Source organism: Pristis pectinata, chromosome 2 (genome assembly GCF_009764475.1).
Source record: "Pristis pectinata isolate sPriPec2 chromosome 2, sPriPec2.1.pri, whole genome shotgun sequence".
Lineage (NCBI taxonomy): Eukaryota > Metazoa > Chordata > Chondrichthyes > Rhinopristiformes > Pristidae > Pristis > Pristis pectinata.
The window spans coordinates 24417289-24532209 of NC_067406.1; the positions used below are offsets into that span (position 1 = coordinate 24417289).

Below are 114921 nucleotides of genomic sequence, written 5' to 3' on the forward strand. Positions count from 1 at the left end.
TCCAGTGTGGGCCAGTTCCTTCAAGCTAGAATAAGAGAAATTTGGAAAGAGTAAAGTAAGATTTCCCATGCCCATGAGTTCAGAAACTAAGTAAGCAAAAACATGAATCTTGCTGAAAGTAGTTCAGAATGTACCAATGGTATGATATAAAATGAATGGAATTACGCATAGAAAACAATTGATACAGTTCTTTTCAATGGTTTGAAACTTTAAAGGGTACAAACTATAAGACTCCATGTTTAAATTACAGAATCCTGACTTCGCCACTGTCCCAAGGTCAGACCACTGATGACAAAATATTTAGAGAACAATTGAAATTAGTAAGTTTCATTGTTCCGAATGATGAGATATGACAAAACTGATTATCCTTTCACTATTAGAGGTTATCATTGTAAATGAGCAACATTTGTATTTGACTCCAGCACATCTGAAATGCAGAATATTACAGAAAAAGAGACTGTTCCTAGTCCATTTGCTCATTCTTTGGCTATAAAATTAGCTCTACTATTTCTGCTCATTCCCCCATTTTCAAGTATATATTGACTTGCCTGTCCATGCTGATGATACCATGTCTCTACACTACAAAATGATAATTTCAGGAAAAGGTTTTGGCCATTCAGCCCCTTGAGCCTACTACACCATTAGTTAGAAATTCAGGAATGCATTTAAAAGAGTAGGCCATGAGGAGCAGTTACCACAGCTTGCTACTGCAGCAAACAAAAGCACCTTCCAAGGAGATGTCGATCTTATTAGATCCTGGAGAGGTTAATCCTTCTAAATATTAGCCATTCACCAATCATTCTCCTAAGAGTAGGCAAGTTTTAGACCTCAACACAGTTTCTGCCTTGCATTGCCACAAATGTCAAGGTTGGTTTTCTCTGCAATCTCAAGACCCATTTGCTTTCATAGACTTTTCCTCTGCTTATGATACTGTGTGGAAACATACGCTGATGATCAAATGGTGCATGCTCCTGAAGTGCCATAATATCTTAACTGCTCTGGACATTGTTGAATACAGGTCTGCATGACAAGCTTAGCACACCAAGAACACATAGCAATTATAACACATAACACATAAAATAGACACATAGCTGTTGGATCAGCAGTTCCCTTTCAGGTCCAGTGAGTGTATTTAGAAAGCTTGTGCGTTTCGCGGGCTTTTCTTTTACAGAAGGAGCCCGGCAGCTGTTGGAGCAGCAGTTCCTTTTCAGTTCCAGTGAGTGTATTTAAAAAGCTTAATAAGTGGAGGGCAACTGAAGGGTTAAACAGAGTGTTGAGTGCTTGATTAGAGGGAGTGTGCACTTGAGGTAATTCAGGGACAAACATATGGAGGAGAAACTGAAGAGGAGTGGCCAGTGAGGAGTGGAGCTTTGAGGCTTTGGCTCAAGAAGCTTCGGCGAGCTGAGGAAGTACTTGCTCCCAGAGAGGTAAGGCTGGTAATTTCCTTTAATTTAATTAACTTAGGAGTAGGCAGCAGTTAGGGCAGTCGTGTGCTCTGTATGCAGTATGTGGGAAGTCAGGGACAACACACTTGTCCCTGATGACTACACCTGTAAAAGGTGCATCCAGTTGCAGCTCCTGACAAACCAAGTTAGGGAACTGGAGCTGGAGCTGGATGAACTCCAGATCATTCGTGAGGCAGAAATAGACAGGAGATAGTCACACCTAAAAGTCAGGAGGCAGGTAGCTGGGTGACTGTCAGGGAAGGGGTATGGACAGAAAGAGCAGAGCACCCCTGTGGCCGTTCCCATCAACAATAAGTATATCATTTTGGATACTGCTGGTGGGGACGACCTACCAGGGACAAGTTGCAGTGGTCACGTCTCTGGCACCGAGATGGGACCCTTGGCTCAGAAAGGAAGGAGGGAAAAGAAGAGAGCAGTAGTGATAGGGGATTCGATAGATAGGGGGACAGATAGGAGGTTCTGTGGGAGAGATCGAGAATCCTGGATGGCCTGTTGCCTCCCTGGTGCCAGGGTCCGTGATATCTCGGATCGAGTTCTCAATATTCTCAGGAGGGAGGGTGAGCAGCCAGATGTTGTGGTCCACATAGGGACCAATGACGTGGATAGGAAGGAGGAGGAGGTCCTGCAAAGAGTTTAGAGAATTAGGTGCAAATTTGAAGGACAGGACCTCCAAGGTTGCAATCTCAGGATTGCTACCCATGCCACGAGCTAGTGAGGCTAGAAATAGGAGGATCATGCAGCTAAATACATGGCTAAGGAATTGGTGCAGGAGGGAGGGCTTCATGTTTCTAGACAATTGGGCTTCCTTCCAGTGAAGGTGGGACCTGTTCTGACGGGACGGTTTGCACCCAAATTGGAGGGGGACTAACATTCTTGCGGGTAGGTTTGCTAGTGCTGCTCCGGGGGGTTTAAACTAGATTTGCAGGGGGAGACTAACCAGAGTGTAGAGCAGATAGTGATGTGGAGGAGGAAAAAGGTCATGCGAGGACTGCAGGTATCGACAGAAATCAAAGGTTTGTACGCGATAGAAATGTTCTCAGGTGCATCTATTTCAATGCACGGAGTATTATAGGTAAAGCAGATGAGTTTAGGGCATGGATTGGCATGTGGGATTACAACATTATTGCTATTAGTGATACTTGGATGCAGGAAGAGCAGGACTGGCAGCTTAGTGTTCTGGTGTTCCATTGTTTCAGATGTGATAGAGGGGGAGGGATGAAAGGGGGAGGAGTGGCATTACTAGTCAGGGAAAATATCACAGCTGTGCAGAGACAGGACAGCCCGGAGGGCTCGTCTACAGAGGCCATATGGGTGGAGCTGAGGAACAGGAAAGGTGTGACCACACTAATAGGGTCGTATTATAGACTGCCCAAAAGTCAGAGAGAATTGGAGGAACAAATCTGTAGTGAGATAGCAGACCGATGTAAGAAACAGAAAGTTGTAATAGTAGGGGATTTTAACTTTCCACATATTGACTGGGACTCCCACACTGTAAAAGGGCTGGATGGCTTGGAATTTGTCAAATGTGTTCAGGAAAGTTTTCTAAATCAATATATAGTGGTACCAACGAGAGAGAATGCAATACTTGATCTCCTATTAGGGAATCAGGCAGGTCAGGTGACAGAAGTATGTGTAGGTGAGCATTTTGGGTCCAGTGACCATAATGTCATTAGTTTCAAGTTAATTATGGATAGGGACAAGGCTGGTCCTCGGGTTGAGGTTCTAAATTGGAGAAAGGCCAATTTTGTGGAAATGAGACGATCTAGGAAGAGTGGATTGGGATAAGTTGTTTTCTGGCAAGGATGTGCTCAGTAAATGGAAGGCCTTCAAAGATGAAATTTTGAGAGTGCAGAGTTTGCATTTTCCTGCCAGGATTAAAGGCAAAGTTAACAAGCATAGGGAACCTTGGTTTTCAAGGGATATTGGCGATCTGGTTAAGAAAAAGAGAGGTGTATAGCAGGTATAGGCAACTAGGAACAAATGAGGTACTTGAAGAGTATAGAAAAAGTAAGAAAATACTAAAGGAAATCAGGAAGGCAAAAAGAAGACATGAGGTTGCTTTGGCAGATAATGTGAAAGTAAACCCAAAGGGTTTCTACAAGTATATTAAGAGTAAAAGGATATTAAGAGACAAAATTGGTCCCCTAGAAGATCAGAGTGGTCGTCTGTGTGGAGCCTCAGGATGTTTGGGGGAGATCTTAAACAGTTTCCTTGCATCAGTATTTACTCAGGAAATTGGCATAGTGGATATGGAAGGAAGGGAAACAGGCAATAGTGTCATTGGAACATATAGAGATTAAAGAGGAGGAGGAGGAGGTGCTTGCTGCTTTACAGAGAATAAAGGTAGATAAATCCCCTGGGCCTGATAAGATATTTCCTCGGATATTGAGAGAGACGGGTGTAGAAATTGCAGAGGCCCTGGCAGATATATTTAAAATGTCCTTAGCCACGGGTGCAGTGCCAGAGGACTGGAGGGTAGCTCATGTAGCTCTGTTGTTTAAAAAAGGATCTAAAAGTAAACCAGGTAATTACAGGCCAGTGAGCCTGACATCGGTAGTGAGTAAATTATTGGAAGGTGTTCTGAGAGATCTGATATACAAGTATTTGGATAGCCAAGGGCTGATTAAGGATAGTCAACATGGCTTTGTGCGTGGTAGATCATGTTTAACAAATCTTGTAGAGTTTTTCGAGGAGATTACTAAGAAAGTAGATGAAGGAAAGGCTGTGGATGTTGCCTACATGGACTTTAGTATGGCCTTTGACAAGGTCCCACATGGGAGGTTAGTTCAGAAGGTTCAGACACTAGGTATCCATGGAAAAGTGGTAAACTGGATTCAAAATTGGCTGTGTGGGAGAAGACAGAGTGGTAGTGGATGATTGTTTCTCAGACTGGAGGCCTGTGACTAGTGGTGTGCCTCAGGGATCTGTGCTGGGGCCATTGTTATTTGTTGTCTATATCGATGATCTAGATGATAATGTGGTAAATTGGATCAGCAAGTTTGCTGATGACACTAAGATTGGAGGCATAGTGGACAGCGAGAAAGGCTTTCAAAGTTTGCAGAGGGATCTGAACCAACTGGAAAATGGGCCAGAAAATGGCAGATGGAATTTAATGCAGACAAGTATGAGGTGTTGCATTTTGGAAGGACAAATCAAGGTAGGACATACACAGTAAATGGTAGGGCACTGAGGAGTGCAGAGGAACAAAGGGATCTGGGAGTTCAGATACATAATTCCTTGAAAGTGGCGTTGCAGGTAGACAGGGTTGTAAAGAAGGCTTTTGGCATCCTGGCATTCTTAAAGTATTGAGTATAGGAGTTGGGATGTTATGGTGAAGTTGTATGAGACATTGGTGAGGCCAAATTTGGAGTATTGTGTACGGTTCTGGTCACCTAACTATAGGAAGGATATTTGTAAGATTGAAAGAGTGCAGAGGAGATTTATTAGAATGTTGCCGGGTCTTCAGGAGTTGAGTTACAGGGAAAGATTAAACGGGTTAGGACTTTATTCCTTGGAGTACATAAGAATGAGGGGAGATTTGATAGATGTTTAGAAAATTGAGGGGTATAGACAGAGTTAATGCGAGTAGGCTCTTTCCACCTAGGTTAGGAGAGATAAGTACGAGAGGACATGGCTTTAGGGTGAAAGGGGAAAAGATTAGGGGGAGCGTCTTCACTCAGAGTGGTGGGAGTTATGGAACAGGCTGCCATCTGATGTAGTAAATGAGGGCTCACTCTTGAGTTTTAAGAATAAATTGGATCGATACATGGACGGGAGAGGTCTGGAGGGTTATGGACTGGGTGCAGGTAAATGGGACTAGCGGAATACCGTTTAGGCACAGACTAGAAGGGCCGAATGGCCTGTTTTCTGTGCTGTAGTGTCCTATGGTTCAATGGTCACCCACCCACCTTTTAACATCTGTACAGGTGGTATGCCCTCCACATCAGCATTTAATGCTCTACAGCGCCAGCGACCTGGGTTCAATTCTGTCCACTGTCTGTAAGGAGTTTGTACATTCTCCCTGTGTCTGCATGGGTTTCCTCCGGGTGCTTTGGTTTCCTCCCACATTCCAAAGACGTACGGGTTAGGAAGCTGTGGCCATGTTATGTTGGCTCCGGAAGCGTGGCGACACTTGCGGGCTGCCCCCAGAACACTCTATGCAAAAGATGCATTTCACTGTGTGTTTTGATGTACGTGTGACCAATAAAGATATCTTATTTATCTACTGTGATGCTGTTGTCTTGGTTATTCAGGCAGTCCCTGGGTTTTGTAAAGGTTCCATTCATGAACTGTCTGTAAACTGATTTTTTTTCATAAGTCAGAAACATTCATTTTCTGCAGCTAACCATATCATATCACTCTGTTTACACCTCCTATAATTCTTTAATTTCATTGAATATCTTCTGTTTACCCTAATACTACCCATAAGTAAACTAATGGAACATATACTTTATCAAGTTGTTAATGAATACCATGAAGCATTTTTATTATTATTATTACTACTACTATCTTGAAAAATTCTTTAAAAATTTATGGGAGAATTTGCATAAAGTTGGATTTCTTTAAGTCAGGTCTTCTGTAACGCGAGGAGCCCCTGTACAGGTAGAATTCTTACGGGATGCTGAATCCACACTGATCGGTCACAAGTGGAGATGATGACTAAACCCAACCAAATTCACTGTTCCACTTTAATATCTTGACAACCACAAGGTACACGTGCCCTCAATGTTATTATCTATGGAGGAAAGATGCATTGTGACCTAACCCCTACCAAACTTGGTGTGACCTTTGATAGCTCCTTGGCCTACCATCACCACTTCCTTAAGATAGTCCAAAAACAGAGGTGCTGTCTCCTCACTTCTGCCAACTGGAAACTCCAATGCACAGGAACGCAAGAGGCTACAGAGAGTAGTGGACTTCACAAGTTCCATCACGGGTACAGCTCTCCTCACCATTGAGGACATCTACAAGAGGTGATGTCTTAGGAAGGTGACATCCATCATCAGGGACCCCCACCATCTGGACCATGCCATCTTCTCAATGCTGGCATTGTACAGGAGCCAGAAGAACCATGCCTCAATGTTTGACAACAGCTTCTTCCACACTGACATCAGGTTCTTGAACCAACCTGAAAAACCCTAACTCTACCTCAGACTGTATTTCTTTTTCTCTCTCTCAACTTGCACCAGTGTCATTATATTTAATTTGTTCTTTATTTTTTGCTCATGTGTAAATTATGTATAATTTATGTTAATTTAAGTTTATGTTAACTTATGTTTGTTGTGTTTGTAATGTTCTGTGCTGCTGCTGCAAAAAGCTAATTTTCATATCATTTACACCCTATGACAATAAACTTGAACTTGAGCTCTGTGGTCCTCTCAGCAGATGAATATTGTGTTCTCATCTGGGCCTTGAGTTGCACGCCGAATTCATTGACACACAACTCCACTCAGCAATGGAAATAGTCTCTGCAACTTTAAATCAATCTCTGTTGATCTATTACAAGTTCTTTCAAACATTACCCCTTTTTACAGTAGATGGGATGCAACAGCATACAGAAATAACTTGAATACCCAGACCTTCTCATTCAAGAGAACATCAAGACTTCCCAGTTCAACTTAAGATCTGAAACTCCATGGGGATATGAATCCATCACCATCTATTTCATGACATTGAAGAATGCCGGGGTAAATCTTGAGCAGGTATCACATTTAGGAACAAGCACCTTGTATCCAACCCAATAGCTCAACAATAGCTTCAATTTTCTGTGGAAAATGTGAAATTCTTAACAGGATAAGGACTGGTCATGACCAATGGGACTACATGAAGCACAAAGAAGTGCCTAATAATTTTTTCTGGCTGTGACTGTGGAAAGCCTAATTAAACAATAGGCACATAATAACATCCAGGACAGCATCTTTGAGTTACATTTGCTTTCCAGCAGAACATTGGAGTGGTTAGGGGACTTGATATTAAAACTGTAATGACAGCTTTAGCGTCATATATAAAAGCAGTGACATCGAGTGAGGGATGAGCATTGCCAAGGACTTGTGATAGCTTTCCTTCTCTTTGAGCTTGATCCATTGGATCTTGTACATCTATCTGACCAAGCAGTTGCGCCTTCAGTTTAAGGTCTCTTTTGAATGATGCCATCTCTGACAGTGCTCCACAACTGTTGGTGGGTAAATTGGGCACTTATATTTAAGTGAGTGGTAGAATCTTGGGGGAGTTGATGGGAATGTGGGGGAATTAAAAAAAAAGGAAACACAAGAAATTCTGCAGATGCTGGAATCTGGAGGAACGCACACAAAATGCTGGAGGACCTCGGCAGGTCAGGCAGCATCTATGGTGAGAAATAAACAGTCGATGTTTTGGGTCGAGACCCATCATCAGGACTGGAAAGGAAGAGGGCAGAAGCTGGAACTCTCCTACCTTCCCCCTCACATGAACTCACCTATCACCTGCCTGCATGTGCTCCTCCCCCTCCCCTGACCTTGTTCCAGCTTCTGCCCTCTTCCTTTCCAGTCCTGATGAAGGGTCTTGACCCGAAACGTCGACTGTTTATTTCTCTCCAAAGATACTGCCTGACCTGGTGAGTTCCTCCAGCATTTTGTGTGTGTTGAATTAAAAAAAAAGGGATTAGTGTAGGGTTAAGAAAATGGGTGCTTGATGGGCTGAAAGGCTGTTTCCGTGCTGTATGACTTTATGAGAGTGTACTTTGTGACTGAACTTCATAATCTGGGGGCAGGTGTGGCAACCTACATTTATATACTCATAATATACTGAATCAGGTGACTGTACTTCCAACTGGTAGAGATATATAAGGAACACGTAACCAAGGAAACATGGTAAGTGGAGGCATAGAAGAGCCAAGGATAGTGGCTTCAGAAGCAAGATTGTAGAAGGGTGGTGTGGTGCATAAGAAAAGGCTGTAGTATTGAATGGCCCACATCTGTAAATTCTGTAGACAGGTAGTGAACTCATGGTTTAAATAGCTGTAGAGACAACTAGAGACTGCAGATCCTGGAATCTGGAGCAACAAACAATATGCTGGAGGAACTCAGCAGGTCGAACAGCATCGGGGGCCGGGGGGCAGAGAAATGGTCGATGTTTTCAGCTCAAAACTCTGCATTAGTGGAGAGGGGAGATAGCTAGAGAAGGCGAATGATGAAACGGGCGAGTAAGTGATTGGTGGACCGAGGAGGAGTGGCAGATAACAAGGGGATGGAGCAAAGTCGGGGAGAGGATGAGTTGGGAGAAAGAGGCAGGTGGGTGATTTTTTTGTCCTCTTTCACCTATCAGCCACTTGCCTCTGTCTCCAAACTCCACCCCTCCCCTAACTGACTCCATCTGCCCATCATCCTTCACTCCTCCTTGGTCTACCAGTCACTTACTGGTTCATCTCACCATTTCCCCCTCTCCTCTTGATACTTGTTATCTTCCTACTCCACTCAGTCCAGATGAAAGGTCTCGATCCGAAATGTCAACGGTGCATTTCCCTCCATAGATGCTGCCCGACACGCTGAGTTCCTCCTCCGCCTTGTTTGGTGCTCCTCAATCCAGCATCTGCAGATTCTTGTGAACCCATTCTTGAAACTATCGGCAAAATTCCCGCCCACGCCAATGATTGGAGAAATCATCCCACCTAGATGTACCGGTGTGATTTGCTGAGGCGGTGATTGGTTCGTTACAATGTCAATCATCAGCTGAGAGTAAATTTGATCTCCTGCTGGATTGCCTCCTCTCCGGATCTTTAACACGAAAGTAAAAAGGGAGCGAAATAGGTATCAAGAACAAAACATGTCTTTTGAACTTTCCTATCAAACATTAAAAACTGCGAATCAAGCGAGAGAAGCGGTAAGTCACGACAAAGTGGCGCCAGTCAAATGAGAATATAAAAAGTTTGGGAGCTTATAAATGTTTAATTTGAGCCTAATTCTCCCCAGCTCTCCCTATTCCAGGTGAATTTGTAATAAAAATATTGACTGCATGCAATAATTTTTCGTCACTTGTTTGAGTATTGCTGATGAAAGGGTTCAGTTGCTTTATTTGATTAAAACATTATTTACCAGCAGCATTTTAAAGGAATCTTGAATTACTAATTATATCGCAGTTGGGCTTTCCTTCGCCTTGAATTGGTGAAGACTTTAGTTTAGAAGCCGTACGTAAGATAAGACGTTATTCGTTAATTCAGTAAAAATACATATACACAGTGAGAGCTTTCAGTATTGTTATTTTTGAATAAAATGTAGCTGCTGCGGTAGGCCCGTGGGATCGGCTGTTTCTATGGAAACGGCTCCAAGCCTGACTCGAGAGCGTCCCCAAGAGCAAGGGAGGACTCCTTGTTGACTGGATGAGGAGGTCGTATGATGGGCTTGCTCTCAACCTATTTGCCAGATGCATTGCTTATATAGTCACACAGTTTAAACCAAAGTCTTTACCAACTCTACTAATCAATATCTAGCAACTGCGTTAGAATTAATAATCTAAGGAGTCACTAAAACGTTGCTGACAAATATTGCTTCACTGAAATAGTAAAACAAATGAACCCTTTTTATCAGAAATACTTAAATAACTAATGATTTTCATTATAAACTCAGCTAGGAAAAGAGAGAATTGGGCAAGGACTGGAGGGAAGCATTGGTATTACTTTTCACATGTATGGTTATAAAATTATACAGCACAAAAGCAGGCCCTTTGACCCACCATGTCCATGCTGACCATCGATACTAAATCTTATTTACATGCATTTGTTCCATAGATTTCTATCCATTGGCAATTCAAGTGCTCATCCACATACTTCCTAAATATTGTGAGAATACCTTTCTCCACCAGCCACTCAGGCAGGGCATTCCAGATTCCAACCTCCCTCTAGGTGAAAAAGGTGATCTTAAGATTCCCTCTAAACCACTTGCACCTTACCTGAAACCTATCTCCCCTGGATGTAGATTCCTCCTGCTGGGGGAAATGTTTGTTTCTTATGATCTACCCCGTTGATATCCATTGATATTACTTTGTAATATCTGTTCAGTCACTCTCTCAGCCCCCTCTGCTTCTAGGAAAATGAACTCAGCCTATCCAGTCAAACCTTAGTACAGCAGACAACAGCCTGGTGAGTCTCCTCTGCAACCTAGCGAGTGCAATCATGTCCTTTTCATAGTGTGCTGATTCATTCTTTAAGTTGTTAACACCTTTTCTGAGTTTTTCAGTCAGTCTTGGGATGAAAGGGGAAGCACAACCAAAGAATGGGTGCTAAAACTAATGGAACAATGAGAGGCCTTCAAAGAAAATGTGAATGAAATACAGGTTTTGTTCCTGCATTAGGGAGAAGGTAGGAGAATCAATGCCAAAGCTCCCCAGATGACAAAGGTGTTGGAGATCATGATGAAACAAGAAGGGGTGTGTGATGGATGTCAGGATATAGCTCAAGTGAGAACCTAAGCTGAATATCATAAACAAACTGAAAATGGAAATGAAAATAAGATGGGCCAAGTAGAAATCTCAAAATAGAATGACTGTTCACAGGTTAAGGTTGAAATATATGCGCAGAGGTGGAGGGCAATGCTGGAATACTACAAGAAGGAAAATGCTGCCAATTTATCACTTGAAACAGGCAGTAGAGACAATTGATGAGGTTGAAATTGATAAAGAATGCCTGCTATATTTAAAAGCAAACATCACCTGGTCTGGATGGGAGGGAAATGTGAGGAGGATTTAGAAGGGCATGTTATTATCTTTAAATCTTCCCCATATACAGGGGAGATGCTATAGGCCTGGAGAAGGATAGATATGACGTTCATGTTTAAAAAGGGGTGCAAGCACTCACCAGGCAACTGTAGGCCAGTCATTTTAACTTCAGTGATAGGGAAATTTTACAAAATATCTCAGCAGAAAGTAAATAAAGGCTGGGAGAAGTTGAGGTAATAAAGGATAGCCAGCATGGATTTATTAAACGCAAATTGTGTTTGACTAATCTGATTTTTTTTTAATGATGTTGCTGATAGGAATGTAGTGGATGTCATCTATATGGATTTTTCAAAAGGCACTCAACAAATTCCCACATAAAAGGCTCAAAATTGAGAACTATAGAATAAAAGGGTCAGTGGTAGCATGGATTAAAAGTAAATCGCTCCAGGAGATAAAGCATTAATGGGAACTGGTTGATATATATGGTATTAATGGCTTGGTTTGCACAATGTGGTTTGATTATGGTTTACACAGTAAAATTTAAGATTCGCAGCTGATATTGGAAGAATGGTAAACAATGAGGAGAATTTGTTTGCTAACATTCCAACTGAACCTCTTACATGGATGTATTGTTTTCTTTGATTCAACTTTTGATCCAGCCTGTTAAAACTTTACTTTCTTCTGTTGGTTTGTTACAGTGAAGGTTAACTTTTCTACTATTCACCTCTCCTCACAAACTTCATCTTGTTGGAACTCCTTAACGCCCATTGTCCCTCCTTTTGTCAAAATTCATTTGACTTCCTATGCCCTAATTATGTGACTTAATTTTCTCTACAATGGGTTTGAATGATCTTTTCCCACTTTATGATTATGCATGTATTGCTGCATTTTTTAACTTTCAAAATCCTGCCAGAATCTTTGCTTTATGAATGTCCCTTTATTTCCTTGATACGTTTCCATTTCTTTTGTTCAGTAGTCTAATTTCTCTCTGGAGAGATGAGATGGTTGCTGTGCAAATTGTTTTTCAAACTTTGACAGGAACAGTTGAAACAAACATTTTAGCTGTTTGAAGTGATTGTTAAAGATTCATAGAGGTTTATGGTCCAGAAAACTATGGTAGGCAAAGACTAGATTTCCTGGCTAACAGAGTGAGCAGGATATAAGTAATGTGTCCACAATAGAAGTTCCTGATTAACTCTTGAAAATTAAATACCACTTCTGCTGATAAGAAAACTCTTGAGGTATCTGAATTGAACTGCAAAATACAAATATTTGGAACTCAAATTGTTTTACAATAGATCCTAATATTCTGGATGTGTGATATGAATATACAGTATTGATATTTTTATTACCCAGATGCTGTTAATATCTCTGTTCCTTACTTACAGGAAGAGATTCGAACAGAGGCTCGCCGTAAGAATCTCTTGATTCTAATTCTGCATCACCTAACTGAAGAAGGGTGAGTATGGTAATTGCTTGTATCCACTTTATCAGAAGTAATTGTCTCCACTGAGTATAGATTTTTTCCTGACCAAAACAATTTACTCTATTTCTCATTAGATATTTTTAATCAAAGTTTCATAAAGGTTAAGGAGTAATTTGTTTTAGAATACCCATCTGCAGGTCTTTTTACATTACAAACCCTTGCCTGAGTTTCTTGCAACTGCTCCCTTTCATTAAATTCAATGGAAGAGTACCCCTTGCTCTTCCTCAGACATGGCTCACAATTTTTAGTAAGTTTATAATATGAGATTTGGAAAGTTATATTGGGTCCTTTCCTGAATCAGTGTCAAAGTGCAGCCAGCTGGTTTGTGGGAAAATACTGACTACAACTGCCAAATTTCTATGTTTGCACACGAGTGGAAATCCAGAAATTGCTGTCAGTTTCATGGGGCAGTGCTGATGAACAATAGTTGTTTCTGCATCATTACTCTGCAAAATCTGACCAAAGATTTTTATTAACTGAAAATATAGAAAAGAGGTGGATATATGGAGTTAGTTCATAGATTGGCTGTGATCTCATTAAATGACAAGACTTAATGGGCTCCTTCCTTGTGTTCCTATGTTTTTTTTGTCTCTTATTAACTAAGGATAAAAATTGAAATGTCTAGGCACGGTAGTGTAGCGGTTAGAGTAATGCTTTACAGCACCAGCGACCCGGGTTCAATTCCGGCTGCTGTCTGTAAGGAGTTTGTACGTTCTCCCTGTGTCTGCGTGGGTTTCCTCCAGGTGCTCTGGTTTTCTCCCACATTCCAAAGACGTACGTGTTAGGAAGTTATGGGTATGCTATGTTGGCGCTGGGAGAGTGGCAACACTTGCGGGCTGCCCCCAGAACACTCTACGCAAAAAGATGCATTTCACTGTGTGTTTCGATGTACATGTGACTAATAAAGATATCATATTTTATCTTTCTTCCCTAGCCACTTACTCATTGGCCACTGTCCAAAAGAACCACGCATGAGAATGTTCACAATCATACTGTTTTTCTGATCTTGTGTCCTCTCCAGTACCAAGATCAACAACTTCTGTCTGTGAATTGCAATTTTGTCTGATAAAGGGCCTTTTGAAGCTTTTACTACTTAATTGCAAATTATTGTTGATTTCAGTGTGCTGTTTCACAAAACAGTGCTTGTTACTCTTATAGATATCTTGATCATCTTTTGGGTATTTGGGGTATATCCAATATTATCCATATTGGCGGCATCCATCATTAAGGACCCTCACCATCCGGGACATGCCCTCTTCATGTTACTACCATCAGGGAGGAGATACAGGAGCCTGAAGACATTTCAGGAACAGCTTCTTCCCCTCCGCCATCAAATTTCTGAACGGTCCATGAGCACTATCTCGTTATTCCTCTTTTGTATGATTTATTTATTTTTGTAACTTGTAGTAATTTTTATGTCTTGCACTGTACTGCTGCTGTAAAACAACAAATTTCACGACATATGTCAGTGATAATAAACCTGACTCTGATTCTGAATAACCTAACCTAGGTTTGTAATATTAATAGTTGTTTCAAATTAGAATCAGGTATTTGTGTCTTACATGGATCATTGAATTAAGCAGCATGGAAATAGATCATTTGGCCCACTACCCCTGTGCCAAATATCAAGCACCTGGATAAGAAAGATACCTAAATCACCTATTTATTGACTATAGTTCTGCCTTCAACACCATAATTCAAAACATACTCAAGTCCAAACTCCTAGGCCTAGGACTCTACACCCCTCTCTGCAACTGGATCCTTGACTTCCTGACCAACAGACCACAATCAGTAAAGATAGGCAACAACACCTCCTCTGTGATGACCCTCCACACTGGTGTCCCGCAAGGCTGTGTCCTCAGCCCCTTACTGAGGACCTTTACAATTTTATGACCTCTACCCTTAGCTCCCTATACACTCTCGACTGTGTGGCCAAATTCTATTCTAACTCCATTTATAAGTTTGCAGATGACACCACCGTAGTGGCGGATTTCAAACAATGATGAAACAGAGTACGTTGTCAGCAACATGAAAGTGCTGGTCATTGACTTCAGGAAGTGGGTGGAGTACACGCCCCTGTCTGTATCAATGTTGCTGAGGTGGAGATGATTGAGACTTCAAGTTCCTAGGTGTAAATATCACCAAGAATTTGTCTTGGTCCAGCCATGTGGAAGCGACGGCCAATAAAGCACACCAATGCCTCTACTTCCTCAGAAGTCTAAGGAAATTCAGCATATCCCCAATGACCCTTACCAACTTTTATAGATGCACCATAGAAAACATCCTGTGTGGATGCACCACAACTTGGTATGGCAACTGCTTTGCCCAAGACCACAAGAAATTTCAGAGAGTGGTGAACACAGCCCATCATGCAAACCAACCTCCCTTCCATTGACTCTCTACACTTTCAACTGCCTTGGAAAAGCAGCTGATCTACTCAAGGAACCCTCTCACCCCAGTCATTCTCTCCTCCCCTCTCCCGTTGGGCAAAAGATACAAAAGCCTGAGAGCACAAACCGCCAGACTCAAAGGCAGCTTCTATCCCACTGTTACCAGGCTCTTGAATGGACCCCTCATATGCTAAAAGATAAACTCTTGATCTCCCAATCTAACTTGTCATGGCTCTTACATTTTATTTGTCTACCTGCACTGCACTTTCACTGTACTTGCAACACAGTATTCTGCATTACGTTTTCCTTTTACCTCCTCGATGTAATTATGTATGGCGTGATCTGTCTGGATGGCATGCAAGACAAAAGCTTTTTACTGTATCTTGGCACGTGTGACAATAATAAGCCAATACCAAAACCAATACCAGTACCTCTCTACAATAATTCCACTTTTGTTTTTGTATCCCCATAAACTACTGCCCGCCACTGATTCTCCTGCCAGCCAATTACACTAAGAGCAATTCATAGTGGCAATTAATCTACTAACTAACATGTCTTTGAGTTTGTGTGAGGAAACCAGAGCACCTGGGAAATCCACAAGATCACAGGGAGAATGTGCAAACTTCACATACACTACATTCAAGGCTGGGTTCAAACCCGGGTCTTTGGAGCTGTGAGGCTGAAGCTATAACCACTGTGCCATCCTGCACTGTTTGAACACTATTCTATAGGTTATTTATCATAATTCTATTAGTTTTAAAATAGTTATGGAAAAGGTAGGACTAGTCCACAAGTTAAAGTCCTGAATTGGGGCAAGGCTAATTTTGATGGAATTAGACAGGAACTTGCAAAGGTTGATTGGGAGAGGCTGTTGGCAGGTAAAGGGATGTCTGGCAAATGGGAGGCTTTTAAAAGTGAGATAAGGAGATTTCAGTGCCGACCTGTCCCTGGTAGTGAAGGGCAAGGCTAGTAGGATTAGGGAACCCTGGCTGACAAGGGATATTGAGGCTCAGGTCAGGAAATAGAAGGAGGCATATGTCAGATATCGCTAGCTGGAATTAAGCAATTCTCTTGAGGAGTACAAGAGATGTAGGAGTACGCTTAAGAAAGATTTGCACCAAAAGGACTTATTGCTTGACAGCCTATGTTGGAAGCCCAAGGTGCAGAGTTTTATTCGCATTATGATTATTAGGTGTTTATCGATTAGCAAGAAAGTCTAACAAATTCTTATTGTTTACCAGCTTCTTGGAGAAACTACTGCATTGTACACTCTATTATCGTTTAATTACCTTTCATCTCATTTTTTTTCTTTCTAAGTACAGATTGATTTTTATTGACGTAAACATTTAAGTGCATATATTTTCCAATGTGGATGAAAGTGCAATAAATTCTGAAGGGTGAGAATTTGGTTTGTGGAAGTTTGCAGTTCTTGTCAGCATTCAGAATATATTTCTTGTTAGATCTTATTATTGGTTTTTCCATATCTTTGGGAGTAAAGTAGTGTTTCTACTGTGTTTTGTGCAAGTCTGAATCATACAGTCAAGACACAAATTTATTTTTCCTCTCTATAAATTAATAGTTATATAGACACAGCAAATACTTTGGAACAAGAAACCAATCTTGGATTGCGACGATTTGAAGTTTGTGATAATATTGATCTGGAAACGATCTTAATGGAGTATGAAAGTTATTATTATGTCAAATTTCAGCGGTATCCAAAGTTAACTAAGAAATCAGCTGATGATGGTAAGTAAAGCATGGACCTTGCCAAAATGTTAATTGCATATTGCAATAGTTAATATATTTTGCTGTGGGAAGTGAAAGTTCAGTAGAAAGGTTTGCTGTTTGGAATACATGTAAATGTTACTTTTGTCTGTGTCTCTATTTCACTATTCATGTAAATATCAGCAAATAAGATTCGTCAAACCTTTAAGAAAGGTGCAAAGAATTAGCAGTTACTTTTTCCAACTAGATCACTAGTTGGCTTCAAAATTCAACTTATTGAAAACCAAGTTAACCGTAATATGAAATTTCTCCACTACTTTACACTGTCCTCCTCCTCCTGTGCACCTCTCCCTCTTCCACAACATACAATTCAGAGACTGGAGGAAAATGTTGCATTGGTTTAGGTGATACAATTGAGTCACAGCTCTGGGCAGATTATTACATCTTAAATCCAAAATTTTAGAAGATATAGGAGTCCTGGTTTATTGACATTGATAAAGTGAAATCAATGTTATTGTAAATCATTTTTAAAAATCATGTTTAAATTCTTATTTTGGATATTAGTTATTTCACTTACAGGCATATATATCAAAAAAGAATAAATTATTATAAATGAATGCAGTATTTAGATTCCACAATCATCAGTCTCCTCTGATGGTGGAACATTGAGAATTTTGATAGTGTTTCAGTCCAAATTGATTCCCTTTTAATACATCATATGTATGCAGACAGGTTCTGTACCTTAATCAAACAGATACTTGCATGAATTGATTGAGATTTCTAAAATAATTAAGCTCATTTAGACAAGCTATTTCAGGGTTGCAGAGCTTATATTGGCATGTTAAGTAGAGGTAGAACTAGTTTTGATGTTAGGTTATTCTTCATTCAGGTTGTATGACGATGTAATTTGCTGGATTCTTTTTAGAAAAAATAGTTGGGTTTTCCTACATGAGTCAGAGATTACTTCATGTAATCTAGGTATAATTTTGCCACCTGAATCAGAGTAAAATATTCCAGATTTTCTCCATAATTTTCCTGGATGCTTTCTTATGCATTTTGTCCCTTTTGAATGGAGTATTTCACTCCAGATTGGTAGAGTGTTTGTGTTGTGATGAGTATGGCATCATGACCATACAGTGCAGTCTGGATGAACCAGTGAGAATTTTCCTATTTGTCATCTTCATACACTGTAGAACACTTTGGAGAGGGTGAAAAGGAGGTTCACCAGGATGTTGCCTGGATTGGAGAGGATTAGCTATAAAGAGAGGCTGGAAAAACTTGGATTGTTTTCTCTGAAGCATTGGAAGCTGCTGTGGGGGAGGGGGCGAAATATATAACCTTATAAGAGACATAGAGAGGGCAGATGGCCAGAGTCTTTTTCCCAGGGTGGAAATGTCAAATACTAGCAGGCATAGATTTGAAGTGAGAAGGAGATTTGCAAGGCGAGTTTTGTTTTTACACAGAGAATGGTAGGTGCTTGGAATGTGCTGCCAGGGGAGGTGGTAGAAGCAGTTATGGACATTTTAGAAACACATGAACAAGCAGGGAATAAAGGGATATAGACCATGTGCAGGCACATGGGGTTAGTTGGGCCTTGTGGTTGGCACAGACATGGTACTATTCTATCTTCTTTGTTCTATGATGTGCCTTTGAGAGCAGAAACCTGGGCACTTTAACTCTAGCATTGAACTACCTGGAAGAGGAAAGAATTTTGTGTCAGTTTTTTTATGCCGAGTATAGAAGTGAAAAAGTGATCATTTCCATGTAACATGCAAAGCTAAGATGCTTTAGGTGAAAGTAAACAAAAATCTTTTATGGTATTGACTTACATCATTTATTTTGGTTTTATAGAAAATGCAAAATTACAGACACGAAATGGAGGAAAACTAAAAAGGTAAAAAAAAATCAAAAGATAACATCAAGAAATTTTGTGTAGAATCTGCCTTTTTGAAAATTTATTGTCATGTAGCTCTTATCTGTGCAACACTTTCATACTATACAGTAAAATGGTGTGCGTGATTAGTTTTTTTCACCTTTGCTTAGCTTGCCAGTGTAGATTGAACAAGATTGTAGATTGCCAAGTAGATTGAACCATCAGGTTACTTAACAAACAGAGGACATTGGCTAACATTGTTGATGATATCTCCCATCAATTGCCCAGGTTGTATTTCTTCTGCTTTGCATGGGCAGGCTATGCCTGGTTAATTTTCCATTTTATCAGATGGATGCTCATCTTATAGCTGTACTGGAACAGCTTGGTTAGCAGCATGGTTATTCTGGAGCACAGGTTTTGAGTACTACTGTTGAACTTTTGTTGGAACCCATAAATTTTGCTGTATTGAGTTGCTCAGCTGTTTCATGAAGTCATTTTAAATTGGCCAGTTGGCAGGCATCTGAGACAGTACTCAGGCGAAAGCTGAGATGGATCATCAGCTTGGCCCATCTGGCTGAAGATGGTTGCATAGTTATGATGTATAGATGTGTTGTAGCTTTACCAAGTTGGTGTCTCATTTTGTTGTTCCTGGCCCACATGTCTACAATTGTATTTGAACCGGGGTTAGTCGTCAAATGGAGGAAAGGTCAGGCTGTATGATAACAGATTATAGTGGAATACATATCTGCTGAACTCTTAATGCTTGTTATACCTCATGAGTGTCTACTTTCATTTGGTAGATGTATTCTGAATATATCTCATTCTTATGGTGGTTGTGCCGCACATCATGATTGAAGATAGAGTGGGTACCATCTATAAGATACACTGCAGCAACATAACTAGGATTTTTTGACAGGATCTCCCAAAGCTGCCACCTTTACCATTGGAAGGACAAGATTAACAGGCATGAGGAATTGTCACAATTAGCCATTACCACGTTAAGTGATATAGCATCTTGATATGGACTTCTTTATGCAAATATTATCATTCCAAATCAGTAAATCAAAGTTCTTGAACACTCAGCCTAACAGCACTATGGGATTACCTTCACTACAAGGACTGCAGTGGTGAAGAAAGTGGCACACTAACACCTGGACAATAAGTGCTGGTCTTCCCAGTGGCAACCATATCATGCAATTTTTTTAAATTAAAAGAATTCCCATAATATTTTAATGTAATGCTTACTGTGATTCACCTCTTTGCTCTTGTGAAGGTAGAACATTTTACTTCTCATGCTTTTGTGCAGCTGCTAGAAGCCAGTACACAGAATAAACAACACATTCCTGGGGCACAAGTGGAGCCTTAATGAAAGAAGACCTGCATTTATTAAGCCTCTGTTGCAGTCCCAGGATTCCCAGTGCTTTATAGCTGGTGAACTAGTTTTGAAATGTAGTCACTTATGTAATGTAACTAGGTGGAAGGGCACATTTTGATGAGGATATCATGATTCTGCAACAGGATATGAATAGATTGAGTGATTGGGCAAAAACCTGGCAATTGGAGTTTAATGTGGGGATATATGAGGTAGTGCACCTTGGTAAGATGGGTTATTATCTAGATGTCCCAATGCATGAATCACAAAATATTAACAGGCAGGTCCAACAAGTAGTTAAGAAGGCAAATGGCATGTTGGCCTTTATTGTGAAGGGGTTGGAGTTTAAGAATAAGGAGGTTTTGTTACAGTTGTACGGGGTGTTGGTGAGACCACACCTGGAATTCTGTACACAGTTTTGGTCCCCTTACCTGAAAAAGATATAGTAGCATTGGAGGCAGTCCAAAGGAGATACACCAGACTAATTCCTGGGAGTGTTGTCCTATCAAGAGTCTAGCGGTCTGTATTCCTTGGAATTTCAAAGAATGAGGGGTGACCTTATTTAAATATGTAAGATCCTAAGGGGGCTTGACAGGGTAGATGTTGAGATGTTTTCACCAGTGGGAGAGTCATGAACAAGGAGACATAGCTACAAAATAAGGGGCTGGTCATTTAAAATTAGTAATTGGTTTATTATTGTCACATGTACTGAGATACAGTGAAAAGCCTTTGTTTGCATGCCATCCAGACAGATCAGTCTACACATACCTACATCAAGGTAGAACAAAAGGAAAAAAACATGCAGAATGCAGAATATAGTGTTACAGTTATGGAGGAAGTGCAGGTAGATAAATAAAGTGCAAGGGCCATAACGAAGGAGATTGAGAGAACAGGACTTCATCTTTATTGTATAAGAGGTCCATTCAAGGGTCTTATAACAGTGGGATAGAAGCTGTCCTGAGCCTGGTGGAACATGTTATCAAGCTTTTGTTTCTTCTGCCTAATGGCAAGGGGGAAAAGAGAGAATGACTAGGGTAGGATGGATCCTTGATTATACTGGCTGCTTTCCCAAGGTGACAGGAAGTGTAGACAGAGTCAGTGGAGGAGAGGCTGGTTTTCGTGATGGACTTGGCTACGTTACAACTCTCTGCAATTTCTTGTGGTCTTGGCCAGAACAGTTGCAATACCAAGCTGTGATGCATCCGGATAGAATGCTTTCTATGGTTCATTTGTAAAAACTGCTGAGGGTTATCAGGACCCTCAACAGTTTTTACAGCCGAATTTGCTTAGCCTTCTGAGGAAGTAGAAGTGCTGGTGTGCTTCCTTGGCCATAGTGTCCACAAATTGGACAAATTGTTAGTGATATTTACATCTAGGAACTTTAAGCTCTCATCCATCTCCACCTCAGCACCATTGATACAATCAGGGGCATGTACTCCGTCCCGCTTCCTGAAGTCAATGACCGGCTCTTTTGTTTTGCTGACATTGAGGGAGAAGCTGTTGTCTTGACACCATGCCACCAGGCTCTATGTCTCCTTTCTATACTCCATTTCGTCATTGTTTGAGATCTGGCCCACTATGGTGGTGTCATCTGCAAATTTGTAAATGGAAACTGGGGTGTGTATAAATTTCTTCTCTCAAGTGGTAGTGAATCTCTGAAATTCTCTGTCCCCAGGTGGTGGAGGCCACATCATTAGATATATTTAATGTGGAGATAAATATTTGAAAGATTGAGTAATTGAAGGTTATGGAGAACTGGCACAGAAAGGAGTTGAGGCCAGTATAAATCAGCTATGATCGTATTGAATGGCAGGGTAGGCTTGAGGGACTGGGTGGCCTGTTTCTGGTCCTATTTTCTTGTGTTTTTGTGATATAATATAGGAGAAGTTAAAAAGAGTGGCTTTATTTCCTGCTCAATTTCCACTTCTATCTTATTTTAACCGTAGTTATGGGGATCATTAGAGACTACTGCTTGACTCAGACAGCGGCCACATATATGAGAGCTGGTTGGATATTCACAATGTGAGTGGGTTCTGTGTAAGGCAGGGAAGTCACTAGAAATTTTCCATCTTGGTTTTAACCAAGCTAAAGGAGATCCCTAGTTGATAAGGATGATGAAGAGATTGTCCAAAGCAAGAGTAAAACTTGTGGTATGGAGGAACACAGAGCACACTAAACAAGTTGCAGCTTTCATTGATTGGGTCTTCCCCTTTGATTCCTTCACTACTTACCCGAAGGTTGAGGAACTAGAAGAAGTAATGGCTATAGCAGCACAATGCACATGGATATACTGCACGAACGTTTGCATTTCATTGTAAGAACTTGTAATGGAAAAGTCAGTTATAGATGTGACAGATGTAACAAAGTAATTAGTGTAGGCAGTGAAGGCAGATGTCAACATTTAAATATAACTCATTTATTTGTCTGTGTGTGTCAATTCATATATCTTTGTTACATAATATTTATTAAGTGATTTATTCTGACACATTGTTCTTAAATTCAAGGACAATAAGCTCCAATTCTAAGGCGCTCCCTAAAATCTCCACAGTACAGCGCCCAAATTCCAAAATTGGAATGAAAAAGACCGAGTTGAAACCTCAAAAACAGGTCAGAATTAGCCAACTTCTTATTAACAGAAATGTGATCAATAATTTTTAAGATAATGTTTTAAGATCAAATATTTGTCTTTTAATTAGAGATACATATTGTAACAATTTATTTAGGAAGTAAATGGTAATGCAGTACGTTTGCGTTTTGGCTGAAGGAGACATCACCTTTTGCAAAATTCAGATACTTCAGGCACTCAGGAGCAGAATGATCTGCACTAGTTTCAATTACCCAGATTGGTCAGAGAACAACTTTCTTTATCCCTTCTTATAGCCAATAGAAAATAATCCCTCTTTAATTGGTGGGATGGCTTTGTGAGCAGCTTATTGCTGATACAGAAATTAAGATCAACCTCCTCTTGTTATGATAAGGGGCCATTCATGGTGGTCACCACACTCAATTTGCACCAATTTGGGCAAAAGTTCAAAATTTGACCCAGCTTGTCTGTGAGCACATTATTGCATTATAAAGCCTCTGGGTGGCAGTGCAAGAATGTGTGAATGGTGTTATTAAATTAGTTCATAGTCCTTTCATTGAATTGTACCTTCATAATAAACTGGTTGAAATTTAGTGATTTTTCCGTTAAAACTTTTTTTTCCTTTTTGTAATATGAACTATGATTTTTAAATAGTGGTGTTTTTCATCTCCCCAAATATAGTTTTAAGTTTTATTGTGATCCATGGTGTAACTGTTAGCCTCTATGCAATTCCCGTCTAGCATTTTCCATACACTAAGGGTATATATCCTGAGCCTCTGTCTCAAGGTCTGGCTAAACATTATGATACTCTGCAGCTGACAAATTACTGCCTTTCCATAACTTCTCTCTCAGATTTACACTTCAAGTCACAGGGATACCAGTAACAAATTATGTTTGCAGGGGCATTGAAACTAATCTTACCAAACTATCAGTTATTCAAGTGCAATGTATTTGTGCCACAATGTCAGTTCATTATGTAATGGCCTCATCATGGAAGATGCAGGCATATGCTAATGTGTTTCAGATGCATGTATGAGTTGGGTGAGGGATGGGAGTCGGGGAAGATACACCATGTTTTCCCCGATTGATAGAATGTGATATGGTGTTCCCGAGGGATTTGTAAAAGGTCCCAGCTTTTCACTATGTGTAGCTAATCAAACAGAGAATTGTCTATCGAGTTCACGTAGATTTAGATTTAAGTTATGTAATTCAGCATATTGTATGGCTATGCATCCAAGAACTGGATAGTAAGTGAAAGAAATCTGCCTTCCATGTGTAAATAAAATGTATTCATTTATCAGTGTTAGCTGTTTTTCAAACTATATGTTATTTCTTCAAAATGAAGTCTTTGAGTTAGCCTGGAGAAGGAGGAAGATAAAGCTAACAGGACAAAATGAGAGATGCGTGACAGGGAGAGAAATTATATTTTCTCCTTTCTTTGGATAGTATGAGTACAAAAATACAGGGCAAAATAATGATATACTTTCTCATCAGAAAATTTAGTTTGAAAGGGCTTTATGAACTTGCAAGCTTTATAGAAAAGTTGACTAATTAACATTTAGAAATATAGAAAGTATGAATAGGAGTAGGCCAATTAGCCCTTTGAGCCAATCAGCTATCTCATTAACAATTTCCCGCTCTTTCCTTATACCTCTTGATGCCTAATGCATCTAAAAATGTATCTATCTCCTTCTTAAGTATATTTAGCAACTTGGCCACTAGAAGTCTCTTTGTACACCAACACTTCTCAATCTAACACAATTTAAGTAATATGCCACCTTTCTGTTTTTCTTACTAAAATGGATCATTTTATATTTATTCATGTTATACTACATCTGCCAAGTTTTTCTCTACATCTAAGTTTCCTTAAAGGCTCTTTACGTCCTCCTTATAATTAACAATCCCAGTTTAATGGTGTTGTGAAACATTACATTCGGTTCCCTCATCCAAGTTATTGATAAGTAATACAAGGCCCCAGCACCGATCCCCACTGCCAAATACCATCATCTCCCCCACCCACCACCACCACCCCCCCCCACCGCACCCCCACCAAGTCATTGATCTAGATTGTGAATAGCTAGGTCTCAAACACTCATCCATGTGGTACCCTTTTGGTCATAGCCTGCCACCCTGAGAAAGATCCATTTATTCCTACTTTTTGCTTTCTGTCAGCTAAGGAATTCTTTTTATATGTCGGTATTTTACCCTGATTCCATGTGTTCTAACCTTGTTGTCCAATCTTCTATATGTGTCTTCCAAAAGTCCAAATACACCACATTCACTGGTTTTCCCTTATCTACTCCACCAGTTATATCCTCAAAAACCCCAGACATGAAATCCATGATGACTTTGTCCAATCCCTTTGATATTTTCCAAGTGTTCTCCTATCGTGTCCTTTATAATAGCCTCCAGGCATTTTCTCTACAAGTGATGTCAGGCTAACTGATTTGTAGTTTCCTGTTTTCTCTCTACCTTCATTTTTAAATAATGGTGTTACATTTGCAATCTGCAGGAACTATTCCATAATGTGCAGAATTCTGGGAAATGATAACCAATACATTCAATATTTCCATGGCTACAGCACTTAACACTCTGGGATGTAAATTATAAGCTCCTGAGTATTTATTGACTTCCAGTGCAATTAATTTCTCCAGCACTAATTTGCTTCTAATAATAATTTCCTTTGGTATATTTAATTTTTGGTTGCTTACCACTTTGGGAAGTTACTTATGCCCTCTTCCCTACACACAGAACCAAAGTATTTGTCTAATTGCTGTGCCATTTCCCTGTTCCCAATATGAATCCTCCTGTTTCTCACTGTAGGGGATCTACATTTGACTTCTTTTTATTTTTTATAGAAGCTATAACAGTTCACTGTTATGTTCCCTGCAAATTTACTCTCATACTCTGCTTTTGTTTCTTAATCAATTTCTTTGTCTTTCATTGCTGACGTTTGAACTGCTCTCAATCCTCAGGCCTTTGGTGACAAATTTGTATGACTCCTCTAAGAATTTAATACTATCCTTCTTTTATTAGCCATGGTTGTGTCGCTTTTCCCTTAGTATCTTTATGCCTGGCAGGAATGTATAACTTTTGTAATATCTGCACTTTGTTCCTCAAATGTTGCCTGTCCGGTATCATGTCTTTTAATGAAGGACTCCAGTCTATCACAGCTAACTCACTCTTTATACCTTCTTAGTTTCCTTTGTTTATATCTAGGTCGCTAATCTTGAATTGAACTGCTTCACTTTCCTGCTTAATGAAGCATCCTATCTCCTTTCCCTGATGGACCTTGCATAACAAGATTATAAACTAACTTGTTCTCTTTGTGTAGGATAGCCTGTTCCATATTTGGCTGCTTAATATATTGGTCCAAAAAGCCATTTCATGCACACTCCAGGAATTCTTCCTCCACAGTGTTATTGCTGATGTATATGCAGCTTTAATTTCCAGTTTGGTGTTGCTCCCTACAGCTCCCTGATGTTGTTTTGTGAAAAACATAAATGATTTGGAAGAAAATATAGGTGGGCTAATTAGTAAATTCGTAGATGATACAAAAATTGGCAGAGTTGTGGATAATGAAGAGGATTGTCAAATGATACAGCAGGGTGTAGATCAGTTGGAAATATGGGTGGAGAAATGGCAGATGGAGTTTAATCCAGGCAAAATGGAGTTTAATCCTGTACCAAAGTTAAGCAAGGTAACGTGCCTCAATGACTACCGACCAGTGGCTCTGACATCCATCATCATGAAGTGCTTTGAGGGGTTGGTCATGGCACGCATCAACTCCAGCCTACCAGACAACCTGGACCCACTGCAATTCACCTATCGGCGAAACAGGTCTACAGCTGATGCCATCTCTCTGGCCCTACACTCAGCTCTGGAGCATCTGGACATTAAAGATACATGCGTTAGACTATTGTTTATTGACTACAGTTCTGCCTCAATACAATAATCCCAAGCAAGCTTGTCACCAAACTCCGAGACCTATGACTCAACACCTCCCTCTGTAACTGGATCTTTGACTTTCTTACAAACAGACCGCAATCAGTGAGGATAGGCAGCAATACCTCCAGCACGATTATTCTCAACACTGGTGCCCCACAAGGCTGCGTCCTCAACCCTCTACTCTACTCCCTATACACTCACGACTGGAATGGTGTCATGACAACAACCTTTCCCTCAATGTCAACAAAACTAAAGAGCTGGTCATTGACTTCAGGAAAGGGGGCAGTGTACATGCACCTGTCTACATCAATGGTGCTGAGGTCGAGAGGGTTGAGAGCTTCAAGTTCCTGGGAGTGAACATCACCAACAGCCTGTCCTGGTCAAATCACGTAGATGCCACAACCAAGAAAACTCACCAGCACCTCTACTTCCTCAGGAGGCTAAAGAAATTTGGTTTGTCCCCTTTGACTCTCACCAACTTTCACCGTAGAAAGCATCCTATCTGGATGTATCATGGCTTGGTATGGCAACTGCTCTGCCCAGGACTGCAAGAAACTGCAGAGAGCTGTGGACACAGCCCAGTGCATCACGGACACCAGCCTCCCCTCCTTGGACTCTGTCTTTACCTCTCACTGTCTTGATGTAGCAGCCAGCATAATCAAAGACCTCACCCACCCGGGACATTCTCTCTTCTCTCCTCTTCCATCGGGTAGAAGATACAGGAGCCTGAGGGCATGTACCACCAGACTTAAGGACAGCTTCTACCCCACTGTGACAAGACTATTGAACAGTTCCCTTATACAATGAGATGGACTCTGACCTCACGATCTATCTTGTTGTGACCTTTCACCTTATTGCACTGCACTTTCTCTGTAGCTGTGACACTTTACTCTGTACTGTTACTGTTTTTACCTGTACTACATCAATGCACTCTGTACTGACTCAATGTAACTGCACTGTGTAATGAATTGACCTGTATGATTGGTTTGTAAGACAAGCTTTTCACTGTACCTTGGTACAAGTGACAATAATAAACCAATACCAATACCAAAGTGTGAGGTGTTACACTTTGGGAGGTCAAATGTAAGAGGTAAATATTCAGTAAATGGCAGAACCCTTAGGAGCATTGATGTACAGAGGGATCTTGGGGTCCAAGTCCATAGCTCTCTGAAAGTGTCAACACAAGTAGATAGGGTGATAAAGAAGGAGTATTACACAAAAGGTGCTGAAGGAACTTATGGCATACTTGTCTTTATCAGTCGGGGCATTGACTATAACAGTTAGCAGCTCTATAAGAACTTTGCAGCACTATGAAACTTTGATTAGGCCACATTTGGAGTATTGTGTGCCCTTCAGTTTGCTGCATTTCAGGGAGGATGTGGAGGCTTTGGAGAGGGTGCAGAAGAGGCTCACCAGGATGTTGCCTGCATTAGGGAGTATTAGCCATAAGGAGAGGTTAGAGAAACTTGGACTGTTTATTCTGGAGCACCAGAGGCTGAGGGGTGACCTGATAGAAGTATATAAAATTATGAGAGGCATAGATATGGTGGATAGTCAGACTCTTTTCCCAGGGTGGAAATTTCAAATATTAGAGAGCATAGCCTTAAGCTGAGAGGGGGAAAAGTTTTTTTTTACATGGAGAGTGGTAAGTGTCTGGAATGCACTGCCAGGGGAGGTGGTGGAAGCAGATATGATAGCAATATTTAAGAGGCATTTAGACAGGCACATTAACAGGCAGGGGGAATGGAGAGATATAAACCATGTGCAGGCAGGTGGGATTAGTTTAAATTGGCATCATGGTCGGCACAGACATTGTGGGCCGAAGGGCCTATTCCTATGCTGTACTGTTCTATGGTCAGTGCAGACTCGGTGGGCTGAATGGCCTGTTTCTGTGCTGTATCTATGACTATAATGATCCAAAAATTGAAAAGCAGGACCGTAGAGGTAACAATTTAGCCTGTAGTTGCTCAAACTCTTTAGATTGCTTTCGGATCCCTTTTTCTTCTTCACTTACAGTCACACTCTCCTGTCTCTGAGCACATTTCAATTCCAAGATATTTAATCTAAGAGGGCAAAGAAACAATCTGCTGGAGGAACTCAGTGGGTCGAGCAGCATCTTTGAGGGGAAAGGAATGGTCGATGTTTCCAATCAAAACCCTGCATCAGGACTGAGAGTGGCGAGGGAAGATCATCAGTATAATGAGGAGAAGGGGAGCCATGAGACAGGGGCCAGTGGATGATTGGTGGACTGAGGAGGAGTGAAGTTTGAATGGCAGGTGGAGGCAGGTAGGGCAGGGGGAAGGGTGGAGTTGGGAGACAGAGGCTGGGGGGGGGGGCTGGTGGCAGATGGAGCCGGGCAGGGGGAGGGTGAAGGTGGGGATAGCTGCTTGGAGCTGCTTTGTGCGAACACAAAGGCTACCAGTGCTGGAATCTGATAACTAAGGAAGGTGACATTGGGAACCATAAGGGGAGAGAGCAGATGGGGGAAAGGATCCGGTGGGTGAAATGTGTGGGTAGTAGGTGGATCAAACCGGGAGGGAGAGGGGACAAAAATGGGTGATAGGGAGCTGGAGGAGGGGTATGAGAAAAGGGACAAAAATGGGAAGACCAGAGCTGGATTGGAAGGTAAGGGAGCTGGTGGGTGGGAGGTAAGGGTTACCTGAAATTGGAAAATTCAATGTTCATACCATTGGGTTATAGATTTGTCCAGGTGGAATATAAGGTGTTGCTCCAATTCCAGCATAGAGTCATACAGCACTGACATGGGCCCTTCAGCCCAATTGGTCCATGCCGACCAAGATGCCACATCCAAGCTAGTCCCATTTGCCAGCGTTTGGCCCATAACCTTCTACAAGTTTCCAATCCATGTACCTGTCCAACTGTCTTTTAAAAGTTATTATTGTATCTGCCTCATCCACTTCCTCTGGCAGCTGATTCCACATAGATACCACCTTTTTTGTAAAAAAAAAGTTGCCCCTCAAGTTCTTATTAACTCTTTTTCATCTCACCTTGAACCTATGCTCTCTACTTCTTGATTCCCAACTCTGGGAAAAAGACTGAGTGATTTTATACACCCCTGTAAGATCACCTCTCAGTCTCCTACTCTCTGAGGAATAAAGTCCTAGCCTGTCCAACCTCTCCCTATAACTCAATACCTCAAGTCCTCAGCATGTGCAGACTTTTGTATCTCCGTTTAATCTCAGGGGTTTGACGGCTTCCTGAAGCAAATGATGTGGATGACTTTCTCTCTCCCTGATGTCTCGCAGTATCTGCTACTTGCACTCTAGCTCCCTGACATGATGCTGAAGAGCCTTGAGCTGCAGACATTTACTGCAAATGTAGTTGTCTTAGACAACAGTGTTCACAAACTCCCACATATTTTAGCAGCATCATTGCTGAGTTGATCATTTTGATCTTTTAACAATAATAATAGTGTTGCTATGGTGATTGATACAGGAGAATGGGCCATCTACTCCCGAAACCTCAGAGTTTGGTTTGAACGTGTCCACCATTAAAGTTGGAGATGGACTTCATCCCAGAGGGGTAGGTTCTGCTTTGGTCATTTTTAGACATATGAATGTTAGGTGAGAAATTCCAAGTAACAGTGCTGATAATTGTGCATGTTTTCTTGATTTTTATTTTGTTTCCTTTTTTAAATTGTTCTCAGGGCCAGATCATTGATTTACGTGGCATGATTCAAGATGCTGTTAAAGATTCATCGAATGAAATAGCAGTAAACAGTCTGAATTACAACCAAGACCCATCAGTGAGTCAGAATATGAATTGTGTAAATGTATTGAACATAGTGTTCCAAGTTACCTTTCATCTAATGGAATGGATGATGTCAGATTTTTGAAATTATGACTTTTTTTTAAATTGATCAAACAATAATGAACATCAACTCTTAAATACTTTGTTTTAAAACATAGTTCCATAAATAAAAGGGCAAGTAGGCATTTGAATTTTCTTTTATTTTCATTGATTGGTGCTTGACTTTTATACACATTTTTTTAAATGACCTAAAACTACTCATGCATTTCTTCTTGAAACTTTATCTTATGTTGGTAGGAGAGATTAATAAAACCTCTGGGTGCCTTCATAGGAACAACTGGTGAAATGAGAGATCTTGCTGTTGTTATTAGCAGGGTAAGCCATGGAAATATAAATTTCAAAATGTGTATCATGTAATTTTGAATAACTAGGATGTGTAATGGAATTTAAATCAGTCTGCACTTTAATTATGTTATAGATGTGTGAGCCTTCAACATGCTAAATGAAGATTAGACACTCATAACCTAGTGCATGATCCAGATTAATAAAAAATAGACTTTATACACCTAGCTGTTGTTTGGCAAGTATTTACGACCCCTTTCAGTATAGGTAGCTTCAAGCAGTAAGTATAACACATAAGCATTAAATGTAACATAGTAGCAATGGAAAGGTCAACCCTGTAAACCTAAATTGAATCGGATCATGATACAAATATGCAAAAGGCCCATCTGATGGAAGAGCCTCTTTTAGATATTACCAGGATCTTTTGTGGCTATTTTAAAACTTCACACTGAAAGAGTCTTTTATAGATGAGTCCAATAGTTCCTATTGAGAGAAATTTAAAATAATATTTTCAATTTCAAGGAAAATTTTATAAAATTGGATTTTTTTATATTTATTTAAGGATATCTATCTTCATAATCCAAATGTGAGATGGGATGACATTATTGGATTGGAGCCAGCCAAACGACTAGTTAAAGAGGCTGTTGTATACCCTATTAAGGCAAGTTATTTTAAAAAGAAAGCTTGACCTCTGTTTATGTCTTATTCAAATGATGCTTAGTTTCATACTTGTTATCTCCTAGTATCCTCAGCTCTTTACTGGAATTCTGTCCCCCTGGAAAGGACTGTTACTTTATGGGCCGCCAGGTAAGGGATTTGATGACCTGTCATTGAGAAACAAGTTCTTTATTGATAAGTTTCCAGTCTTTTTTTTGGGTAATCCTTTAGAACCCACTTCACTTCTGAAGTGGCTGATGAGGCCAATGTGCGATCTGCAGGCATTGGGGTGGGAAGTATTTGATGCATTTCTAGGCCGATGCATTTCCTCCATCCACCTTGTTAACTGCTGCCTTCATGAAGTTCAGACAACAAGGATGCATATTTTGGATGTTTGGTATTGGGTATGTGAATGATGTGGCTCGCCTGTTGGAACTGGCTAAGGGTAATTAGAACCTCAGTGCTGAGGATGTTGGCCTGGGAGAGAATGTTGATCTTTATTCACCTATCCTATCAATGGATTTGGTGGACTTTGCAGATGTAGGGTTGTTGGTGCCTCTTCAGTGTTTCGGGGCACCTGCTGCAAGTAATCAATATCCCTGAAGCATACAGGAGGCAGGGGATCTCTGCTGCCCTGCAGACTGTGAGCTCTGTGCTAGATCTGAAAGCTTGGCCTTAGAAAACATTTTCCTCAGACAGCCACAGCTGGCATAATGGAGGCAGTGGTGGATTTCATTATCAATATCTGCCTTTACTGAGAGGTGGCTCCTGAGATTTGAAACATGGTCCACATTTTCCAGGATCTTGGACCATATAGTTGGGGACAGTATTGTGCAGCAGGGACAAGTTGGTACAAGGCAACAACATTAGAATGAGGACACTGGTCACCAACAATTGCTCCATTTTAGATCATCCAACTCAATCTAGGTAAGGACAGATCAAGCCTAGGACAACTTTTGACTACATACTTTGTTAACCAGACCTCTGTTAATCTTTGGAATGTATAATTTTATTTTTTTCTTTCCTTCATCGTCCTTTTCTCATAGGGCTGACTTTTGAAGTATGGACCCATGAAGTTGGCAAGCTTCCAATTCTGTTTGTGTACCTAGGGAATAAATGTTGACAGGCCATTTATCCACAATGGGTAATGCAGTTATGCTCACTCAGCTGTCAGCTACAAATACATACTGTCATCCATGAGTGGAAATGCTGACTGATTCTTTTTCTTTTGCCACTTGCCATTTCAGTGTGCTAAGGGTAATTGGAACACCTTTAGCTGCTCTGAGGCTACATTTAACTAAGTCGGCACCAAAGAGGAATGGAACTTAGGTTTTCTGTTTCATGTGGAACTGAGCTGCACAGGATGGTACATTTCACCTGTTAAGTCATTGGTTCAGTAAAGAATCGGTTCCCAAATGTTACATCAGAGTATTTTACTTGATGTTCTAGTCCATGAGCAGCAAGCTGATATAGCTTATGATTATATTATGTTTCCATTGTTGCTATAACTTTGTAAACTATGCAAAGATTATGATTTCTAAAAGAAGTGTTTTTTCGATGAAGGTGGAAAAAAATCTTTTCTTACAGTGTCACCTTGTGTAATATTAATAACTGCATTTTGTTAAGGTACCGGAAAAACATTGCTTGCAAAGGCTGTGGCCACCGAATGTAACACAACCTTCTTCAACATTTCAGCCTCTACCATTGTCAGCAAATGGAGGGGTGATTCTGAGAAACTTGTCCGGGTAAGGAGCATTCAATGTATTGTCACGTGTTTTTCTACAACAACTGTTTTTATGTTAAGCTTCTTAACTGTAAGTACAGTTAATGGAATATGTGATTATGGCACTGACCCATACTGAAAAGTCCATATTTAGCTTATTTTTGTCAATGGGAAAAGAAAATATTGGTGATCTTCCTGACCATTATTTAGTGAACCCAACAGGAATATTCAGTTATACCCCGCAAATTAGCCTCAATATCCATGGTTAATCAGTTTTTTCATATCTGCCGTCAAACCTGCACAAGAATAATAAATAGCTGGTTTAGGAAATCAAAGCAGGACTACAGATAATATATCATAAAGGGCGATAGATTTGGTTTTCTGGAAGAGTAAGATTAAGTTGATTGGAGGGGCTTCTTTATCCAAACCTATCTTGTGATTAAATTTTTAGCTTGTACATCTTGACAAGAGGTCCAACAAAAGACTGTTAGAAAAGAAACAGCCTTTCCCAGACCAATGTTGGTATCATCAGCACTAGATATTTCGTGAAATGTAACTGTGCCACCCTTTGGAAACTGTTCAAATAATGTTCCTCTCCCTCTCTCCCTGACTGGATAGTATTTTTCTTGTTCTGACATTTTTTTGAAGTGTATTCCTTGTGTTTCCCAGGTGCTGTTTGAACTTGCTCGATTTCATGCTCCCTCCACCATCTTCCTAGATGAGTTGGAATCAGTAATGAGCCAGCGTGGTAGTGTTCCAGGGTCAGTGCTGTTGATCATTTGAAATTTTTAAAAGCTTTACTACCATTTATCTCATATTTCCAAGTTTATTTCTTTGTAATTCCTCATATCATAACTTCTTTGCAATGAGTTCCATCTTTTTAAGAGCAGTGAATTGATTGGTAAAGATTGTGGCTACCAGTTTCTCTTTCCTTACTCCTTGCGTATCTGCAAGAATAACCCATCTGAACATATATTGATGGTCAGAAAGAGAGGAGAAGTAGGGATAATTACTCTGACTTCCAGAATGATAAAGAAGAAAATATTTTTAATTAATGACACATCACCATATCGCTAGATTGTCACAAACTCGAGACTGGCTTGGCAAAGATGCCTCTTGAATTAATTTTGCAAAAGGCCAATCCTCTTGTCTTTTCATTACTGCAGCCAGTTTCTTAAAAGAGTGTGATGTACAGACTTCAGCCAAGTTTATCACATCTATCCCTTTGAACTGAGAACAACAGACTGCAGTTGCTGGAATCTGGACGAGAAAATAGATTACTGGAAGACTCTGTGGGTCAAGCAGCAGCTGTGGAGGAGAAGGGATGGTCGACATTTCGGGTCAAGACCCTGCATCAGGACAGAGTGTATAGAGGGGACTTAGCTGATACATAGAAGTGAGAGGGAGGAGTGAACAGAGGCTTTCGGGTGATATGGATGGAACCAGATGAATTGGGGACAATGGGTAGATGGGGGGCTGGGTGGGTGGTTGGTGGTGGAGAGTGTTGAGACAGACGCTGTTTTTTTTTCTTCACATCTGTTTCCACCTGTCACCTAACAGCCTCTGTCTCAACACTCTACCTCCCCCATTGACTCCATCTGTCGTCATCACCCCTTTCCCCGCTTCATTTGGTTCCACCTATCACCTACCAGCCTCTGTCTCGCCCCTCCCTCTCATTTCTGCGTACTGGCTGTCTTCCCTCTGTCCTGATGCAGTGTTTTGACCTGAAACATTGACCACCCCTTTGCTTCCACAGATGCTGCTTGACCTGCTGAGTTCTTCCAGCAGTCCCTTTGAATTGTTACCACTTTTTAAAAAAAAATCCTGTCTCTTGCATTTGCATTTTTCACCAATGCTGTCCTGAACCAGCCGCAGACAAGTACAAGAGGGTCCCAGAAACACTTTTCTCCTACAAGCATTTCTGTTATGCCTGTCAATCTGCTACTTACGATGTTACACAAGGCATTGTGCCATTCCTGTGCCCTAAGAGGAAATGTTTTCCTTGCATGAAGAACCAAGCTTTATTTTGACTTGAATTTCAATAACACGTATTTTTTTCAAACACCACCCTTATGGGGAAAAAATGAATAATAATGGCTTAGAAAAGAAGAAAGATTGGAATCATAATGCTTTAGCAGAAGTAAGTCTTCAGCTAGTATTATTGGGAGGAAAACTTAATGGAGAGCAATGCATAAAATAACTAGAAAATAATAAATAAAACAAAAGGTCTCTGAGGAAACCATTTTAGTCTTCCATTACAGAGGAGAACATGAAGGAAGCCGACGGATGAAGACCGAACTCCTGGTCCAAATGGATGGCTTGGCTCGATCTGATGATCTTGTCTTTGTTTTGGCAGCTTCTAACATGCCTTGGTGAGAAACACGTTTTTATAGTTTTATCCCTACACTGATTTGTCCTCTTTGGCTCATTCTTGATTTACTTCTGTTCTTTTGTTTATGAGCTATTATTCAGTAAAGTCATCAGCAAACTAGGTCAACATATGCAAGTTTGCTGTATTTGTAATCACTCTTGATTTTGTTGTCTGAAAGCCTGTGTGACATAAGTAAATTGGTTTATTATGTCACATGTACCGAGGTACAGTGAAAAACTTTGTTTTGTCATGTCATCCACACAGATCATTTCATCACGTCAGTGCACTGAGGTAGTGCAAGGGAAAACAATGACAGATTGCAGAATATAGTGTTACAGTTACAGAGAAAGTGCAGTGCAGGCAGACAGTAAGGTGCAAGACCATAACGAGGTAGATTGTGAGGTCAAGAGGGAACTGTTCAATAGTCTTATAACGGCAGGATATAAGCTGTCCTTGAGCTTGTTGGTACATACTTTCAGGCTCTTGTATCTTCTGCCCAATGGGAGGGGGGAGAAGAGAGAATGTCCAGGGTGGCTGGGGTCTTTGATTATGTTGGCTGCTTTACCAAGGCAGTGAGAAGTGTGGACAGAGTCCATGGAGGGGAGGCTGGTTTCTGTGATGTGCTGAGCTGTGTCCACAACTCTCTGCAGTTTCTTGCGGTCTCGGGCAGAGCAGTTGCCATACCAAGCCAAGATGCTTCCTGATAAGATTCTTTCTATGGTAAATCTATAAAAATTGGTAAGGGTTAAAGGGGACATGCCAAATTTCTTTAGCCTCCTGAGGAAGTAGAGACACTGGTGAGCTTTCTTGGTCATGGTGTGTAGGTGGATGGACTAGGACATGCCATACGTTATGGATGAGTGACAACTTTACTCAGTTCGATATTAGGACAACAAAAATCATTCTGTTTTGCTGCTGTAAGAAATGTTCTGCTTCAAATGCTAAATTCCCTCTTTGGCTACTCTTGACTGAACACCATCCTCCATCCAGGGTTCTGGTACATTATGAAGACTGCTTATATTCAATAACTGCAGTATTAGCTATCATTATTCTTCTGATGTCACAACATAATTAAAAAGTTTACAGACACCACTGTAACCTAATTACTGCAAGAATTTTTTTAATTAGTACTCAGCAAGAGGGAGAGACTTGGGTTACGGGAAGACTAATGGGGTGGTGGAAATGGGTAGGCAATTTTTTGAGACAGCAATCCTAATTCCATTAGATTCAGCACAGTAATGGACAAGGATAAAGCTAGGTCAGGAATAAAAGCTACACATCAGGGTAAGGTCAATTTTACCAGGCTAAGATATGATTTAACAGAAGTGGACAGAAGGCAGCTAGGTGAAGGTAAACTGGAGCTGGAGCAGTGGAAGACTTTGATGGAGAAGACAGTGAGAAGGCAGAAGATAGTCTTCCTAATAAAAGAAAGGGAAGGATTCCAAATCTACACACCTTTCTCCTCCCACACACCCTACTTATGAAATTTGAGGAACATAAGGCCAAAAAACAAACACACTGCAGAAAGCTTCCAGAAGAGCAGCTGTTGGGCTGAAACTTAAAAGGAAATTGGGAGGCAAATGGGAGTGCATACAAATATATGACAGGTAAAATTAGGAAAAACCCTGTGATGTTTTAAGAATACATGGAAGAAAAGGAGATTACAAAGGAAAGAGTAAATTCTATTAGAAGCCAAAAAGATGTCCTGTATTTGAAGGTGGACAATTTATATATTTTTAAACAAATGCTTTGGGTCTTGCTTTCACAAGTAGAGTTCAGATGGTGACGTTAAGGAGAAAGAATGTGAAGTTTTAGAATTGATAAACATAGAGAAAAAGGACATATTAAGTCTCTGGGCATCTTTAAAAGTGGTTAAATGCAGGTCCAATCCCAGGCTCTTCAAAGAGAGGAAATAGTTCTTTATCATTTTTTTCAATCATCTTTGGCTACATGCATAGTGCCAGAGGACTGGAAGATGGCTAACGTGGTACTGTTCTTTGAAGAAGAAGGGATCTGCCTAAGAACGTACAAGCCAGTCATCATCCATGGTGGACAAATTATTGGAAAAAGATCTGAGAAACAACATTAATCAACAGTTAAAAACACCAAATGCCAGAGATACTCAACAAGTTTGGCAGCATATGTGGAGAGAAAAATCGTTAATGTTTCAGGTTGATGACTTTCCCAACAGAATCAGCATTTAGAGAGACAGAAGTTAATTGAGGACAGTTTGTACATGTCTTTTATTGATTTATTATTTTTCTATTAAACCTTGTGTTTTGGTCTTAGTATCTACAGTCTATTGGAGGATTTTGTAAACTTTTGGGAACAGTTAATCATTGTATTAGGATATTTAATGGGGTTTAATTGTGAGAGATTATCAGGGATGAAGTATCCTGAAAGAGTTGGTAATGATGAACAGGAAGCCCATTTAAGTCAAAACTGTAGGGATGAAGCAGATTCCATTTTTCGATGCAATTCTGTCTATACAGGCAACCTCCATGTTACAGGGGGGTTGTGTTCCTAGGGAGCGGTCTGTTATGATTTCCCATAATGTAAAGCTATGTCATCTGCGCATGTGTCAAGAAACGCAAATTGAAAAAACAATTGAAATTGTGTTTAATTTTTTTTCCACATAAATTCTGTGAGAGTGAATTTTATTTCATACCTCAAAGTTTTGAGAAGTGATTAGTGAATTGTCTACCCGAATGGCCATTATGCGGGGGTCATCTGTATTTATCAGAGAAAGTAAATGAAGGATGGGGTGATTAGGATCCAAATTGGATATCTATTGGTGGAAGCAGAAGACATGGCTGAGGTAACAAACAAATGTTTTGCATTAGTGTTAATTGCAGAAGAAGACTTTTCCAAAGCTATGGTAAAATAGGAAGTTGCCAGGTGTTTGGATAAGCTGGTAAGGGGGTACTAGAACGTTCCCCAGCGGGATAGGATGTATCCAAAATTGCTTTTAAAAGGGTGGTGTCAGAGTTCTAGAGGTTTGTAAAGTTTCACCCAACTTTTTAAAAAAAAGTAGAAAAGGAAGATAAAACTGGAAATTGCTGGCTAATTAATTGGTCGTGGCGAAGCTTTTAGGAATAATGAGAGAAAATTAACAGGTACTTGAACAAGCCTGGATTATTAAAGCTGAGCAAGTTGACTATCAGGCATTGAAATGGAGCACATTGAGACCCAAATCTAAGAATATAAACCTTTTAATTGGGTCATACTGCCAGGCTGCTATCTAGTTTACTTTGTGAAAATTTATAGTCGGTGCAAACTGTGGTTCTATTTACATGAAATCAACATTAATGTTTTTTTTGACTTAATAAAATATAGTTGCTGTATCTGAAATTGAAATATAGCTGGTTCAACTGTGAAAATTTCAATATGTGATTTATTTGATAAATTTTAATATATGATTTATTTGGTACATTCCCACATTCAAACAGCCTGCAAATTAAATGTTGATGGTTTATTGGCATGGAATACAGTGTTACTGAACACAGATTCATTCATACTAGCAGAATAGGATAGGACAAAGTTGTCAGAGGGAACCTTTGAAGCATGCAACATTTGTAAGATGTGAATTGCCATGCACAGTTCCTTCAGGGTTTTTACTGAAGTTGTGGCAAGAGGTTGAAGGGGATCCTTCAAAAGTTCCAAGCAATAGACTCATTGACAGCAGTCTAGACGAAACTTCTGAATGCCTTTTATACAAATTATCTACTGATACTTATCCACTTTTTGCAGGGAATTGGACCATGCAATGTTACGGCGACTGGAGAAACGAATTTTGGTAGATCTTCCTTCCAAGGAAGCACGGCAGGCAATGATCTTGCACTGGCTGCCTCCTGTGAGCAACAGTGGTGGTGTAGAGCTTCGGACTGAACTGGATTATAGTTTACTAGGACAAGTGAGTATTACGTTGACATAAACATAATTAACTGTGTGTATTGACATTATTGTATTGGTTGTTGATGCAAGACAATGATTTTGTTATTGATTGGTTGTAATCTTCAAGATCCTGATATACACTGTAGCAGGATGGACTGAGGGGTGAAAAGGTTTTTACCAATGCTGTTTAGCCTTTGGAACATAATTTTAAAAATTATCCCTGGCTGACAGGTCTTTTCTGGTTGTTTTGAACCTCTGGTTGCTTGATAATAGTGGTAATCTAGAAAAATATTTAACTTATAACAACCTCCCAAGAAAAAATATAAATTGAAGAAACTAAATAATCTGAAAAAGAGGCAGAAAGAGAAAAATATAATGAGGAAGAATGGTAAGGTTTGTAATAGGTAGCTACTACTTATCCTTTGACGGAAAACAGGGTAGGGGAGTTCAAAACTAGAGGGCATAGGTTTGAGAGGAGAACGATTTTATAAGGGACCTGAGGGGCAACTTTTTTGTACTTGTATGGAATGAACTGCCAGAGGAAGTCATAGTGCCGGGTGCAATTATGACTTTTAAAAGTCATTTGGACAGATACGTAGGTAGGAAAGGTTTAGAGGGACATGGGCTAAACACAAGCAAATGGGACTAGCTCAGTTAAGCAACTTGGTCGACGTGGACTAATTGGGCCGAAGGATCTGTTTCCGTGTTGTATAGCTCTATGACTCTACAACTCAATAACTAAGAAAAGATATGTATGTAATATTAAGTAAACCAGACAAAAGAATCAAATGGCATAATTGCTCAAAAAGACTAGAAAATTTCGACAACCGGGAAGGAACCTTACAAAAATAAAGTGGACCGGAAAGGCTGAGGACAGAAAGGAGGCAGACAAAGGGTTACAATTACAGGAACAGGTTACTGGATATTAGAAATCTGAAATGAAAACAGGAAATTCATTTCATGGCCCACAAGGTAATTTCTTTAAGTGTGTTCGCTGTTGTAATGTTGGAATCATGGCATTGTAGCGGTTGCTACCGCGGAATAAAAAAAAGACTCTACTCGGAGGGTTGCCAAACAGAACTGGTTTATTTTCCCGCCTTGCGCGGGCCCTTTAAGGGAGAAAACTCCCGCCCAAAAAAACCGGCAATGACGTAAGTCCTACATCATCAGGACTTTCCCGCGCGCGGGTTCTCCCCGTCGCTCGGAAAGACGAGGCCCGCCGCCATCTTGGGCCTCGTCGCTCCAACACCGCGCGACCCGACTGCCGAGCCGGTTCGCCTGACTAGACGGTGAGTCGCCACACAACCCCCCCCAGAACCGGCGAGACAGTCCCCAAGGTCCGTGGGCTGTGCCAGCTGCCGCTTAGGGGGGCGGCCTCTGCGTCGCAGTGTGGCAACTTCGACAGGCTGTTGCAGATCCAAATGGGCCGGTTTGAGGCGGTCCGCTGTGAAAACCTGTTCCCTGCCTCCAATGTCCAAAATAAAAGTGGATCCGTTATTCCGTATGACTCGGAACGGTCCCTCATATGGTCGTTGCAATGGCGCCCGAGGTGTGCCCCTGCGATCGAAAACAAACTTACAGTCCCGTAGTTCCTTGGGCTGGCAGGATGGGGCTTGACCGTGCCATGAGGTGGGAATCCAGGCCAAGGCGCCAAGCTTCTCGCGCAGTTTTTGTAGGACTGCTGGGGGTTGTTCCCCTTGGTCCCGAAGGGCAGGTATGAAATCCCCGGGGACAACTAGTGGTGCCCCGTATACAAGCTCAGCTGACGAAGTGCGGAGATCTTCTTTGGGGGCAGTGCGTATGCCGAGCAGGACCCAAGGCAGCTCATCAACCCAGTTAGGACCCTTCAGGCGGGCCATCAAGGCCGATTTTAGATGGCGGTGAAAACGTTCCACCAACCCGTTTGATTGAGGATGGTAGGCCGTGGTGGTGTGCAGCTGCGTCCCTAGCAGGTTCGCTAATGCAGCCCAGAGACTGGAAGTGAATTGGATGCCTCTGTCTGAAGTGATGTGGGCCGGAACGCCAAAACGTGAGACCCAAGTTGGGAGCAGCGCTCGGGCGCAGGAATCAGTTGTGATGTCAGTCAGGAGGGGGTTGCCTCAGGCCACCTCGTGAACCGGTCCACGATGGTAAGGAGGTACCGGGCTCCTCTTGAAACCGGCAGAGGGCCCACGAGGTCGACGTGTATGTGGTCGAACCTCCTACGTGTAGGCTCGAACTGCTGTGGTGGGACTTTGGTGTGTCGTTGGATTTTTGACGTCTGGCAGTGCGGACAAGTCCTGGCCCACTCACTGACCTGTTTGCGCAGGCCATGCCAGACAAACTTGCTGGCGACCAGTCGGACAGTAGATCTGATGGACGGGTGCGCCAACCCATGTACCGAGTCAAAAACGCGTCTCCGCCAGGCTGCAGGGACTGTAGGGCGGGGCTGACCAGTCGCAACGTCGCAAAGTAGGGTCCGCTGACCTGGACCAACCAAGAAATCTTGGAGCTGTAGACCCGAGACTGCGGGTCTGTAGCTGGGCAGTTCATCGTCGGCTTGCTGTGCGTCAGCCAGGGCCGTGTAGTCGACACCCAAGGATAGGTTGTGGATGGTTGGTCTGGAAAGTGCATCAGTAACAACATTATCCTTTCCGGAGACATGTTGGACGTCAGTTGTGAACTCGGAAATGTAGGATAATTGTCTCTGCTGACGAGCTGACCAGGGATTGGAGACTTTGGAGAAGGCAAAGGACAGAGGCTTATGATCGGTGAAAGCGGTGAAAGGCCTGCCTTCTAGAAAGTATCGGAAATGCCGGATCACCAGATACAGCGCTAGAAGTTCCCGATCAAAAGCGCTGTACTTCAGTTCGGGCGGTCTAAGGTGTTTGCTGAAAAATGCCAAGGGTTGCCAGCGGCCTTCGAGTAGCTGTTCCAGTACCCCACCCACCGCGGTGTTGGACGCGTCTACCGTGAGGGCAGTCGGGACGTCAGTCCTGGGGTGTACCAGCATCGTGGCGTCTGCCAGGGCGTCTTTGGCCTTAACGAAAGCAGCCGCAGCCTCGTCACTCCAGATGATGTCCTTGCCCTTACCAGCCAGCAGCGAGAACAGAGGGCGCATGATACGGGCTGCTGCAAGGATGAAACGATGGTAAAAGTTGACCATCCCAAGGAATTCCTGTAGGCCTTTGACTGTGTCGGGGCGGGCAAAATGGCGGATAGCATCCACCTTGGCGGGTAGGGGTGTTGCCCCGTCACTGGTGATTTTGTGGCCGAGGAAATCGATAGAGTCAAGTCCGAATTGGCACTTGGACGGGTTAATCGTGAGGCCGAAATCGCGGAGGCGGGAATACAGCTGGCGGAGGTGGGAAAGGTGTTCCTGGCGGTTACGGCTGGTGATCAGTATGTCGTCCAAGTAAATGAACACGAAGTCCAGGTCTCGGCCTACCGCGTCCATCAGCCGCTGGAAGGTCTGCGCGGCGTTCTTAAGGCCGAACGGCATCTGAAGGAATTCGAACAGGCCGAATGGGGTGATAATCGCAGTTTTGGGGACGTCATCCGGATGGACCAGGATTTGGTGGTATCCCCTAACGAGGTCCACTTTGGAAAAGATGCGGGACCCGTGTAAGTTCGCTGCGAAGTCCTGGATGTGAGGGATGGGATAGCGGTCCTGGGTGGTGGCGTCATTCAGCCTGCGGTAGTCACCGCAGGGCCTCCACCCTCCGGTGGCTTTGGGGACCATGTGCAGGGGGGAGGCCCAGGGGCTGTCTGACCTGCGAACAATCCCCAGCTCCTCCATGTGACGGAACTCTTCCTTTGCCAGGCGGAGCTTGTCTGGAGGTAATCGCCGTGCTCGGGCATGAAGGGGTGGCCCTGTGGTAATGATGTGGTGTCGTACCCCATGTGTGGGCCTAGAGTTTGTAAACGAAGGTGCCAAAATCGATGGGAATTCGGCTAAGAGCTTGGTGAAATCGTCGCCAGAAAGGGAAATGGAGTCCAGGCGCGGGGCTGGTGGGCTGATTTCTCCCAGGGGATAGGTCCGGAGAGTGCTAGAGTGAACTAACCGCTTCCTTCGCAGGTCGACTAACAGGTTGTGGGCCCGAAGGAAATCGGCTCCTAGGAGTGGTCGGGCGACGGTGGCAAGGGTAAAGGTCCAGGTAAAACGGCTGCCGCCAAAGTGTAATTGAAGGGTACGGGTGCCGAAAGACCGTATTGTTGTACCGTTGGCGGCATTGAGTAGAGGACCTGGTGGCCTGTCACGAGTGTTGCGGCCTGTCGGGGGCAAAATACTGACCTCCGCTCCAGTATCAACGAGGAAATGCCGTCCAGATTTCTTGTCCTGAACGAAGAGGAGGCTCTGTCGGCGGCCAGCCGCCGTAGCCATCAGCGGCGGCTGGCCCTGGCGTTTCCCTGAAACTTGCAGGGTGGGCGGCATCGACGGGCCTCCACACCTCACCTCTGATGGTAGAAGCACAGCTGGTCACCCGTGTCGTCGTCTGCGTTCCTGGGGCGTGGCTGCTCGGTTGCTGGGGCCGGGTGAGGCGGGCGTTGGGCTCGCGGCCTGGTGATTTGACTGACGGACGAACCGCTCTCGCGCTTGGCCCTCCACAGGACATCTGCCCGGGCGGCCACCTCACGGGGGTTGCTGAAGTTGGCGTCAGCTAACAACAAGTGGATGTCATCGGGGAGCTGTTCGAGGAAGGCCTGTTCGAACATCAGGCATGGCTTGTGTCCCTCGGCCAATGCCAGCATCTCATTCATTAGGGCGGATGGGGATCTGTCCCCCAGGCCATCCAGATGAAGCAGGCGGGCGGCGCGCTCACGACGGGAGAGGCCGAAGGTCCGGATCAAAAGGTCTTTGAAAGCCGGGTACTTATCTTCCTCCGGAGGCGACTGGATGAAGTCTCCAACCTGGGCAGCTGTCTCCTGGTCCAGAGAGCTAACCACATGGTAGTACTTCGTGGAGTCGGAGGTGATCTGCCGAAGGTGGAATTGCGCTTCGGCCTGGTCAAACCAGACGCTGGGCCGAAGTGTCCAAAAGGTGGGCAGCTTGAGGGCCACTGCGTTGGCTGCTGCGCTATCGTCCATTTCGCGGGTCCAAAAGCCGTTTGGACCGTCGGGGTCACCAATGTAGCGGTTGCTACCGCGGAATAAAAAAAAGACTCTACTCGGAGGGTTGCCAAACAGAACTGGTTTATTTTCCCGCCTTGCGCGGGCCCTTTAAGGGAGAAAACTCCCGCCCAAAAAAACCGGCAATGACGTAAGTCCTACGTCATCAGGACTTTCCCGCGCGCGGGTTCTCCCCGTCGCTCGGAAAGACGAGGCCCGCCGCCATCTTGGGCCTCGTCGCTCCGACACCGCGCGACCCGACTGCCGAGCCGGTTCGCCCGACTAGACGGTGAGTCGCCACAGCATAAAATTTATGCATCGCAAACTTGCACTTAGCAAAGTGATAATGACCAGATAATCTATTTATGTAATGCTGATTGACAATGAGCATTGGCCAGGTATAACTTCCAGGATTTTCTTCAAAATGGTGCCATGGGAGCTTTTGTATCCAAGTGAGAGAGCAGATGTCTCATCTGGAAGGTGGCACCTTTGTGTAGCACTCAGTCCTTTACAGAAGTGCCAGCTTAGATTTTTTTTTGTGCTTAATTGTCTATAGTGGGACTTGAACCCATAATCTTCTAGTTTAGTGGCAAGTACCCTGCCTACTGAGACATGCTGACATTTGCAGTGGCAGGAACAGCAACAATATGAGGGTCCACGTTGATGGATGCTAACAAACTCGAAGCACTTCAGAACATTGATCGAACCAATGCACATTGCTTTCATTACCATCTTGTTTTTTTTCCATTACTGTTTTTATGACTTCATTTTCAACTAAACTGTTTTAATCTAAACTGCCCTGTGGGTAGTTTTGTCAAAATGCTCCCAATTCTACAATGTTTTAAGTTAAAATTAAACCATTATCTTCTTTGTATTACATTCTAAAGGTTTCAGCCCAGAAAGTTTGGATTTAACAAAAATTCAGCTCTATTCCTGGAATTATACTTCCATAATTCACTACTTCCTCCAACAGGAAACTGAAGGCTACTCTGGTTCTGATCTCAAGTTGGTTTGCAAAGAGGCAGCTATGCGACCTGTGAGAAAAATCTTTGATGCATTAGAAAATCACCAAACAGGTATGTTGAAGCAAATCTCTAGGAGAAAATTTCAGCTACTAATCAAGAAAGTGACTCAAATTATAATCTAATTATGTGCTCGAAGCGCATTTCTGTGGTTTCCAATTAGCTAAAGATTATCTTTATTTTGTATTGATGAACTCTGAAAGAGAAATAAGAGTAGTTGCTTGTTGTTTAATTTGTCATCGTGTCTTCTGGCTTTGTAGAACTAGATGACTTGCCTTGTAAGTTTATTACAGCCTTAAGCCTGATACTTGGCTAACTGTACACAGAAAATCGGTGCTCAGGCCTTGCGCCAATTAGAGGCGGAGATTAGGGTGCTGTGTGTGGGACTGGGAATTCCTGATGTTGGTTATGTTTTGGTCAAAGCAGTTTGATACAAGTTTAACCCTGGTTGGCCATTGCAATAAGATGGGTGGTGGACTTCCAGTTCATAATCTGCATGTCATACCCCATGGGATGCTACTATTTTCATTGGGTTTATGTTTCAGTATATCCCAATGCTGTAAGTGTGCTTCTATATTCCAAAAAAAATAAAAACTGTCATTTCTTTTACTTTAAGGAAAAAGCAGTCTGCCTGTTTTTCATCTGGAAACAATCTCCACAAATGATGTTCTCGATGTGATAATTCATACCAAGCCGTCTGCTAAGGGTCTTGGTCAGAAATACACTGCCTGGCAGCATGAATATGAGTCTGTATGAACTGAAGGATGCAAGAAACAGTAACCTAGACTTGCTCATTGTCCCTTTCAGACTGAAGGTGGACTTGTTATGAACACCTTCCACTGCACTTTCAAATTGAAACTGTTCTCTTTCAAAAGCACACTGGCGGCTAATCATTTGAATGTTTGCAAGTTCTGCCATGCTGGAAAGCCAAAGGGAGAAACTTTTCTGAATGTTCTTCTAGATCGATGAGGACTAAAACTGTGAGATCTAAAGTTGAATTTTCAGACAACAGTCACCAAGAACAACACCCACAAGTGCAGCTCAGTGATTTAAGAGTATGTTGGTAAAGTCTTCACTGTGAAGAATTTTACAAAGTACAGAGATACATCCAACAGAGAAAAAGAATCCTTTTGTAAAGTTTTACTGGAGAGCAGACAACCAGCCAACACTCACGTCACAACTGTGATAAGTCACTAGATGCTAATTTGAGGAAAATTAATAAATTTTGGATTTTTCTGGAAATTGAGGTTTATTGATTCTTTGATCTATTCACCACTCATTGCTGCTACATGACATAACAAAACTAAGTTGTGTTCTACAAGGTTGGAGATGTTATTTGCTTTATTGGTTGTCATTGTACCAGAATTTTTTTAATTTAAATTACTCTTAAATATGTGGATTTTAAAATACTTATTGAGAAAACAGTTCCCATCTGTAAGTCAACAGTGGGACAAGAAAATGTTTTACTGCCTTTAAAGTTCGAGTCCAACATTATTCTTGAAGACCAGAAACATTTATGGTTTCTAGTTTTTTTTATATAATAAACTACCAGGCTAAAAAATGGCAGGACTTTTACTCTTTTAAAGTTTGCTAGTTATACAGAGCTAGGTGGGAATATGTGCTGCTGAGAATAAGGCAATGTCAACGCCACTAAGTCATATATCAACCTGACTTGAGATGTAATGCTCCTGTGTTATCACTAGTAGGTCAGAATCCTGGAACTTGCTACTTTAACAGTGGTAGGGGCATTGCCTTTATGATGGTTCACCACCAGTTAAAGATGGGCAATGTATTATTGGCTGTGTCAGCATCACCCACATCCTGTAAATGAATGAAAAGGCTGGAGTTAAATCATGCCATGTTCAATTGATCTTGGTGTAGATCCACAACTTTAACTAATACTCTTAAATACCCTTTAAGAATGTATAGTCCTTTTTGGTTTTCCTTTCAGCTAAGTAAATGTGGCGTAAATGTAGTAACTATTGTAATGACTGTGTTTTATTCATTATATTTAATAAAAGCACCCACAGAAATTGTGCTTTGATAAAATGTGATCTTCCAATTAACTTGGTAATCAGAAGTGTGACCACAGGAAGTACACATACAAGGTTTTAACAATCTCTAAGCTCAGTGTTAAATGTGCATTTCTTGGGCTGAGTTAGTTGCCCTATGAGGAAAGGCTGAGGAACATGGATGTATATTATGTGCTTTAGCAGAATGATGGGTAAAAGGTGTAAATGTTTTTGTTGGGGCATGCAAGGTAAATGCAGGGAGACAATTCCCCGAATTCCCAATTTCTGTGAACTGGGTTGGTGCTGGAGGGAGACAGTATCCTGGTATCTTGGCTATTGATCCATTTATCCATCACCATCAGAAATAGGTTGTCTCTTCTGTAGCAGTGGGTACAATGGTGGCACAGCACTTAAAGTAACCTCATAACCTAGTGACTACATTAAAGGTCCAAGACTGTATCTCCTGTGGCAATTATGGGAATTAAGGTTAATAATCTGGAACCTGAAAAACACAGCCTATCTTAGTAATGGGGAACCACAGGATATTGCAAAAACCCATCTGGTTCACTAATGCCCTTTGAGGGGGAAATTTACCATCTTTCCACAGTCTGGCTTATAGGTGACTCCAGATCTATAACAGTGGTTGGTTGTGTTCAGGGGTAATTGGGGATGAGCAATAAAAACTGGCCTTGTCATGAAAAAAACGTAGGATCCTATGTTTCAATGTGATTACCTCTCCTTCATCTAAACTCCCCATGGTACAACTCTGTCATCCCAGGAATAATCTAGGGCTTTCTTGCCTCCAAAGCAAGTCTACCTTTCCTAAATAGACCAAAACTTCTGAATTCTCCAAGCATGGTGTTGCTAAAGCCTTGTTCAGTTGTAGTAAGATTGGGCCCAGACTGGTCATCCAGTTCTGGCAAATGCCAGAGAGGCTGGTGCACTCAAAGGTGCGTGGAAAGATCTTTGTGAAAAAAATTAAATGAACCAGCAAATGTAATCAATGACAACATAACAAATATTCTGTCCACTCATTTTGATTTCTATTCCCTCTGACCTGTATGTTATTTATGATGTTACTGAGTCCTAAATCGTGAAGCTTCATCTTTTAACAAGACTTTATCCCTGATTTCCATTTAAAAGCATAATTAATTGTCCAGTGATGGGTAAACTAGATAAGCATCAACTTGCTAACATTTCATAAATATGGACAAAAATAATCACTCAAAAGAAAAAAGAGCTGTGAACCATATAAAAACAAAACTCAGGAGGCCAATGCTGCTAAATATGTGAAACTGATTTGTTCCATCCTTCTCCACAGAGTCAAAGTAAACCTATTCCTTAAAGACTGCACATTCACTAAAGATATTCTTGGTTCTAAAAATGAAATCACGTCTCCAGAGCCCAAAATGATCAACAAGAGGTAAATGTTCTTATTGAGGAAAGCAATCCAGAACAGGAAGGGAAAAAATGTCAAGAAAAATTGAAACCAGTAATACTGTATGTATTGGTCCAGCCCAGTTCAATTATTCTATGTGATTTTGTTCCATTTAAAAACAAAATCGTAAAAACAAACAAATTTACAGATAGGGCTACATACAAAATTAATGAAAATGGGGAAACTAAATTATATTTAACTATTTAGATTTTTACTAAACACATTGTACTCAGAAAACATGTAAATTAAGCACAAAAATAATATGGCATCTAACCCATTGCTTAAACTAGGGTAAGTTGTATCCTTGTTGGCCACAGCGAGGTACCAGAGGACTGGAGGATAGCTAATGTTGTACATTTATTTAAGAAGGGCTACAAGGAGAAGCCAGGAAATTACAGGCTGGTGAGTCTTACTCAGCCATGGGAAAGTTATTAGAAGGGATTCTGAGAGATGAGATTTATTTGGATTTGGAGGGACACAGACTGATTAGGGATAATTATCATGGCTTCGTGCATGGGAAATCATTTCTCATGAACTTGGTATTAGTTTTAACATAGTGCTGGAAAAGGATAGGACAGGTCCACAGGTTAGGGTCCTAAACTACAGTAGGGCTAATTTTGGGGGAATTGGGTAGGATCTAGCAGAGGTCGATTTGGTGAGCCCCTTTGATGGGAAAGGAACAAATGGCAAGTGGGAGACTTTCAAGAGGGTGATGTGAAGAGTCCAGGAGCAGCATGTTCCTGTTAGGGTAAAGGATAAATCTGGCAAGTTTAGGAAACCTTGGATGACAAGAGATGTTGAGGCTCTGGTCAAGAAAAAGTACATAGAACAGTACAGCACAGGAATAGGCCCTTTGGCCCACAAAGTTGTGCCAAATTAATTAAATTAGTAATCAAATGCCCAGCTAAACTAATCCCTTCTGCCTACACAATGTCCATATCCCTCCATCTCCTGCACATTCATGTGTCTATCTAAGAACCTCTTGAATGCCTCTATTGATATGTGACTTAGTGGTGTTGGGGTTGCATTGTTCTCAGCAGCTTTCTCTAAAGAAGGAAGCATGCATTGGGTTTACGACTTCAGCGATGTGTGAATCCCTTGCTGACTATAATAAGATTAAGAATACACTTAAGATGGAAATCAGGAGGGCAAAGAGAAGGTATGAGATGGATCTGGCAGGTTAGGGAAAATCCCAGGAGGTTCAATAGCTATATTAAAAGGGCAGCTAGGGAGAGAGTATGTCCCTTTAGAGATCAGCAGGGCCATCTATGCCTCAAGCCGCAGGAGATGGGTGGAATTTTTAATGGTTATTTCTCCTCAGTGTTTACTAAGGAGAAAATCATGGTTGCTCAAGAGATAAGGGAAACAAATGGAGATGTTTTGGAGGACATCATATTACCAGGGAGAAAGTACATAGAGGTGGATAAATCTCCAGCACCTGACCGAGTGCATCCTCGGACTTTGTGGGAGGCTAGAGAAGAAATTGCAGAGGCCCTTGCAGAGATATTTGCTTCATTGTTAGCCACTGGTAAAGTCCCTGAAGACTGGAAGTTGGCTAATGTCGTCCTGTTGTTTAAGAAGGATAGCTAGGGAATAATAGGCCAATCAGCCTGACATCAGTAGTGAGGAAGTTAACTGGAGGGAATTCTGAGGGACAGGATCTACCAGCATTTGGACCAGCAGAGTCTGATTAGGAGGAGTCAGTATGGTTTTTTTTTGTGGAAAGTCATGTTTGACAAATCTTTGAGTTTTTCTGGAGAGGTAACCGAAAAGGTAGATGAGGGTAGGGCAGTGGATGTTGTCTATTTGGACTTCAGCAAAGCCTTCAACAAAGCCCTGCGTGGTAGGTTGGTCTGGAAGGTTAGGTCCCATAGAATGCAGGGATAGCTAGTTGGGTGGATTCAAAATTGTCTCGAAGGTAGTAAGCAGGGGATGGTGGTTGAAGGTTGTTTATTGGAATGGAGACCAGTGACTAGTGGTGTGCTGCAGGGGTCGATGTTGGGACCCTTGTTATTTGTTACTTGTATAAATAATTTGGATGCGAATGCACAAGGCTTGATTGGTAAGTTTGCAGATGACATGAAATTAGGTGTTGTTGATAGTCAGAAAGGTTATTGTAGATTACAGGGGGATCTTGATCAGTTAGGGAAGTGGGCCGAGGAGTGGCAAATGGATTTCAATACAGATGAGTGTGAGGTGATGCATTTTGGAAAGTCAAACCAATGTCGAACTTGTACCATGAATGATAAGGCACTATGGAGTGTAATGGAACAGAGGGACCAAGGAGTACAAGTGCAGAGTTCATTGAAAGCGGCATCACAGGTAGACAGGGTGGTGAAAAAGGTGTTTAGCACGCTGGCCTTCCTCACTCAAACCATTGAGTATAGGAGTTGGGACGTTATGTTACAGTTGTACAAGTCGTTGGTGAGGCCACATTTGGAGTATTGTGTACAGTTTTGGTCACCCTGTTATAGGAAAGACATGGTAAGAGTGCAGAAAAGATTTAAAAGGATGTTGCCAGGACTAGAGGGGCTGAGTTATAGGGAGAGGTTGTCCAGGCTGGGTCTTTATTTCTTAGAATGTAGGAGAATGAGGGGTGACCTTATAGAAATGTTTAAAATTAGGAGAGGCATAGATAAGGTGGTCAGTAACAGTCTTTTCCCAGGGTAGGGGAGTACAAAACTAGGGGGCATAGATTTAGGGTGAGAGAGGAAAGATTTAAAAGAGACCTGAGGGGCAAATTTTTCACGCAGAGGGTGGTGAATGTATGGAATGAGCTGCCAGAGGAAGTGGTTGAGGCAGGTACAATAGTATCATTTAAGAAGCACTTGGATAGGTACATGGAGGTGCAGGGCTTACATGATATGAGCCGAACACAAGAAATTGGGACTAGTTGGGTCACACCTTGGGCATGAGCTGGTTGGGCTGAAGGGCCTGTATCCATACTATCTATCTGTGAGAGAATTTATGTTACAGGGAAATACGTAGGAAATGGAATTGATGGGGTTGTTCCGAGAGCTGGCATAGAATGGGCTGAATGGCCTATAGAGATATATGAAATATGAAAATATGAGATGGCCATGATCATTGGCTTCAGACAAATAACTCGAACCAATTAGATTGACGGGTTTGACGGCTGTGGAGCATGAGTATTGCCTGAAAGGACATGGTGGGAGTTGAAATGCTAACCTCGGTAAGGAGATCATCAATGTCCCGACCTTGCACACTGGACCACCTCTCAGAGGACTGAGTCTACAACGGTGCAACGATTTGCTGGCAGTCAAACCTGGAGCTAAGCTGAGCTGACAGACCTCAAATTACAGGTCTCTGGTTGCTATTGTCTTTCACTCTTCCCTTCCAAGTAAGCTTTCTACACAACTGAGCAACATGCTACTCAGGATGAAGATGGGTGAGGGTGGGAAACAGAAAGGAGGACATGCCGCTGCTCCTGCAGGAGGAAAGCCATTTTCTGCATGCAATATCTCTTCTGTAGGATGGCAATCTGTGTTCATGTGGCATCCCTCTACTGGTGCGGGGGAGCAAGCTACTGCATTACCTGTGTATAGAAATCAGCTAGCAGCTCATATCCAACTTTCTTGTGCTCCTGAAGAACCTTGGCTTTCATCTGCTCTTGATGCATAATGAGAACAACAACCTGCTCACAAGTGGCATCTTGCTGGTCAATGAGGACATCAAGCCACTCTCTGGTGCCATATCATGTATCCTCCCACATGGCAGAGGAAAGACCTCGAGCTGAATCAGCATGGATAGAAACAGCAAGGTGTCATGTGGCCTCACCTGTGCCTTTACTGCAAGTGTTGTCTGAACCAGTAGGCATCGTGTGAGGGGGTGTTGCCAAATACCAAAGACATATCCAGAGTGGAGGTTGCAGTCTCCTGGCTATGCAGATGGAATCCTCCATGCTCCTTGACATCTTTCGTATTTAGTAAAACAGCTCCTCGTGAATCTTGCTGTGCATCTGCACCAGTCTCATCCTGAACAGATGCCATTGAAAGTCTTCAGCCGAGTCCTATGGGGCAGGAGAAGGTGCACAGGTCATTCTCCTCCCTTTATCCCAACAACTTCTTTCTGTTTCCCTCAAACCCCCACTCCTGATTCACTACACCTGGTACCCAACTGCAACTCGCTAATGGGTGGAGTATATCTCCCCGTGGCATGCATCCGTCCAAACGAATCCCTTGCAGTGCATTCTCTATAGTGCTGTGGCGCAATGGGCATAATGGCACACTGTTTTTCATCACAATCTCGTGTATCCTCTTCTTCTGGGTGGGGTGCTATGGAAATCAGGTGGACTATTCCAATATTTTGCAAACACAGAGGCAGAAACACTTTATGATGTTGCAACAGCATGGATGGTAATTATAGTGTATATTATCAATCAAAGTAGGTGTAGTAATCACAATGAAATATTGAGTGAGGTTACCAAGCAGATGGCCTCCCTCTTATACATTTCTGTCTGAGCCGAAATGGAGATAAAGTACATAAAGTACAGTTTTCATTTTCCACATGGGTGGTGGAGGCAATTCTCTCTCCTTGGTTCACTTTGTATGTCCTGGTTCTTCCAAAATGTATCACTTCGCACTTGTCTGAGTTAAATGCCATCTGCCATTCCTTTGTCTGCTTTCCCAGTTGATCAATATCCTGTTGTAACCTTAGGCAACTTCTTCACTGGCCACAATTTTGATGTCACCTCCAGACTTACTAATCATCCCACCTACACTCTCATCTGAGTGTTTTTTCACTTGTGAATATTCACCTGTAAATGGCGGGCATATTTTACTGTGCAATCATAGGAAAATTTATGAGACCATCATAGGAGCAGAATTAGGCCATTCAATCCACCGAGTCTGCTCTGCCATTCAATCATGGCAGATTTTGTTTTAACCGCCATTGTCCCACCTTCTCCCTGTAACCCTAAACTCCCTTACCATTCAAGAAGCTATCAATCTCTGCCTTAAATACACCCAATGACTTGGCCTCCACAGCCCTCTGTGACAATGAATTCCACAGATTCACCACACTCTGGCTGAAGAAATTTCTCCTAATCTCCGTTTTAAAGGGACATCCCTTTATTCTGAGGCTGTGCCTCAAAGGATGACGAGTGGTAAACTTCTGTCAATTTCACACACTCAAATTCAGTTTCCAGTATAAACTAGGGTAGAAGGGGTGAATTTCAAATTGCAACTGAATTAGGTGTGGAAGTTGCAAACCTGCCCACATGTCAGCAATGTCAGAGGTAGAGCGATGATGAAATTCACCATCCATTTCAATGGACCAACCCAGCCTTTGATTACTTGAGGATCAAGACCTCACACCCGGCAGGAAACTCATGGTCTATAAGGCGGTTGTGATCCCTGCCCCCCTACATGCTTCTGGACTATTTAAAGCAGGAACCTCACAGCACTGGAAAAATACCACCTATTCCCGTCTCTATGAAATCCTCCAAATTTCCCGTAAGAATAAAGAGAACCAACGTCAACATTCTCTCCCAGGCACAAGTTGCACTCAATCGGTTCCTTTGGTCAGACCTAGTTGTTCACATCCCCACCAGCTGACTTCCGAAACAGATCTTTGTTGTGGGAAGTACCAGGTGGACAGAGGAAAAGATGCACTTAATCTTCTTGAAAACATCCCCACCGACTCCTGGGAATCACTGGCCCATGACTGCTCAGAGTGCAGGAGTACAGTAAAAACCTCAAGTCCATGCCAGAGGAACATGTGGGAAGCACAGATTTTGCCACAGATGGAGTAGGAGAAATCTGATAGGCAGGTAGCTGGGTAGTTCCACCCTTTAGCAGAAGCCCAAAAGGCACCTCCTGCTGCACCTGTGCCAAAACCTGTAGTTCCCACTTTGGGCTCAGTCATTTCAGAACTGGAGCAGAAGCAGAACATCCTTGGTCCGGGCAGATGCCCTAAGAACAGGAAGACCACCATAACAGGCCCGACACTGATATAACTGTAGTGTTTGTAACCTGGCAGAATTTCTAGACCACGATCCCATTTTCTAATAGGGTGTCAGAACCATGCTTACTCTTCATAGTTTCATTAGCATGATTTTGGTCAATAAGTGTCTTGGGTACAACAAGCAGGAATTCATCATATGGCTAGTCAGAGTGAAATAATCAGGAATTGTTTGGCCTGCTTCAGGGTCTTTCACTGTGAATCTTACACTTTTTGAATAAATAAAAGACTGGATAACATATGCAAATGTTTAATTTGTAAATGACACCAGACAAGGTACAGAATCAAGAGCATGTACTGATTACATTGATTAGCAAATGAAGACACAAATGCAAGGTTTTGCATATTGGGAGTCAAACTGGAAGACATAAATATGGCAATATTTGTCTCTTATATGTTATAAAAATTGGCATTAAAAAACAGGGCATGAATGAATATCCAGTGAAATATTTTTAAGACCTGGTTGGCCCTAATTACATCGTACTTGGAATGAGAAATTTTTCTCCTATTGTGGAAAAGTAAGTGTTTAGGTTGAAAAGAACCTAATGTGTAACTATGTCCAAAAAATGTAAATTCACAATAAAGAGAATGGAATCCCGGGTTGTATTACCAAATTATTTTGCCTCAACTCAAAGCAGTTTAATGTAAAGCTTTGCAGTTTTGGTTGGTGTCAGTAGAAGGGATGTGGAGATATGACATGATTAAAAACAACATAAAAAGATCAACAAAATTTAGTCCTCCTATTCTAAGGATGAGGTAGGCAGAATGTTTAGGTCTGCTATGGGGCTCTTCAACTGCAACAACGTGTACTATATATTTCATGAGGAAAGGGCGTACCAGGGAAGTCACTGGAAAACATAGGAGGCAGTAGAGAATCATCTTCTATGACATAGCGCAAACAAGGGCTGCAGTTAGTTACAAGAACACCAGAATATTTTAGTAACATCTAGTACTTGAATTGTCAATTATGGACCGAACACAAATAAATGGGATTACTATTGATGAGAACTGAATGGTGAGCATGGGCATGGTGGGCTCATGGGCCTGTTTCTGTGTATTATGGCTTCATAATAGCTACACATTCCAAAGCTTCTTGGAGGACGAGGTTTTCTTAACAATTACTTCTTGATATTTTCAAGGATGTAGGAAAAAACATCCCACTGTATGGCTCTCTGGATTCCTGGTTGACCCAGCCCTACTTTGTTTTAAATAATGCTGAGGAAAATTTCATCCCAATACCACTGACGTTCCATCATTTGACAACAGCCTATCGAGGGACAAAAAATATATACAACCTTCTCATTTGCCCTCCAATGGATACTGGTGATCTTTAAGGTTTCAAGGATTTTTAGAGCATGTTGTACAGTATGTGGTCAACAGCTTGTGGGAAAGCATCACACGTCAGATAAGGAGCAGGGGTTGTTTTGCCTTCATCTCCAATTCGATATTTGCCTTAAAAAAAATTTGAATAGAAAGTGTCAGGAGATATGTCAAAGACTATTCTTGCAATATAGGACATACCACTCACAACAATAAGATTTCATTAAATAGCTGCAGAGGTTTTAAAGTGTTCATTTTTTAAATAAAACAAAAACTTGATAATGCAAACTGAAAGGCAGCTCATAATCAGAAAATGAGGTGAAGGATGAAAGCTCAGAGTGCAGGGTAGCACTGAACTGAAGAGAGAAGGAAAACACAGATGGTGAGTTCAACTAATACCAAGCTTGGGTTTATAAAATTTGCAGGTTGGAGAAAAAAAGGAAGAGCAGGCAAGCTTTAGAGTACTGAGACCCTGAGAAATTAAACAGAAGAGTACGAATACGTGTAGTGAGAAGGAGATAACAAACTTTCATTTACATGCTCTATATATAAATTACATTTTATAACCTCATGACACACTAACAAGTTTTACAGCCAATTACTTTGAAATGTAGTTACTGTTATAACACAGAGAAAGCAATAACCAATTTGTTTGCAGTAAGGGCTCATGAAAAACAACACAGTAATAAGTAGATCACATGGTTTGGCAAGTCAGTTGAGGGACACGTATAGACCAGAATATCTCTGGTCTTTGAAATAGTGCAGAAGGATCTTTTACTTCAACCAGAGGGCAGACTGAACCTTGTTTAACTTCTCTTCCAAAAGACGGCAACCCCAACAGTGCAGTTCTCCCTCAGTACTGCACCGAGTGGCAGCCTGGACTTTTGTGCCCTGGGGTGGGATTTAAATCAACTGAGACAAAACTTCAGACCCTGTATCTTGCAGTGAATACAGAATATAGAAGGATGAAGGGAAGTAAAATAAATGCAGCATGGTATATTTATGAATTAGGAGGTAAAAGGAAATTTAGGTTGAAACACCCCTTGTAATATTGATCAGAGATAAAGTTGCAGGAGCACAGAATGAGAGGTTTAAAATTAAACTTTCCTCATTTAGGATATTTCTTCCAGTTTTTTTCTTGTTAAAAAATATTCATGGGATTAAAGTCAGATGCAATTCACTGATTCTACAAGCTATACATTACAGTCGGGTTAATTTCTGCACCTCAGGGCAGTTCAAGACAATCATGCTATTTTCATAAATATATTCAGGTATATTTTCATTGAAGTCACCTCCCATGATATTGTAGCAGCTGTTCTAGTAGAGTTAAGTGCAATAATCTGAGGCAAAGAAAAGGTTACAGAAATTAAGTGTGACACAGGATGTGTGTACTGCATTAACAAATGTTAATATATCACATGGTGAAAATCTGTTTCCTCTATACACCCATTCATGGAAAATTGCATCAAAGTCGCAGACAGAGATGAACAGGGTTCCTCGGTCACCTTTTCTACTGGGAGATTCTGTACTGTGTAATAAAGCAAGAGCAAAACAACCATACACTGTAAGTTTTCCACGTAGTTAGTTAGAAACAGACTTACCGGTTTTTACCAAAATGCCCAACATTCCAGCACTCTGTGCTCCACCAACATCATCCCTAACATCCTGCAAACAGAAAGAATTCTCCTGCTAACATTTCTTCCTTTCTATATAAAATACATAGCTTAGGGATGTGACAGAAAGGAAAATCAAACAACAGACAAGCAAAGATTAAAAAGACTGAGAGAAGTCATGAAGAAAACTTGGAATAACTCAGGAAACTCCCAACAAAAGAAAGCAAAATAATAGTTAAAGACTGGAACAGATGGAGAAGTTCAAAACAATCCTGTGGAGCAAGAAGCACTTTGCTTTGGCTATCACGCAAGCATATTGTACATTAGCAATGAAGAGGTTCAGGAAGAAGCAGTTAATTGTAGAGAAGAATTAAAGAATTAGGATAAGGTTAAAGACATTTGTGATGAACCAACAGCAAATTTGACCACAATTTTTCAACCATTCTTAAAATCAACATTGTGCAAGAGGATGGGAGGGTTGAAAATATAATACCTTTGACTAAAAAGACAAGAGCCAATTGTACATCATTTGTCTTAATCAATGGTAGCAGAGATGCTAGAGGCCATGCATATGGGATAAACTTTCTACTAACTCAGAATGACATGGATTTATAAAGAAAAAGATCCATAGATTTATGCAAGAAAAGGAACGTCTGACAAATATAACTTGTTCTGAGGAAGTAACAGAGTGTACGGATAAAGAAAATGCCTTGGTCGTTTTGCCTGTTTTATAAATTATTGTAAAAAGACTTGTTCAAAAATGAAAGTACGTGGCAATAAAGATCATGTGACAACTTGGATAGTAGATATATATGCCTACAAATTCTAGTGCTCCAAACTGGTTGCACTAAGACTGACATTGCAGCAGGACATTGAAAGAATGAAGGAAAAATATATTTATTTTTTATAGTTTGGTCCTGGAATACTTTTCCTGGAAAGAAAGATATAGATCCTTTGTTTAACTGCATATTTATTGCTGCGTTATATCAGTTATATCTGAAAATGACACTTTCATAGTTGGGGTTAATCCAAAGCTGAAAGAAAGGGACAAGCCAGAAACTCAGAGGATTAACTTAACATTGAAGGTTAGAAGTGACTGGGTTTTTATAACTCTAAGAGATACAGTTATAGCAAATTTATCTTTCATTCAGCTGTCTGCTGCTCAATAAAATCATCATAGTTACTTATAGCCTAAGCAATAAAGTGCATTTTCCAAAAGGTGAGAAGACCTTCATAGGAAGCCAAAATACAATTTCAAGAGTTTTACATCTACGGCGCACAAGTAAGGAAGCACTTCCAATCATGGAAAGCAGGGGCTCACTTAAAATGGTTGTCTACATTAAAGGTGCGCAGATCTCTGCAAACATATGGCAATTCATTCTGAATTGAAGGCAGGTTGAAGCAGAGTGCAGCAACAACCTAAAATTATAATCAACTTTTACTTAAGGAAATGTTCCAAGGCATGCAACAGAAGTCTTAACAAACACAAATTTTGACATTTAGCCACGGAGAGGGACATCAGGAAGATGAGCAAAGGCTCATTAAGAGGGTTAGATTTAAGCAACTGTATCAACGTAGAAAGGCAGAATATTAAGGAGAAAATTCTAGAGCCTGGGGAGGAAGGTAGCTGAAGGTAAAATTGGGAGAGTGAAAGAGGTCAGAATCAGAGGAGCGAAGAGTCCTAGAGGCTGACAAGGATGGAAGTGGATGCTGAAATGGTCAGGGGCTAGTTAATTGGGGAAATAAAAGAAGGATTTTAAAAGCAAGTCTTTGCCAGAGGGAAGTCAACGTCGGTCAGAAAAGCACAAACAAGTTGGGTGAAGGAAACTTGGAATGAGTTAAGACAGCAGAATTCTGGATGTTCATAGATGATTTAGGGTAGAAGATGGGAGGTTGACCAGGAGAGCATTTTAATCTCTAAACTCCACTATTCAAAAGGCTTGAATGGGGATTTGTTTCAGCAGCAGATGAGCTGAGGCAGTGATGGAGTTGGACAAGATCAAACATACGTCACCAATCATAACTGCCTCCTCTGGTCGACATCCAATGCTTCGGAGAGCTTCGAGGAAGAACTGTTTCTCTGGTTTTCCTACTACTGTGGCCTTGACATCTGTTGCATATTCCAGCCCAGTGATAAAAGGTCCTGGTCCAAGAGATAATCCATCTACTTTCTTGTAGTATCTTGCTTTGTGTATGGCAATTAGAGGGGCACCATCTAAAATTAACCTACAGAAAAGCAGGAGCAGGAGACAGAACAAAACTGAACTACATGATCAACAATGAAAAGTATTTTTTCCTCAACAATATTCTTCTTTCTCTCCTTTTTCTTTGCTACACTTATGGTTAAATGGTCTGGTATTCTTGTCCTTTGTGTTCTTGTTTTCTTGTCAAATTTCTTGTCCTCCTCTGTGCCACTACCTTGGCGCTGAAATAGATTCCCAAAGTTTTAAACTATTTTTCTTTTTTAAATGATGATTGGAAATGCTAAGTAGCTCACTATATTTTATTTCAATATATATTTTGCAGTGGCTTTCCATGGTATTCTGAAGTGAGCAAGTTTGCTATCCTGATCTATTACAGAGAATAGTAACCCAATGATCCTAAGCTTTTTAATATGTAAATATCACTTCTTATGGGGAGAAAAAAAATGCAATAATTATCTTGCCGTCATAGATGCACTGACCAGATATTGTATTTAATATGATTGGTGGGATAAGCTCTTCCAGATAATGCATGCCTGGCTGTACCAAGCACTCATTCTTCCTACTTTGCACCCTAGTTTTTTGATTGTGTGCCAGAATACAATATGCAATACTGATCAAAGAAGATAAAAGTAACTATCAAATAGGATAAGATTAAACGTCTACCTTCTTTGGACTTGAGAAGACAGATATTTATCAACCATTGTAACTCTGACATTGCAACCTGAATATTGATCTTACCCTTTTCATTACACTCAAAATGCATTTCAGTTATAAAAAAATGCTCATTGAAGTGCAAGAAATGTGAAATGTGAGGTGGTGTGATGGTGCCAAGCTCTTGAGCACTGTTCCTGATAATCATTCATCATGTAGTGCAGAGAAGGTTCACTAGACTGATTCATGGGATGAAGGATTTGTCTTGTGAGGAAAGATGGAGTACACTGGGACTATATGCCATTAGGAAAATGGGAGATAAGATCTTTATTAGTCACATGTACATCGAAACACACAGTGAAATGCATATTTGCGTAGAATCTTCTGGGGGCAGCCCGCAAGTGTCACCACGCTTCTGGCGCAAACATAGCATGCCCAAAACTTCCTAACCTGTACGTCTTTTTGGAATGTGGGAGGAAACCGGAGCACCTGGAGGAAACCCACGCAGTCATGGGGAGAATGTACAAACATCTAGTGAAAGGGTTTGATAGGATAGATGATGCGAGCATATTTCCTGAGTAAGGGAATCTACAGCTGGCAGTCCCATTGTAGAAGGTCACCCACTTAAGACTGAGCAAAGGAGGAAATTATTCTCTCAAGAAGGTTGCTAAGCCTTGGAATACTCTACACTTGGAGGCTGCATCATTAAACATTCAGGTCATAAACTATAAAGGGAATTAAGAATTGTCGAAATCAAAGAAACCTAGAAATCTGAAATACAACAACAAATGCTGGAAACACTCAGCAGGCTAGACAGCATCTGTGGATAGAAAAACAGAGTTAATGTTTCAGGTCAAGACCCTTCATCAGAACTTACTGACAAAGGATCTTCGACTTGAAATGTTAATTCTGTTTCTCTTTCCTTAGTACTACCTAACCTGGTAGGTGTTTCCAGCATTTAAGAATTATAGACATCAAGCAAATAACTTGAAATGAGGACAACAATCATAGAACATAACAGCACTGCCTGCTTCTCTCTCTAACAAATAGACCGTAATCAGTGAGGATAGGCAGCAATACCTCTGGCATGATTATTCTCAACACTGGTGCCCCACAAGGCTGCGTCCTCAGCCCTCTACTCTACTCCTTATACAGTCATGACTGTGTGGCCATATTCTGCTCTAACTCCATCTACAAGTTTGCAGATGACACCACCGTTGCAGGCTGTATCTCAAACAGCGATGAGTCGGAGTACAGGAAGGAGATAGAGAGCTTAGTGAAATGGTGTCATGACAACAACCTTGCCCTCAATGTCAACAAAACAAAACAGCTGGTCATTGGCTTCAGGAAAGGGGGCGGTGTACATGCACCTGTCTACATCAATGGTGCTGAGGTCGAGAGGGTTGAGGGCTTCAAGTTCCTGGGAGTGAACATCACCAACAGCCTGTCCTGGTCAGATCACGTAGAAGCCACAGCCAAGAAAGCTCACTAGCGCCTCTACTTCCTCAGGAGGCTAAAGAAATTTGGTGTTGTCCCCTTTGACTCTCACCAACTTTTACAGATGCACCATAGAAAGCATCCTATCTGGATGTATCACGGCTTGGTATGGCAACTGCTCTGCTCAGGACCGCAAGAAACTGCAGAGAGTTGTGGACACAGCCCAGTACATTACGGACATCAGCCTCCCCTCCTTGGACTCTTGCCTTTACCTCTCGCTGTCTTGGTGAAGCAACCAGCATAATCAAAGACCCCACCCACCCGGGACATTCTCTCTTCTCTCCTCTTCCATCGGGTAGAAGATACAGGAGCCTGAAGGCACGTACCACCAGACTTAAGGACAGCTTCTACCCCACTGTGATAAGACTATTGAACGGCTCCCTTATACAATGAGATGGACTCTGACCTCACGATCTACCTTGTTGTGACCTTTCACCTTATTGCACTGCACTTTCTCTGTAGCTGTGACACTTTAATCTGTACTGTTATTGTTTTTACTTGTATTACATCAATGCATTCTGTACTGACTCAATGTAACTGCACTGTGTAATGAATTGACCTGTATGATTGGTTTGTAAGACAAGTTTTTCACTGTACGTCGGCACAAGTGACAATAATAACCAATACCAATACCACAGTACAGGCCCTTCAGCCCACAATGTTGCACCAACATGTTATCCTGCTCTAAGATCTATCTAACCCTTCCCTCCCACATAGCCCCCCATTTCTCTATCATTCATATGTCTATCTAAGAGTCTCTTAAATGTCTCTAATGTATCTGCCCCCACAACCTCTGTTGGCAGTGCATTCCACGCTCCCACCACTCTTTGTGTAAAAAATTCCCCCTGACATCCTCCTTATACCTTCCTCCAGTCATCTTAAAATTATGTCCCCTCATGTTAGCCATTGTCGCACTGGGAAAAAGTCTCTGTCCACTCGATCTGTGCCTCTTAACATCTTGTACACCTCTATCAAGTCACCTCTCATCCTCCTCCTCTCCAAGAGGAAAGCCCTAGCTCACTCAACCTAATCAGATTAGCAATTACTCAGAGGACGTTGTAGCTTACTCCTGCTCCTAATTCATATGTTCTTAAAAGTCAAAGAATTGGTTTACAACTCAGTGCAGATTACAAATGAATTTCTCTTACTTTCTTACTATTTGGATTGCACAGCATTTATAAGAGATTGAGAAAATACAGTCTAGGGAGAAAAAGATCGCCTGCCCCAAGATTTCATGAACCAGACTGAATGTTAGAGTCATGGAGTCGTAGACAGATAAAACATAGAAACAGGTCCTTTAGCCCACCATAGTTAGCGCCAAACATCAAGCACCATAATTACACTGAACTACCCCATTTTATTCACTCCCCATTCCCATCAACTTCCCCACCCCAAATTCAACCACTAATCTATACACAAGGGACAATTTATTGACAAATTAACCTTGCACATCTTTGGATGTGGGAGGGAGGTGGACCACCTGGGGGGTGGAGGTGGGGTGGGGTGGGGCGGGGAAGATCTACATCATCACAGGGAGAATGGGCAAACTGATTTCAGTAGGTTCTCATGCTGCTGAATAAAGCTGGGCTTCCATGGATCTTGTTTTACTGCCACAAAATGAGTTTAATAGTTGCAACCCAATTCCCACAACACAAAACTACCCCAAATTCAACACTAAGTTGATATCACACTGATATAACAAATGATGACAGTAATGCAAGTAATGTCATCCAGGAGCTGACTGAGTCAAAAGTTTCAAAAGGAAACATATCTTAAGGAGAGTTGGAGCTTTAGATTCCACTCAACCATGCCTTAACTGATCTGTGAAATGGCTGGTGAAGTGTCTGGATTTCACTCCTCATCTCAAGCACTGCTAAATTAAGTTAGGATTTACAAAAGGTACTGGATCACTATTTATTCCTGGACTATTTTCTTTCATCTTTAGCAAACCTTTACCTGAATGCCTTGTTCATTGTGTCATAGTTAAAGTGTTGAGGAGCTAATCCAACAACCACAGCATTAGGATCACTTGTGTCTACTCCTGAAAAAGAAAACAATTCTAATTAAACATTTGATGTCTTTAGGTTGGAGCAAAATATGTGCAGACGCCAGATGTTTATTTGTAACATTAAAGTAACCAAATTTTAATTCATTTCACTATCCTATTTAAAATGAAATTCTTATAATTGCTCTCTATATTTTCCATACATTGTTTCATCAAGATTTCTGGTTTCTTCCTTCTATTATGTGTCCATCAGTTTATCTGATGTGATCCTAACTAGGTGCAAAAAATTTTTTTCTTCAGCTGTTTACCAGGGAAATGTACCCAAGTTGGTTTCCTGTTACTTTTTATCTGTGAAGTACCTATTCTTAAGTGGATAGCAACCAAGCCTAAAGAGCCTCACCCCCACCAGAACCCGATGAAAACAAATATTCTTTGCATTGCAAAGCAAATGATCAATAAAAATACAATCTAGAAAGAATCTGAAGCAGTTCCTGTCTCAAAAGTTCAAAACTGTATTGAATGTTGCCTTTAGTTTTGAACTCTCACCCTGGTGGATAAATTAGAAATCAGTACACCTTAAATAAAAGTCAAAATGCTGGAAGCACTCAGCAGGACACGCAACAGTCAATGACTTTTCACAGGTTGAAAAGTTATTGACCTGAACATTAACTCCGTTTTCCCTCCCCACATATGCCAACTATTCCCAGCATTTTCTATTTTTATTTCAGATTTCCAGTATCTGTAGTTTTACGCTTTCCATAAGAGGCTGCAGACGGTTGTAGACTCAGCCAGCTCCATCACAGGCACAACCCTCCCCACCATCGCGGATATCTTCAAGAGGCAGTGCCTCAAGAAGGCAGCATCCATCATTAAGGACCCTCACCATCCAGGACATGCCCTCTTCTCGTTACTACCGTCAGGGAGGAGGTACAGGAGCCTGAAGACCCACACTCAATGATTTAGAAACAACAGCTTCCCCTCTGCCATCAGATTTCTGAACAGTCCATGAACACTACCTTATTGTTTCTTTCATTTTGCACTATTTATTTATTTTGTAACTTATAGTTTTTTTTATGTCTTTGCATTGTACTGCTGCTGCAAAACAACAAATTTCACATCATATAAGACTGATAATAAACCTGATTCTGATCAGCCTAATTTCTAATGGGATTTGGTTGACTGTAAATGGGTTGTTATCTGCTGAACATCATTAGAACTGGAAATGTCTTCTTTTCATCCCTGGAATCATCTGTAATGAAGTTCAGATGATAAGAGTAACAATGAGCCAGTGTGTTTCAATCCATGTCATTAGATAGCAAACCAGCATTTAGAGACTTTGTTCTTGTCTCCATTCACTGTGGTTGCCTGGAGTGAGGCCATAAACCCGCTAACTTTACTAGTTAAGTGGCTCACTTAGATGATTTCACAAGTGAACAAATACAATAGGAACTATTCAAGTATTCCTTTGATAAAAGTGCAATTTCTGATGCCAACACTAGTGTAACACTGTGAAATGAATTCTGTTCTCCACAGAGGCTACTGAATTCCACCTAGAAAGAAAGTTTCACAAGTGCCACTGAAGTAAGGCCATTCATGGACTGCAGTTAATTGTTAGACCGTGAGAAGTATTTCGAGCCATTACAAGAAGGATTAGCAGTCAGAAAGAAGATTGAAAATAACAATAGTTCACTAACTTACAATATATCTAGCTGATCAATTTATCTTCTATTCCAATACAGTTCTAAGTATTGCTTAACACACTGATCAAGATCCAAAGATTAATATTTCAGTTAATCTGTTTAGTCACACTGATAATTAAGTTAGAAATGCTGGCTTACTTCAATGTTTGTTTTTAAACATTAATAAAATTCAGTGCTGGGCATCAATCATTACAATTTTTTATCACCTCATATCAGTAATAAACACCACATCCACTGCCCCACCTTCAATGTGCTGTCACATCCTCAAAGAATTCAATCAGGCTGGTGAGGCACGACCTGCCCCTCACAAAGCCATACTGACTGTCCCTAATCAGCCAATGCTTCTCCAAATGCCCCATAAATCCTGTCTCGAAGAATCTTCTCCAGTAACTTACCCACCACTGAAGTAAGACTCACTGGTCTATAATTCCCAGGGTTATCCCTACTCCCTTTCTTGAACAAACGAACAACATTTGCCACCCTCCAATCATCTGGCACTACTGCTGTCACCAGTGAGGACACAAAGATCATTGCCAAAGGCGCAGCAATCTCTTCCCTCGCATCCCATAATAACCTTGGATATATCCCATCTGACCCCAGTGACCAGTTAATTTGTTTCAGGAAGTTTGGTTTGTAGAAGGAAGGATGCTCTGCAGACTGGAGGAGCTACTTTTCACTTCTTCAAAGAGTGGCATAAAATATTCTCACCTGAACAAGTAGTTAGGGCCTTAAGTTAATATCAACCACAAGATTGACAACATGTGACTCAATTTATACTGCAGAGACAAATCAGCCTAGATCATATGCTCAAATTCTGGAGTGAAGTTTAAACTCTCAAAATCTCTTTCAAGATCTACAAGTGCTAGCATTAATTGCAACTTCAGAATTGCAGATTGGATTATAATTCAGGCTCCAGAGGTAAAAGGAGTTTAGAGGTAAATGGTGCTTGGCTCATTGCATGACCCACCCAAGAATCAGCTTACCTTCAAAATCTTCAAGTGCACTGTCGTCTACCAATAGTAAAGGTCTGACCTGTTTCTGCTCTACAAGGTTCCTGGCAGCAGTCAAAGACGTGAAGATCTCATCCTCATGGATGTCAAAGTTGAGTTTCTGCAGTCGTTCAAACAGAGTTCGTTTACATTCCTTAGTGGTGTTAGTCACGAACTTCACAGCTACAGGAGAACTGCGCAACCTAAGCATGCAAAATTTTACAAAAAGCATGTTAGTTTCTTTGTCAGATAATTGCATAGAAATGGTTCTACATTAAAACAAAGAATTGGTAACAGAGCTCTGTGTGTGTGTGCGCATGCTCACGCACTCATGCATTATATACAATGGAAGTTGCCTTATTTCAGCCTTAGCTACAAACTAAAATCAGGATCATAATTCAAATCTGAAGAAAAACCTGGTACTATTACTTATAGAAACTAACATGGTTTTTAAGATTTCAATAAAAGTGTAATTTTTAAACAATTTAATTCAGTGCTGCTTGGGAGCTTAAAAAAGATCCTTGAAATCACAGTATGGCAACAGCCCTCGGAGTCTGCAGTCTTCAGGATACAGGCTTTGTTGAGTAAAGTCTGTAGGGGGATCCCAACATTAGCTATTTGTTCAACAGAATGACATCAGTGCAATTCAGGTAGGTGGGTGGTGATTCTTTTCTGACACTTTTATAGCTTACAGTTTATTAGCTCAGTTCAGACAAGTGGAAAGCACTTGCTGCACCATGTGGAGGGTCATGGATACTTCCAATGTTCGAGACAACCACATGTGCAAAAAGTGTCTCCAGCTACAGTAGCTTTAACTCTGCATTTCAGAGCTTTTGAGAAAAGTGACCATAATAAGATAGAATTTGATCGTGAGTTTGAAAGTGATGGTGTTCACTGTAAAACTAGGGTCAAATCTAAACAAAGGCAACTATGAAGCTACAAGAGGAGAGTTGGCTGTGGTTCATTGGGAGAACACGCAAAGGTATAAAAATGAATCATAGAATCATACAGCACAGAAATGGGCCCTTTTGTCCCATGTCATCCTTGTCGACCATGATGACTATGGTACATTTTTGGTCTCCTTACCTAAGAAAGAATGTACTTGGCATATGTGTGCAGCAAAGATTAACGTGATTGGTTCCAGGGATGGTGGGCTTTCTGTATGAAGAGAGATTGAGTAGATTGGGACTACATTCTCCAGAGTTTAGAAAAATGAGAGGAGATTGCATCAAACTGGCAACAATTTTTAAATGGCTTTACAGGCTAGATGCAAGGAATATGCTTCTTCTGGCTATTGAGTCTTGGTCTAGGCAGTTTTTAGCATAAGGGGCAGATCATTTAGAATAGAGATGAAGAAAAATCTCTTCACTCAGAAGGTGGTGAATCTGTGAAATTCCCTTCCCCAGAGGTCTGCGGAGGTACAATTGTTAATTCAAAACGTAGATTGATAGATTTTTGGATTTTATGGGAATCAAGGGATATAGGTGGAATATGGCGCCAAGGAAAAAAAAGTCACATTCTTGATGAATGGCAACAGGTAGAAAGGGTCAGATGGTTTATGCCTGCTCCCATTTTTTTTATGTTTTTATGTTCTCTGATGAAAGCTCATTTACTCTCTCCACATATGCTGCCAAGGACATGAGAAGGAGTTTACTCCAGGCCTGAAACAGGAGTTAAAACCTACATTGAAAAAGGTATAATTTTGTTTTGGAGCTCTCTTCCAGAAATTGAGCTGCCTTCACCTCACTTCTCAAAGAGCCAAGGACAACTACATCTATATACAGTCCTTAGTGGCACTACTTCAGGCCTTAGATATAAAAATGCCTGAATGCAAAGTCAAGGGGATCAGGATTGTGAACAGCTTAGGTATTAGAAAAACATGTACCATTTTGAAGAGAATTCGTAGAGATCAATAAGTTTGGATTTTCTTACTTCTGCAGTGCCTCCTGGGCACCAGATACAGCTGAATCTTCAATGTGCAGTGTTCCACTGAGGTCTATTAGAACAGCCTTTAATATTCGTCGAGTTGCCATTCTCTACTAACAGGAGGAACCTATTGGCATGAAGACAAGCAAAAGTAGAATTAATATAACATGGACAGTGTTATAGGATGACTGATCACCATCTTGTGTGGAGATGCACTTGTAATGACAGAACTGCAAATTTGTATTTGTACTTGAGCTATGTGTTGTCCCAATTTTGAGTTCCCACTTCTGTCTGCTGCAAAGTAACACAGTGCCACAAGGTTGATTTGATAAAGCGCGTTTATTAGCAATATACTGCGGGAGAATTCTCCTCAAACTCTCATGCAGAGTCTTCGCAGTCCAAAGCAGCAGACAGTGATTTATACAGATACTGTCACACACACTTAACGAATTCGGCTCCACAAGTTTCAGTCAGGCCTCAGAGAGCCTAAAACAGACATCGCACCTATTGTCCAACATAATTGAGTTATAATCAAGAGATTCAAAGACAGGTATCACCCTCATTGTTTAAAACAAGCTTCCTCCAGTCTGTTTATTACACCCACCACCCTTATCATTTAGTATATTGGCCTGCCACCAAGGTCCCAGACACAGCAATTAACACCTTATCCATTGAGTCAGCAGCTTGCGTTCTCTTGCTTGCTTGCGAGGTATTTTTTCTATCAGCTATGGTTATGGTGACAGTTTTTAACCCTTTACTTCCTCATATGGGTGCAGTTGAAAAGGCTGCATTTCACTCCAAGTTGTCCTGACAAAGGTTATGGAAGGCCTTTCTCTAGAATCACTGTATGATGCTCCTAGAAGTTTATCAGGAAGGGAGTGTCTGGATTTTGACCCCGTAATGAAGAAGCAGTGATATTAGCCCAAGGAATGAATTGATTTTAAAATCTACAGTTCAGATAAGACAGAACAAAACCAGTAGTACCAGATATATTTCAGTCTTTTGCCAAATGTATTCTCTAAATGGAAGAATGAGTTCAAAAATCAGGACACTTCCTCTAGTTTTATTTTTTCTGTCAACTTTTTAAAAATAATTGCATGCTCTTTTGTTTTTTTTAATATATTATCTTCTCTCCAGCTAAGAGGAGCATGACAGATAAATAAGTAAAAAAATATAGTTGGTTTATATTGAAATTTAGAAAAGCAGCCCTTGTCACGTGAGTAATGACAATTTTCCACTTTGTGCACTAGTGCTCCTAGCAATTTGGGCTAGAATCTAAACCAAGAACCAGATATGGAAGGGCAGTGTATTAACCAACTCTCCTACAAAGCGCAATAACAATCTGCTGGAAGAACTCAGCAGGCCGAGCAGCATCTGTGGGGGTTTCGGGTCGAAACCCTGCACCAGGACCCAACCTAAAATGTTGACAATTCTTTTCCTCCCACAGATACTACTCAACCTGCCAAGTTCCTCCAGCAGACTGTTTGTTGTTCCAGATTCCAGCATCCGTGTCTCCCACCAAATCCTTAGGAAAGGATATAGAACATATTCAATGTGCAACGATAATGGCGACACTTGCAGGCTGCCTCCAGAACATTCTACGCAAAAAGATGCATTTCACTGTGTGTTTCGATGTACATGTGACTAATAAAGATATCTATCTAAATATTGCACAATAGAACATATGCAATGTGCCAGTAAGATTACACTGGTATTCAATAAAGTATGATTTTCTCATATTTCCTTATGATACAGAAGGAGGCCATTCTGCCCATCATGGCTCATGGAACACACCCATCAGTTGCATTTCACCACTTACCTCTTTGCAACCTCATCTCTCACACACCCATCACCTCCCCCAACATTCCTGCCAACCATCTATACTGGTGGCAATTTACAGTACCAAATAAATCTACTAATATCTCTTTGGAAAATAGGAGGAAATTGGAGAACGTGGGGGAAACCCACAGGGACACAGGGAAAATGTACAAACCACACAGAAAACATCCTAAGTTAGGATCAAATAGACCAGTGCAGAAGCAGCATTAGTTTCTCTGTCATTGTACTGCCTTAAAACGTCACTGTGCTGCCCAGTGGAAGTTCCAATATTAAAGACGGGATCAGTGTTATCAAGTCACTTCAGCAAATAAAACTGTTACTGGTGCCAGAATGAAGATGCCAAAGTCTTATTAAGCAATACTATTGCTCGTCATTAAGCCGTTAAATCTAGGTAAATTCGAAGGTCATGGAGAAGCTTATTGCTATCAGACCTCGGGCAGTGATATGTCAGAGGATACACCTGTCCTTCAAGTATAAGAAGTGTTCTCCAATGGCACATTAGGTGGTGCGGTAATAGAAAGAGCTCAAGTTGAACCCCTAATCAGCACTGTGTTTTTGGCAAACATAGCTTGCACTGTTCTGGAGATACGACAATTATCTTCATCCCTCCTAGGGTACGAAATGGGACAAAAGTAAAATGATCCTGTCAAAGCTGTGGTGGCAATGATAAACCATACAATCAACTGTTGTGCTAGAAAATGTGAGCAGCTTGAGATCTACAGTTATTAAAATCAATGATGAGGCTGGAGAGCTATAAGCTGCATCAATAGATGAAACAGTGTTTATCACGTTCATGATGAGATTGGAGCAGGACAGAGAACAAAAAAGTCTTTCATTTATATATTTTTTTAAAGACCTCTGTGTGCCACAAATTGTTTTACTGACAACTTAGTTGTATTTGAAGTGTAATCAGTTTTGTTATAGGGAATGTGGGCAACATCTTGGATACAAGCACTCACATACAGGAGTTAACTATTTAGGTTGTTTGATTTGAGGGATAAACATTGACCAGAAGATGGTCATAATTACTGTTTCTGAAGTCCCCTGCCAGAGCATTTCAGGTACTGTATCTGTGGCCATCTTCAAGAAAGGAGAAAGATACAATTGTGATAACCACAGCAGAATCTGTCATGGGAAAATCTGTCAAGGATCTTCCTCATCTGTCTACTCCCAGAGGCTGAAGGGTTGCTCCCTGAACCTTAGCGTGAATTCTGTCCACCAAGAGGCACAAGACTTTTACCACACAAAACATAAGTTTTCTACAGATAGCCTTTTTTGATCTTACAAAAGTCTTTGACTCCATCACAAGAGGGACTGTGGAGCATCCTTCTCAAATTCTGCTCCCATCAGAAATTCATCTTAATCCAATGTCTGTTACATCATAGCATGCAAGCTGTCTACATCAGGTACACATCAGAGCCCTCAGTGCAAACTGGTGTAAAAATATTTTATCACCCCAACACTTTTCTCACTTTTTCTTGCACCAATGATTTGCCCCATCACCAGCAAACTTCCCACTGTTGTGGAGCTAATCTACAGAACAAATTGGTAACTTCAAGTTATAGTGCCTCCATTCCAGAACTCAGTCCAACCTCAGTCATAGAGCTGCAACACCCAGAGAACATTAAGCAAGTGCACAGAGGCTGAGCTCCATCCTGTTGACTTACTCACTGAAACGTAGAAGGGAACGGGACTTAGATTAAACACCCCCAAAACAAAGATCCTTTACCAACCTGTCCCTGCTGCAAAAGCTCCACAATGAGATCCTGGACCACTGCCCATCAATGAGGGCATATATCATCATAGAAATTCACCACCACCATCGGTGTACCAGCACAGCCTTTTATTGTTTGAGGAAGATTTAAGATCAAGACCTTAAACCTAGCACCAAACTCGTGGTCTACAAGTGTCTAAAATCCTCACCCTACTGGACTGAGTATCTCAAGTCTCTATAACAAAACATACAAGACCATATACAAACAGTGGATGGAATGCATAATAATCTGTACAATTGCTCACTGTCCCATCAACGAGGAAAGTACCTGGCCCAGATGGCGTCCCTGGCTGTGTGCTCAGATCTTGTGCTGATCAGCTGGCAGAAGTATTTGTGGACATAGTTAACCTCTTCCTGCTTCAATCTCAGGTTCCCACCTGTTTTAAGAAGACCACTATAATCCCAGTACCAAAGAAAAGCAAGGTAACATGCCTCAATGACTACCGACCAGTGGCTCTGACATCCTCCGTCATGAAGTGCTTCGAGAGGTTGGTCATGGCACGCATCAACTCCAGCCCTCAGACAACCTGGACCCACTGCAATTTGCCTATCGCCGAAACAGGTCTACAGTGGATGCCATCTCCCTGGCCCTACACTCAGCTCTGGAGCATCTGGACAGTAATGACACCTATGTTAGACTATTATTTATTGACTACAGCTCTGCCTCAATACAATAATCCCAAGCAAGCTTGTCACCAAACCCCAAGACCTAGGACTCAACACCTCCCTCTGTAACTGGATCTTAATTTTCTAACAAACAGACTGCAATCAGTGAGGATGGCAGCAATACCTCCGGCATGATTATTCTCAACAATGGTGCCCCACAAGGTTATGTCCTCAGCCCACTACTCCCTATGCACTCATGACTGTGTGGCCAGGTTCTGCTCTAACTCCATCTACAAGTTTGCAGATGATACCACCGTTGTAGGCTGTATCTCAGACAGCGATGAGTCGGAGTACAGGAAGGAGATAGAGAGCTTAGTGGAATGGTGTCATGACAATAACCTTTCCCTCAATGTCAACAAAACAAAAGCACTGGTCATTGACTTCAGGAAAGGGGGCGGTGTACATGCACCTGTCTACATCAATGGTGCTGAGGTCGAGAGGGTTGAGAGCTTCAAGTTCCTGGGAGTGAATATCACCAACAGCCTGTCCTGGTCAAATCATGTAGATGCCACAGTCAGGCAAGCTCACCAATGGCTCTACTTCCTCAGAAGGCTGAAGAAATTTGCTTTGTCTCCTTTGACTCTCACCAACTTTTGCTGATGCACCATAGAAAGCATCCTATCTGAATATATCATGGTTTGGTATGGCAACGGCTCTGCCCAGGACTGCAAGAAACTGCAGAGAGCTGTGGACACAGCCCAGCACATCACGGACACCAGCCTCCCCTCCTTGGACTCTTTACCTCTCATTGTCTTGGTGAAGCAGCCAGCATAATCAAAGACCCCACCCACCCGGGACATTCTCTCTTCTCTCCTCTTCCATCGGGTAGAAGATACAGGAGCCTGAGGGCATGTACCACCAGACTTAAGGACAGCTTCTACCCCACTGTGATAAGACTACTGAACAGTTCCCTTATACAATGAGATGGACTATGACTTCATGATCTACCTTGTTGTGACCTTGCAGCTTATTGCACTGCACTTTCTCTGTAGCTGTGACACTTTACTCTGTACTGTTATTGTTTTTACCTGTACTACATCAATGCATTCTGTACTAACTCAATGTAACTGCACTGTGTAATGAATTGACCTGTACGATTGGTATGCAAGACAAGATTTTCACTGTAACTTGGTACAAGTGACAATAATAAACCAATACCAATACCCAATCTACCTTAGAATCTGTGGTACCCACAAGGGGGACACAATTGAGATATATAAAATTATGAGAAGTATGGATAGGGTAGACTGCAGGAAACTTTCCCCAATATCAAAGGCGGATAAAACAAGAGGATATAGGTTTAGGGTAACAGGGAAAGAGACTCAGAGGGGATTTGAGGGCGACCTTCTTCACCCAGAGTGGTAAGCACCTGGATTGCAATGCCTGAGAGAGTGGTTGAAGCTGGGTCGCTCACAGCATTTAAGCAGTGTCTGTAGATGAAGACTTAATTGCTTAGGCATTGAACTCTATGGACAGATGGGGTTAAGATGGAGGGGTGCCCACTGGTTGGGGTGGATAAGTTGAGCTGAATTGTCTGTTTCCATGTTGTATGATTCTGATTCATTAGACTTTTCAGCCATCTTAAAATCCACAAAACTGGAATGAAAGTCACCTTTGACCCAGAGTTACTGGCTAAGACTTCTCCGTGGATTGTCACCTTGTCGTGGTGGAGAAGCTTGTGTGGTCCTGAGATCCCGAGAGCGATGCTGTCTGGAGCTATGCTCCTGGTGGGGTCACCCATGGCAGTAAGGTCGATGGTGAGGTCCCTGACAAAGAACAATCCAACCAAGACCTCAATGGTGGAACAGGCGGACGAAGTTACTTCGAACTCAACGGCTGTGAAGGCAGATGAAGGCTGCAACAAATCCATCAGCTCCAATCGTCGTGGTTTCCATGCCATTGGAATCAGTTGGTTGATTTGTGAAGTATCGTGTGCTTTTTGTAGTGCAACATCAAGTACACGTTAAACAAATACACGCAGAGGCATCTTCGCTCTGTGGGCTACTTCTCAAGTATTTCGGCGATCGGGGAAGGGCAATGGGAGCAGGCAATGTGGTGGCTGGAAGCTAACAACCTTCCAAAACAGCCCGTTGATGACTCCCTGAGACTCATAAGCCACTTGAGAGCCCATAAATAGATCAATGGAACGAAGACCATCATCCTCGACCTCGAGGGATAGCCATGACGACGACAACTGGCTAAGAAAAGATATTGGCCACAACACTAGGGAGAACAACCTACTCTACTTTGAAATGGTGCCATATAATATCTTGCATTCATCTAAGAGTCCAGATGAAACCACAGCTTTACAGCTCATCTAAAAGAAGGCACTTGGAACAAGCCAGCATTGCCTTAGTATTCACAGGAATATCAACCAAGGGTTTAATGCTCAACTCTCTGGAGTGGATCTTCTGGCTCAAAGAAGGTGTTTCCACCAACCAAGGCACAGCAGATACTATAATATATACCTCTAGTGCACACTTCAATTAGCTCTCAACTATTAGTGATAGGCAGTGATATTCCTGTATTAGATAAAACATTCATAACCATAGCAACTACCACTCAATGAATGTTATTGGTAGTTACAAGAATGAACAGAATAAAATCTATTCATATATCGGACTTACTACCGAAGGCTTTAATGGGGTGCTGATGAAGCCCTAGTGTAGCAAATAATACCAGTTGTTCCATGTCCATCATCTGTATCATCACATTGGCTTAATTATTAGTCCCCATTGCCCCATTTAGATTGTAATTGTGATTGGTTTATTCTTAAACGTACTGAGATACAGTGAAAAGCTTTTGTTTGCAATGCCATCCAGGCAGATCATTCTGTACTCAAGTATTTTGAGGTAGTACAAAAGGAAAACAATAACAGATGCAGAATATAGTTACAGAAAAAGTGCAGAGCAGGTAGGCAAATAAAGTGCAAGGGCCATGATGAGGTTGACTGAGAGATCAAGAGATCAGGTAGGAACCCCATTTTACCCTAATAGTGTTAATTGTATAGCTGGCACTTAACAGTGTGTGCTAATGCACACATTATTTCAAGTACAAACACGAGTTCACACTTTGTGATTTTTTAAAAAATCTGATTACCCATTTGCACTGATTGTGACGACAAGCATCTTTAGTGAGCAATTCACATTTCATTGTATGGAAAGAATGCATTAATGTTCTATCAGTTTGAGACTGTATTGTCCAAGTTAAGGCTACCGTTTAAATGCAAGCAATTCTCTTATCAAATGAGCAGTTTCATCATTTTGTCATTTAGAGTACCAGAGGAAACAATAACAAAATCAGAAAATGTTGCAAAAACTCAGCAGGTCAGGCAGCATCTGTGGAAAGAGAAACAGTTAACATTTTGGGTCTACAACTGTTCAACAGAATTGGGGGGAAAAGAGATGCAAGTAGAAGAGAAGGTGGAGCAGGGGAGGTATGTAGAACAAAAGAAATGTCTGTGATGGGATGAGTCGAAATGGTTTTGCTTTATTTAACCTACATTTTGCTACTACATAGACTAACTTATTTCTCTCTGTCTCAGGTCTGATGAGGAGTCCTTCATCTGAAACATTAACTGTTTCTCTTTCTACAGATGCTAACTGACCTGATGAGTTTTCCAGCATTTTTCCATTTGCTGTTTTTATATCATGTTGGCTCAGCTTTTCTTATCCATCTTGTAGAAGTCCAGCCTGCTGGGCAGGTCACACTACCTCACTATGAACAACTAATTACACAGATTGTTTTTTGGGGGGTGGGTGGCGGGTTGTGAGGAAATCAGGTTTCCAATGCTGAGAAGGTGGGTCTGCCCTAGTGCAGCAGCTTTCTTACTTAAAAAAAAACTTTTTTTAAAGAGCCCTTACATTTTTATCATCTGCTTAAAAAGTTTTTTTTAAACGTAACCACAGTCCCAGCAATTGCTATAGTCCTATGCCTGTCTAGCCTTAGCCCCCGACACTAGCAGAAACCGGGCATTGAACTAACAGCTGGGAATGTCATGTTACAACTTTAGAAAACGTTGCTTTTGCCACACCTGGAGTATTTTCTACAGTTCTGGTTGCCACACTGTATGAAGGATGTGGACATGATTGTGTTGGAGATGGTGCAGAGGAGATTCACCAGGATGTTGTCTGGATTGTGTTTGTTTTCCGTGGAGCGGAGGAGTGACCTGCTAGGGTTCAAATTTAAATTAACAAAGTTATGAGGGTAGATAACTAAAATCTTTTCCCCATGGAGCGTCACAGCTTCGGCACTTCATGTCTGCCCGGAGACAAGAGGGCAGTGGTTTAAGGTGAGAGGCAGAGGATTCAGAGGCGACCTGAGGGGGGATTTTTTCACAGTTGGTGCTTGTCCGGAATGTGCTGCCGGAGGAGGAGGTGGAGGCTGGTCCTCTCGACGTGCGAGAGGCATCTGGATAAATTGTTGAATCACCAACGTATAAAAGGCTACGGGTAAATGGGATTAGTGCAGACGCGAACAGCAGGCAGCATGGACACAACGGGCCGAAGAGCCTGTCCAGACTCACGCTGCTGGAGGACAACGTCACCGCAGCACCGCCTTCCCACCTCATGTCACCTCGTTACCGGGCAACCGGCGGCAGACGTTCTTCCTTTCAACGCGTTCGTTGTTCCCTCTTTACGGCGTTGCTTCTGCCCTTTAATCAAATTTAAATTCTCTTAGTGACCAGTGTTGTTTAAAACCTACACTCCGCGATGTATTTTTTCTTCTGTCCGTCAGCTTCCGTCGCTGCCCGTATCTGCCGACCAGCGGGCCGCCCGCAGCGGAGAGCGCCCTTGGCGAGAACGCGGACCAACCGAGGAGTATCAGGAAAGGAGTCAAGATGAGCCCAGGCTGGCGAGGAGTGACCTCCCACATGAAGCAGGAGGACTCGTTCAGCTTTTGGCTGTTGTGCGCGATTTAGGACTTGGGATTCTTCTTCTCCTTTAGATTTTCAATACTTACCTCCAAGAAAAATAGCATATTCTAACTGATAGGCATACAGCACGGTAACATGGCATTCGGCCCACCGTATCCGGGCAGACATCAAGTGCCGATGCCGTGACACTTCATGGGCACATCGAAATACGGCCGACCCCCGCGTTACGGCGGCTCGGAATACCGGAATACACCTTTACAGAATTCACGTATCACTGGCTAATTTTTTTTGTGATACGGAATAAAATTCGTTTTCGCAGAATTTGTGCGAAAAAGAGGTAAATAAATGAAGACAAAATTTCAACTCGTGTTTCTTGACACAAGCACAGAAGACACGGCTTTGCATTACGGAAATTCGCGATACGGCCTGTTGTCCAGGAATGCAACCCCCCCCCCCCCCCCCAATAACTCCCATTACGCGGGCATCGCCAGTACTACATACATGTCAGAGCACCTGCCTCTACCACGCACTCGGGCAGTGAATTGCAAGTTTCAACCATCTGGTGAAAAGATGCTTAGCTGCGATTCCCCCTAAATCTCTCACCTTACCTGAAATCTATGCCCTCAATGACACCTTTGCTAAAGAGATAAGCTGTGACAGTATCTGCGTCTACCACTCATTCAGGCAGTTTGTCCCAGATTCCAATCTCACTCTGAGTGAAAAATTCCTACCTCAGCCCCCCTCTAAACTTCTTGTTGATTACCATAAGCTTATGCCCCATCAGAATCAGCTTTCTTAACACGGACTTGTATGATGTGAAATTTGTTGCAGTGCAAAGACATAAAAATTACTATAAGTTACAAAAATAAATACATAGTGCAAAATAAACATGGGTTCATGGACCATTCAGAAATCTGATGGCAGAGGGGAAGAAGCTGTTCCTGAATCAGTGAGTATGGGCCTTCAAGCTCCTGTTCCTCCTCCCCAAGCAATGAGAAGAGGGTATGTCCTGGATGGTGAAGATCCTTAGTGACGGATGCCGCCTTCTTGAGGCACTGCCTCTTGAAGATGTACTCAATGGTGGGGAGTGATGTGTCCATGATGGAGGTGGCTGAGTCGACAACCCTCTGAAGCCTCTTGCAATCCTGTGTATTAGAGCCTCTGTAGCAGGCTGTGATGCAACCAGTCAGAATGTTCTCCACCATACATCTATAGAAATTTGCACGAGTCTTTCGTGACATACCAAATCTGCTCAAACTCCTAATGAAGTTGAGCCGCCGGCGTGCCTTCTTTGTGATTGCATCAATGTATTGGGCCCAGGATAGATCCTTTAAGATGTTGACACCCAGGATCTTAAAGCTGCTCACCCTTTCCACTGCTGACCTCTCAATGAGGACTTCCCCTGCCTGAAGTGCACAATCAATTCCTTGGTCTTGCTGACATTGAGTGCGAGGTTATTGTTGTGACACCACTCAAGCAGCCAATCTATCTCACTCCTGTGTGACTCCTCATCGCCATCTGAGATTTTACCAACAGTGGTGTCATCTGCGAAGTTACAGATAGCATTTGAGCTGTGCTTAGCCATACAGTCATGGGTGTAGAAAGAGTAAAGCCGAGATCATTTTAGAACCCTCTGCTATGAGGAAGATCAAGCAGAAGATACAAAAGCACGTACCACCAGGCCCAAAGACAGCTTCTATCCCGCTGTTATAAGACTATTGAATGATCCCCCAGTACAATAAGGTGGACTCTTGACCTTACAATCTACCTCGTATGGCCTTGCATCTTATTATCCACCTGCACTGCATTTTCTCTGTAACTGTAACACTTTATTCTGCCTTGTGTTATTGCTTTTCCCTTGTACCACCTCAATGCACTGTGATGAAATGATCTGTATGAATGGCATGCAAAACAAAGTTTTTCCACTGTACCTCAGTACACGTGACAATAATAACCCAATTTATCTCCTTTGCTCAAAAGAAAACAAACCCTGCCTACCCTTGTAACTGAAACACTCCATCCCAGGCAGCATCCTGATGTATCTCCTCTGCACTCCAGTGCTGCCACATCCTTGCTATTGTGTAGTGTCCTAAACTGTATAAAGTACTCCAGCTACAACCTAACCAATGTTTTTATAAATTGTATTATTATATCCCTGCTCTTATATTGTATGCACTAGTTAATGAAGTTAATTATCTCATATGCCTTCTTTACCACCTTATTGTGCTGCTTCCTTTGGAGATCTTTGAACATTGTACACCCAAGTTCCTCAATAGTCCCCTAAAACCCAACTTTCATTGCATGTCCTACTATTATTAGTAATCTCAAACTGCATCACCTCACACTTAGCAGGATTCAATTCACCTGGTCTTTGCTCTGCCTAACTTACAAATTGATCAATGACATCCACTAGCTTTTGACTATTCCTATCAACAATACTACCGATTTTCATGTCATCTGCAAACCTACTAATCATATCTTTTACATTCATATCCTAATCTTTAACGTATATAAGAAACAGTAAGGGTCCCAGCACTCATCCTTATGGTACACCACTGCTCATGGGCTTCCAATCACAGAAGCGACCCTCCATCACTCTCCATCTCTCAATACAAAACCAATTTTGGATCTAATCTGCCAATGTGTCCTGGGCTCTAACCTTTGGGACCAGTCTCTTATGTGGGACTTTGTCAAATGCCTGACTGAAATCCACTGAGACTACATTACCTGCACTGCCCTTATCAATATATTTTGTTACCTCTTCAAAAAATTCAATCATATTGGTCAGACCTAACCCTAAAACCATGCTGTCTTTGATTAATCCTTGCCTATCCAAGTACAGATTAATCCTGTCTCTCAGATTTTTTTCCCAATAGTTCTAGAAGAAGTACCACATTTTCTGTTTTCCAGTCATCAGGCACCTCTTCAGTGGACAGAGATTTGAAAATTTCAGTCAGAGCTCTTGCAGTTTCCTCCCTTGCTTCCCCTAGCAACCTGGGACATATAAGGCTCTAGCAGTTTATCCACCTTTTCTGGAATTCCACTGCCCCCTTGCTGAATTCTCCGAGAGTGAATGTTGATGAGAAAAATTCATTTAAGATCTCAATGATATCCAAGCTGTAGCCTTTTTGTTTATTTCATAGCCAACATTAATTGCTCATTGAAATTGAACTTGGAACGCATCATTGCTAGACCATTTCAGAAAGTAGTTAAGAATTAACCACATTGCTGTAGGTCTGTTAAGAATAACATGCATTACCAAAGAGGAATTAATGAACCTGATGGAATTGTACAACAATCCAGTGGCTTAATGGTCACTGATACTATATTTTTATTCCAGATTTTATTTAATTAGTGGTATTTAAATTCCCCGATTGCTGTCTTCAGTTCAGACCCCTGGAGTACAAGTCCAGTAGCTTAACCACTAGACCATATTTCATAGACTGTGGGCCACATGTGCACCCTGTGACACATAAACCAATCTGAATGCTTGGGTGTGAGATCCCCCTAATCATATCCTCTTAGGTTTAACATACCAAGTCTTGGCAGCCTTTCCACCAAAATCAGTCCTCGGATACTAAGGATCACTGTTACAGCTCTTGTGTATCACAGTAATATTGAAACATGACATTCTCCTGTGTTATAAAATTTCAATATGACCCGGTGTCCCATTTCACAATCCTACCTCAGATATAAGGTAATATATCTTTATCACTTTGATCTTTATGTGATTGCCTCATCTTATGTTTGCTTATCTTCACAGGACACAATGATGCGTTCCATATTCAGTTATCATTTTAATTTTAAACTCAAATGAATATTCTCAATAACAATTTAACAACTTAAATATTATTTCCCCTTAAAATTGGAGCATTACTACAATACACCAATCTATTGGCTTTGTGAGAACATAAGAAACAGGAGTAGGAATAGGCTAATCACCCTCTCAAGCCTGCTTTGACAATTTATAAGATCACAACTGAACCAAATTTGTCCTTATTACGACCCTTCTGCTCTCTCCATATACTCCTCGGCTCCCTTTTAGATCAAATATTTGTTGATCTCTGCCTTGAATATATTTAATAACTCCACTTCCACAGTCATTTGTGGTAAAGAATTCTAAAGGATCATGATATTTGAAGAGAAAGAATTGCTTATCTCCATCTTCATTGGGTTAATTCCTATACCAAAACTATGTACCCTAATTCTGAATACCTGCACAACAGGAAACACACTCTCAGTATCCACCGTCAACCCCCTTAATAATCTTACGTTTCAATGAGCTGACCCCTCAGGCTTCTAAACTAAATGAGTGCAAGGCCAATCCTTCTTCTTTAGTCAACCTCTTCATCCCAGGAATTAGCCTTCTCTGATCTGCCTCCAGTGCAAGTATATACATCCTTAAATATGGAGACCAGACTGTACACTACTCCAGGTGCAGGTTCACCAGTGCCTTACAAAGTTGTATCATAACTCCCCTATTTTTATGCTCCACACCCCTTGCGATGAAGGCTAACATTCCTTTAGTCTTCCTAATTACTCATTGTAGCTGCATGCCAACCCTTTGTGTTTCATGCACTAGGCCTCCCAGATCCTTCTATCAACTCACTCCATTTAATTAATTACTTGCTTTTTTCAGTTATTCCATCCATAGTGGATAATCCCACACTACATTCCACCTGTCTTCTTCTTGCCCATTCACTTAACCAATCTGTATCCCCTGTGTCCTCCTCACAATTTGCTAACCCACCTAATTTTGTATCAGCAAATTTGGCTACAGTACACTATGTTCCAAGTTACTAATTGATTGTAAGTAGGTTCTAGTTGGATGGACCCTTTTGGTATCCCACTAATTCACCAATGGTCATTCTGAAAATGTCCCATTTATCCCAGCTCAGTTTTCAACCAATCACCTATGTAATGACGAGCACTTTAATCTTGTGCCATAATGTTTTGTGTGGCATCTTATTCAATGCATTCTGGAAATCCAAATACACCATTATCTTCCGGTTGCCTTTTACTTACCATGTTTGTTACGCCCTCCAAAACTCTAGCAAATTTGTCAAAACACTATTTCTCCTTCATAAAATGATGTCAACTCTGATTTTCTTAAGATTATCTAAGTATCCTGTTGATACCTCCTTAATAATGGATTCCTGTATTTTCCCACAAGGACAGATGTTAGCCTAGCTGGTCTATAGATTCCTGCTTTTTATCTTCCTTCCTTCTTGAATAGCAGCATTACATCTGTGGTTTTCCAATCCTCTGGACCACTCCAAAATCTAGGGAATTTTGGTAGTTTACAATCAATACATCCACCATCACTGCAACCACATCCTTTAAGACCTTAGGATACAAGCCGTCAGGTCTATGAGTCTTATCAGCCTTTAGCCCATAGTTTGCCTATTGCTTTTAGTGATAGCATTTGAAATTCTTTCAGCCCAATAGCCCCTTGATTACCCAATATAGTTGAGATTTAGTTTGTATCTTCCACCATAAAAAACAATCCAAAATGATTATTTAGAATCTCTGCCATTTTTCTTTTTTTCATGATTAATTATCCAGGGGACCCACATTTACTTCAGCTATTCTCCTTTTCTATACCTGTAGAAGCTACTACTATCTGTTTTCATATTTGCTTTTTTTTAAACGCTCCCACTCAATAATTTTTTTAGTTATTCTTTGGGTTTCTTAAAATGTCCTAATTCTCTGGTTTACCACTAATCCTCAAAAGACTGTATACCTTTTCTTTCAATCTGTTTGCTCCATTTCAACATTTTTACCTTCTTAAGCACAATGCTGGAAACATTAAAATTTCAAGTGTCATTGCTAGGGGTTTTCTGTTTACTTGGGATATCAGTTGCTCAAAAGTATTGATGGATGGGATTTTATGTAATTCTAGCTGTTGTTTAGTGGGTATCCTACAGGCAATACATAATTTGTACCTGGTATTGACGAAAAAAAATCAACATTTCAACACACTGAACCAAAGAGATCAGCTCCATCTGACTCCAGCTCACATGAGATCCTACAATTATATATGACTTCCCCATGTGTACTTTCCTACCCATATCCAAACTAATCTAACTACATAGTAATTTGAGCAGTACAGAAAAAGCAACAGGATAGAAACTCAAAAAGATGAACTGCAAATGGCTTTAATTTCAAACAATTTGTAACAGTCCATAGTTTAGTTTGCACAGCATGTTGACAAGTCATTTTTGTCATTCATGTCTTTATTTTTTTGGTGATGTGTACAAAACAATGTGGGAAGTAATGTAATGAGTTTGCTTGCATATATTTCATGGAATCTTTGAGATTATGGAGTTAAGCAGCAGGAAACTTTGCAACTCTCCATTCTTGTGGAAATCCTTGCTTCATCCCAGCACCGAAGAATAAAGTGTAGACACCCTTTTCAATCTTTCATCCAAATAGTAGCAAGAGTACAATTGTTATGGAATTCACCACTATTAATGGCACTAGAGAAGAATAAGATGTAAGGAAAAGATCAGTTAATTATTGATTATGCTTACCATATTGTAATAAATTTAATGACCAGATGATATAGGTGATAAAAGCAGAGTATGAAAATGTGTCAAGAAAGGTTTTATAGCTGGTCTATATTGAATTAGCTGACTTCAGTAGATGGGGTACTGTTAGATTTGAAACCCTTGGTCTGCCAGAAAGGGGAATAGACACAGCATGCATTCCTGTTATTTGTTCAATGAGATATGCTAGAAATTTACACATCAAGAAAAAAACAGATCAGATTCGACTGCTATGGGTTAAAACATGAAGAATGTGTCTGTTGCAGGATATTGTTGAGTGCTTGGTAAGAATGTGCATGTCATTGCTTTCAGGAGGGGAGGGTAAGAAATTGGGGAAAAAAAAGGCAATACAAAAAACATTGCACTTTGAAAAATGGCCAAGGTCCCAAATGCTAAGACAACTGAAAAATGATTTGTACAAGATATCAAACTGTATCCTGTGATTGGTATAAGAGCAAGGTATAGTTCAAAATTCTTAGTGGAATAAAAATTTAACAGATTTCTGTAAAACTTACATCTCATCACCATGCGTACAGATCGGATCAGATTTACGAGTTGTGATTTAATCCCTGGTTCTTCTCCAAAGCCACCGACACTCTGGTCTGCCCCCCAGCCAACTACAAAGACATTATCAATTGAAGTTTAGTTATATATTTAAATGTGTATGTCATTTGCTTGGCACTTTGTCACACCAAAACTTAATTATTAAAGAATGGGACTTGTCTTCACAATGATCACAGTATGGAGTTTTGTTTTTAATTCAGTCAACTTTTATTACATTCGTTTAAAAGATTTTATGCATCTCATTTAATACAGAAATACTAAAGTGGTATCTCTTGAACAGCACAGCCAGAGGATATTCTGTCAAAGACACTGAAAGAAAGGATTAGTCAACTGTTATTACCAAGGTCTGAGCTTGACTCCAACCAAGACAAATGAGATCTACTTTCTACATTGCTTCTAATGTAAAGTAATTCTAAACCTTTTGTATACAAAAAAAAATTCAAAGCGTATCCCTTACAATTCCTAAAACATTATCATTGGATATTTGGCACGGAAAGAGGCCATTGAGCCCAACCAGCACTCTATATTTTCTTCTCCCTCACAGGCTTTCCCAGGCCTCCCCTTCAACCACACAGTGACATTCTCACCTCGCTTTGATTAATTAATTTTCTTCTGAACTCCCGAGAGGATTTTTTGGTGACGCTCTTACTTCGGTTATACTCTTTTCCATGTGGAAATATTTATTCTGTTTTCAGTCTACCAATATCATTGATCATTTTAAAAACCTTTGAGTTACCCCTCAGCCTTCCTTAGTTGAGGAAAAAAACTCTGGCCATTCATCCTTTCCAATATGAATAGCCTTGCAATAAGTGCTTCTATATCCCTTTTTTAATAATGTGGTGACCAGGAACGTATGCACTTTTCTAAGTATGGTCTAACAAGTTTCACTGCAGTTTAGTGTGACTCCTTTTCAACTGTTTCCCTCTAGAAATAAATTCTGGTGCTTAGTTTGCTGTTCTTTTAAAAAAATATATCCTTGCTAACCTGTGCTATAATATTTAGTGTCTGGGGTATCTGTACTCTGAGATCCTTTCGTTCCTCTACCCAATCTAGATGTGGCAGACTATTGAACAGTTCCCTAGTACAATAAAGTGGACTCCTGACCTCACAATCTACCTCGTTATGACCTTGCACCTTACTGTCTACCTGCACTGCACTTTTCTCTGCAGCTGTGACACTTTAGTTTGCATTTTGTATTGTTTTTACCTTGTGCTACCTCAATGCACTGGGTAATGAATTGATCTGTATAAACAGTTCGCAAGGTAGGTTTTTCACTGTACCTTGGGTACAAGTGACAATAATAAACTCATTCCAATTATTAAGTAACCTCCCTACCAAAATATATCGCCTCACATTTGTGTGTTGAACTTCATTTGCCAATGATTTGCCCATTTTGCAAGTCTGAGCAGAGATTTGATTACTAGGTTATCCTGAGGCAAATGATCTACATCCTGACACCAAGGCCTTTCCACCAGGAGCATGATGGAATAGTTTCCACTTCTCTGGATGAGTGCAGCTTTAACAACTAACTCTCAAGACAATAAGTTTGTAGATGACATATAGGTTAGTGGAGATATGGACAGCGAGGAAGGCTGTCAAAGGATACAGCAGGATATAGATCAGTTACAGATATAGGTGGAGAAATGGCAGATGGAGTTTAATCCGGGCAGGTGTTACACCTTAGGAGGTCAAATGTAAGGGAAGAATATACAGTAAATGGCAAGACCCTTAAAAGCATTGATAAATGGAGGGATCTTGGGGTCCAAGTCCACAGCTCCCTGAAAGTGAGCACGCAAGTAGATAGGGTGGCAAAGAAGGCATATGGCATGTTGCCTTCATTGGTCGGGGCATTGAATACAAGAGTAAGGAAGTCATATTGCAGCTCTATAAAACTTTGGTTAGGCCACTGGAGTGATATGGATCATGCACAGGCAGAAAAGATTTAGTTTAATTTGGCATCATGTTTGGCACAGACATCTTGGGCCAAGGGGCCTGTTCCTGTGCTGTACTGTTCTATGTTCTAAGAAATTCAGCACGATCCAGGACAAAGTAGCCATCCTGAATTGTATGTCGTCCACTTTCCTAAACAATCATTTCCCCCCACCACCGATGAAGAGTGGCTGCACCTACAAAACGCACTGCAGTTACTACACAGGCTATTCTGATAAATGTGTGACCTCTACCACCACAAAGGACAAGGACAGCAGTTCCATGGAAACACCACCAAATGTCAGTTCCCTTCCAAATTACAGCTGGACGACCTTCACCTCATACGGGAGAATGAGGAGGTGATTGATAAAAGCTGCAGGGAGGTAGCCACACCTAAGTTGCAGGAGGCAGGTAGCTGGGTGACTGTCAGGAGAGCGGAAGGGAATAGAATAGGCAAATAGTGCATAGTACCCCTGTGGCTGTTCCCCTCAATAACAGGTATACTGCTTTGGATACTGTTGGGGGGCGGGAAGACCTACCAGGGGAAGTCACAGCGGTCAGGTTGCTGGCACTGAATCTAGCTCTGTGGTTCAGAAGGGAATGGGAGAGAAGAGGAGACCAATAGTGATAGGGGGCTCTATAGTTTGGGGAGCAGATAGGATATTCTGTGGACGTGAAAGAGACTCCTGGATGGTATGTTGCCTCCCAAGTGCCAGGGTCAGGGAGGTCTCGGATCAGGTCCACAGCATTCTGAAGGGGGAGGGTGAACAGCCAGAGGTTGTGGTACATAGTGGTACCAATGACGTAGGTAGGAAAAAGGATGAGGTCCTGAAAAGTGAATATGGGGAACTAGGTAGGAAGCTGAAAAGCAGGACCTCAAGGGTAGTAATCTCTGGATTGCTGCCTGTGCCATGTGTCAGTGAGGTTAAGAATAGGTTGATTTGGCAGTTGAATATGTGGCTGAGAAATTGGTGCAGAGGGCAGGGTTTCAGATTTGTGGATCAGTGGGATCTCTTCTGGGGAAGGTATCACCTGTACAAAAGGGATGGGTTACACCTGAACTGAAGGGGGACCAATATCCTTGTGGCCAGGTTTGCTAGAACTGTTGTGGAGGGTTTAAACTAGTTTGTCAGGGGGATGGTAACCCAAGTGATAGGTCAGAGGATGGGGCAGTTGGTGTACAGGTTGATGCAGCGTGTAGAGAGACTGTGAGAATGGATAGGCAGTTGATAGGGCAAAATTGCAGTCAGTTGGATGGGTTGAAGTGTGTCTATTTTAATGCAAGTAGTATCAGGAACAAGGGTGATGACCTTAGAGCATGGATCAGTAGATGGAACTACGATATTGTGGCCATTACAGAGACTTGGCTGTCACAAGGGCAGGAATGGCTGCTGGATGTTCTGAGGTTTAGGTGTTTCAAAAGGGATATGGAGGGAAGTAAAAGAGGTGGAAGTAAAAGAGTAGCATTGCTAATCAGGGATAATATCACAGCTGCAGAAAGGGAAGACGTCCTGGAGGGATCATCTGTTGAGTCAGTGTGGGTGGAGAGGGATCTTGGGGTCCAAGTGCATAGATCACTCAAAGTGGCCGCTCAAGTTGATAGGATTGTTAAGAAGGCACATGGTGTGTTGGCCTGCAGCAGTTCAAGCCAGCGCTCACCATCTCCTTCTCAAGGGTGACACAAGAGACCTCAGATGCTGGAATCTGGAGCAACAAACAATATGTTAGAGGAACTCTAGCATATTGCCGACATTTTGGGTCAAAATACTGCGTCGTCGAAACGTTGACAATTTCTTTCCTCCCACAGATTCTGCACGACCTACTGAGTTCTGCCAGCACACTGTTTGTTGCACCTTCTCAAGGGTAATTTAGGATTTACAGTAAATACTGGCCATGCTAGTGACAAATAGAGTCCCAAAAATGAACAATAGTCAATAAAATGAAAAATAAATGAATTGTAGCGTTGCAGTCGCCTATGAACCCTTCTGCTGCTTTTCTCACTGACCATAAATAACAGCACTGGCCTGATTCTGAGAATCGTACAGATCGAAAAGTGACCATTCAGTGCCTGTGCTACTTCTTTGAAAGAGCTCATTAATTAGGCTTACTCTACTGTTTTCTCCTTGAAGCCCTACAAAGTTTTCCTTTCAATTACTCAATTCAGTTTTGCAAGATACCATTGAATTGGATACCATCGTTCATTTAAGCAGCATGTTCCAGACCATTCCAACTTTGTTAGGAAGTTAATTTTTTCAGTAAACTTGGAATTGTGTGCTCTGCCTACTAATGGAAATAATTTCTACCTATGCACTCTTATAAAAATAATCATTTGAGTTTAAACTTCAAATTGGTTCTCAAACGTTTCTTCTCCAAGGAGGATAATCCCAGCTGCTCACGCCTCGGCAGGTTACTGAAGTCCCTCATCTCTGCCACATTATAACAATTCTCCTCTGTATCCTACAGAGCATTCTTCTTCAAGAACCAGTTTAAAATGGACAGACTCCTACATCGCAGATCTGACCACTGGTTAACCAAGATTTAGATAAATTCCTTGCTTTTGTACTTAATGCCTGTCTTTATAATGCCAAGGGTTATGGATATGTTTCTCGCACAGTAGTACAGTACACCAAGTAGGATCATTTACCAATAAGGGACAGGAGGGGTGGAAGGCAGGGGTGCATTCTGTGCCCTGAGATGCAGATTAAAGGTTACCAACACTGCAGTTGGCCTCAGTGCCCTGGAGTGGAAGGTAGCAGTGCAGTTGGTCTCAGTGCCCTGGAGTGGAGGGTAACACTGCAGTTGGTCTCAGTGCCCTGGGGTGGACGGTAACCATTACCAACACTGCAGTTGGCCTCAGTGCCCTGGGGTGGAGGGTAACCATGACCAACACTGCAGTTGGTCTCAGTGCCCTGGGGTGGAGGGTGACACTGCAGTTTGCCTCAGTGTCCTGGGGTGGGAGGGTGACACTGCAGTTGGCCTCAGTGCCCTGGGGTGGGAGGGTAACCATTACCAACACTGCAGTTGGCCTCAGTGCCCACCCCAAGACTGGACCTTCGCCCTTTAAAGCCTGCCTATTGTGACGTCACGGCCCTTTTCCGCCGGCTGCCTTCCCCTTTAAGAAGGGGACCTGCTGCAGCCTCCCGCCCCACACTCGTTGCCCTGAGATTGTTTGTCGGTAGCAGCCTCGGTCACTCACTCTTGTTGAGGAAGCGCTCCTCATGCAGCACGGCGACAGCGTTCACACACAGCAGCGCGGCCTGCAGCAGTGAGTACAGTGTGAACGCCATGGTGACGGCGCCAGCACCAAGAACGGGAAGACGCACCAGGCAGAAAGTACCGCCAGCCAGCAACGCCAATTTCAAAATACAGCCGCAGCTGACGTCTCGGTTTTCTGAACCGAGACGCAAGAGATTGCAGCAGCTGGAAATCTGGAGTAACGGGGGAAATCCGGAGAACAGTTTTCTGAACCGTCAGGCACAGACGCTCTCTTTCTCTTTATCTCTCTCTTACCCCCCCCCTCCTTTTTTTCTCCTGCTCCCTCGCCCTCAACTCCTCCCTTTCCCAGAGCCAAACCTCGGAGAGACACCTGGAATTCAGAATAAATCCGGACGAGAAACAAATGAATTGACCCTATTCAAGTAACGGGAGAAACGAAAATGTGCGATTCGCCCAACATCTGTCGATGAAAAGTGTGCTGTATCCATTATTAAGGAAGTATATTTACAAAATCATAACACAAGTAGAGTCAACCTGATTTTATGAAGGGAAATTGTGATTAACAAGTTTATTAGACTTGTTTGAGGATGTAAGGAGCAGGGTGGATAAAGGGGATCCAGTAATTGTGCTGCATTCATAGAACAGTACAACACAGGAGCAGGCCCTTCAGCCCACGATGTTGTGCTGAACTAAGTAAACTAATAAATAAATGTCTAACTAAACTAATCCCTTCTGCCTGCACAAGGTCCATACCCCTCCATTCTCTGCACATTCATGGGCCTATCTAAGAGCCTCTTCAACGCCTCTATTGTATTTGCTTACACCACCACCCAGGCAGTGCATTCCAGGCACCCACAACTCTCTGTATATATAAAAAATGTGCCCTGCCTATCTCCTTTGAAATTAGCCCCTCTCACCTTAAAAGCATGCCCTCTAGTATTAGATATTTCGATCCTGGGAAAAAGATACAGGCTGCTCTACCTCTGTATCTCTCATGATATTATAAACTTCTATCATGTCTCCCATCAGCCTCTGCCGCTCTAGAGGAAAGAACCCAAGCCTGTCAACCTCTCCTTATAGCACATGCCCTCTAAACCAGGCACCATCCTGGTAAGTCTCTTCTGCACCCTCTTCAAACCCTCAACATCCTTCCTATGATGGGGCGAACAGAATTGAATGCAATACTCCAGATATGTCTAAACATAGATGGTAGGGACATAAGAGAGCACAAAGATGCAACATAATTTCCTGACTCTTGAACTCAATGCCATGGCTAATGAAGGCAAGCATGCCATACACCTTCTTTACCAACCTATCAACTTGTGCAGCCACTTTCATAGAGCTATGGACTTGGACCCCAATATCCCCCTGTACATTAATACTGTTAAGGCTTCTGCCATTAACTGTATATGTTCCCTTTACATGTGATCTCCCAAAGTGCAGCACCTCACACTTGGCCACATTAAGCTCCACCTGCCATATCTCTGACCATATCTGCAACTGATCTCTATCCCGCTGTATCCTTTGGCAATCTTCTACACCATCCACAATGCCACCAATCTTTGTATCATCTGCGAACTCACTAACCCACCCGTCCATGTTTTCATCCGTCATAGAGTCCTAAAGCAATACAGCACAGATAGAGGCCCTTCAGCCCAGTGATTCTATACCGACCATGATGCTCTTCTAGCTGTTTCCAATTTCCTGCATTTGGACAATATCCCTCTGAGCCCCACCCCTCCCTGTACCTATCCAAGTGCTTCTTAAATGATACTATTGTACCTGCCTCAACCACTTCCTCTGGCAGCTTGTTCCATATACTCACCACCCTCTGTGTGAAAAAATCAGCCCTCAGGTCCCTTTTAAATCTTTCCCCTCTCACCCTAAATCTATGCCCCCTAGTTTTGGATTCCTCTTCCCTGGAGAAAAGTTCAAGTTCAAGTTACACTTTATTGTCATTCACCCATTTGCTGTAAAAACACATGGAGGAACGAAATGTTGTTTCCCCCAGACTCTCACAACAGAGGACATAGAATAAACACAGACAGAAAAATTGTGCAAGCACAAATAGTGCAAAAAATGGTAAATACAGGATACAAAATTAATGCAAGGTTAGTGCAAAACCGAGTTGGACAAAGAAAATACAGTACTCAGTGTATTGCACTAAGTGTATAAACATGTTCAGCTGCAGCCAAAGTTCTTATGCGCCATTGTGCAAACCAGGATTTTTGACGTGGCATTTGTCTGAGACTGTCTCGAGGGTATTCAGGAGCCTGACAGCCTGGGGGAAAAGACTGTTACCATCCACCTTATCTATGCCTCTCATAATTTTAAACATTTCTATACGGTCACCCTTCATTCCCCTGCGTTCCAAGGAATAAAGACCTAGCGTGGCCAACCTCTCCCTATGACTCAGGCCCTCTAGTCCTGGCAAAATCCTCGTTAATCTTTTCTGCACTCTTTCCAGTTTAACCATGTCTTTCCTATAACAGGGTGACCTAAACTGTACACAGTACTCCAAGTGTGGCCTCACTAACAATTTATACAACTGTAATATAATGTCCCAACTCCTATATTCAGTGCCCTGACTGATGAAGGCCAGCGTGCTAAATGCCTTTTTCACCACCCTGTCTACCTGTGATGCTGCTTTCAACAAACTATGCACTTGTAATCTTAGGTCCTTCTGTTAGTGCCTTACCATTCATAAGTCCTTCGCTGGTTTGACTTTCCAAAATGCATTACGTCACACTCATCTGTATTAAAATCCATTTGCCATTCCTCGGCCCACTTCCCTAACTGATCAAGATCCCCCTGTAATCTACGATAACCTTCTTCACTATCAACTACACCTCCAAATTTCGTGTTATTCACAAACTTACTGATATGGCCTTGTGCATTTGCATCCAAATCATTTATATAAGCAACGAATAACAAGGGTCCCAACACCGAACCCTGCGGCACACTACTAGTCACTGGCCTCCATTCCAAGAAGTCATTTATTTATATCATAAACAGCAGAGGTCCCAATATGGATGTCTGCAGAACACCACTATTCATGGACCTCCAGCCAGAATAAGTCCCATCAACCACTACCCTCTGTCTTCTATGGGCAAGCCAATTCTGAATCAAAACGGCCAAGTCACCATGGATCGCATGCATCTTAATCTTCTGGATGACCCTACCACCTTGTCAAATGTTTTACATGTAGACAACATCCACAGTTCTACCTTCATCGATCACCTTTGTCACCCCCTCGAAAAATTCAATCAAGTTAGTAAGACATGACCTGCCCCACACAAAGTCACGCTGACTGTCCCTAATTAGGCCATGGTTTTCAAATGCTCATAAATCCTATCCCTAAGAATCCGCTCCAATAGCTTCCCAACCACTGATGTGTTTGGTTTGCAAAAGGCATTCAATAAGGTACAACATAAAAGTTCCTTAAACTAGTCCTCTGCCTGGCGTGCCTCACTGTGCAAGTGGTGATAGGTCTTTAACTGTTGAGATTGTCCATGAGGGTCCTGACATTTCAGGTGTCAAATTTCTTACCAGAGAGTAGAAGTTGCCTGTGCATGGTTTCCTTCAATTTGGGGTACCACAGCTATCACATGGACTTCACAGTGCTAGGTCCTGACCCAGTGGCAAGGGGGACCAAGAGAACTGAAGACCATGCTCTGCTGCATGGGTTCGAATGACCACACATACAGGTTGGCACAAGTGTAAGTGCACTTGCGCGCACACAGACACGCACACACACAGACGCGCGCGCACATGCACATACGCGCACACACACGTATGGTCTTGAGCACAGTAACCCTTGTCTACTGCTTCCCTACCAGTCACCCCCACTGAGCTTGGCCTCATACCGGGCTCTGTTCCTGATTCCCTAGCTCCAGCTGCACACCTACCCATTTTCCAAGCCCCTGTCTCTGGCTGCATACCTAGCCGCATTCCCAACCAGTTGCACATTATCCTCATTCCCAACCTCTGACTCAGACCACACTCTGGGCCCATGTTCCTGACCCCCAGTTCTGGCTGCATATTGGGCTGATGTTCCCTAACCTGGCTGCATGTTCGGCCAACAACCTCGACCCCCAGTTCAACCTGCACACTGGGGCCATGTTCCCAAACCCTGGCACAGGCCACACACCAAGGCCATATTCCCGAGGCCCTCCACTGGTCAAACATCTACCCATGTTTCTGGCTCCCACCACATCCCTGCGCTATATTCCCAAACAGCAGCTCTTGCTGCACACTGGATTCGTTCGCTAAAGCGTATGAGAAGACAGGCCTTACACTGAACATCCACAACTAAACCTGCAACTTACTTTCCTCTTACATTTGACCTCCCAAAATACAACACCTCACGCCTCTCTGCCAAAATTTCCAACTGATCCATATCTGCTGTATCTTTTGATAACCTTCCTCACTGTCTACAACTCCACCATTATTTGTGTTGTCTGCACTTACATTTTCATCCCAATCACTTATATAGGACCCAGTACTGATCCTTGTGGAACATCACTGGTTCAGACATCCAATAGGAGAAACGTCCTTCCACTACTACCCTCTGTCTTCTACGACTAAACCAATTTTGTACCCAACTTACCAACTCACTGCGGATCCCATGTGACCTAATCTTCTGGAGCGGTCTGTCTTGACCATACAGGGCATAGGTGAAATCATGCAAGATTTGCTGACCTTTGAAGGCAATATGTTCACTAGATTGATTGCTGGTATGAAATAGTTATCTCATGAGGAAAAACTGAGCAGATTGGGCCTATTATGCTCATTGCAGTGCAGAAGAATACAAGATAAATGTATTGAAACATAAAATTCTGAGGGAGCTTGAGAAGGTAGATGTTGAGATGTTTCTCCTCATTGGGCTATCTAGAACTCGAGGGCACAGTTTCAGTATAAGGAGTCACCTATTTAGGAAAGAAGAGGAGCAATCTCTTCAGAAGGTTGTGAACCTTCTCTACCCTATCAAGTTGTGTCGATGAAGTCACTGACCAGATTTAAGGTTAAAATACACAAGAATTTGGTTGTGTAGGGTCAAAGGTGATGGGGAACAGGTAGGAATGTAGATCTTAGATTAGCCATGACCTTACTGAATAGTGGAGCATACTTGTGGGGTTAAATGGCCTTGTCCTGCTGTGATTTCTTAAATTCCAATAACATGGGAGAAGCATGCTACTTGACATGTTATTATCACTTTTGCCAGTGAATTGCCTCCTGTTCTCTCCCTAATCACATGCTAGATCATTGATTTTATTTTACGTGTAGTTGTCTTCCTCCTGTTTCTTTTTTATAAGGTGCCACTTTATAGAACACTACAGCACAGAAACCAGGCCATTTGGCCCTTCTAGTCTGTGCTGAAACGTTATTCCACTAGTCCCATTTACCTGCACCCAGTCCATAACCCTCCAGACCTCTCCTGTCCATGTATCTATCCAACTTATTCTTAAAACTTAAGAGTGAGCCTGCATTTACTACATCAGATGGCAGCCTATTCCACACTCCCACCACTCTCTGAGTGAAGAAGTTCCCCCTGAAGTTCCCCCTAATGTTCCCCCTAAACCTTTCCCCTTTCACCCTAAAGTCACGTCCTCTCGTACTTATCTCTCCTAATCTAGGTAGAAAGCGCCTACTCGCATTAACTCTGTCTATACCCCTCATAATTTTCTAAACCTCTATCAAATCTCCCCTCATTCTTCTGTCCTCCAAGGAATGAAGTCCTAACCTGTTCAATCTTTCCCTGTAACTCAACTCCTGAAGATCTGGCAACGTTGTAGTAAATCTCCTCTGCACTCTTTCAATCTTACTGATATCCTTCCTGTAGTTAGGTGACCAGAACTGCACACAATACTCCAAATTTGGCCTCACCAATGTCTCATACAACGTCACCATAACATCCCAACTCCTATACTCAATACTTTGATTTATGAATGCCAGGATGCCAAAAGCGTTTTTTACAACCCTGTTCACCTGTGACGTCACTTTCAGCGAATTATGTATACGAATTCCCAGATCCCTTTATTCCTCTGCACTCCTCAGTGCCCTACCATTTACTGTGTGTGTCCTACCTTGATTTGTCCTTCCAATATGCAACACCTCACACTTGTCTGCATTAAATTACATCTGCCATTTTCTGGCCCATTTTTCCAGTCGGTCCAGATCCCTCTGCAAGCTTTGAAAGCCTTTCTCGCTGTCCACTACATCTCCAATCTTAGTGTCATCAGCAAACTTGCTGATCCAATTTACCACATTATCATCTAGATCATTGATATAGACAACAAACAACAATGGCCCCAGCACAGATCCCTGAGGTACACCACTAGTCACAGCCCTCCAGTCTGAGAAACAATCATCCACTACCACTCTCTGTCTTCTCCAACACAGCCAATTTTGAATCCAGTTTACAACCTTTCCATGGATACCTAGTGTCTGAACCTTCTGAACTAACCTCCCATGTGGGACCTTGTCAAAGGCCTTACTAAAGTCCATGTATACAACATCCACAACTTTTCCTTCATCTACTTTCTTGGTAACCTCCTTGAAAAACTCTACAAGAGTCGTTAGACACAATCTACCACGCACAAAGCCATGCTGACTATCCTTAATCAGCCCTTGGTTGTCCAAATACTTGTATATCCAATCTCTCAGAACACCTTCCAATAAGTTACCTATAATTTGTTCTAATTCTGATCAGGGAAAGGCTCCAAAAGCACAGGAACAAGAATGAGATTTGGCTACTCAGTCTTGTTCTGACATTCATTGAGGACATGAAAATCAATAATAAACTGCTGATGCTGTAAGTTTGAAATAAAAACAAAAATTGCTGGAAACACTCAGCTGGACAAGCAACATTTGCAGATAGAGAAACAGTTATCGTTTCAGGTCCAGATTACTTAATCAGAATGGGACAGGAAGAGAACAAGTTAGATCTAGGAAGCAGAGAAAGTGGAGAGGGAGTTGCGTGGAACAAAGGGAATAGAATAGGGAGAGATTGCAAAATACTCTCCCCTAAAGATAGGATACAATCCATCTCAGATAAGTGTGAGGTGTTGCATTCTGGGAAGGACAATTCAGGGTAGGACTTTCACAGTAAATGCTGTGTTGTGGAACAGAGAGACTTTGGAGTACAAGTACTTGGTTCCCTGAAAGTGGCGTTACAGGTAGGGTGGTGAAGAAGGTGTTTGGCACGCTGGCCTTCATCAGTCAGGGCACTGAGTATAGAAGTTGGGATGTTATGTTGCAGTTTTACAAGATGTTGGTGAGGCTGCATTTGGAATATTGTGTTCAGTTTTGGTTACCCTGCTATAGGAAAGATGCCATTATGCTGGAAAGAGTCCAGAAAGGATTTACAAGATGTTTCAAGGACTCGAGTTATAGAAAGAGGTTGAGCAGGCTAGGACTTTATTCATTGGAGTGTAGGAGAATGAGGGGTGAGCTAATAGAGTTTTATAAAATTATGAGGGGTATAGATAGGGTAAATGCACCCTTTTACCCAGGGCTGGGAGGGCATAGAATTTAAGGTGAGGGGGGGAGAGATTTAGTAGGAACCTGAGAAGATTGTGTGGTTTGGTTAACTGCTCTCTGGGATGTACCATTATGAAGAGCCCTTGAAAAAACTATTACTTCTTAGGTAGTGCCTTGAGATTGTCATTTCCATGGTGGGCAGGAGGTGTCAGACAGGGTGGGCAGGTAAATTGTTTGTGAGTGTGCACATCTTTCACTGTGTACACTGGGCTTCTGTGCACTTCTGATACATGGACTCAAGGTTCTCAATACCATCCTGACTGCTCCTTATCCACTTTGAGTGCTTATGGGCCAGAGATTCCCACGAATCGGTGGGGATGTTGCATAGCCTTGAATCTTTTCCTCTCTCTGCCTGGCAATCTCTTCCCATGACAGAGCTGGGAATAGAGTATCTTGTTTTGTGAGACTGTTGTCAGGCATGCGAACACTGTGGTCTGCCCAGAGGAACTTACTGAGTGTAACTAGAGCCTCATTGCTGGGATGTTGGCCTGGAAGAGGACGTTGACATTGGTTCACATCCTTCCAGTGGAGGAGGATTTTGACAAGATACTGTTGATCACTGCTGCCCAGTGGACCATGAATTTTGTGACAGGTTGGAGGTCTTGATCATCAAACAGCCTTTTCCTCAATCGACCAAAGGTTGTGCTAACACACTGAAGGCAATAGTGAATTTCATCATTGATATCTGCCTGTGCTGAGAGGTGGCCTCCAAGAAGTGAGAAGTGGTGCACAACTTGTCTCACATGAATCACATCAATTTGTACAGAATCCACTGAGCACACATACCTTATATCCTTAATACATTTGAGATTTAGGAATAATATGCAACTACATAATTTTCTCATTTTTCTTTATTCATTATAAAAATCCAGCAAATAACATTGAAAAAGATAGATCGTAAAAATCATCTGATATACAGGTATGCTCAATCATCAGCAAAGTGATCTGATAATGCTAACAAGAAGCATTTACTCACCCATAACCTGCTCACAAGTACCTATTTTGTCAGGTCTATCAACTCGAAATGTTAACTGTTTTTCTCTCCAGAGATTCTCCTCTCCTTCCACTTAACCTTTTCTCCTCTAATCTTTTAGACAAACGTTCTGCAAAACTTTTCTCCTACAGCACTCAAATGTAAATCAAGAATTCCTGTCTATCCTTTCATCTTACATTATGTATCTGGAAAAGTTGCTATCCTTGAAGTGACTCATTGTCCCAAAAACTTGAACACAACCGTGCTCCATTGAAGAGTCAAACATCTTAGTTGTTTGATGAGCTCCTTGCAACATTGAGTACTTTCAAGGTGTGATTTAGCACAGTACCAAGAATTTTAAGACTTTGTGGGGAAGAATGACAAGCCTAATAACAGAGGAGCTTAATTTATTGAGCTCAATGTTAACTATCAAAATGCTGGAGGATTTCAGCATCTGCACTCTCTTGTATCTCAATGTTAACTATGTTTGTTGAATGACAATGCAGATGTTATTGATGAATCATTCAGTAGATAGATTCGGTGAGAGGTCTCTTTGTTTGCATTTATCTCCACATTTTTTGTCCACCTCTTCACAAATACAGAAGATGTGTGGTTGGCTAGACAAAATTTCTAGTGAAATCACTTTGTCACTGTTCCTCTCTTGGTTGAAGGTTGCCTTTACTGAGTCTCTGCAAGTTTCTTCTAACAATCTGTACTTCTCCCAGTACCTAAAATCAAATATAATAGCATCAGTGCTAAGAAAATAACAAAAACCAGGTGACAAACAATATTGAAGAGTGATGTTGATCACAAGCAGCTAATTGAAAGATTTAGATATGGTGGAATTTCACCACCAAGCCTGATCCTTCCGAAGATCGCATAGAAAGTGTTTGGATACAACCCAACCGTATATTTAAATAATTAAAGGGTGAAACCAAGATGTATTAGTAATATAGAAAATTGTAGGAAGAGGAGTTAAAATAAGGTTTGAAGATGCAGATGGTAGGAGAGAAGGTACACTGAGGGGAACTGGAAGTCTACACCTGAAGAAAATGCCTTAAAAGTGGGAGATGTGTGATGAATTTAAGAAAAGATCAATAAACAAGAAAGACCATTATAACCAGTAAACTCACCCCTGGGAATTTTGGTTTACCTAACTTAGAATCCAATTGTACCTTGAATGCCACCTCCTCTCATTTCATTGCCCCAAGCACACGTGTGTGTGTGTGTGTGTGTGTGTGTGTGTGTGTGTGTGTGTGTGTGTGTGTGTGTGTGTATACACACATCATTGTATTCTACCATCTTACCATCTGGTGAATTCCAAACATACTTCAACAGTTTACCAGTCTTTGAATGAAGAAGATTTTTGTGATATATATATTTTTTAAAATTACTTCTCACTAATGAATGTCTTCTTGTACGACTAGCCTTGGACTTGTTCCCAGGATTCACCTTGTTGGGAATGTTTAAGTTTCATATGCTTCAGTGGGATTTCCTTTTAGCCTTAGTCTTAGATTAGAGAGTTGAATCTTCTCCATTTGTTCTGGTAGCTCACTCCTTTGTAACCTGAGATTGCTCTTTGTGCTCATCCCTGTAAGCAGGTCATATGTGAAATGTCCCTGACCAGAACTGCGTACGATAGTCCAAGTCTGACCTAACGTCAACAGTATACCCTACACTATTGTTCTGATTTGGCAGAACTATATCGCTTTCTAGGTGAGAGGACCAGAACTGTGCCCAGCGTTTCAGGTGTGGCCTCACCACATGCTTGCACATCCCTAAGAAAACTTCCCTATTCCTCTAACTCCCTATTCTTCTAACCCCCTCTAACTCCTTTGCAATAAAAGCCAACATGCCATTTGCTGCCTTAACTGCTGGTTGGACCTGATAAAGCGATGCACTGGACTTGCACAGGGTTTTGCTCAGGAGTTTAAAGAAGTTCCAGATAGAACTGAATGTCGGGTGCTGGTACAAAGCTAATCCTTGGTGCTTGGTGGATGGCAGGACTCTGAGGGCAGAAGGGCCCTTTTAACTACTTGTTGGAGCTGCCTGCTAACTTTTGTAATTCATGCACTAGAACACCTAAATCCCTCTGAACTTGCAGTCTTTCTCCATTTAGATAATAAGCTGCCTTTTGATTCCTCTTACTGAAGTGCATGACTTCACATTTCTCCACATTAAACTCCATTTGCCAGGTTTTCACCCAGTCACTCAACCTATCTACATACCTTTGCAGATTCACAATGCCCTCATCACAACATGCCATTCTACCTATTTTTGTATCATTGGCAAACCTGGAAACCTTATATTTCATTCCCTTCTCCAGATCATCAACTTAAATAGTAAACAATTGAACTACTCCTCTAATTACATCCTTCCAGGCTGAAAGAGATTGCAAAAAAATTAAAATTAATGATAAAAAAGCTAAAAAGGTTTTTTTTTGAAAAAACAAAATTAAGAAAAACTCATGGATAGACTTTTAAAATAATGAAAACATTTAAACTAAATTAAAACAAGGAACAAACTTTACTTATAATTCTCCTGGTAGCCAATTTCTCAATGGATATTGTCCCATTAGACAGTGATTTTTTTTTAAATTTTATTTACAGCGTGGTAACAGGCCCTTCCGGCCCAACGAGTCCGCGCTGCCCATTTTTTTTAAAACCCAAATTAACCTACCCGTACGTCTTTGGAATGTGGGAGGAAACCGGAGCTCCCAGAGGAAACCCACGCAGACACAGGGAGAACGTACAAACTCCTTACAGAGAGCGACAGGAATCGAACCCCAATCGCTGGCGCTGTAATAGCGTCGCGCTAACCACTACACTGAGACACAAGAGAATGCAGATGCTGGAATCTGGAGCAACACACAATCTGCTGGAAGACCTCAGCGGGTTGAGCAGCATCTGTTGGGGGGGAAAGGAATTGTTGACGTTTCAGGTTGAAACCCTGGAGAGGAGAGATAGTTAGTATATAGTGGAGAGGGAAAGTGGTAAGATAGAGGCCAGAAGTGATAGGTGGACAGAGAAGGGTGGGGGTGGCTGTTGGATGATGGGCAGATTGAGCAAGGGTAGGGAAGGGGTATGAGTGGGTGGATGGCAGCAGATAAATAAAAGAGGAGATGGTGCTATGAGGGGGGAGGGGAGGGTGAAGGTGGAGACAAGATTCTATTTTTATAGAGCTTCACCATGTGGTCTTGATGTCACTTCCACATCTCTTTCAATAACCAGCTATATCAGTTATACTGCTTCATTGAAACTTGTAGTGCTGATTCTTGCTTCCAATACGTAATATTTAATTTATCAGTTTTAAATATAGTTTGCCATTTTTTCAATTATTTAGTAGTGAAAAAGGATGAGATTTAGAGTCATAAAGTCATAGTCCTACAACACGGAGACAGTCTCTTCTTCCCACAGACTCCATGCCAAACACCAAGCATCCATTTCCCTCTGGTCATTGGTGCCAAGTATGAGCGGATCAGCTGATTTGTACTTTTGACTTCTGTGTGGAACTTTTTTAAATTCCTGTGTAAGTTCAGTGTATCTCCTTACCAGGTTATTTAGTAGAAGGGAGCTGAACTATCACCCCAGGCCTGCCAGCTTTATGTTGCTCTGCAAAAACACTGCCTTAAAAACATCTTAAAACTGGGATTTTTCAAACTTACTTTCTGAGAATTGCCATCAGCACAGACCCAGCAGTTACTAGAAGGATGAACGCACTCAGTGACAGCATGGCGATCTCATATGCAGTGGTACCTGTATCCAAGGAACAGCATAAATTGATCTTCACATGAATGAACTGGCTATAAATACTTAGAAGGGTGTTGAACTAATAGCATGGAATCATTTTAGGAAAACTGGGGTCAAAGAAGAATTGCTTATGTGTGATGCGGTGTACATGCACCTGTCTACCTCAATGATGCTGAGGTTGAGAGGGTTGAGAGCTTCAAGTCCCTAGGAGTGAACATCACCAATAGTCTGTCCTGGTCCAATCACGTTGACACCACAGCCAAGAAAGCTCACCAGTGCCTCTACTTCCTCAGAAGGCTAAAGAAATTCAGTATGTCCCCTTTGACACTCACCAACTTTTATTGATGCACCATAGAAAGCATCCTATCTGGATGCATCACAGCTTGGCATGGCAACTGTTCTGCCCAGGACTGCAAGAAACTGCAGGGAGTTGTGGACACAGCCCAGCGCATCATGGAAACCAGTCTCCCCTCCATGGACTCTGTCCATACCTCTCGCTGCCTTGGTGAAGTAGCCAGCATAATCAAAGACCCCACCCAACTGGGTCATTCTCTCCTCTCTCCTCTCTCCTCTCCTATCAGGCAGAAGATACAGGAGCCTGAGGGCACATACCACCAGGCTCAAGGATAGCTTCTATCCCACTGTGATAAGACTATTGAACGGTTCTCTTATACAATGAGATGGACTCTTGACCTCACAATCTACCTTGTTGTGACCTTGCACCTTATTGTCTACCTGCACTTCACTTCCTCTGTAGCTGTGACACTTTATTCTGTACTGTTATTGTTTTTTATCTGTACTACATCAATGCACTCTGTACTAACTCAATGTAACTGCACTGGATAATGAATTGACCTGTACAATCTGTATGCAAGACAAGTTTTTCACTAGCTCAGTACAAGTGACAATAATAAACTAATACCAATACCAATACTGACCTGACCTTCCTCATTTTAATTCATGACTTACATTTATTTCAGAAACTGAGGTGCTATAATTTGACCACAGATGGGAAAATAAACTAATGATGCAATGAAATCGGGTGAAACAAAACTTATGGCCACTGGGTGAGGACAATAATAGATTCAATCATGGCAGGGTTGAACTAACTGCAAATGGATATGAGGTGTCAAGAAGAGATTCAGTGAGGGAGTGAGGCGGAAGCAATGGGCAAGAGCCTGACAGGTACAGGTATCAGTTCTCCAGTCACCTTGGACCCCTCACCTCTGGCCAAGACCTTGTTCTGTTAAATAGCTGCTATGCAAAGGTTGCTCATTGTAGTATCTAGTGTGCAGAGGCAATTTCCACACCTCAATATGAAGTTTGGGATCGGCACAGATTCTACAGGGCTGCTAAGACCATCTATGGCGCAAGCACTCACCCCACTAGAAACCAAAACCAGAGGCCAACTTGTTAAAGTGTGTGAGGCTGTCAGTGCTAACTGGAGAAACCACTTGAAGGACTCCTTGACCACAACTTGACAGATGTATCCTTGACTCCATTGTACAGCCAAATGATCTGTTCTATTCTCCCCATCACCTGAGACACTTAAGAGGTCCATAATGCCATATGTCAACTGAAAAATATTAAGGCCTCAGGAATAGATAGTATCTCTGTTGAAGTTCTAAAACTTGACGAGGAACTTCAATGACAAATTCACGACCTCATATTTGTACTTCTAAGGAAAGGAGATGCTGGAGTGAGATAAATTCAGAGGATTCTTAATGCTTTCTGCTACAGGGAAAATCATCTCTGGGGTTCTTCTCAACCGCCTTCTCCTGACAGCTGAAGAGTCGCTGCCTGAATTGCAATGAACGCCTTTGAGCCTTTGACTTCATCGAGCAAGACTGTTGAACATAATTCTCAAATTAGGCTGCCTTTGGAGATTTGTCTCCATCCCACATCTAATGGTATACAAGCCATGATCTTAACGATCATGGCTGCAACAGACCTGTTAGTGGAGTCTAGCAGGGTTACATCATTACCCCAACACTTTGATTGATCATCTCACTGCAATGTTGCACCTCACCTCCGACAATCTTCATGCTGGAGTGGAACTAATCTATAGGACAACTGGAAAACTGTTCAATCAACATTGCCTCCGCTCCAGAATCTAGGTGACTCCAACCTCATTCATCGAGCTGTAGCATGCAGATGATGCTTGATTACATGCACGTTCAGAGGCTTAGCTCTGGTATCATCATCTTGTTCAGTGAAGCATAGGAGAGCTTGGCTCTTACATTGAAAGTTGTCAAAACAAAGATCTTCTAACAACCTGCCTCACTGCACAACACTGCCCTCCAACAATAAAGGTTAAGGATGAGACCCTGGAAAACAAGGACCATTTCCTATATCTCACGTCTCACTGAAAGCTGATATCAATGACCAAATTCACAAATACCTTCAGTGTAGCAACATAGCCTTTGGCAATCTGAGGAAAAGTGTATTTGAGTATTAAGACCTCAAACCTGGTACTAAGCTCATGATCTACTGGGCAGCAGTGATCCCTACCTGGGCAGCAGTGACTCCCCCCACCTTCCTACTCACTTCTGAGATATGGACTACCTGCAGTCAGCACCCCAAAGCACTAATGCTGTCTTCACAAAATCCTCCAGATCTATTGATAGGGTGTTATTAATGTCAGCATCTTTTCCCAGACTAACATCCCGAGCAATTGTGCTCATTCAGCTCTGATGGACAGATCACATTCTAACATGCCTGACACCAAACTCCCAAAACAGGTATTCCATTCCATGCTCCATCATAGAAATAGATTACCAGCTGTTCTAGGGAACTGTTTCAGATTTATTCTCAAAGCCACACTGAAAAAAAAGTAGCATCTCCAGTGACTCATAGGAATATCCGGCCCATGAGTGCTCAATATAGAGAAGGAACATTCAGGGTGACACTGAGAAGATTGAGTCTCTGTCACGAGAATGCAGAATCCCAGTGTAAACAGAGTGCTCTACCTCCCAAACTACCCACCCCATCAAACACCTTGAACCCCAAAAGCTGCCTCAGAAGCCACAAAACTGGAGTGGAATTAAGTCATCCTCAATCTTGTGGGGCTGCCTAAAATCTGCAAATATTAATGAAGTTGAGAAAGGGACAATACTGGGGTCTGAATGCAGAATTGACTGCCTGAAGTCAGGTACGACAGCGATTAGATGCAGAGCTGTGTTACAATGTACTATTACAATGCTCCAGGGTAAAGTTCCCAATTTTACACATTTTAATGAAAGTATAATTGTGAATATAATATGGTAAAAGTACATAAGAGTATAATGTTTTTTACTTGCAACTTATTGTTTTTTAAAATTAGTAATAAATGCAATTTCACCTAATGTTTATTTTCCATACTAACCAGCTTTTCTTCTCAGGATATGCAACTCAGTGCTAATTAGTTTTCCATTGACTGCCACGGTCACCGGTGATTTGGGTGAAGCTACTCAAACTGATCTCACATTAGAACACTTTTAGTCAGAAACTAAATCTAATATTTCCTCTGCCTAAACTTGACTTGATGCCAGGTCCCAAGTATGTCATTAACTTTTGAAAAGACTATGCCTATCTGGTCAAGGTAAGCTACATATTTTAGGTTGACTCTCTATACACTTTACACAGCCTGCTGAAACTTCATGCTACATGGTGAAAGTTACATGACCTACATTTAGAAGAGCTTTGTGACAGATGTTTAAATTGGGTGGGTACCATTAGGTAGCATGGATCTACTCACTTCACAACAGGTGACTCCAAGCTGGATTTTAATCCATTTCAAATATTTAATGCAGGAATGCAAAGCTATCAAACCATTCTAAAATGAAAACAAACAAAATGCTGGAAATACTCAGCAAGTCAGGCCACAGCTCTGGGAAGAGAAACAGATTTAATGTTTCATCAGAAGGATCTCATGAAAGATCTTTACTGAAACATTGACTTTGTTTCTCTTCTGACAGATGCAGCCTGACCTGCTGAGTATTTCCAGCAATTTTCTGTTTTTATTTTAAATTTCCAGCAAGCGTTGTTTATTTTTGATTATCAAACCATTCAAAGTTGTTCTTTTATTGCAGGTGCACAGAATGTAACTTCAGTATCTTATCTGTGTATCATCATGTATGACAAAATGAAGCCTTAAATCTGAATGTCACATTTTAAAGACTATTTAATCAAGATTTGTTCAGTTAACCTGAATATGATTGGCATCAACAAGGCCTCAACAGGGCAAAGGACAAGGAGAACTAGGCCCTTCCCTGTTAATTTAACTTAGATAATAGCTGAGACTTTGGACAAGATTTTCCACTTTGGTGTAATGCCAACAGGATCCTGGTAAAATTGCTTGTTAATCTACCACCAATTCTGGTGCTGATATTAGTTGACCTATAGATATATGGCACTTGGTATATTAAAGTGACTACCCATTGTCTTCTGGTGATCCTGCCTTTCGCTGGAATAATGAGCAGTGTGATGTGGCTTCAAGCTATTTTTTCCATCCAAACATAGTAGTTGCTTGTACTTGGATGACCAGTCCATTTCAAAGACACTCCCAGTCTAGCAAGGTTCCCAGCTTCTATAAAATGCAAGCAATGACACATGAATTCCATTATCTATTTCTGGCACAGCACACATGCCCTTATTTGGGTAGATACAGTATATACTATGTTTTCCTTTAAGCTCTGGTGGAACATCCCAGAAGGAAAACATGAGAGTATAATGATTCTTGAGGTACATTTAAGAACTGCCTCCATCTGGATTGATAAGCATATTAATAAACCAGTTGAAATATGGAGTTTAGATGAGGGCTCCAAAGCATTACCCTTGACTACCCAAATGCATGTATGTACAGGAAGTCCCCAGGTTATGACGGAATTCCATTCCTGAGAACTGTTCATAAACCAAACTGTTTGTAAGTTGGAAATGAACACAAAATGTGTGGGAGAGGGTCACAGAAACAACTGTGATTGAAAAGCAAGCAGGTGTGGGAAGAGCTACTGCCGAGAGTGAGTCTGCTCAGTGCTCCCAGTTCTTCTCAGCTCAATGCAACCCCTGATTGTTGCGGCTGGTGCTGGGGGGGTGGGGGGGATGGTGGTGGTGTTGGGGGGGGATGTATGAGCACACTTGAGGTGGGGAGAGAAGGTAAGCAGAAATGCCCCATTCCCACCCTGCATGAGATGCCTGCAGCCACCATAGCAGCCGTCCCCATCCCCATGCCCATCCATCCCACCTGTCTCTCAAACGCTCATTCATACGTATGGGGTATCCATATGTTGGGTGTTTGTAACCCGCGGAAGATCTGTAATATCTTTTATTGCTGGGAAAGCTATCAGAAAATTATGCTCTCACATGATTGATTTATACATTTTCTCCTTCTCCTGTACTTTGAATGATCAAAACGTTAATCAATACACATTCAATCTCAGGACCACCCCTGTCAAACCCACTGCCTTTTCTACCTTCTAAAGGTGTTCACATGCTGGCATGTAATTGCAGGGTACAGATTACTCTCCCTTCATCACTCTTTGTGTAACTCTAGACAAAGAGTTTATGGAAGTTGGTCAGCTGTGGTATTCTCAGCTGACATGTTGTTTTGTGTAAGAAAACTTGAGAGGGATCAGGAGTGGGGATTCTGGCCATTTTTTTCTCTCTATTCTGAGAACTTCAGCATGAATGAGACCCTTCTGTGCACCTAGCTGAAAAAAGGTAACATAGCACTTCCTTGGGCTACCAGTTTTGGTACAACTTTAAAGATATTAATCCAATAGTGGTGTTCCATTTTCCATTTATATAATTAAATTAATTTTAAACACATGGGGTTACCGTGGAACCTGTGAATGTAAATGAACATATAATATTATAAGTTATGTCTGTGAGATTGTGGAAGTCCTTTTCTCCTTCTAACATTACAGAGTTCACATATTGCTATGCCTGTACTCTAAAACTTACAATTAATATGTTAATATCAATGCATTCATCACTACTAACTTTGAAATACATGCATTCTGATATTGAACCTGTATGAAATACAGCTTGTTAAAATGCAATTGCATTCTTAAACTGTCTTACCAATTGTACAATTTCACAAAAACTGTACTGTATGTTCACAGAGTAACATGCCATAATAGTGTTACATATAAAAATCTTTGGCTTTGTACATCCAACTCTATTGGTACATTGCTGTGGAAAAAAAATCACAAAGGTCTATGCAATAGGCTCTTGGATGTCATGAACAGTATGTTAAAATATACTTCATATTAAAATTTAAAACTCACCCATCTTGAGGTCTGATAAAGTATCTTCTAATGAATGTTTTAAAAATTCTGCATTCTAGGACAGAAAAATGATAGTTTCACTGCGCACAGTAGTTTTGAAGGGATTTAAGACACAGACTGCTGTACAAAGGGCAACTCCAGGTAGTGGTTCAAGAGCCATAAATGTAGGTGAATCCAAGTCAAGAGCATTAAGCACATTGTATTGGCCATGAAGTGACAGCAACATGACGTCATGGCCAATACAATGTGCTTAATGCTCTCAAGAATCCACGTATTGTTAAAAAATAATGTAAACAGAGACCAGATTATCCATCTTATACTAACAATAAAACAACTAAAATTATATTTACCAAATTTAAAAATAACTTTTAAAATTGATTCACACCAGTTGAAGTTAAATTCCTACCAGAACTGAAACTCGAAGAAATTAATCCAAAGAATATCACAAGTTATTTTGCCAATTAAAAAAGAAGTTAGTGCTACCAAATCAACTCTTTAGGATCATTTGGTACCTTGCTGTTGTTATATGCAGAATAGGATGTGGCAGTTTAATTTACATGAACAATTTAAAGGAGTTACCAAGGTTTTTCTTATGATCTCACTCCGTTACATTGCAAAGTGGTTTATGGGCAGTGCCACCTTTATCTTAATCCCCAAAAGCCATAAAATGGTGACTCTTTATCTACTTTGTATTGTTTATTACAAGCATAATATTGAAGTCCTTCATCAAGACCAGATCTCTCTTCTGTCTGTGTCATTATTTCTTTTCTGGATGATTTGGTCATGTGATAAGACCATGGTTTAGGGCTAGCTTTATCCTAATTTTTCCGTCATGTTCATTCATCATGTCTATGCACTCTGACCTACACTGACCCCTGTCCAGCAATGCCTCAATTTCAAAGGTATAAATCTTCAGCCTCACAGAAAAATTACTCAATATATTGCACTTGAAATGCCGTGGTATTGAAGATTACAGGCCAAGTGCTTGAAAATGGGATTAGTATTGATTGATACTTGACGTCCGGCATGGACACAGAGGGCGGAAGGGCCTGGTTTTGTACTGTATGTTTACAGATTTCTTACAGAAATGAAATAATGCAAACGTGTCAAGGAAATATAATTTAGCTTATCAAGTCTATTCTCACTTCAAATAAATGACCGATGATTCAACTTGAAACAACCCACACAATATCCCAGTGCCGAATAATTGATATAGAAACATAGAAAACCTACAGTACAATTCAGGCCCTTCGGCCCACAAAGCTGTGCCGAACATGTCCCTACCTTAGAGACCCATAGCCCTCTATTTTTCTCAGCTCCATGTACCTATCCAAAAGTCTCTTAAAAGACCCTATCCTATCCGCCTCCACTGTTGCCGGTAGCCCATTCCATGCACTCACCACTCTCTGAGTAAAAAACTTACCCCTGACATCTCCTCTATACCTACTCCCCAGCACCTTAAACCTATGTCCTCTTGTGGCAACCATTTCAGCCCTAGGAAAAAGCCCCTGACTATCTACCCGATCAATGCCTCTCATCATCTTATACACCTCTATCAGGTCCCCCCTCATCCTCTGTCGCTCCAAGGGGAAAAGACCAAGTTCCCTCAACCTGTTTTCATAAGGCATGCTCCGCAATCCAGGCAGCATCCTTGTAAATCTCCTCTGCACCCTTTCTATGGCTTCCACATCCTTCCTGTAGTGAGGTGACCAGAACTGAGTACAGTATTCCAAGTGGGGTCTGACCAGGGTCCTACATAGCTGCAGCATTACCTCTCGGCTCCTAAGTTCAATTCCACGGTTGATGAAGGACAATATAAAATACAAAAATTCACAAATAATTGAGCAAATCTGCAAAACTTTGTCTTTTAAAGTTTTTTTAAGGTAAATGTATACAGTATATCAGAAGCACAACAGCATGATGGTTAAGTGAGTGTACCAGTTTCTATGGAGCCTGGATGATTGATCTGGAGAAATGAGTTCAAGTCAAGTAACTAACTACTTGACTTAAGTAATTAAGTAAATCTGAAATAAAAAGTCTACTGGAATGTCTCAAAAACACACCTGGCTCACTTATGTCCATAAACTCAATGGGCTGAATGGCCTCCTTCTGTGTCATAACAATTCTATGGTTCTAATGTCCTGAGGGCAAGGAAATCTGTGATCATTACTCAATCTGGTCTAGATGTGACTACTTACCGCCAACATTGTTGATGACTTTAAGGTGTTGTTTGAATTGGCCTCTCAAATCAACAAGGCAATAAGCATTGTCCATGAAGGTGATGCCCACTTTTTCATAGAAGGTACAGCACAATACAGGCCCTTTGGCCCACAATGTTGTGCTGACCTTTAAACCTCACCTAAAAACTATCTAACCCCTTCCTCCCACATATCCCTCTATTTTAAATTCCTCCATATGCATATCTAGCAATCTCTTGAATTTGACCTATGTACCTGCCTCCACCACTGCCCCAGGCAGCGCATTCCATGCCCCAACCACTCTCTGGGTAAAAAACCTGCCTCTGATATCTCCCTTGAACTTCCCACCCATTACTTTAAAGCCATGCCCTCTTGTATTGAGCATTGGTGCTCTGGGAAAGAGGCGCTGGCTGTCCACTCTATCTATTCCTCCTAACATTTTGTACACCTCTATCATGTCTCCTCTCATCCTCCTTCTCTGCAAAAAGAATATTTTTATGAATGATGAATTAAAAAGATGATATATTTAATTATAGGAATTGGGCATCACTGGCAAGGCCAGCATTTATTGCCCACCCCTAAATGCCCTTAAGAAGAAGCTGGTGAGCCATTTTCTTGAACCACTGCAGTCCTTCTGGTAAAGGTAATCTCACGATGTTGGGTGGGGAGTTCCTTGATTCAAACCCAACGATGAAGGATCTGTGGTATGTTTCCAAGTCAGGATGAAACTTGGAGGGGAAATTACAAGGGGCGGTGTCTCTCTAGGTGACAGAGATCATATGTTTGGGAGGCACAGTCAATGAAACCTTGTGAAATTGCTGCAGCCCATTTTTAGCTGATCGACACCCCAGTCATGTGTGGAGGTAATGGAGGGAATGAATGTTTATGATGCTGGGTTTGTCAATTAACTGCATGATGTCAAGCTTTTTAGATAGAGTTGCATTCAGTGAGGCCTGGATGATTGATCTGGAGATAGCTCTTGTAGGAGATCATTATTACCTGACACTTGGATGGCATAATATAATTTCTGCTTATCAGCCTATCCCTGAATGTGGTGCAGATATTTCCTCTTTATTTTCTGAGGAATTGTGAATGGAATTGAGCATCGTGAATTCATCAGTGATCATCCCCATTTCTGATTTGTAATGGAGGAAAAGCCATTGATAAAGCAGCTGAAGATGGCTGGATCTAGAACACTGCTCTGAGGAACCCCTGCAGTAATGTCTTTGCATCTTCTTAGACAGTCTCTTGAGGTTGAGGAAGACTTGTTGCCACTATAGATCTGTGAGTTCCTAGGTGGATGAAAAAGCCAATGTGGGATATGCCATGGGTGGAGCAGGAGATGCTTGATGGGGTAAGTGGGTGGATAGTTCTCAGTGTCTTCTTAGGTGTTCCTTCCCCACTTTAAGCAGTCATGGGTCAGGGTTTCCCTTGAGTTGATTGACATCCGAGAGTGACAAGAGATCTTCCTTTGTGCTGGGTTTGGCTCCAGCCAATGGAGTTTACTGATTGACTTCCATTTCACAAAAAGTCCTTAGAACCATATTCAGTGAGATACTGCCTTGATGCCATGGGAAGTTATTCTTAATCTGTCCCCTGGAATTCAGCTCTTTTAGTTATGCATGGACCATGCAATAAGGTCTGGAGTTTAGTGTTCCTGACAAAACTGAACATCAGTGAGGAGATTTCTGGTGACTAGGTGCACCTTAATTGTATCGCTGATGACACCTTCCATCCCTTTGCTGATGATTGAGAGTGGAGTGATGGGCAGTAATTAGACAGGGGCTTATTTGTCCTGCATGTTGCAATAGGACATACCATGGCAATTTTCTATGTTGTCACCTAGATGGAGGTTATACTACAACATAGACGTGCAGCTAGTTCTGGAGTACAAATCTTCAGTACTGCAGCCTAGGTGCTATTAATCCCGCAGTCTTTGTAGCACTCAACCACTTCTTGATATTGTGTAGGGTGAGTTGAATTGCCAGAAGGCAGGGTTCTGTGATGATGAAGAGCCCTAGAGGAGGCTGAGATGGACGATCCAATTTACTGTTCTGGATGGACAGCATTGCAGACTCTTCATTCTTGGCTTTGGCACAAATGAGACATTCTGAGGGTGGGGATGTTCTTGGAATTTCCTCCTCCCCTTAATGGTTTAAAGGTCTGGTATTATCCTTTATCATTTGTGGTAGGACTGAAGAGTGGTGATTGGAATAGTTGGTTGTGGTATTGTTTTGCTTTGTCAGTTGCATGCTGCTTTTGCTGATTTGTACACATTTGGTAGCCTTGCCAGTATAGCATTTTAATTTTAGATACACCTGATACTCTGCCTGATATGTTCTCCACACCCCTCACTGAGCAGGGTTGGTCCCTCAGCCAGCTAATAATGGTGAAATGAGTTATATGCTGGTTCATGAGGTTACAGATTATGATGGAATACAGTATAATGGGACGCAATGTCCCAAGGTGCTTCATCTGTGTGTTATCAAACAGGATTTGATACCAGGCTACATAAGGACCAGGGTGGTTCTGCCATCAGCATAGATGATCAAAAGATAATTTTAATAAGTCTTTAAAGGTGAAAAGAAAGGCAGAAAGGTAAGGCAGGGGTTTGCAAAACTTTGAGCCTTGCCAACTGAATGCACATCCACCTATAGTGAGTGATTGAATTCAGAGATGATTAAAGGGCCAAAATTACAGGAGTGTGGGCATCAACATGGATCGTTAGGTCGGAGGCGATTATAGAGGGAAGGGCATACAAGACCAAAGTGACAAGACGGCTGAGATAGATAGGTGTTGTCCATCCATATGTGGAAATTGGCACATGTTTTTGGAAGATATTGCTGAGGGGCAGCAGACTGATGAAAAATGGTAGGTCTTTGTGGTACACCTAAGCTAACAATGCAAACGAAAACACTTCTAGCTATTTTCTAGCTATAGATTAGATAGATAAGAGTGAACCATGTGGTCCCAGCCAGGTGGAGAACAGCAAAGATGTGTTAGAGGAAGGTGAGGAAGGAACCAAATCAAAGACTACAGGCAGGTCAACAAAGTTCTCAAAATTGTCCTGTATCTTATAATTACTAAATCTGCCTATTTCTACAGGAGGAGTAGACAAACTTTATCAAAATGATGTAGGACTACCATGAAGGGAAGAGCTGACTGGAGATGAAGAAACATTTGGGAAAAGTAAGACATTTTTAAAGAAATAAGAATGTTGATTTTGAAAAAGATGCCAACTACTCCAGAAGATAAGGAGAGGTCAAAATGCAAAGGACTGAAATGGAATGTGAAAGTAGAAAGTGGGATAGGGCAGGGTTGATGGTAGGATTCTGTATGTACAGAATTTATTGTAACAGCTGAGTCCTAACACCTCCACCGCCAGAAAATATACAGGAAGCAATGTCACATTTAAGTTTCCATTCAGATCACAGATGCTTGTGGATCTGAATGTATATCAGAGTTTATTGCTGCCACGTCCAAATTCTAGAATGCCTGACTGAAAAGCAACATGTAAGCAGTCAGCACAAGATCACTTGCAGTTTGATAAGCCGTCCCATCATTATCTCAGAGCAACTTGGGAGCGGCAGCAAAAGTAGGTTTGTCGGTATCACTAACATCCCAAGAACAAAAACAACATATTCACAGAGGAGGTGAGTTTGTTCAGGACTGTAGAGTGTAAGTGCAATGGTTAGGAATTCAGCTGGGAGGTCAGGAGGAGATAGAATTGGAGACAGTGTAGCTGGTCATCTCAGTTTTTGGAGATACTTAAATTGCTAAATGAAAATGAAAGATTAAGATTGTAGGGCAGGAAGGTCAGGTAAAAACACCTTCTACTGAGAAGTCTTGGAGTTGATTATTTTGGTCTATCCTTCTCCATTTTCTACACCTCTCTGCAGCCTTTTAATGGCTCACCACACTGTTCTCCTCCAACACCTCTCCACTGTTATCCACCTGGGTGGGATCACACGCACATTGTTCATTCCTATCTAACTAATCATAGCTAAAGAATCACCAGAAATAGTTATTTTTGTTGATTTTGTTT

General features: G+C 41.7%; 3 protein-coding genes across 4 annotated transcripts; 1 reads left to right on the top strand and 2 right to left on the bottom strand.

Moving 5' to 3' along the window:
• Window positions 1-9143: 9143 nt before the first annotated feature.
• katnal2 (katanin p60 subunit A-like 2) lies at window positions 9144-46637 on the top strand. The gene is made up of 16 exons (XM_052035779.1): window positions 9144-9323; window positions 12542-12612; window positions 16609-16775; window positions 18606-18648; window positions 22504-22606; window positions 29988-30074; window positions 30199-30297; window positions 30600-30677; window positions 31207-31305; window positions 31388-31451; window positions 32928-33046; window positions 33694-33785; window positions 35286-35396; window positions 39146-39308; window positions 45351-45453; window positions 46016-46637. Exons 1-16 carry the CDS (start codon window positions 9267-9269, stop codon window positions 46153-46155), a joined length of 1596 nt encoding a protein of 531 aa, XP_051891739.1. The 5' UTR covers window positions 9144-9266; the 3' UTR covers window positions 46156-46637.
• Window positions 46638-55071: 8434 nt separating this feature from the next.
• Window positions 55072-78171, bottom strand: hdhd2 (haloacid dehalogenase-like hydrolase domain containing 2). 2 transcript variants are annotated; one of them, XM_052035793.1, is made up of 7 exons: window positions 77720-78171; window positions 68743-68863; window positions 66805-67013; window positions 64073-64157; window positions 59774-59990; window positions 57753-57816; window positions 55072-56283 (listed from the first exon to the last, which is right to left on the bottom strand). In XM_052035793.1, the coding sequence occupies exons 2-7, from the start codon at window positions 68841-68843 to the stop codon at window positions 56180-56182; spliced, it is 780 nt and encodes a 259-aa protein (XP_051891753.1). In that variant the 5' UTR covers window positions 68844-68863; window positions 77720-78171; the 3' UTR covers window positions 55072-56179. The 2 variants fall into 2 exon arrangements, with proteins under 2 accessions (XP_051891753.1, XP_051891761.1); XM_052035801.1 differs by lacking the exon at window positions 77720-78171 and adding an exon at window positions 77541-77658 and having other exon boundaries at window positions 55078-56283.
• A 5862-nt stretch (window positions 78172-84033) lies between these two features.
• On the bottom strand, window positions 84034-90277 carry ier3ip1 (immediate early response 3 interacting protein 1). The gene is made up of 3 exons (XM_052035813.1): window positions 90129-90277; window positions 84955-85056; window positions 84034-84370 (listed from the first exon to the last, which is right to left on the bottom strand). The coding sequence occupies exons 1-3, from the start codon at window positions 90217-90219 to the stop codon at window positions 84315-84317; spliced, it is 249 nt and encodes an 82-aa protein (XP_051891773.1). The 5' UTR covers window positions 90220-90277; the 3' UTR covers window positions 84034-84314.
• Window positions 90278-114921: the final 24644 nt, after the last annotated feature.

Bases quoted from the DNA above. Each gene is read 5' to 3' on its own strand.
- katnal2 (XM_052035779.1), top strand. From the start codon at position 9,267: ATGTCTTTTGAACTTTCCTATCAAACATTAAAAACTGCGAATCAAGCG. The intron at 30,075-30,198 runs GTAGGTTCTGCT...AATTGTTCTCAG, and splicing joins ATGGACTTCATCCCAGAGGG to GGCCAGATCATTGATTTACG. The intron at 31,306-31,387 runs GCAAGTTATTTT...GTTATCTCCTAG, and splicing joins CTGTTGTATACCCTATTAAG to TATCCTCAGCTCTTTACTGG.
- hdhd2 (XM_052035793.1), bottom strand. From the start codon at position 68,843: ATGGCAACTCGACGAATATTAAAGGCTGTTCTAATAGACCTCAGTGGA. The intron at 59,991-64,072 runs GTAAAGGTTTGC...GCTTTTCTGTAG, and splicing joins ACAATGAACAAGGCATTCAG to GTTAATTTTAGATGGTGCCC. The intron at 56,284-57,752 runs GTAAGTCTGTTT...ATTTTTTTTAAG, and splicing joins GGGCATTTTGGTAAAAACCG to GCAAATATCGAATTGGAGAT.
- ier3ip1 (XM_052035813.1), bottom strand. From the start codon at position 90,219: ATGGCGTTCACACTGTACTCACTGCTGCAGGCCGCGCTGCTGTGTGTG. The intron at 85,057-90,128 runs GTGAGTGACCGA...ATGTCTTTGTAG, and splicing joins GGAGCGCTTCCTCAACAAGA to TTGGCTGGGGGGCAGACCAG. The intron at 84,371-84,954 runs GTAAGTTTTACA...ATTCTTCTCTAG, and splicing joins TGTACGCATGGTGATGAGAT to TGCCATTAATAGTGGTGAAT.